The 144,179-nt window shown below is 46.5% G+C and overlaps 1 protein-coding gene across 2 annotated transcripts; it reads right to left on the reverse strand.

The window, feature by feature from the left end:
- Positions 1–40,216: 40,216 nt before the first annotated feature.
- Positions 40,217–113,664, reverse strand: il34 (interleukin 34). Of its 2 annotated transcripts, none has more exons than XM_078210290.1 (7): positions 113,573–113,664; positions 102,910–103,027; positions 64,128–64,228; positions 62,622–62,699; positions 50,525–50,692; positions 46,298–46,436; positions 40,217–41,236 (listed from the first exon to the last, which is right to left on the reverse strand). In XM_078210290.1, exons 2-7 carry the CDS (start codon positions 102,947–102,949, stop codon positions 41,220–41,222), a joined length of 543 nt encoding a protein of 180 aa, XP_078066416.1. In that variant the 5' UTR covers positions 102,950–103,027; positions 113,573–113,664; the 3' UTR covers positions 40,217–41,219. The 2 variants fall into 2 exon arrangements, with proteins under 2 accessions (XP_078066416.1, XP_078066418.1); XM_078210292.1 differs by lacking the exon at positions 113,573–113,664 and adding an exon at positions 111,786–111,922.
- Between the last annotated feature and the right edge of the window lie 30,515 nt (positions 113,665–144,179).

A 144,179-nucleotide genomic window follows, 5' to 3' on the forward strand; every position in this document is an offset into this window, starting at 1 on the left:
ACGAAGGCTGCAGTAGAGAGAATAATTTGGGAAAAGGTGAGGGCAGCAGCATTTTAGACAAGTTTTCATATTCATTGGGTGGAACCTGAATAAATGATGAGAGGAGAATGTAAGAAATAGAAGCAGGAGTTGACCATTTGGCCCTTTGAGGGTGCTCCGCAGTTCAACACAATCATGTTGATCTTCTTTGAGAGTCGATGCAGATTTGATGGGCCAAATGGCTTCCTTCTGCACTGTAAGGATTCTATGATTCTGACTGAATTCCACTTTCAGTCCAGACCTCCTTTTATTCCCTGAAAGGTCGAAAATCTGTCTATCCCAGCCTTAAATACATTCAGTGATGGAGCATCACAACCCTCTGGAATAAGGAATTCCAAAGATTCACAACGCTTTGAGAGAAAAAAATTCCTCCTCATTTCAGTCCTGAATGATCAGCCCCTTATTCTGAGAATGTGACCTCCATGTTCTAGATTCCTCCACCAGAGAAATAAGTATCTACCTTGTCAAGCCGCTTCAAAATCTTATTTGATTCAATGAGATCCCCTCTCATTTTTCTAAACTCCAGAGAATTGCAGAACCACTTCACTGCAGAAAGCGGCCATTCGGCCCATCAAACTTGTACTGACAACAGTCCCACCCAGGCCCTATCCCTGTAACTTCACATGTTTACCCTGCTACTCTTCCTTACACTAAGGGACATTTCAGCATAGCCAATCAATCTAATCTGCACATCTTTGGACTGGGAGGAAACCCACACAGACACAGGGAGAATGTGCAAACTCCACACAGACAGTGACCCAAGATCGGAATTGAACCCAGGTCCCCGGCACTGTAAGGCAGTAGTGCTAACCACTGTGTAACCCAATTTAGTCTGTCCCTCATCATAGGACAACTCCTCACCCCAGGGAGCGTCTAGTGAACTTTTGCTGTACTGTCTCAAATGCAAGTATATTCCCCTGGAAATATGGAGAGCAAATCTCTGGACAGTACTCCAGATGTGATCTCACCAAAACGCAATTGTAACAAGACTTCCTTATTCTTGTACTCCAATCCCCTTGCAATAAAGACCAACATGCCATTTGACTTGCTACTTCTTTTGGCCATTATTCTTTGCGTGAAACTTATTTGTTGATGTACAATTATCTTTAAACTTTCTGTCCCTTCCTGTCCTACTCTGTTCACCTTTACCCAGAACATTACACTACTTGATTGTCTTGACTTTTCACTTTAGATTTCTGAAGTTTTCTTCACCTGATCTGACCTCCATGACCCTCGGGAGCTATACGATAAATAGCAGAACCATAAAGGGTGTAGATACGCAGAGGGACCTGGGTGTGCAAGTCCACAGATCCTTGAAGGTGACGTCACAGGTGGAGAAGGTAGTGAATAAGGCGCATGGCATGCTTGCCTTTATAGGACGGGGCATAGAGTATAAAAGTTGGGGTCTGATGTTGCAGTTGTATAGAACGTTGGTTCGGCCGCATTTGGAATACTGCGCCCAGTTCTGGTCGCCACACTACCGGAAGGACGTGGAGGCCTTAGAGAGAGTGCAGAGGAGGTTTACCAGGATGTTGCCTGGTATGGAAGGGCTTAGTTATGAGGAGAGATTGGGTAAACTGGGGTTGTTCTCACTGGAAAGACGGACGATGAGGGGTGACCTAATAGAGGTGTATAAAATTATGAAAAGCATAGATAGGGTGAACGGTGGGAAGCTTTTTCCCAGATCGGTGGTGACGTTCACGAGGGGTCATAGGTTCAAGGTGAGGGGGGGGAGGTTTAACACGGATATCAGAAGGACGTATTTTACACAGAGGGTGGTGGGGGCCTTGATGCGCTACTCAAACACGAGGCCTGAAGCTCAGTAAATGAAAGGCTTTTATTTACTGTAACAAAGCTGCCAGAACTTATATACACTATCCCAGACTGAAGGGGTCCCGGCCAGAGCAGGGACTCTTATACCTCTCCCAGGAGGCGGAGCCCAACTGGGATGTGCCACAACACTACAGTACAAAGGTGTAACAACCCCACCCTAACCCCAACAGCAACAATAGCACAACCCAACAGTAACATATGTACATCCTTGTAGTACTGGCCAGCCCCTGGCTCAGTACTATCCAGTGGGAACCAACGATGGTTCACCATATTCACCCCTCCTTTGAGAACAAAGGCCGGCGGGGTACAAAAAACAGAATAAAGTGTCAGCAGTCTATAAGTTCAGACGGTCAGGGGGACCGCACCGTCGTTGTGACCTCCTCAATACCGGCGGTGACACCGGAGTAGGCACTTCCGGTGGCGTTCTCCCCAAGGCGGCGTCCAGCTGTTCTTCCACGGACTCACAGGCCGGTTGACCCTGAGGTGACAGTAGTCCATGGGATCCTGACACGCCCTGCGGTGGCGACCATCTTCTGGGCTCAGGCAAGCTGTACATGGGAGTAAAATGGTTAAGCAATGGTCCCGATGCTGCCCGCGCCGTGTCCGGGGAAGAAACAAGAGATAAAGGGTTTGTTACAGGGGGTATGGGAGCGACAGGGGTACTACGTCCCCTGCTGGCGCCAGGTCTCGGATCGAGACCGTGTCCTCTCGCCCGTCAGGGTATGCCACATAGGCATACTGAGGGTTGGCGTGGAGGAGATGGACCTGTTCGACCAACGGGTCGGACTTGCGGGCCCTTACATGTCGCCGCAGGAGGACGGGTCCTGAGTACGTCAACCAAGACGGTAATGAGGTCCCCGAGGAAGACTTCCGAGGGAATGAGAACATCCTCTCGTGGGGAATAGCATTGGTTGCCGTACACAGGAGGGAGCGAATAGAATGGAGCGCATCAGGGAGCACCTCTTGCCAACGGGAGACTGGAAGACCTTTTGACTTCAACGCCAGTAAGACAGCCTACCAGACTGTAGCATTCTTGCGTTCCACCTGTCCATTACCCCTAGGGTTGTAGCTCGTGGTCCTACTAGAGGCAATCCCGTAGGAGAGCAGGAATTGCCTCAAGTCATCGCTCATGAACGACGAGCCCCTGTCGCTGTGAATGTAGCCGGGGTACCCGAACAGGGTAAAGAGATCACGGAATGCCTTGATAACCGTGGCAGCGGATGTATCAGAGCAGGGAACAACAAAAGGGAACCGAGAGTACTCGTCAATGATATTGAGGAAGTACACATTCCGATCTGTTGAGGGAAGGGGGCCCTTAAAATCGACACTCAGTCTCTCAAAGGGACGAGTGGCCTTGACTAAATGTGCCCGGTCAGGTCGGTAAAAGTGTGGTTTGCATTCCGCGCAAACCCGACAGCTCCTTGTTACTGACCTGACGTCCTCCACCGAGTAAGGCAGGTTGCGGGCTTTTATAAAGTGGTAGAGCCGAGTGACCCCAGGATGGCACAGGTCATTATGGAGGGCGTGCAAACGGTCCTCCTGTATACTAGCGCATGTTCCACGCGAGAGGGCATCCGAGGGCTCATTGAGTTTCCCTGGACGGTACATGATGTCGTAGTTATAGGTGGAGAGTTCAATTCTCCACCGCAAGATCTTGTCATTCTTGATCTTGCCCCTCTGCGTGTTGTTAAAATTGAACGCCACGGACCGCTGGTCCGTGATCAGGGTGAACCGTTTTCCTGCCAAGTAATGGCGCCAGTGTCTGACGGCCTCCACAATGGCCTGGGCCTCCTTTTCCACCGCTGAATGCCGAATTTCGGGGCCTTGGAGGGTGCGGGAAAAAAATGTGACGGGCCTGCCCGCCTGGTTAAGTGTGGCGGCCAGGGCGAAATCAGATGCATCGCTCTCCACCTGAAAGGGGATGGACTCGTCTACAGCGTGCATCGTAGCTTTCGCGATGTCGGCTTTCAATTTATCGAAGGCCAATCGGGCCTCTGGCGTTAAGGGAAAAGTCGTGGACTTAATGAGCGGACGGGCTTTTTCCGCGTAGTTGGGAACCCACTGCGCATAATAAGAGAAGAAGCCTAAGCATCTTCTCAGTGCTTTTGCACTAGCAGGTAAGGGAAGTTCAGAAAGGGGGCGCATACGGTCTGGATCAGGGCCAATGACCCCGTTTTCCACCACGTATCCTAGGATGGCTAAACGGCGCGTATGAAACACACACTTCTCCCTGTTGTAGGTCAAGTTCAGGCGAGATGCAGTGCGTAGGAAGTTCAGGAGATTCGTGTCGTGGTCCTGCTGGTCACGGCCGCAGATGGTGACATTATCCAGGTACGGGAAGGTAGCCCGCAGCCCGTTCTGGTCCACCATTCGGTCCATAGCACGCTGGAAGACCGAGACCCCATTGGTGACACCAAAGGGAACCCTGAGAAAGTGATACAAGCGACCATCCACCTCAAAAGCCGTGTATTGTCGGTCCTCTGGGCGAATGGGGAGTTGGTGGTAGGCAGACTTGAGGTCTATGGTGGAGAACACCCGGTACTGCGCAATCTGATTGACCATAGCAGAAATGCGCGGGAGGGGATACGCATCCAGCTGCATATATCGGTTAATGGTCTGACAAACCATCCGGGGTTTGTTCCCGCTCTTGACCACCATGACCTGCGCTCTCCACGGACTAGCGCTGGGTTGTATGATCCTTTCTTTGAGGAGCCGCTGAACCGCAGATCTAATGAAGATCCGATCCTCAGCGCTGTAACGCCTACTTTTAGTCGCGATGGGCTTGCAGCCTGGCACAAGATTCTGGAACAAGGAGGGTGTGGTGATCTTCAGCGTCGAGAGGCTGCAGGCGTTGGGCAATTTGGAGGCTGCTGCTGTTCTCCCACTGCCAGTGAAGGGAGTGGCCCACCGTACTGTAGGATTACACTCCTCAAGTGGACCATGAAGTTTAGTCCGAGAAGTATTGGTGCGCAAAGATACGGCAACACAAGGAGCTTGAAACGCTCGTAAACTGTGCCTTGCACCTTCAAGGTTACCACGCAACTCCCTAGCATGGCAACAGACCGGGACCTTGATGCCATAGAGATTGTCTGTTTGGCAGGTTGAATCTGGAGTCCACACCGCTTCACAGTGTCTGGGTGGATAAAGCTCTCAGTGCTCCCGCTGTCAAACAGACAATAAATCACGTGGTCATTTACCTGGATATTCATCATAGATTTCAGAATTTGCTCCATACTCTCTTTTTTTTCGACGAGAGTTTAACGACAGTAAATAAAATTGATGCGCTACTCAAACACGAGGCCTGAAGCTCAGTAAATGAAAGGCTTTTATTTACTGTAACGAAGCTGCCAGAACTTATGTACACTATCCCAGACTGAAGGGGTACCGGCCAGAGCAGGGACTCTTATACCTCTCCCAGGAGGCGGAGCCCGACTGGGATGTGCCACAACACTACAGTACAAAGGTGTAACAACCCCACCCTAACCCCAACAGCAACAATAGCACAACCCAACAGTAACATATGTACATCCTTGTAGTACTGGCCAGCCCCTGGCTCAGTACTATCCAGTGGGAACCAACGATGGTTCACCACAGGCCTGGAATGCGCTGCCGGGCAAGGTGGTGGAGGCGGACACACTGGGAACGTTTAAGACTTATCTAGATAGCTACATGAACGGAGTGGGAATGGAGGGATACAAAAGAATGGTCTAGTTTGGACCTGGGAGCGGCGCGGGCTTGGAGGACCGAAGGGCCTGTTCCTGTGCTGTATTGTTCTTTGTTCTCGGCCACCCCCAACACCCATGTCTAGTTTAAAGCCCTGTTCCCGACCCAAGTATTACCGTTCAGCAGGACACTGATCTTGGGTCATAAATTTAAGATGGTAATGAATAAATCTGATTTTCCGCGCATTACACTCATTTTTGTTCAGAAATTTCAATCTCAGACTCCTTGTCAGGTTGCCTCAAGCAGTGCTTCCCAAACTTTTCCCTGGTGTGATCCCAATTATAGTGGATCAGGGGTCAGTGTTGGGACCCTTGCTTTTCCTGATATACACTAATGACCTAGACCTTGGTGTACAGGGCACAATTTCAAAATCTGTGGGTGATATGAAACTTGGAAGCATTGTGAACTGTGAGAAGGGTAGTGTAGAACTTCAAAAGGACACAGATAAGTGGCAGAATGCAGACAGGTGGCAGATGAAGTTCAGTATGAAGAAATGTGAATGATTCATTTTGGTGGGAAGAACATGGAGAGACAATATAAAATAAAGGGTACAACTCTAAAGGGCATGCAGGAGCAGAGGGACACGGGTGTTTATGTGTATAACATTGACAGGCTGTGAGAGCAGTGTATAAGGCAACCATATCCTGAGCTTTATTAATATGGGTATTGAGTACAAGACCAAGAAGGTTTTGTTAAACTTGTATATGTCACTAGTTCAGCACCAGCTAGAGTATTGCGTCCAGTTCTGTGTGCTGCACTTTAAGAAGGATGTGAAGGCATTAAGAGAGGAAGCAGAAAGATTCAGGAGAATGGTTCCAGGGATGAGGAACTTCAGTCTGGACAGAGTAGATGGGGAGAAACTGTTCCCACTCGTGAAAGGATCACACAGATTTAAAGTAATTAGTAAAAGAAGCAAACATGATATGAGGAGAAACTTTTTCACACAGCGAGTGGTTAGGGTCTGGAATGCATTGCCTGAGAGTGTGGTGGAGGCAGGTTCAATTGAAGCATTCAGAAAGGAATTGGATCAATATCTGAAAAGGAAAAATGTGCAGTGTTACTGGGAGAAGGTGAGGGAATGGTACTAGGTGAGCTGCTGATTCGGCGATCCAGTGCAGACACGATAGACCGAATGGCCTACTTCTGTGCCAAAACAATTCTGTGAATTTGATGCCTCAGACTTTGCATGACCCCAGAATGAAAATTCGGGCAGTATGAGAATTGTTGAGCAGTGGGGTGAGAGAAGGGGATTATTAATGGATTATTCATGTATTTGGACTCTGATTATTAATGCAACAGAAAGCAGATTATTCATTTTATCATGATTAATGACTATTGGCAGATGGCTTTAAATAATGGAATGTAATAGGATCTTCATTATTGATGTAATAGAATTCTGATTATTGATGTAATAGGATTCAGATTATCAATGTATTATGATCTTGACAATTGACACAAGATGATCCTGATTAAGAGATAGGCTTTCTACAAAAGAAACCAACACCTACTGTTGTCTGTTTAGTAGGTCTCACAAAGAGGTTCTGAGTCTTGTATGGTTGAACGTTAAATGTTTATTGGTTTATTGGCGGCACGGTAGCACAGTGGTTAGCACTGCTGCTTCACAGCTCCAGGGTCCCGGGTTCGATTCCCGGCTCGGGTCACTGTCTGTGTGGAGTTTGCACATTCTCCTCGTGTCTGCGTGGGTTTCCTCCGGGTGCTCCGGTTTCCTCCCACAGTCCAAAGATGTGCAGGTTAGGTTGATTGGCCAGGTTAAAAATTGCCCCTTAGAGTCCTGGGATGTGTAGGTTAGAGGGATTAGCGGGTAAATATGTGGGGATAGGGCCTGGGTGGGATTGTGGTTGGTGCAGACTTGATGGGCCGAATGGCCTCCTTCTGCACTGTCGGGTTTCTATTCTATTCTATTTCTATAACAATGTACATAAATACAGGATATAGTCCAAGTTATGAGCTAACTCCATGCTTTCTTCTACACAGGTCTCTGTCCAGTCCACAACTGACTCTAGTCTCAGGTTATTATCTCTTTACATCACTCTAATGACTGTTTCCTTTTTTTTCTCTTTGACCAGGATCACAATATCTCTCATTATCCAAGGTTCCTGAAATTTGCCATACTTATCCTTCATCCTTACAGGAATGTGCCCGTCCTGAATTCCTATCAACTTACACTGGAAAGCCTCCCACATGCCAGATGTTGATTTGCGCTTAAACATCTGCCCCCAATCTTCATTCTTCAGTACCTGCCTAATATTATTGTAATTAGCCTTCCCCCAATTTAGCACCTTCACTTGAGGGCTTCACTTATCTTTATCCATCAGTACCTTAAAGCTTACTGAATTGTGGTCACTGTTATAGAACTGCTCCCCTACTGAAACGTCGACCACCTGGCCGGGCTTATTCCCCAATACCAGGTCCAGTATGGCCCCTTCCCGAGTTAGACTATCTACATACTGTTTCAAGAAGCCCTCCTGGATGCTCCTTACAAACTCTGCCCCATCCACGTCCCTAGTACTAAGTGAGTCCCAGTCAATATAGGGGAAATTAAAATCTCCCACCACAACAACCCTGTTACTTTTATACCTTGCCAAAATCTGCCTACATATCTGTTCCTCTATCTCCCGCTGGCTGTTGGGAGGCCTATAGTAAACCCCCATCAACATTGTGACTACACACTTCCTATTCCTGAGCTCTACCCATGTTGCCTCGCTGTATGAGCCCTCCCAGGTCTCCCCCCGCAATACAGCTGTGATATTCTCCTTAACCAGTAGTGCAATTCCCCCACCCCTTTTACATCCCCCTCTATCCCGCCTGAAACATCTGTATCCTGGAATGTTAAGTTGCCAATCCTGTCCTTCCCTTAACCAAGTCTCTGTAATGGCAACAACATCATAGTTCCAAGTACTAATCCAAGCTCTAAGTTCATCTGCCTTACCTGTTACACTTCTTGCATTGAAACAAATGCACTTCACTCCACCAGACTCTTTTTGATTAGCAACCACACCCTGCCTGCTCTTCCTCTGAGTCTGACTGGCCCTACTCTCTAGTTCCCCTTTAATTAATTCACCTTTACTTTGGTTCCCACCCCCCTGCCAAACTAGTTTAAATCCTTCCATGTGACTCTTGCAAATCTCCCGGCCAGAATATTTATGCCCTTCCAGTTTAGATGCAACCTGTCCTTCTTGTACAGGTCCCACCTGCCCCTGAAGAGATCCCAATGGTCCAGATATCTGAAAACCTCCCTCCTACACCAGCTGTTTAGCCACGTGTTGAGCTGCACTATCTGCCTATTCCTAGCCTCACTAGCACGTGGCACAGGGAGTAATCCTGAGATTACAACCCGAGAGGTCCTGCTTTTTAACTTTCAACCCAACTTCCTAAACTGCTGCTGCAGTACCTCATCACTCTTCCTGCCTATGTCGTTAGTACCAATACGTACCACGACCTCTGGCTGTTCACCTTTCCCTTCGGAATGCTTTCTGTCCATTCAGAGACATCCTGGACCCTGGCACCAGGGAGGCAACATACCATCCTGGAGTCTCTTTCACGTCCACAGAAGTGCCTAACCTCACCCCTAACTGTGGAGTGCCCTATAACTATTGCTCTAGTCCTCTTTGTCCCTCCCTGCTTAACTGCTGCTGCTGTTATCCCCTGGTAGCCCATCCCCCCAACAGTATCCAAAACAGTATACTTGTTAGAGAGGGGGATGACCGCAGGGGATTCCTGCACTGACTGCCTGCCCCTTCTAGCGGTCACCATCTATTTGCCTGCACCTTGGATGTGACCACATCTCTGTAGCTCCTGTCTATGATGCTTTCTGCCACCTTCATGCTCCTAAGTGCACCCAACTGCTGCTCCAACTTATCCATGCAGTCTGTAAGGAGCTGCAATGGATTTACCAGGATGTTGCCTGGTATCGAGGACATTAGCTATGGGGAGAGGTTGGAGAAACTTGGTTTGTTCTCACTGGAACAACGGAGGTTGAAGGGCGATCTAACAGAAGTCTACAAGATTATGAGGGGCATGGACAGAGTGGATAGTCAGAAGCTTTTTCCCAGGGTGGAAGAGTCAATTACGAAGGGGCATAAGTTTAAGGTGCGAGGGGCAAGGTTTAAAGGAGGTGCACGAGGCAAGTTTTTTACACAGAGGGTGGTGGGTGCCTGGAACCCCCTGCCAGGGGAGGCAGTGGAAGCAGATACGATAGTGACTTTTAAGGGGCATCTTGACAAACACATGAATAGGATGGGAATAGAGGGATATGATCCCCGGAAAGGTGGGGAGTTTTAGTTCAGATGGGTAGCATGGTCAGTGAAGGCTTGGAGGGCCGAAGGGCCTGTTCCTGTGCTGTAATTTTCTTTGTTCTTTGTTTCCGAGTCCCACATTAACCCTTGGCATGACAGATACCCTAATACTCCACTTACCTTTCTTTCCTGCAGCAATAGAGCCTCAGAGTCTATTAGGCCAAGCCCATCAGCAAAAAATATGTGAGAATCTAAAGAAGCCTCACAGCTGTCAGAAATCAGTCTGGGCTCCATGGCAGCCATCTTGCAACCCCATTGGGAGTCATAACATACAGTTCAAAAAGCTGAGATCTCGGGGGAACAGGGCAGAGGGTTTACAGCCTCTGTAAATAGTAACTTCAGAATTATTCATTCCTTTCTTCTGTTGGGTAGAGTAATGAAAATGGAAAGGAAAAGGGACAGGGAGGGAAAAGTAGCAGTCCCTGTTCTTGGGGTGATTAGTGTTCATCAGTTCCAAGGAAAGCGGCCAGTCAGTTGCAGCTGGGCCTCCATCATGGGAAGTGGCTCTCAGTTACAAGTTCATCCCAATCTCCCTGTCCTTGTATCATCTCCACTGATGTTGCTCCCTCTACCATATTTTCCTTCTCCTCCAGGCCTGAACCCACCTCCCCATCTCTTGCTGTATCACCACCCCCCCCCCCCCCCACCCCCACCAACCACCCCCTCCCAAAGGCCCCCTTTCCTTGCTGCCTACTCACGCCCCATAGATCAGCAGAACCAACAACAGGAGCAGGTTCTAACTTCAGAGATATTGAGAGCAAAGCATCCCTGTATGGAATGGAATTATTGGGCCGCTGTTTGAAAAGGAACTGGTGGCCTGGGCCTTGTTGTATCTGAGCTGTCCCAATATTGATTGCTAACAGCTTCATTGTTTTGATATGCAGCATAACGTACGTGGCTGCACATTTACTGAAGGAATTAGATCAGCTAGAGCGATGATTGTCTGCAGATTCTGGGAACCGTTTCTCAATCAGTTTTGCAGACAGCGAGATACTTATGATGAATGAACAGCAATCGGGCCTGTCCCTCATGGCTTGCAGCTGTGCTGTGCCTGGATCATCAGAGAACAGAGCTATAATCATTGGCATTGCAGCTAAACTTCAGAGAGACAGAGTGTCATTGTGTAATGATCCAGTAAATAGGATAACTGCCCAAAGACATTAGGCAAAGGATGGCTGGGAGCAAATGGAAATCACTGCTAGATGGCACCAAAGACCCACTCCTTGGTCAGTGGGACATTTTCTCCCCAGTTGCAGGGTGAATGCCCAGAACGATCTCTCATAATTATTGTGTGAATGTGATGCATGGGGAGTTGTTCAGTGTTCCTGTACAACAAGGGACCCCTGTAGGCCCCTGTGTCCATCAGTGATCTTGAACCCTCATGAGCAGAATTTTCCAGGCTTCATGTGGAGGCAGAGTGGGTCAGGAAATTAGCGGGAATGGTTTTCCTACGCAGCCCCATCACTGGTGGGGATTCCCAGCAACCACCTAGTAAATGGATCAGCTGCTTGCTGTACAGAGGTGGGGAGCCAATTGAAAACAGTAAGGTCCCAATTAGGGGCCATATTGCAGCCTCTCCAGCGACAGAACAGCAGCCCCACCCCCAACTCTCCACCATTCGCACCGTGTGCAGAGCTCGTCCCTCTTCCCCAGATTATTATATTTAATTTTAACCTCTCTGAGACCACCTCCATATTGAGGCACCTTCACAATCGCTGACCTGCTTCAGCAGTGCTAACCTCTCCTGCTGCGGCTCCAATACTGCTGGCCCTCTCATTAGTGTTGCCAAATGTGATTAAATGCATTTATGGAGGTTACACCACACGACATGAGCAGCACAGTGGCACAGTGGTTAGCACTGCTACCTCACAGCACCAGGGACCCGGGTTCAATTCTGGCCTTGGATTACTGTCTGTGTGGAGTTTGCATGTTCTCTCCATGTCTGCGTGGGTTTCCTCCGGGTGCTCCAGTTTCCTTCCAGAGTCCAAAGATGTGCAGGTTAGGTGGATTGGCTATGCTAAATGTGTGAAGTTATGGGGAAGGGGCCTGTGTAAAATACTCTATCAGAGACTCAGTGCAGACTGGATGGGCTGAATGGCCTCTTTCTGCACTGCAGGGATTATATGATTCTATGACTCTCCCCCACATGCCAGCCATTTGTCATCAATCCCTGTGATGCGCTGCCTTCCTACACCAATTGGAAAGCAGAAAGACTCATTACCCAATCGAATAATGCTTGATTGTCAGCCGAACAGTGTTTATTCTCCATTTTCAATATTCTTATATCTGGTAAAGAGAAATGTTCAAAGAAAATGAAGAAGTGAAAGAATCTTTTTAAAAGTGCGGATGATTTTTCTCCAGGGTCGCACACAGCAGGGTCCTGGAGATGGATCTTCAATTCCTGAAGACTCCCTGCCAATCCTGGAGGGTTGGCAACCCTACCTATGATTGATCTGACAATTAGGAGGCTGCCTTGGATAAAATTGACAAGTCATTCCCACAGCATTGTGAATCTTTGGAGTTCTTTACCCCAGAGGGTTGTGGGTGCTCCGTCATTGAAAAGGCTGCGGTAAACACATTTTCATCTCTTAGAAAATCAAGGGAAAGAGGTAGTGGGCGGGAAAGTGAAGTTGAAGCCATTGATGTATTTCTTCTGTACTAATTTGGTCCCACTTTCAGGGTCCTTAGGTTCACGGTCAAATTTGCCCCATGTGTGGTGTTCCTCATTGTGTGCTTTGTTCCTGTCTTCCTGTGTGACCAGGAACTTAGAAGATTTAATATATTTTCAAGTACAAAGATCCCCAGCATATTTGTGAATAGCTGAGGCCTTTCACACCCCGAATGGCCTCAGGCAAACATTTCTCCAGTATTTAAATTACTAAATGATTGGTGGCAGCTGGATCTAACCAGGTTCTCTGTGGGTTGCCAAATGTTCTTTTTATATAGTACCACTAATAATCAAAGTTGGGTGATCTTTCCCTCTGGAGTCCTGTAAGTGGCACCAGTACAATTCAGAAAAGAACTCAAAACCTTACTGAGGCTACTGAAGAAAAGGAGACTCAGAGAGATGAGGGGGAAAAAGGTGAATGGCGCATTGCGGAGGCCCAGGCAGGTGAGACTAACAGTAAAAGTTAGCATAGAGGGAAACATTTAGATTCAAAGGTATCAGCCATTTGACTTTGTGCGGATAATGCCCTCCTTTGTGCCAGAATGCTGACAGTTCAATTCCTGCACCAAAGTCTTGAACCATACGATCCCGTCGAGCATTCTGCTGGAGAACAGAGGCAGTGCTGCAATGTCAGAGGTACTGGGGCAATTCTCCCAGAGGTACTGGGGGCAATTCTCCCAAAAGAAATTATGTGTCGAATTCACGTGAAAACTGCAGTAAACCCCGTTGTTTTTTCCAGCGGGGGTTTCACTCTGATCTCTGCAGGGGGCAGTATGTTATTCACTCTGAGAAGCTGTGAGTGGGGCGGATTCCTGCTGAAGAGGCTGGAATCAGTACGCTGAGCGGCCCAACGCGCATATACACATCCCTGGGAGATCACTAAACAAATCCTCCCAGCACAGAGATCGCTCGTCTCAACCCCACACGGACATTGCTGGCTGCTCACCCCTTCCCATTCCCAAACAATATCACTGACCTCTCCATCCCCCACTGACCCAGACATCGCTGACCTCTCCATCCCCCACTGACCCGGGCATCACTGACCTCCCTATCACCCACTGACCCAGACATCACTGACCGCCCCATCACCCACTGACCCGGGCATCGCTGGTCTCTCCATCCCCCACTGACCCGGACATCACTGACCTCCCCATCCCCCACTGACCCGGGCATCACTGACCTCCCCATCACCCACTGACCTCTCCATCACCCACTGACCCGGGCATCGCTGACCTCCCCATCACCCACTGACCCAGACATCGCTGACCTCTCCATCCCCCACTGACCCGGGCATCACTGACCTCCCTATCACCCACTGACCCAGACATCACTGACCTCCCCATCACCCACTGACCTCCCCATCACCCACTGACCCGGGCATCACTGACCTCCCCATCACCCACTGACCTCCCCATCACCCACTGACCCGGGCATCACTGACCTCCCCATCACCCACTGACCTCCCCATCACTCACTGACCTCCCCATCACCCACTGACCCGGGCATCGCTGACCTCCACCATCTCCCACTGACCCGGGCATCACTGACCTCCACCATCACCCACTGACCCGGGCATCACTGACCTCCCCATCCCCCACTGACCCGGGCATCACTGACCTCCCCATCCCCCACTGACCCGGGCATCGCTGACCTCCCCATCACCCACTGACCCGGGCATCACTGACCTCCCCATCGCCCACTGACCCGGGCATCGCTGACCTCCCCATCACCCACTGACCCGGACATCACTGACCTCCCCATCGCCCACTGACCCGGGCATCGCTGGTCTCTCCATCCCCCACTGACCCGGACATCACTGACCTCCCCATCACCCACTGACCCAGACATTGCTGGCCTCCCGGCCTCCCATATTTGTTTTGTAAGGGTTTCAAGAAATATGGAGCAGAAATAGGATCAGCCATGATGTAATTGAGTGATGGGACAGACCTGAGGGGCTGAATGGCCTGCTACTGTTCCTATGCTCTGTGCAAATTGGAGGGATTACTTTAAATCAGATATCGTCCTTCCATTGCTGATAATTGAGCTCAAATGTTTGTATGCACTGCAGAATATTATTTCTGTGTCCAATATTCTGTTTTATTATATTTATTAATCCTTAAACTGTTGGCAGCTTCTGGTCAACTCCAGCCTGCCTGGCGTTTCTAACAAGTGGTTTGGGGTAACATGCTGTGGTGCAGAAACAGACACAAACGTTGCAATAATAACCCAAAACCACGAAGGAAAGATTCCGAAGAAGAGTCATGTTCAACTCAAAACATTAACTCTGTTTTTCTCTCTCCACATTTACTGCCAAATCTGCTGAGGTTTTCCATTACATTCTATTTTCATTTCAGATTCCCAGCATGCACCATATTTTATTTAAGCCAGGTGTCTCATTTGACATTGGGCCTATGGGCCCCACAATTAAAACACTCAATCTCTGAGCATTGTACAGGGAGATAGGGTAATCTTGCCAAGTTTTGTACTTCAGGTGATGACCCAGATGTCAGGCCAACCCACTGCCTGGGCACAGCCTCCTGGTTTTCATGTCTGCGATCTGCCATAGCGTTGTGGTAACTCCACTCATGGTGAATCTTACGGCACAGAAGGAAACCATTTGGCCCATCGTACCTGTGCAAACTCTTTGAAAGAGGTTCCCAATTAAACCCCACATCCCACTTTTTTCCCTGTAACTCTGCAATTGCGTTCTCTTCAAGTACACATCCAAACATTTGAGAGTTCCTATGGGATCTGATTCCCATACCTTTTCAGATCATGCATTCCAGATCATAACAACAGTCTGTGTGGAAACAAAAACTGCCCTCATTATTCTTCTACTTGTGTCCAATTATTTTGAAACTGTGAAATCACAGCAAAGAATGAAAATGTCACATAGATGGACAAGATTTGTTACCTAACAAGTATGTTAATAGAGGGCAGAAAATACGACAAGGCAAAGGATTGGAATGGCTAAAGACGCATTTCAGAAAATGAAAAACATTATGATCAACTCAAAATTAGCCATGAAAACAAAACCGAGAATCCCAAAATGTTACATCACACTCCCCACTGACCTGGACATCAGGTGGCACAGTGGCACAGTGGTTAGCACTGCTGCCTCACAGTGCCAGAGACCTGGGTTCGATTCCTGGCTTGGGACACTGTCTGTGTGGAGTTTGCACATTCTCTCTGTATCTGCGTGGGTTTCCTCCAGGTGTTCCAGTTTCCTCCCACAGTCCAAAGATGTGTGGGTTAGGTAGATTGGCCATGCTAAATTGCCCCGTAATGCATGGGTTAGAGGGATTCGTAGGGTAAATATGTGGGGTTACGGGGATAAGGCCTAGGTGGGATTGTTGTCGGTGCATACTCGATGGGTCGAATGGCCTCCTTCTGCACTGTCGGATTTCTATGATCTAAACACCAATTATGACAAATGGAAGCATGTGTTGGACCATCAATGAAGCAATCCAGAGAAGTATTGAGGATGAAGAGTTATGGTTTTTGAGGAAAATAATGAAGAAGTCTTGGACAAGTCACATTACCAATGAAGAGGTGTTAGTAAAATCCTACCAAAATAACTCTACTGACCAAGATCAGGGAGAGATGGTTGGAATCTCTTGGGCAAGTAATATAAAGTCATGATTTAGAAAGAATGCTGATGGGAAAGATCGATGATAAAAGAGACTGATGTAGACACAGAACAATCTTTCTGAAAAGCCATGTAAACTGAATGAAAGTATCACCAATGAAGATAATTCGTGCCTCAAGAACAAGATTAACATGGAAGTCCATGGCCACCAAGCCCTCAGAGAGAGAGATAGAGAGAGTAGAACTCTGGCTACTGACCCACTTACCAGAGGAAAGGTTTCTCTCTACTTGGTCTATCAAAACCCTTATAATTTTGAATGCCTCTATCAAGTCTGCCCTTAAACTTCATGGCACTTAATTTAGAAAGACACCAATGAATCAAGGAAAGTCAACATGGATTTCTTAAGTGAAGGTCATGTCTGACTAACTTGATTGAATTTTTTGAGGAGGTGACAAGGGTTGATGAGGGCAGTGGAGTGGATGTGGTCTACATGGAGTGGATGCGGTAAAAATGGATTTTAAGCAAGGCTTCTGACAAGGTTCCACATGGCAGGCTGTTCAAGAAAGGAAAAACCCTTGGGATGCAAGGGAGAAGGGAAAATTGGATGCAAAAGCAAGGCAAGGATGTTTTAATAACTAGGAGGCTGTTACCAGTGGGGTTCTGCAGGGTTCAGTACTCAGTCCTTTAATTTTTGTAATTTATATTCATGACCTAGGCTGGAACTTTCAGGCCATTGTCTCCGGCAGGGTCATCTGGTCGCGCCGACAGTGCATTCCTGCTGCAGGTTTCTCAGCCGCAAGGATTGCATTCAATGGGAAAACCCATTGACAACAGTGGGATCAAAAGATCCCCCGCCAACCAATGGTGGGTCACCACAACTGCTGCGGGTTGCATAGAAAATCCCACCCCTCGACTTAATTGTAGCAGGTAGGATTTTCCAGCTCTTCCTACGGTGGAGTCTTCCAGTCCCTCCATGGCAGGTTCCCTGGTGGCATGACCGGCAAGCAGCACAAATGGCATTGACTTTGGCAGGACTGGAAGATCCCAATGGTAGCCAATGGCAAGCCGTCTCCACCGCTGGGAAACCCATCATAGGAGGGGTTGGAAAATCCTGGCCAGGGAGTGAGACAAAGAAGTTTACAGGTGAGAAAAAAAGTGGTCATGCATTTGCAGCTTTAGCTGCAGAAATGTAAAGATGCTCTGGCCAGGTGGACAGATAAGTGAAAAACGAATTCAATCCAGACAAGTGTGAGATAATCCAATTTGGGAGGTGTGACAGGCAAAGGGAATACACAATAAATGGGAAGGGATAGAGTAGTGTGGAGGAACAGAGGAATCTTGGTGTGTATGTTCACAAGATATTAAACAGCAGGATAGCTTGAGAAGATGCTCACAAAGGCATGTGGCTTCCATTTCTTTAATAGCTGAGGCTCGGACTATAAGAGCAGGGAGTTTATGCCAGAACTGTTTGCAACGCTAGGCAGACCACAGTTTGAGTACTATGTATAGTTCTGGTTCACATTATGGGGAAGGCATGAGTGCAGTAAAGGGACTGTCGAGGAGACTTACAAGAATGTTGCCAGAACTGGAAAATTATATCAATGAGGAAAGATTGGATAGAATGGGGTTGTGTTTCTTGGGACATAGGAGACTGAGGGGAGGTTTAATTGTAATGTATAAGATTAGGTGGGGCCTTGATCATGTGGGGAATAGAGGCAATTTATTTAACTCAGCAAGGGTCAAAGGTCAAGGGGCATTGATTTATAATAATGGTAGAAAGATTAAAGGGGGCGGCGGGGGGTGGGGGGGGGGGGGCTAAAGAAATACTCTTTCCACCCAGAGGGCGATAGGGACTAGGAATTCACTGCCTGGAAGGATGGTAGTTGCAGAAACTGACCACACTTGACATTTGGAAAGGACTACAGGCAAAAATGGAAGGACCAATGGGAGAGAGCATTCAATGCCAGAAAATGCTAAGTCATGTGCATTCCCACAAAAAGGACCCACCAAGCTTTGAGTTCTGTAATCAAACCCCCCAACAAATTGCTATACAATCATAGCTGGAGGCTCATCTTAAAAACCATTTTCAATGGAGATCCCACAATCAACAGATAACATCCAAAGTAAACAGGACTCTTGGATTTCTGAGGAACATCAAAAATATCAGGGTTCTAGCTTACCAAACATCTGTCTGTCCAATCCTGGAATGTACAAGTTATGCATGGGACCATTATATGGTGAGAGATATTAACAAGATTGAAGCGGTGCAAAGTCTTGCTGCACGACTATGCACCAATCAATACAGGCTGTCCTCGAATTCACAAAGTTTGAGTTATGATGAATGATGCTTTTGTGAATTGACATCCTGAGCCCGATTTTACCATTTTGATTCTAAGTGCTGAATCTGGGCACAATTCAGATCCGACTTGGAAACCTGTTCCCTGGCGCCCCCATATGCACTGAGCCTGAAAAATAAATTGCGGGTCTGAATCGCGCTGTGGGCGGGGCTTATCGCACCCGAAACACTGCTGCTCCGATCGGAGCTCTGGACTACGCATGTGCAGTGAAAAAAAAACTTTGAAAAGCACGCCGCTGTCACAATGCTCCCGGGCCGCAAAAAGTGGAGAAAGCGGCCCGGGAGCAAAAAGCGGGAGCGTTAGCCCCCACAGACATTGCCTCCACCCCCACAACATAACTGTCCCCCTTATCCACCCACCCTTTCCCTACCCAGACCGATCACGACCCTCTGCCCCCTTCCCCCCACCGATCGCCCGCAGAGTGGCAGTGGACACCCCCTGCCACCCCCACCAGAGATCCATCTGCCCCCCCCCCCACCAGTGAGCGATCGGGCCTCCCCCCTGCACCAGAGATACATCTTACCTGCCTCCCTCCCCCCCTCCTCCAGAGAATGATCTGGCCTCTTCCCCCACCAGGGATACATCTTACCCCCTTCCCTCACCCCCCCCCCACCAATGAGCGATCAGGCCTCCCCGCTGCACCAGAGATACATCTTACCCGCCTCCCTTCCCCCCCTCCTCCAGAGAATGATCTGGCCTCCCGCCCCCCCCCCCCCCCCCCCCCCCCCGCCACCAGAGATACATCTGAACCGCCTCCTACTCCCTCCCTCCCGCCACCAGAGAATCATTGGGCCCCTCCCCCGCCCGCAGAAAATGATCAGACCTCCCTCCTCCCCCCCCCCTCGCCCACCAGAGATACATCTGACCCCCTTCCTCCTTCCTCCCCCCCCACCAGAGAATGATCTGGCCCACCTCCCTCCCCCCCTCCACCACCGATCTGAGTCAGAGAACCGTTGGAAGCTCTGAGCGCGCTCTTCAGAAGCTGGAGCGCCCAAAACAGATCTTTGCCGAGCAGGTCTGTTTCTCGCCGAATCTGGACGCGCAAACACGATGGTAAAGGGGGAAATGCTGGAAAGTTGGGCAGGCAGCCCATTAATTCAATTTAAATGCATGCAAATGCATTTAAATCGCCATTGCCCCCGTTTCGGGCGCAATTCGAATCGCAGCCAATTTCGGGCCTTGGTAAAGTGGGCATCTGTGTGGACGCAGGCACGGATTGCGTTAATGGCCTCATGCATGACTTCACCAGATTTTCGTGCCCGAAAATGGGCATGACGCAATGGTAAAATCGGGCCCCCTGTTTCAACTTTCTCATGATGGTTTTGACTTTGCAATGGGGTTCAAACATGTGCATTGACATTCAGTTGCTGTTCCAAAGCATTTTTACCATACTTGGTGCCTTTGTTTTTCCAAGTAATGTACGGTGGACAGCACAGTACAAGTACTCTACCATACATGCATTTGTATTTTTTTAAGACAGTAAATACATTAATGTTGACATATTACTCGTCTATAATTGATTTAGTACAAATTCTGGGTTATTTTGGTGAAAATACGGTATTCGGTCTTGGTTTAGGAACCAATCCCACATTTCTAACATTGATTCTTCTGTGAAAATCAGATCCAAGTTAGGATGTTTCGACTTGAGACAAAGTTTTCAGGAACCAATTCGTAGAAGAATCCTTACATTGCAGAAGGAGGCCATTCGGCCCATCAAGTCTGCACTGACAACAACCTACCCGGGCCCTCTCCCCATAACCCCACATATTTACCCTGCTCGTCCCCCTGGTCCTCAGGGCAATTTATCATGGCCAATCAACCGAACTTGCACATCTTTTGGAGTGTGTCTGGAAACCGGAGCACCTGAAGGAAACCCACACAGACACAGGGAGAACGTGCAAGCTCCACATAGACAGTGACCTGAGGCCGGAATCGAACCCGGGTCGCTGGCGCTGTGAGGCAGCAGTGCCATTGTGCTGCCCACAATTGTGTCATAAGTCCAAGGATTGCCTGTATGGGAAATGCAACATTATCACATCCTTGTCAAAGAAATTGAGTGGGAATTACTACAGCAAAGGAGGGAGAAATCGGCTGACCATGTTCTACAAACTATGGAATGGATGGGCGGGAATCAACAGAAACAGCAATAACAAAACCTGAGCGAGCCATCCACAAAGACTAGAACAAAGAACAACAAAGAACAACACAGCACAGGAACAGGCCCTTCGGCCCTCCAAGCCCGCGCCGCTCCCCGGTCCAGGATTGAATCCTGAATCCAGGATCCCCGCCCAATTTTCCAGCCTATCTACATACCAATATCCTATCCACCGAGCTGTCCCTCACAGCTACGATGCTTTGTTCATTACAACCTAATAACTCACCCCCACCCCCCCATTCCAGACCATGTGATCTCCAGGGAGAGGCGAAAACCCAGAGTGAAAAACCCCAGGGCCAATATGGGGAAAAAAAAATCTGGGAAATTCCTCTCCGACCCCCTGAGGCGATCGAAACGAGTCCAGGAGATCACAATGGCCCCGATCGGAAAATGCTTCCCAACCCTAGTCATTTCCACTTCCACGAACACCATATGAATTCCCTGCCCCCGAGACAGGTTCCCAACTATCCGTAGTCTCGCTCTGTACTGGCACCAGCAAGATGATCATAGAATGAAGCCTTGAAACGAGAAACAAGGAACAATTAGCCCGCGCCGCTCCCTGGTCCAAACTAGACCACTCTTTTGTATCCCTCCATTCCCACTCCATTCATATAGCTGTCTAGATAAGTCTTAAACGTTCCCAGTGTGTCCGCCTCCACCACCTTGCCCGGCAACACATTCCAGGCCCCCATGACCCTCTGTGTGAAATATGTCCTTCTGATATCTGTGTTAAACCTCCCCCCCTTCACCTTGAACCTATGACCCCTCGTGAACGTCACCACCGACCCGGGGAAAAGCTTCCCACCGTTCACCCTATCCATGCCTTTCATAATTTTATACACCTCTATTAAGTCTCCCCTCATCCTCCGTCTTTCCAAGGAGAACAACCCCAGTTTCCCCAATCTCTCCTCATAACCAAGCCCCTCCATACCAGGCAACATCCTGGTAAACCTCCTCTGTACTCTCTCCAAAGCCTCCACGTCCTTCTGGTAGTGTGGCGACCAGAACTGGACGCAGTATTACAAATGCGGCCGAACCAACGTTCTATACATCTGCAACATCAGACCCCAACTCTTATACTCTATGCCCCGTCCTACAAAGGCAAGCATGCCATATGCCTTCTTCACCACCTTCTCCACCTGTGACGTCACCTTCAAAGATCTGTGGACTTGCACACCCAGGTCCCTCTGCGTCTCTACACCCTTTATGGTTCTTCCATTTATCGTGTAGCTCCTCCCTACATTATTCCCACCAAAATGCATCACTTCGCATTTATCAGATTGAACTCCATCTGCCATTTCCTTGCCCAAATTTCCAGCCTATCTATATCCTTCTGTAGCCTCTGACAATGTTCCTCACTATCTGCAAGTCCTGCCAGTTTTGTGTCGTCCGCAAACTTACTGATCGCCCCAGTTACTCCTTCTTCCAGATCATTTATATAAATCACAAACAGCAGAGGTCCCAATACAGAGCCCTGCGGTACACCACTAGTCACAGGCCTCCAGCCGGAAAAAGACCCTTCCACTACCACCCTCTGTCTTCTATGACCAAGCCTGTTCTCCACCCATCTAGCCACCTCCCCCTTTATCCCATGGGATCCAACCTTTTTCACTAGCCTACCATGAGGGACTTTGTCAAACGCTTTACTAAAGTCCATATAGACAACATCCACGGCCCTTCCTTCGTCAACCATTTTGGTCACTTCTTCAAAAAACACCACCAGGTTAGTGAGGCATGACCTCCCTCTCACAAAACCATGTTGACTATCGTTAATGAGTTTATTCCTTTCTAAATGCGCATACATCCTATCTCTAAGAATCTTCTCCAACAACTTCCCGACCACGGACGTCAAGCTCACCGGCCTATAATTACCCGGATTATCCTTCCTACCCTTCTTAAATAACGGGACCACATTAGCTATCCTCCAATCCTCTGGGACCTCACCTGTGTCCAGTGGCGAGACAAAGATTTGCGTCAGAGGCCCAACGATTTCACCTCTCGTCTCCCTGAGCAGCCTTGGATAGATTCCATCAGGCCCTGGGGATTTGTCAGTCTTTATATTCTCTAACAAACCTAACACTTCCTCCTTTGTAATGGAGATTTTCTCCAACGGTTCAACACTCCCCTGCGAGACACTCCCAGTCAACACATGCCTCTCCTTTGTGAATACCGACGCAAAGTATTCATTTAGGATCTCCCCTACTTCTTTGGGCTCCAAGCATAAGTCCCCACTTTTGTCCCTGAGAGGTCCGATTTTTTCCCTAACAACCCTTTTGTTCCTAACGTATGAATAAAATGCCTTGAGATTCTCCTTAATCCTGTCTGCCAAGAACATTTCGTGACCCCTTTTTGCTCTTCTAATTCCCCGTTTGAGTATTTTCCTACTTTCATTGTACTCCTCCAGAGCTCCCTCCGTTTTTAGCTGCTTGGACCTAACATACGCCTCTCTTTTCCTTTTGACCAGTCCCTCAATTTCCCTGGTTATCCACGGTTCTCTAATCCTTCCCTTCCTATCCTTCTTTTTTACAGGCATATGCTTGTCCTGTAGCCCTAACAACCGTTCCTTAAAAGACTGCCACATACCAGATGTGGATTTACCCTCAAACAGCCTCTCCCAATCAAGAGCTGCCAATTTCTGCCTGATCCCAATAAAGTTAGCCTTCCCCCAATCCAACACCTTACCCTTGGGACACCACTCATCCTTTTCCATCACTATCCTAAAGCTAACAGAATTGTGGTCACTATTTGCCACATGTTCCCCAACCAAAACTTTGAAGACCTGACCGGGCTCATTCCCCAGTACCAGGTCCAGTATAGCCCCCTCTCTAGTCGGGCTGTCCACATATTGTTCCAACGAACCCTCCTTTACACATTTTACAAATTCCTCCCCATCCAGAGTCCCAGCCCTCAGCGATTTCCAGTCTATACCAGGGAAATTGAAGTCTCCCACTACAACAACCCTATATTTCCTGCACCTATCCAGTATCTCCTGACATATCCATTCTTCCACTTCCCTTGGGCTGTTGGGGGGCCTGTAGTACACCCCCAACATAGTGACTGCGCCTTTCCTGTTTCTAAGCTCCACCCAGAGTGACTCGCTACACGACTCCTCCGAATTGTCCTCCCTCTGCACCGCTGTAATATGCTCTCCAACCAATACCGCTACTCCCCCACCTCTTTTGGCCCCTCCTCTGTCTCGCCTAAAACACTTGTACCCTGGAATATTCAGCTGCCAGTCCTGTCCCTCTTTCAACCAAGTCTCTGTCACCGCAACCACATCCAAATTCCTCGTGCGCATTAAGGCCCCAAGTTCGTCTGTTTTACCTGCTACGCTCCTTGCATTGAAGTATAAGCACTCCAGACCCCCAGGCTCAGTGAGGTCGTCCTCCCCCAGAGTGCTCTTCTTCTTTGCCAGCCTTGTCCCAGCCCCAAGCTCGTCCCCAGCCACCACACTTATAGACCTAATAGTTTGATCCCCACCCCCCTGCCATACTAGTTTAAACCCCCCTGAACTGCACTAGCAAAGCTCCCAGCCAGGATATTTGTGCCCTTCCAACTTAGTTGTGACCCCTCCCTCTTGTACAGGTGCCATCCTCTCCTGAAAACCTCCCATTGGTCTATGAAAATAAAGCCCTCCCTCCTGGACCAGTCCTTTAGCCAGGCATTCATTTGAACCAACTCCCTATTCTTAGCCTCACTGGCACGAGGCATTGGGAGCAGCCCAGAGATGGCCACCCTAGTGACCCTACTTTTTAACCTATTTCCCAACTCCCTGAATTGCTCTCTTAGGACCCCCCTACTCTTCCTATCTACGTCATTTCCACCAATGTGTATAATGACATCCGTTTCTTTATCTTCCCCTTTTAATATGCCTCCTATCCGCTCGGAGACATCCGTGACCCCAGCACCAGGTAGGCAGACTACCATCCTGGAGTCCCGTTCGCCCCCACAGAATCGCCTGTCTGTGCCTCTAACTGATGCATCCCCCACCACTATCGCTCTCCTAACCCCTCTCTTCCCTTTCCGGGCCACAGAGCCTGACTGTGTGCCAGTGACCTGGTCACTGTGTCTTACCCCTGGAGAGGCACACTCCTCCACACTATCTAAAACAATATACCTGTTTTGGAGTGGGACAACCACAGGTGACCCCTCTTCTAACTGTCCACTCCCCTCCCCTCTCACACCTGTCACCAAGCCCTTCCTATTTTGAGAGACCACCACTGGAGTCCTCCCTTGTACTTTACCCTTCTGCCCTTTACTCCTCCTAACTGTGACCCACGTGTCATTCTCCCGATGCCCCGGTGTAACTAGTTGCCTATAACTGTTGTCAATTTTTCTCCCATTTTCCCTGACTAGGCTAAGGTCAGCGATCTGCAGCTCCAGTTCCCTAACACAGTCCCTCAAGAGCTGCAGTTCCACGCACCTGGCACATATGTGAACCTCTGGGAAGCTAGGTGTTTGCAGGAACTCCCACATCCCACATCGGAAGCACTGAACTGGCCGATCACTCATACCTGCCCTTATCCTTTATAGGGTTGGGTAAAAAATAACTAGCCTTGCCTCGCCCTTTCAGCCTAAGCCCTGTGAGCCAAAGCCCTTATAGTGCACACTCTGCTACCCACACACACCACTGCCCGCTCCCGACGCTGCCCGCTGTATAGTGCAGACGGCTTTTTATGCTCCCGGCGAACCCCCCAAGTAACTGCCTTTTATACTAAGACTCAACCTCCCAGAATCCCCTTCAGCTGACCTCACTTCCTCAATTCAAAACCCTGAAAAAAGCCCGCGAAATATACTAGGAATACCCTTAAATGAATAAATGAATAATTAAATCACTTCTTAGCTTACTCTCAGCACTCCTGCTAAGACTCTGTCCCCCAGTCTCACTCCAGTTAAACAAAGAGATCGAACCCCCCAGGTAACTGCCTTTTATACTAAGACTCAACCTCCCAGAATCCCCTTCAGCTGACCTCACTTCCTCAATTCAAAACCCTGAAAAAAGCCCGCGAAATATACTAGGAATACCCTTAAATGAATAAATGAATAATTAAATCACTTCTTAGCTTACTCTCAGCACTCCTGCTAAGACTCTCTCCCCCAGTCTCACTCCAGTTAAACAAAGAGAAAACTACAAGACTATTTGTACCCAAAACTGTGTGTCAACAGTCTTTCTCTCCAAGAGCAATCCCACAGTGGAATAAGTTGCCAAAGGGAATAGTTACAGCTCCATCACTAGAAATCTTCAATTATCATCTGTAGAATATTTCCATTTAAAAGTTTTAATTGTCAGGACAACCCTTTAAACATTGGCAGAATAGGATATTAGTCTGACACAACTACAACAGAGCCAGAAATTGAAGCCCAGTGGATGAAGGTGGGGTTAGGTGGGGGGGGGAGGGGGGGATCTTTCTTGACCAGCAATGGGCTGAATGGCCTTTTCGGTGTTGGAAATTTTCTATGGTTTCTAACAGCTCTGGCTCCTTTGCCATCCTGGTAAACCTCTTCCATCCCCTCTCTTCCGTAACATCCTTCCTCATATGTGGTGCCCAGAACTGGACTCAGTAGTCTGACTGAGGAATTTGTAAATGTTTAGCATCACTTGTTGCTTTGTACTATTTAGAAAGAAGAGTGTCCCATTCACTGTCTTAAATAATAAAAGCAAAATACCACGGATTTTGGAAGAAAGTGCTGGAAATGTTCCACAGGTTTAGTTCCAAAGAAGAGTCATATTAGAGTTGGAATGTTGCAGGTGGGGTTTTCGACCCCCCCACCCACTCACCCACACACCCCCCCCCCCCCCGGCCGTGCGACCTGTTTTCTGGTGGTAGAAGTGACCCGCTATTGGCCGGGGGCAGGATCTTCCAGTCCCACTGATGTCTTGCATTGTCCGCACTCTCCACCACTGGGGAACCCGCCACAGGAAATCTCCATCGGTGGGACTGAAAAATCCTGCCAGTAAGAAGGGCTGGGAAATCCTGCCTTCTGTTTCTCTTTCCACAGATCCTGGCCGACCTGCTGAGACTTTCCAACGCTTACTGTTTTTCTTTCACTTCCTTTACAATCTTGCCCTGCCACCTTCGTGGATTTTGAATATATTCATCATCCCCCACCCCTTTGCTATGCAACACCCTTAAAATTCTTTATATGCTGTTGCCTCTCCCTGGAGTTACTCTGAAGGTGCATCAGTTCACGATTATCCACATTAAACTGCATCTGCCATGTATCTGCATGTTTCTCCCAGTCAGGCTATGTCCTCCTGAATTTTGCTACTGTTCTGTTCCTTATTTAGAATGTCCTCAAGTTTTGAATCATTGGCAAATTTCCTAATTGCATTCCCGACACCGTGAGTCCTTTCTATCAAGAAAAACACCCACTTCTCTGCAGTCAGTGAGACATCCTTTTATCACTTAGAATAAAAACAGAAAATACTGGAAAAACATTCATCACTGCTCTCTGTCTCCTATTCCTTAAACAATTACATAGCCAAATTTAAACTCCATGTGCTTCCAATTTAAGAATGTGTTTGTTATGTGGACTTTATCAAACATCTATTGCATTTTCTTCATCAAGCCTCTGTTACTTTATCAAAGGAATCATTCGGGTTAGCCAGATGTCTTTAAGAACTTGGTGCAGGCTGTCGCTTATTAACCCATGCACTCCCTCCTCTGAGACGCAGGCTCAGTGCAGGATTTGAGCACTGGGATCAAGGCTGACACTGCAGATGGAGGAGCCATCTTTCTAATCAGACATTAAACTGAGACCAAGCTTTCTGTCTCAGATCAGTGTAAAAGATCTCACAGCACTATTCCAAAGACGAGCAGGAGAATTCTCCCCAATATCCTGGCGAATATTTATCCGAGGAGGTAGTGATGGCAGCTGGTGGAGTTTGTATTCAGTTAATAAATTTGGAATTGAAAACTAGTCTCAGTAATGGTCATCATGAAACTAATTGTTTCAACTGATTGTTAATTAAAAATGCATCTAGTTCATTAATGTCCTTTAGGGAAGGAAATCTGGCATCCTTATCTGGTCTGGCCTACTTGTAACTCCAGAGCCATAGAAATATGGTTGATTCTTAACTGCCTTCTGAAATGGCCTAGTGAGCCATTCAGTCCAAGGGCAACAAATGCTGGCCTTGTCAGTGATGCTAACATCCCGTGAAAGAATAAAATAATCAACACTAAAAAAATGATTATTTGGTCATGAACGCATTGTTGGACACACCATTTGGACTCACATCCACAGTGGCAGAAATGCCAGTCGGATCACCTCGGACATTTACACTTTCCTGTGTTCCCCTGTGCAACCATGCCTCCTATAGTGCCATAATTTCCTTTGGGCCTCTCTCCCCTGGGGGGTGGGGAGGGGGGGGGGGGGGGTCATCACCCACCCTGAATACTGGCAGGTGATACCTGCAATTACCTGAGTGTTCCTCCTGGGCTGTGTGGTTGCCAACTCATTATAAGCGGTGCCCACAATACTCTTTAATTTCCAGTATGCACTGCAGTGACACCACTCTCCCCTCAAGCATAGGACCTCGAAACTCAACTTCTAGCAGTTGTGGACACTCCCTGTATGTGTAGTTTTCCTGGATACCCAAAATGTTCCGGACTTCCCACATGGCACAGGACATACATAGACGGACTGCCTGTGGTTCAAACTAGGATCATTGTTAAAATGTATGCAGCCTCATTAAAATGTTTCAAGGTGCGACTCGTCTCCACTGGATCAGTGGAACAGGTTTTCTGGCCCTTCATGCCAGCAGGATCTTTTGGTCCCACCAAAGCTGAACCCCCACGACACGTTCCCCAGCAGCAGGACAGGCAAGCCATGCAAAATGCCGTAGACATCAGCAGGATCAGAAGATCCCACTGCTGGCCAGTGGCTTGCCACTTCCACTGGTAAACACCCTGCAGGGGCAAAGAATCCCACCCATAGAACCATCGGAAAGTTATGGCACAGAAAGAGAACATTCAGTCTTTTGCATCTGCGCCGGCCAAAAACTAAGAAATAAAGAACTAGTCATTCATTATGGCCAGCCTTGCCGTGAGCAGATTGGTCATTCAGACCTCACCCCCCTCCTTTAAAGCCAAATAAGGATGGATTTGAGGTGGGGTGGGTTCCCATTTAAGATTTTTAGCTTATTAATTTCCCACTCAATCTGCCAGTTTTGGGGGTTGAAATAATCTCTGTTAACAATGTTTCTCTCTCCATAGATGGGACGGCATATGGGGCGGCACAGTAGCACAGTGGTTAGCACTGCTGCTTCACAGCTCCAGGGACCTGGGTTCAATCCCCGGCTTGGGTCACTTGGGATTGTGGTCGGTGCAGACTCGATGGGCTGAATGGCGTCTTTCTGTACTGTAGGGTTTCTATGATTCTATGAGATGCTGCCATGCATTTTCTATCATAGAGCCAGAGATGTTTACAGCATGGAAACAGGCCCTTCGGCCCAACTTGTCCATGCCGCCCTTTTTTTAAAAACCCTAAACTAATCCCAATTGCCCGCATTTGGCCCGTATCCCTCTATACCCATCGTACCCATGTAACTGTCTAAATGCTTTTTAAAAGACAAAATTGTACCCACCTCTACTACTACCTCTGGCAGCTTGTTCCAGACACTCACCACCCTCTGTGTGAAAACATTGCCCCTCTGGACACTTTTGTATCTCTCCCCTCTCACCGTAAACCTATGCCCTCTAGTTTTAGACTCCCCTACCTTTGGGAAAAGATATTGACTATCCAGCTGATCTGTGCCCCTCATTATTTTATAGACCTCTATAAGATCACCTCTCAGCCTTCTACGCTCCAGAGAAAAAAGCTCCAGTCTATCCATTCTCTCCTTATAACTCAAACCATCAAGTCCCGGTAGCATCCTAGTAAATCTTTTCTGCACTCTTTCTAGTTTAATAATATCCTTTCTATAATAGGGTGACCAGAACTGTACACAGTATTCCAAGTGTGGCCTTACCAATGTCTTGTACAACTTCAACAAGACATCCCAACTCCTGTATTCAATGTCCTGACTGATGAAACCAAGCATGCCGAATGCCTTCTTCACCACTCTGTCCACCTGTAACTCCACTTTCAAGGAGCTATGAATATGTACTGCTAGATCTCTTTGTTCTGTAACAAGCCTCAATGCCCTACCATTAACTGAGTAAGCCCTGCCCTGGTTCAATCTACCAAAATGCATCACCTCGCAGTTATCTAAGTTAAACTCCATCTGCCATTCGTCAGCCCACTTGCCCAATTGATCAAGATCCCGTTGCAATCGGAGATAACTTTCTTCACTGTCCACTATCCCACCAATCTTGGTGTCATCTGCAACTTACTAACCATGCCTTCTATATATATATCCTTATAGGAGGGGGAAATGATGGCATAATGGTAATGTCACTGAATTAGTAATCCACGGATCCAGTTGAATACTTTGGGGACAAGGGTTCAAATCCCACCACAGCTGCTGGTGGAATTAAATTCAATAAATAAATCTGGAGTTAAAAACTCATCTCTGTAGTGGTGACCATGACAACAATTATGGGGAGTCCAGTTAAATGTCAAGGCAGAAGTGACCAGATGGACCAGTTGGTAAGAACTTTTCAAAGAGACTACGGGGGAAAGAATTAACATTCGTGTCACACAAGTACCAGGCAATGACCATCTCCAACAAGAGAGAATCTAACCATCACCCCTTGACATTCAATGGCATTATCATCATTGAGTCCTCCATGATCAACATCCTGAGGGTTACCATCAACCAGAAACTGAACTGGACTAGCCATATCAATACAGTGGCTACCAGAGCAGGTCAGAGGCTGGAAATTCTGCAGTGAGTAACTCACCTCCTAACTCCCTAAAACTGTCCAACCATCTACACGACACAAGTCAGGAGTGTGGTGGAATACTCTCCACTTTCTTGGATGAGCACAGCTCCAACAACACTCAATAAGCTTAACACAATCCGGGAGAAAGCAGCCTGCTTGATTGGCACCTCATCCACCAGATTAAACATTCACTCCCTCCACCACCATCATACACTGGCAGCAGCTTGTATCATCTGCAAGATGTACCACAGCAACTCACCAAGACTCCTTCAACAGCACCTTCCAAATCTGCAACCTCTACCACCTAGAACAAGGGCAACAAACACAGGGAACACCACAACCTGCAATTCCCCTCCAAGTCACAAATGATCCTGATTGGGAAATATATCGGCCGTTCCTTCACTGTCGCTGGGTCAAAATCCTGGAACTCCCTCCCTAACAGCACTGGGGTTGTACCTACAGTGGATGGGATGCAGAATCTCAAGATGGAGGCTTACTGCTGCCTTCTCAAGGGCAATTAATTAGATGCTGGCCTAACCAGCGACACCCACATCCCTGAATGAAAAGAGAAAGATTGTACGATAATGATGCCTGTAGTTACACAGATTTACTTCAATTCCCCAGGGGTAGACAGACAGTACCGTGAGTTGTAGCTTCATGGCCTGTGTGGTTTTCCACATTGAATAATGCTGCACGCTTCCTCCAGGTATCAAGCTGCATCACTGTCTGAGCTCCAGAATTAAAGTAAGTGTAGACCAGTGCATCTCCATTTTTACAAGCCTGCGTTTTTCACTCATTTAGGCTGCGTTCCCGAGGGACTGGAAAACCTGTAGAAGCAGGAATAGAGATGGGCCGGGTTGGGAAGGTAAATGGACTTACAGCACAGCTTGTGGGTCAGGAAAGGCAGGAGAGTAACTGCCCCCTCCACAATGATCACCTCGCGTTCTGCCCTTCCCAGACTGTGGTTTCCTATGATCATGATCCCACAGAACCCACCCTCCACTATCCACAATCCCCCTGAGCAAATACAATCCCATCTCTGACTGCCATCTCTCCCTCACCAATCACAATCAGCCTCATTCAGACCACCATCTCTCCCTGACCATAATCTCTCAAGACCCCCTTGCTCTCTCACTCTCTCTCCCAGTGGTGAAAATATCCTTCCGACTTAGCGTGCAGCTATGGAATCAAGACTGACACTTGAGGAGTTTATTATGATGGAGCAGTAATGTTCTAGCTTCATTAGAAAGCGAGTGGCTACCAACTAAATCACGGTTGTCACAATATGAGTGATGTGATTTGGCAATCACACCCCTTGGTTAATGACTCCCGTATGGAAGTTCCTTTCAGATTATTATTACTGGAAAGCTTTCCTGATACATGATTCCATGTGTTCATTTCTATATTTCACTTTTGATCTGGTCTCATAGGCTTGTGTGCTGTGCTTCCATTAAAGAGGTATCCTTCTCAGAGGTCAGCACGGGCTGTGACAAACACCCTTCAAAATCATTTGGTCAGACCTGTCAGAGCCAGTCCTGCTTCCCCTGTACAGAGGGATAGAGTGGGAGAGAGAGGGAGGGAGAACGTGAGTGGAACCATTAGGACTTGCACTCGTGGCTTGGAAGCACAGATGCCAAACACAAGAGGAAATGATTAACACACAGGGGAGAAGTCCAGGAAGCATTAACTGAGTCAGAGTTTGTGGGTTCAAAATCCACTCAAGAGACAGGAGTACAAAATCTTGACTGGCACATCAGTGAAGGACAGCTGCATTGTCAGAGTGCCCTCTTTCAGATGAGGCCTTAAATTGAGGCCCTGTTGGCCCTCTAAGGTGGATGCAAAGATCCCATGGTGCTATTTCAAAAAGAGAGGGACTCGAGACAATATTTATCCCTCAACCAATATCATTGAAACATTATGTGATCAAGATCACATTGCTATTTGTAGGATGTTACTGTGCCTAAATTAGCTCAGTAAGAAGTCTCACAACACCAGGTTAAAGTCCAACAGGTTTATTTGGTAGCACAAGCCACTAGCTTTCGGAGCGCTGCTCCTTCATCAGGTGAGTGGGAGTTCTGTTCACAAACAGGGCATATAAAGGCACAAACTCAATTTACAAAATAATGATTGGAATGCGAGTCTTTACAGGTAATCAAGTCTTAAAGGTACAGACAATGTGAGTGGAGAGAGGGTTAAGCACAGGTTAAAGAGATGTGTATTGTCTCCAGCCAGGACAGTTAGTGAGATTTTGCAAGACCAGGGGGTTACAGATAGTGTGACATGAACCCAAGATCCCGGTTGAGGCCGTCCTCATGTGTGTGGAACTTGGCTATCAGTCTCTGCTCAGCGACTCTGCATGTCGTGTGTCGTGAAGACTGCCTTGGAGAACGCTTACCCAAAGATCAGAGGCCGAATGCCCGTGACTGCTGAAGTGTTCCCCAACAGGAAGAGAACACTCTTGCCTGGTGATTGTCGAGCGGTGTTCATTCATCCGTTGTCGTAGCGTCTGCATGGTCTCCCCAATGTACCATGCCTCGGACATCCTTTTGTGCAGCGTATCAGGACTTTAACCTGGTGTTGTGAGACTTCTTACTGTGTTTACCCCAGTCCAACTCCGGCATCTCCGCATCCTAAATTAGCTGCCATTTGTTCTACATTAGACCAGTCACAGTACTTCAACAGCATTTCATTGGCTGTAAAGTGCTTGGGGACATCCTGAGGTTGTGACCAAGACTTGCTTTCTGGTATGGAAAGGAGTTGATCTCGGGGGTATTTAGACAGCTTGTATAAACTGGTCCCCATTGCTAACATTAAAGGGTTACATTGTCTGCTGAGATTTTCCAGATTGACTCCGCCCAGTTGGATGGATTATTTCATATTGATTCACAGGGTTCATGCGAGTGTTTGCGCCCTGCTTGCATCTCCCAGCGCCGGATTTCCAGTGGTGTCTGTTTCATGTCGGAAATTGGCGGAGAAGCGCAAACACTATTTGAATGGTCATTTGAATATAATTTCAATATGACTAGCGGGCCCAAGACTGAAGTCTCCAGGCCCGCTAGCATCTCCCACCCCGCCAGAGTATTTCACTCCAGCGGGGATTACAGTAGCTCCCCACTTTTCGGGAGCTAGCAGCCCAGGGGTAACCCTTGAGCATTGGTACCTGGCAGTGCCAGTCTGTGCCCCTTGGCAGTGCCCAAGTGGCAAAGTGCCAGTTCCCAGGAGGGGCAGCTTGGCACTGCCCATCGGGTATGGGGATGGTCAAGGGGGGGTGGGGCCTAATGTGGCATGACAGGGGTGGGGCCACTAGGGGTGATCTGTGTGGGTGGGGGGGGGGTCCTGCTGCAACTCTGCATATGGATCAGTGAGGGAAGCAGGGAGGCCAGTGATTGGGGCAGGCTGGGGATGAGGGAGGGGCGGTCAGTCTACTGGAGGGTTGGCACTGCACGGGGTTGGGACCGGGACCGTTGGGTGGGTTGCTGTCGGGGGGGAATCAGGGGTGGGGGAGATCTTGGTGGGCTGGGGAGGGGGGGGGGGTCGGGGCTGGGGCCCGGGAATGGTCAGGGAGGCCAGCCATCAGGCCATGGGGGAGGGGGTGGGGCGAAGAGCCTGCGTTGCAAGCGTCACAGGGCTGGCCAGCGATTGGGAGACCATCAGCGCGGGGCCATAGCGCTTGCACCAATCTTGGCACTGACGGATCGGCACATGTACAGTAGCCCACTCAGCACGCTGATTTCAGCCTCTCCAGCCGGGATAGTCCCAGCCCCCTGAAATTTAATGATATTCACGTTGGTGGCCTCTGCAGTGCACAGAGTGGGAGATTCTTCTCCGAACTCCCAATGAAAAAAAGTGTGAATTACTCCAGTTCTCATGCGAATTTGACACTTCGAACTTTTTCCGGAGAATTCCACCCCACATGCCTAACGCATCAATGTGATTTGATTTATTATTGTCACATGTATTAACATACAGTGAAAAGTATTATTTCTTGCGCGCTATACAGACAAAACATACCGTTCATAGAGAAGGAAACTAGAGAGTGCAGAATGTAGTGTTACAGTCATAACTAGTGTTGTACCTGTTAATTCTCAGATACTTTCAACCAGTTTACTTACTCCAAGGTTTTTACCCCGGTGCCCTTATTTGCAAGGTGGACAAAGGACAAACACAAAGGTTCAACAAGTTTATTAATAATAACACTATTAACCCTTATATTACCCACATAAAACAAGAGGATACCCCAGATTCAAGTATACTACCCGCAAAGATGGTTTGGTTAAACTGCAGGCCCGATTCTGAGTCCCTCTGGTCTGTCGTCACGAAGGTGAGTCTCGATGGCCGCTTCTTCCTTCCTTCCTTCTCTGGTCAGTCTTCCAAATGGTCATGGCCGTCTCCCTTGTCGAGTCTTCACTGCAGTGTGTCTCTGAGTGTGTCCCTTTATCCCCAGCCTGCTTGCCTTTCCAGAAACTTCTCTGGCTTCCGGCCAATGAGGTCCCAGGAGGGGGTTCCAATACCCAGTGGGTTTCTTGATGTCTGCCTGACAGGACACCAGGTTCCGCCCCCTAGGTGTCCATCTCCATGTTGTTGAACTTGTTATCAGGTAAGGTTTCTACAGGATCTCTTGGTGACAGAAAGTCTGGCCCGATCTGGGCTTCTAACAATAGACCGATGCATTTCAATGAGGTGCCATGATCTCCTGCTAAGTCTCAAGTAGAGTGTAACAACCTTTGATGGGTGGTTGATGGGTCAGGCACAGACACATTTGTGTATTGTACAATTGGCCTGCCTGAGGTTTGACTGTGTTTGATTTCAATGTGCCCAATTCTTTAATTTAGGATATCCAATTTTATCAGCCTTAAAACTAGGCCCTGTTTATATCACCACACTAGGGTTTAGAGAAAGATCAACTTAATGCAAGGTAAGTCCATTTAAAAGTCTGACAGCAGCAGGGAAGAAGCTGTTTTTGAGTCGGTTGATAACGTGACCTCAGACTTTTGTATCTTTTTCCCGAAGGTAGAAGTTGGAAGACAGAATGTCTGGGGTATGTGGGGTCCTTAATTATGTTGGCCGCTTTGCCGAGGCAGCGGGAAGTGTAGACAGAGTCAATGGATGGGAGGCTGGTTTGCGTGATGGATTGGGCTACATTCACGGCCTTTTGTAGTTCCTTGCGGTCTTGGGCAGAGCAGGAGCCATATGTGGACAGGATTTGAATCCATGCTCAATGCTCTAACCTACTGTTCAGACAGCCCCAGCCCTATTCTATTTCGCAGCCCTGTCAATTTTCATTTAATAACAACTTTGATCCAGGCATAGAATTCCAAAATCTTTCCATTCACTGGCATTGTTCCAAGTTTACAGTTCAAGCGTGGAATGTTTGTAGATATGCAGTCAGCATTCCTCTGCTCTTAGCTGCTGTTACTGTAGACAGGACCCCATCACTGAGAGCTTTCGCACAGGCGGAAAGGGTTTGTTTTTGTTCAGCATTGGAAACTGGTCCTGATTTCAGATGGTATTTTTGTTTCTGTGATCCATACCGCCCAGGACAGTCTCAGCTCTCATCATCAGGCTACACGGACTTAAAATAGCTACATTCCAGTGTGGACAATCCCATCAAGTGACCCCATGTTAGTGAGGGAAAGTTGGGCAGATTCTCAATACCCCAAAATTACTTAGTGACTCTTGCTGAGACATTAGATGTCAGATAAAGACAGACTGGTATTTACATATAGCACTCTTTATGATTATTGGGCATCGTAAATAGCTTTAGAGCCAATGAAATACTCTTGAAGTGTAGTCACTGTTGTTACACAGGAAACATAGCAGCTAAATTTGTGCACAGCAAGCTCCCATAAACAGCGACGTGAGAATGATAAGTAGAGCTGTTTTTTTTATGATGTGAATTAAGATATGGCTGGGCTCAACTGCTAGGTCTTCCCCAGTTGGATAGCTGGTTGGCTAACATGTGAACAATGACCACTTGGGCCCATGGAATTGAATTTGGGGGGGGGGGGGGGGTGGTGGCGGAGTCACCACACCCAGGAGAGGTACAGTGGAAGCAAATTGGCTTGAAGAGTAAGGGCCAATGAGGAGAAGGATGGTGTAGCATTCTCCATTCCCAGCTCCTTCAGAGAAGGAATACTCATACAGGAACAGAAGGGAAGGTCAAAGGGTGAATTAACCCTTTCCCTCTGGGCAACACGGTGGCACAGTGGTTAGTACTGTTGCCTCACAGCGCCAGGGATCCGGTTTAGGTGACTGTGCAGAGTCTGCACGTTCTCCCCGTGTCTGCCTGGGTTTCTTCTGGGTGCTCTGGTTTCCTCCCACAGTCTGAAAGTCGTGCCGGTTAGGTGCATTGACCATGCTAAATTCTCCCTCAGTGAACCCGAATAGGCACCAGAGTGTGGTGACTAGGGGACGTTCACAGTAACTTCATTGCAGTGTTAATGTAAGCCTACTTGTGACACTAATAAATAAATAAATATCCCATAGGGCAGTACTGACTGATCCCAGCGGCAGTTTTTCAATTCACTATGGAAGGAGGCAACAAAAATAGTGGAGGACATAATTTGAGTTGCTATGACAATGCGACAAATGCTTTGTTTTCATGCGCTGTATATGCTGCATTACCGAGCCACACAACCCTTAATCACCTCACGCCACACAACCAGCTGAAAGGATTGCCCTCTTTTTCCACTAGGTGGGGAGAGGGGAGCAGAGGAGAACCAGTCCAAGCTCCTGCCCAGCCTCCAAGAGCCTTGGCTGTGTGTTAATAGTGAGCTTGCTGTGGCCCCTGGACATCCGATACTCAAAACATGGATCACACATAGTCGCAACAGTTTTAAAACTCCTCCCCTCAGGTTGAAAGCACTCCATTCCTCCCCATCTCTGTAACCTCATGCAGCCTCCAAGATTCTTCCAACTTAAGCACCCCCCATTCTCTTCCTCTCCACCATTGGTGACCTTGTTATCCATCTCCTAACCTCCAGAGTTCTCTCACGGTTTCTCTTGCCTCCTTCAAACTCATGCAATCTAAAGCCTCCTTGTCATTTGTCTGATTACAATTTGCAAGGTTTGGAAAAAGATGCTATATTGATGCAAGTTGTTGCTGGGTTAACCAGAATCACCAACTTGGAAGCAGACGAGAAAGGGATAGAATGTTCCACCCTCAAAAGGATTAAAGAGCAGGCTTCACTTTGCAGACTGCATGTTCAAGGTGATTGTGTTCAGCCTGAAGTAACAGCCGAAAGACATTAATCAGCACTGTTGGGTGAATCTGCACATCAGGAATTCATCATGAAAAAAAGTCAATCCATTTGGCTTCAGTAACTTTAGACAGTGGAAGATGTTGCACGGGCCATTAAAGAGCCTTTGCCTGTAGTCCCGTGTTCTTGGCTCTTTGAGATGGCAGCGTGCAAGCAAGAGAGAGATGGCAGCGAGTGTGTGTGTGCGCACGCACGCACGTGTGGTGGCAGCAAGTGGGTCTGTGTGCATGCGCGCAGCGGCAGCGAGAATGTGTGCGTGCACCGGCAGCGAGTGTGTGTCTGTGCGTCCACGTAATAACAGTTTTAACAACACCAGGTTAAAGTCCAACAGGTTTATTTGGTAGCAAATGCCATCAGCTTTCGGAGCGCTGCTCCTTCGTCAGATGGCGTGGAAATCTGCTCTTAAACAGGGCATACAGAGACACAAAATCAAGTTACAGAATACTGATTAGAATGCGAATCTCTACAGCCAACCAGGTCTTAAAGATACAGACAATGCGAGTGGAGGGAGCATTAAGCACAGGTTAAAGAGATGTGTATTGTCTCCAGACAGGACAGCCAGTGAGATTCTGCAAGTCCAGGAGGCAAGCTGTGGGGGATACTGATATTGTGACATAAACCCAACAATCAGTAACCCCCACAGCTTGCCTCCTGGACTTGCAGAATCTCACTGGCTGTCCTGTCTGGAGACAATACACATCTCTTTAACCTGTGCTTAATGCTCCCTCCACTCACATTGTCTGTATTTTTAAGACCTGGTTGGCTGTAGAGATTCGCATTCTAATCAGTATTCTGTAACTTGATTTTGTGTCTCTGTATGCCCTGTTTGAGAGCAGATATCCACTCCATCTGACGAAGCGCTCTGAAAGCAAATGACATTTGCTACCAAATAAACCTGTTGGACTTTAACCTGGTGTTGTTAAAACTCTTACTGTGTTTACCCCAGTCCAACACCAGCATCTCCACATCACATCCACGCAATGGCAGTGTGTGTGTGTGGGCGTCCATGTGTGCGTGCGTGCGGTGGCAGCAAATGTATGTGTGTGTGTGTGTGTGCGTGCGTGCGCAGCGGCAGCATGTATGCACGTGCGTGCGGCGGCAGCGAGTGTGCATGGGCCTTGCAGCAGCATGTTGGGGAGGGGAAGGTAGATACCATCCACATTAACAATTCTGGAAGCCTGCACAAGCTTCATGATTATCTAAAATTCTGAACTCAATTCTAGAGAATTTAGTGTCTCTGACTAAAATCTCCTCACCACCGTCACCCCTCGGTGCCCTCACCACAATGGCTTCCAAAGTTGGACACGGTGCAGACTTCTTGGTTCTGGAAGCTTCTGGCACAGGAGGCGGCTCAGCCCATCTGTGCTAGCTCTTGCCAGGGCAATATGAAAGCCAACTGTGTTGCCAAGTATCTGCCTCAGCTTCACCTATTACATTTTCCCCTAAAAGGAAGCAATGATCTCTCCATTACCCACACACCTGTGGCAAAATGTTCTACACAATTTTGAACAATTTGTACAACAGTCAAGTCAGGGACCCTCTGGGTGGTGTAAAACCTGGACTAGATTCACTGTTAAAAGTGGAGTGGAAACTTTGTTTAAAAGAATCATTAGAAAAACCTGGACTCTATTTTGGAATGCAAACTGCTAATGGATAGCATTATTGTGAATGAAGTTTAAAGTGTGTTTTTTGGGAGGGGAGTTTGTTGTTTCTTGTTGTTAAATCTAATTAGCAGTCCTGTGACTGTTCCTCTCCGTTTTAAAGAAAAGGGAAAGTTATGGTCTTGAGCCAGGGTTCCATTCTGGAATCTTCCTGTCCAATTATATCAACGAAGATCAAAATACAGATATTATTTAAAAAGGCACAATCAGTAAAATTGCCTGGACATTGAGGAAGCAGCACTTGACCATTAATGATAATGTCGTGAGAAGGGGTCACAGTGGGTGCCATAGCAACTGGTTGAATTACCCTGAAGATTGCAGCTGGATGTGGGCCCAGGTCAGAGGTCAAAAGCCACAGGGCAGGGAGTAGATGTTATCCTCTTCAAGGACTACACCGTAGGTCAGCTATCAACTAAATGACCCAGTGGGCAAGTGACCATCCATTGATGCTTTAGGCGAATGCCCATCCAATTACCTTATGAATAAATCCCCATCAAGTGACCCCAAGGGCCAGTGAGCATCCAGTGATAATGCAGGCAAGTCCCCATCCTGTAACCCCACCGACAAGTTTCAGTGGTGGATGCAGTGAGCAAATGTCAATCCAGCAGTTCCACGTGTGTTGGCGCAGTACTCCATCAGAAGGTATCTATCCAAGGACTCTATGGACAAGAGTCTGGATAAGATGGTATCTAGCCATAACTATTTCCCCTTGATGTACACTGTACATTGGTCTATGGTGCACAGGAGCAAAGCCACAGCATCACTGATCAGCATAGAATGGAACAGACTAAAAGTATCCCGACATTTATTATTCAAATATCGCCTGATCACCCTCAACAAGCCAGAAGAAATGAACAAACAAACATTTTCAGGACAGTTTAACATGTACACAATATCTCCTGGTCTCTGATAACAAAGACCAATCCATTACAGTGGAAGTAAAAATGAGGCAGGAGTGATAAACATTTGATACTCTGACACTGAAGAATCAAATAGTTTCCATGGAAACCCCAAGTTGAGAATTTTAACTTTTTGGTTCAGTGCTGGGGATGAATAAATAAAAAGAACTTCAATGTACTGCCTCAGGTGCTTTTGTACCAATTCATTGAGGGGAGTTGCTTCAAAGAGGTTGACCACTTCCTGATTTCTCTCCCGATACCTGCCTGGGCAGACAGGTCTTTTTACTAAGCAGCACAGGTTGTCATGCATTTGGCTGATTCAAGTTTTCAATATTATTCCCTCCTTGGAGACCTCATGTGTCTCTCCTTTACAGTGTGCTCTGCAAAGACTCCAGCAGCTAGATTCGGTTTTTTCTGATGCATTTGTTTTTGGTTGCGGTGGATAAGCATCGATGGGTGTAGGGAGTGCAGGCGTGAGGTTTTCCGTCAGTTTCTGGGTGATGGATGAAAAATCACATGGGCCTTGCCCAGGGTCGAAAACTCAGGCAAAAAGCAAGCAACAAAAGGCCGAGGGGTGGTAACAAGAGCAAATAGGCCTCACCGAAGCCAATCACAACACCCAAAATGATGATCAGAGAGAAAAGTGAATAAATAGCAAGCCAGTGGCTGTTGTCTATAGACTTGCTTCAACAAAAGTCCATTCTGATGCTCCAGCCAATGGCAAGTCCATCCTGCATCTCTACGCACAAGGAGCCAGGTGAGAGTGGGCGATGCTGTTCCAGATGTTTCCGATTGCAATGAGGGAGGCACATGCACATGGAGAAGCAAGCCTTGTTTTCCCAGCAGCAGAAGGCAGCGATGATCAAAGTCATTCACCCTGCTCATGCTGGTAGTCAAGAACTCCAGTTACCTGTAACAAAGACAACCTGATCACCAGCCAGCAATAACACTGCTCAAACTATAGACAATATCAAGGTCCCAGTGCTCTCAAATGAACAACATCTACTAAACCCTTGGCTTCACAGTATAGGCAGAAGGCTGCCTCTTCCCTCTGTTTACTCAGTGTGGGCCATGGTTCAGTTAGTTGCACTCATCCCTGAGACAGAGGGTGGTTTGTCTCAGTACCACACCAGAGGCTTTGAATAACCTAGGCCGACCGTCGTACTGAGGGAGTGCTGGAAATTTACTCTTGGTTTGAAAGTGCAGTAACATTACACAAAGCAATATGAACATGCTGGGAATAGGTGGACAGGCAGTGGGAAACTGGGTTAACTTTCAGGTCTCTGTTTCAGAAATGAAAATGATTACCGATTCAACAACTTTTAGCAGGTGAGAGGGTCGAAGGGCAGAGGATTGGTGCGTTGAAGCCTGGAGGAAACAATGGTTGCATTGTTTACCAAATTGTTGAGCACTTAAAAACTAAGTTCAGTAAACCTGGTACATGCAAACCGATTGCAGTAGAGTACCTGCAGTGAATCACAATTGCTTTAATTTCCTCTGTTTAAAAAAAACACACCAAGAGGCAGTGGTATTGTCGATGGACCAATAATCAGAGACCCAGGGTAATGCTCTGGGGACCCGGGTTCGAATCCCACTACAGCAGATGGTGGAATTGGAATTCAATAAAAATCTTAAATTAAAAGTTTACTGATGACCATGAAACCATTGTTGATTGTTGTAAAAACCCATCTGGTTTGGGAAAGGAAATCTGCCGTTCTTACCCAGTCTGGCCTACATGCGACTCCAGATCCACAGCAATGTGGTTGACTCTTAAATGCCCTAAGGAGTGGGGGATAAATACTGGCCCAGCCAGCAACACACACTTCCCATGCAAGAATAGAAACAAATGTGATGTGATGACCAGTGGGCCACAGAGGAAGTGAACTACCAGTAACCCAAATGCTGATTTGATGAGTTTTTCCTAGAATATCTTGAGTAATTGTTTACAGTATTTCTAATACATTTAAATATATTAATATCCTAGTTAAACATGCAGCAGATACAGACAATATATCCCATTGCATCAAACGCTGTCACATTTCCTCATTTATTACAACTACAAATTCTCAGGGATCAGGATATTGAATATGATCAGCCATGATCAAAATGAATGGCAGAGCAGGCTCGAAGGGCCGAATGGCCTATCCCTGCTTCAATTTTCTATGTCAGGGGGTGCCATCTTTCAGATGAGGCTGCCTGTCTACTCAGGGGATGTAAAAGATTCCACGGAATCTTTTGGGAGAAGAGCAGGAGAGTTCTCCCCGGCATCCTGCTCAATATTTATCTCTCAATCAGTAGAATGGATTGTCTGTTCATTCTCATTGTGCTGTTTGTGGGAACGTGCTGTATTAGGGTCAGCACAACTAGGCTGCCATAATTCCGACATTAAATCAGAGACTTCACTTGAAAAGTACTTCAAAGCACATTGGAACATACTGAGGCAATGAAAGGTGCTATATAAATGCAATTTTCCTTTTTAATGATGCGCTAAACCTCAGAGTTCTGATCCCCAGTCACCATCACCTCAGTAGGAAAGACACTGGTCCCAATAGATAGGATTTTCCATTCCCTGCTGGCTGAAGCGAGACAATCGACATGCAGCTCGCAGGCTGGACATCTGGCTTTTCTCTCCAGCTAATCCAGTACTGTGAGCAGAAAATATCTGGAGACGCGGCCCTCATCTTGAGGCAGGGCCAGAAAAAGCTGGGATGCTTTTTTTTTTTAAAAAAAGATGTCCCAATCTGATATAAAACTTAGGAATGCCCCCAACGAACATGAGGGACCTCTCCCCCAGCAGCACGGTGGTTAACGCTACTACCTCACAGCACCAGGGACCAGGGTTCAATTTCAGCCTCCACTGTGTGGAGTTTGTGTCCGTGTGGGTTTCCTTCGGGTGCTCTGGTTTCCTCCCATAGTCCAAAGATGTGCCGGTAAGGTGGATTGGCCATGCCAAATTACCCCTTAGTGTCCTAAAATGTGTAGGTTTGGGAGATTAGCAGAGTAAATGTGTAGGGTTACAGGGATGGGAGGTGGTGTGGTGGGCCTGGATAAGAACTCTGTCAGAGAGGTGGTGCAGACTCAATAGACTGAATGGCCTCTTCTGCACTGCAGTGATTCTGTTCTATGATTCTAAGTGGAGCTTCCCAGAGGGCTCCCTGGCACTGCCCCCTGGCCGGGGGCAATCCCAGTGTACTACCCGGCCATGTCCCTCTCCCCCTAGGGGCTATGCTTTCCTGTCCATCTCTGGTGGGTTCCCTTCGCCTGGTTCACATTTTTTAAAAATCAGTCACATCAGCGAGGGGAGATTTCGCTGGCAAAATTCCTGTTTTGAATGTGGTAAGGCTCATGTCACCATTTGCACTCGTGGTGAACACAGGCGCAAAATCATGGCAACTGTCCCTGATTTGGGTGTTGGGGCCACAGTAGGAAGGGGAAGAAACCAGCTAACATTCTCACTGCTGGTTCCTATGGGTGACACCGCTGATCATGACTTGTGGACATCAGTTACATAAATAGCATCTCCAGACTATTTGGGAATTTGGACAGTGGATGCATTGGTAGCAATCTTTCCAAGAATCCTTCATTTTTGGAAAAGTCCCAGAGGGTTGGGAAACTGCCAATGTAAAACCTTTACTCAAAAAAGGAATAAGCGAGACAAAAAGCTGGTAACTATAGGCCAGTTCGTTTAACTTCTAACACCTTCACTGGGAAAGTGTTAGGTCCATCATAAAGGATGTAATCGTACAGCATTTAGAAATACATAATATCATCAAGCAGAGTCGGCATGGCTTCATGAAGGGGAAATCATGCCTGACAAATGTATTAGAATTCTTTGAGGTGGTAATGAACAGGATAGATAAAGGGGAACCAGTAGATGTAACATATTTTGATTTCCAAAAAGCGTTTCATAAAGTTCCATACAAAAAGCTACTTAAGGTACGAGCTCATGGTGCTGGGGGTAGTATATTAGCAGGACAGAGGATTGGCTAACTGGTAGAAGACAAAGTTGGAACAAGGTGCATTTTCAGGGTGGCAACCTATAAATAGGGATCAGTCTCGGAGCCACAATTATTTACAATATATATTAATGATTTGGATGAGGGAAGTGAATGCACTATTGCCAAGTTTGTGAATGACATAAAACTAGATGGGAAGGCATGTGGTGAGGATGACACATAGAATCTACAGAGGGATATGGACAGGTTAGGTGAGTGGGCAAAACTGTATAATGTAGGAAAATATGAAGATATGCACATTGGTAGGAAGAATAAAGAAGCTAACATTATTTAAATGGAGAAAGACTGCAGAAAGCTGCAGCACAGAGGGATTTGGGCGTCCTCATGCATGCTAGCTTTTTGTGATTTCTGCAAGTTTAGCAGGAAATAGGGATATCGAATGGAATGTTGGCCTTTATTTCAAAGGGAATGGAGTATAAAAATAGTGAAGTCTTGCTAAAACAATACAAGGCACCTGTTAGACCACAGCTGGAATGCCGTGAACAATTTTGGTCTCCTTATCTAAGGAAAGATAGACTGGCATTGGAGACAGTCCAGCGAAGGTTCACTAGATTGATCTGGGGTACGGAGGGATTTTTTTATGAGGAGAGGCTGAGTAGGTTGGGCCTGTGCTCATTAGAGTTTAGAAGAATAAGAGATGACCTTATTGTAAATGTAGGATTCTCAGGGGGTTTGACAAGGTCGATGTTGAGAGGTTATTTCCCCTTGTGAGAGAGTCTAGGACCAAAGGGAAGAATCTCAGAGTAAGGGGTCATTCATTCATTCAAGAAAGAGATGAGGAGGAATTTCTTCTCTCAGAGAGCAGTGAATCTGTGGAACTGTTTGCTGCTGAGGGCTGTAGAGACTGGATCATTATGTTCAAGGCTGAGAATGGACAGATTTTTAATCAGCAAGGAATCAATGGTTATGGGGATAAAGCGGGAAAGTGGAGTTGTATCCCTGTATCCATGGGGTAGGTCTCCGTATCAGTTGGTGGGGGGATCCCTTATCTTGGGGGAGGGGGGGGGTTTCATTTTTTGAAGTGAAGATTGGGACACACTTTAAAAATAGCATTCTGATCTCAGTGGAGCCAGGATTGCTGGCCCTATCAGGCCCTGCCCTGCCCGAGCGACAACATGGGCCTCACCTCCAGATTCCCTGTGCACAGAGCACCAGATTATCTGGAGAGAAAAGTCGGCTGTGCAGCTGAAGAGCTGCGCATCGGTTTTCTCACTTTAGCCAGCAATCGGAGTGGAAAATCCTGCCCCGTGTCTTATTTTTCAGCAGTATCTCATAACTACCACCCCTTAGTTCCACCCTAACTCACGAGAGAGAGCAAGTTCTTTGATGTTTCTCCTATCAAACCTCTTCATAATTTTAAAGACCTCAATCAGGTCACCCTCAGCTTCCTTCTTTCTGGGGAAAGGAGCACCAGCCTGTTTAGTCTTTCCTGGTCGGTCTTATCTCTCAGTTCTGGTGTCATCCCAAACTCATTCCCATCAGGAAAAAGATACAAAAATCTGAGGACATGTGCCAAACGACTCAAGAATAGCTTCTTCCCTGCTGCTGTCAGAGTTTTGAATGGACCTACCTTGCATTAAGTTGATTTTTCTCTACACCCTAGCTATGACTGTAACACTACATTCTGCAGTCTTGTTTCCTTCTCTATGAACGGTATGCTTTGTCTGTATAACGTGTAAGAAACAATACTTTTCACTGTATGCTAAAACATGTGACAATAAATCGAATCAAATCATCCTTATGAATCTATTCATTCCTACTCTAGTGCTATTTGCTATATGGAAACCGGAGCTGTATATAGAACTCCAAATCTAGTCCAATCCAAATTCTAAACAACCTTAACACAACTTTGCTTTCATTCAATTCTGCACACATGACCCTTCTTTTTGGTCCTTTGAAGAACCTGTTTAGTAAACAAATGACCCTTAATTGGACAATTCTGCCACTACACTTACACTGGAAGAGCTGTTTCATGACCCGGTAGCAGTTATCAAATAAAGCCTTCGGCCTAATGAACTTCCTCTTGCTTTGTTCATCCATGTCACTGACACGATATAGGATTTCCTCCACTCGATCATCTTCAATATCATTAACCTAAACATTCAATCGACAATTAGGAAAGATTCATCAAAAAGAGAATTAATGTGGACACAGTCAAGGCACAGGTTTCAAATTTCTTTCTCAGTAGATGTTCCAGTTAGTTTTAGCTAATTAACTGGGTGGTGAGATTTCCAACCATTTAGCCTCATCCAATGTTGCAGTTGGACTTTGCACAGGCACCAACAGAGATCCCCTAAAATTAGGTCCTGATGTGGTCAGGACCAGTGCTGTCCAACAGAAATTGCTAACAACACTCAGGGTATGTTTATAGCCAAACTATTTTGGTCCAATGGAAAGAATCTTGTACACAACACAGATATACATACTTCACATGTCATAGAAATCATAGAATCATAGAAACCCTACAGTACAGAAAGAGGCCATTCGGCCCATCGAGTCTGCACCGACCACAATCCCACCCAGGCCCTACCCCCATATCCCTACATATTTATCCACTAATCCCTCTAACCTACGCACCTCAGGAAACTAAGGGCAATTTTAGCATAGCCAATCAACCTAACCCACACATCTTTGGACTGTAGGAGGAAACCGGAGCACCCGGAGAAAACCCACGCAGACACGGGGAGAATGTGCAAACTCCACACAGACAGTGACCTGAGCCGGAAATCGAACCCAGGTCCCTGGAGCTGTGGAGCAGCAGTAGAAATCATAGAAACCCTACAGTGCAGAAGGAGGCCATTCGGCCCATCGGGTCTGCACCGACCACAATCCCACCCATACGTGTATATTTACTTAACACACATCAACATTCAATAAGCAAGGATGTAAAACACTCAATGTCCTTAAAACGCTCACCCACTCTTACTGCTTTAACAACAAAGTGTGTATTTTAGCATTACGTTCACATGCTCAATTTACTTATCAGAAATGCAGTTAATCATATCTAGATTCCCACACGTGGCCTGTGGCCAATGTACTGAATAAAACTAATCTCGAGGCCTCAGCTCTATTACCATCAATGTGTTACACACAATCTACACCCTGGGAATCACCACTGACCAGAACTGGACTTGTAAATGCTGTGGCTACTAGTGCAGGTCAGAGGCTGGATATTCTTCAGTGAATGTTCACCTCCTCATTCCAGCCCCTGTCCCACTGAAAAGCTGGGATACCGGTGGAATACTCTCCACTTGCTCCTTGCACTCATCAGGCTCGAGACCATGCAGGCCAAAGCAGTCTGCTTGTATTTTTTAAAAATATATTCTTTCCCAGATATCAGCGTCACTAGCTAGGCCAGAATTTATTGCTTATTCCTAATTACCCTCAAGGTGCTGATGCAAGTTGCCTCTTGAAACACTGCAGTCAATGTGGTGCAGGTGCACCCAAAGTGGAGAAGCAGTGGACCAGTGATATTGTCACTTGACTAGTAATCCAGAGACCTAGGATAAAGCTCTGGGGACCTGGGTTCAAATCCCACCATTTGAATCCAATAAAGAAATCCGGAATTTTAATAACAATTAAATCACTGTCAATTGTTGTAAAACCCACCTGGTTCACTATGTCCTTTGGAGAAGGAAATCTGCCGTCCTTACCTGGTCTGACCTACACGTGACTCCAGACCCACAGCAATGTGGCTGACTCTTAACTGAAATGGTCCCAGGAAACCTCTGTTGTATCCAAATGCTACAAAGCTTACAACATGAAATGAAACCGCACAGACCACCCAGCGTCAACCTCGGTACTGGAAATGACAAAGTGCAAACTCAGTTCTGTCAACTCTGCCCCATTAGCAGAACTGACCCAACAGGGAATACCTACGCCACATGGACTGCAGCAGTTCAAGAAAGCAGCTCACCATCACCTTCTCAAGGACAATTAAGGGATAGGCAATGAATGCTCGCCTAGCCAGTGATGCCCACATCCCTTGAATGAATTAAAAAAATTGTTAGGATGGGTGTTCGTTGGTCACATACCAGTGACAGGCATTATAGTTCCAAGTCAGAATGGTGTGTGGCTTGGAACTTGCAGTTAGTATGGCTCCCATGCATCTGCTACCCTTGTCCTTCCAAGTGGTAGAGGTCACTGGTTTGAAGGTGCTGTCAAAGGAACTTTGTTGAGTTGCTACAGTGCATAGATGATACTGTGCATCGGTGGTGGAGGGAGTGAATGTTGAAGGTGGTGGACGTGATGCCAAACAGGCTACTTTGTCCTGGATGGTGACCAACTTCGAGTTGGAGCTGCACCCATCCAGGCTAGTGGAGAGTATTCCATCACACTCCTGACTTGTGCCTTGTAGATGGTGGACAGGCTTTGAGGAGTCAGGTGGTGAGTTATGCACCACAGGATTTCCAGCCTCTGACCTGCTCTTGTAGCCACAGTATTTATTTGGCTAGTCCAATTCAGTTTCTGGTTAATGGCAACCCACAGTGGGGGACTCAGCGATGGTAATGCCAAAGGGAGGTTTTGTGGAAAATCTTCCAGCACTACTCATTTAGTTTGGTTGCTCACATTATTAAAACAATACATTTTCCAACTGAAAGTCATCCATTAGTCAGGATTTGTCACCTGGAGGAAGAACAGAAAAGGTTTGCCTTCAAATCCATCTTACTGTCTGCCCTCTATTTTACTCCCTCGTCTATCAAAAATCTTGTCTAACTTGGCCTTGAATAAATTCACTGACCCAGTCTGCACTGCTCTCTGGGGAAGGGAATTCCACAGGCTAACCAGGCTCGGGAGAGAAAAATTCTCCTGATCTTTGTCTTAAACTGTGAACCTCTCATTTTTAAATGGTATCTCATCTCTTCACCACCATCCCCATTGGCAATCAGTGGAGAAGACTATGTCCAGTCATTATCAAGATTACCATACCCAGCTAACCTGTTAACATTCACATTCACGGTAGCACAGTGGTTAGCACTGCTGCTTCACAGCTCCAGGGACCTGGGTTCGATTCCCAGCTTGGATCACTGTCTGTGTGGAGTTTGCACATTCTTCCTGTGTCTGCGTGGGTTTCCTCCGAGTGCTCCGGTTTCCTCCCACAGTCCAAAGATGTGCGGGTTAGGTTAATTGGCCATGCTAAATTGCCCCTTAGTGTCCCGGGATGCGTAGGTTAGAGGGATTAGCGGGTAAATATGTAGGGATATGGGGGTAGGGCCTAGGTGGGATTGTGGTCGGTGCAGACTCGATGGGCCGAATGGCCTCTTTCTGCACTGCAGGGTTTCTATGATTTCTTTTCCTTTTCAAAAACACGTTTCCATCCACCCCAGCCGGCATTCTTAAACCTCGCCCTTGGCTGTGATTTTCTAATCCTGCTGCTGTGAACAGGGGCGGCACAATAGTACAGTGGTTAGTACCGCTGCCTCAGTGCCAGGGACCAGGGTTTGATTGGGTGACTGACTGTGTGGAGTTTGCTTATTCTCCCCGTGTCTGCGTGGGTTTCCTCTGTGTGTTCCAGTTTCCTCCCACAGTCCAAAGATGTGTAGGTTAGGTGGATTGGCCAGGCTAATATGACCCTTTGTGTCAGGGGAATTAACAGGGTAAATATGGGGATGGGGCCTGAGTGGGATTGTTGCTGGTGCAGGCTCCATGGGCCAAATGGCCTCCTTCTGCACTGTAAGGATTCTATGATTCCAACAGAGGTTGATCAAGGTGCTCGGGCCACAGGAGCATTGTCTCTCCCCCACCCCCCACTCCCTCTGAGACAAAAGCTCCAAGTTCAAATCCCACTTGGACTTGCTGGCCGCAGGAGTGCTCATGGTTTGGTTCAAATGGGTGGATAATCAGTCTAACAATGGTGGAGTGATTAAAATCAGAGAGACGCGAGCAGCCAGAACTGATGATCGCAGATATTTTGGAGGAGATGACAGAATGGCTGTGGAAAGATTGGAAAACCAGGAATAAAAATGTGAAGTCTGAGGCGTTGCCAGACCCGGAGCAACCGATGTGGGTCAGTTAACATGGAGGTCAGCTGGACTTGGTGCAAGTTAGGACACCAGCAGCAGAGTTTTGGACAGGTTCAGGTTTAGAGAGGGTACAAGATGTTGTGTCTCTCACATAAGGACCATTTGTTGTTTCTGTTCATAAACCACAGGACACCATTTAATGTTCTGAGCAAAACTTACCATTTCTTCCAACTTCATCCTCAAATAACCGAAGAGTGTGGAAATATCCTCCACATAAGTTCTGGACGGGTGTCTTTTCGGGAGCACATCGAGGACTGTCTCCAGGACTTGAGAATTGATATAAACCCATAACACTTTCAGGTCCATTTCAGTAAAATTTCTGTTTTGCTATGAAAAATAAAGACAGACATGATATACTGGAGGTAAACTGAGTGATGAACATCCAGGCCTGCTAATTCACTTGAATTTCTCAACTACCTCACACATGCACACATCTGGTTGCTTAGTTTCCTGGGACATTTTGTGTCTAATAGAATAATTAAAAGGTTTGGGACAGCCCGGGGGAGAAAAGCCCAAAGTTTTCTTGCACAGACACTGTGGGAAGAATGGCCTCCTTCGGTGCTGCAATGATTCAATGGGTGGAATCTTCCACTCAGTTCAGTGGCGGATGAGGAAGTGACAGTGATTCCCACTGGAAGGAGGGCTGACCACTCGAGACCTTGTGCTGTGCAGCTCATTAAATGTGCATCAACCTGGAGCTTGCTGATTCTCGCAGCGGGGTCAGGCAGGAAGTCGCTGTCCCTGCCGTTACCTCCTGGAGGCTGAAGGTCTGAATGCCCCATTTAAAGGGCACCCAGTGGGTAGCCTATGCTACCCCTTCCACCTTTGCCCAGACACTACTCTACCTTACTCACAAGCCCTTCCTTGGTCATCCTCCACACAATTTGCACTGCCGCTGCCCGCTTTCAATCCTAGACTGGCATTTACAGACACTCACCAAACAGGACAAAGCAGTGACAACTCACCATTAATCATGGAAGATCTATCTCCCCTGGCGTACATCACTTATATACAGTCATAAATGCGAATTCTCTCATTTCTCGATGGTCAGCTATTTAATTTGGTGAGGGAATGTACTTCCAGTGAGATGACCTTTTAATGAGCCTGCAAGAGATGCTCATGTATTGCTAAAGGGTTCCCTGTGTAGTGATTATGGTGTCTGTCTCTTTAAGACAGTACAGCAGAGGATGGTCTCCTGGTTTGAGGGACCAATAAGAACCGAGAGTGAGTGATCACCCCAGAGAGTGGGGTCCTCTCTCGGGCAGAATACATCTGGAAGCCATGTCGGAAGGATGTAAGGCCTAATACAGTTGGGGAGGCTACTCCAGGGCAGGGTGACTAACCCGTGTATAGTTTTCTTATTCAATTTGAAGCCTAACGTGTCTTGACAACACCCGAGAGGCAGTACACAACACCCTGACATTGTTCTTTTCAGGAAGCTCAACCTGCCTTTAAGGTCCTGAGAATGAAATTCCAATAGTTCATCCCAATGTCTGGAAACTGATCTTTGGCTTCAAATCCAATTAGGTTTCCTCCAACCACCACACTTGCAGAACTGGAGGATTCCGCCCTATGTTTCTATAGGGGGTCTAAAGCAGCAAAACTGGCTCTCCTCCTGCCCCAAGGGGTCAAATATCCTCCACATAAAACACATTGTAAGGCAGGAAGGAAGGCCCAGGATAGACTTGTTTATAATCACATATTGGAAAATGGAGTTCATTTGGGGATTTTGTATCCCAAACGCTAAACTGTGGGATTAACACCTTCGCCATCCCTCAACTCTACAATACAAATCCAGGATCAGGAGCAAAGGGGATGTGGCTCAATAGCCACTGTCCCCCGTATCTGATGCAGAAGCTCCAGGTTCAAGTCCCACCTCAGAAGGAGAGCTCCCAATGTGGTCCAAACAGGTTGATAATCAGTTTGATAGTCCCTCCAAATATCCCCCAAGGAGGGGAGGGTGGGGAGGAGTGTGTATGAAGATGGCAAGCAGCAAGAGGAGAGGATTCCCCCACTTTCATTTAAGGTATAATTTAGCAGAGTGGCCAGTTTAAAGAGTTAAACAGCAGTGATTTGAGGAGGGATCCGTGGGCTGAGCTCACCACAGAGAGGGGAAGCTGCTCTTCCTCTCTAGTCAGACCATGATTCAGGGATGAGACATTTTCCAGGGCCTAACTGGAGGGGGTGCAACAGATTTGACCATCCCAGCCTCTCCCCAGAAACACAGCACATTACATGTGTGTTTCCTAAGGATGCAGTGATCCAACAGTCTGCACAGTGTGTTAATTAATTCCCAATAGGTTATTGCCTTAAACATAGAGACCCTGGCAATGCGAGTTTGACTTCTAATGCTTGTATTTATAATCACATTGTATCATGTCAAAGCCCTTCAAGTGCATTCAGGACATTAATTATTGAATTAATTTAGTGAATTTAATTAATTCTCGTGATTATTGCTTTGGCAGTAACAGTGTGGAAGCCCCCTTCACAAAGATATTCAATCATTTGTAGAGGAGCAAAGGTCACAGGCAATGATTATCCCAGCTAAGGAACACAGGGACGGGGAGATGGCAGCCAGTGGCACAGGTGTGTGCTGGCACTTCAGAAACGTTCTCACCGTCCTGCCTGCCCCTGGGCGATGAGGGCAGGGATGTCAGCTCCACACTGGGCAACTCCAGGTAGTTCTGCTGGTTGAAGCTGAGGGTGATTGGTGGAAAAGTGCCCTTTGACCCTCCTGATCTAAAGTCAGTTGCTCCCTCTCTCTCCCCCAGTCACTACCCAGGTAGTAACAGGAGGCAGATTATTCTGCAGGGTGTGGAGGAGCCAGAGAATATAGGGGACAAAGCCCTGATTAAAATTTCAGAAGCAGGGCCAGAAGGGTTCAAGTTGCTAAAGTGGATCAAATCCTATGGTTGGTTAAGGGCAGATCCATTCATTCTTCCCCACCCCCCTCCACTAGCCAAACATACAGCAACTGCAACGAAATTGGACACCCAAAAGGCAGCAATCTGAAGTGCGCTTAGAATTTGGGGAGACAGTGGTGTGTAGTGGTAATGGACTTGTAATCCAGAGGCCAATGTTCTGGAGACATGGATTGATACCCCACTATAGCAGCTCAGTCTCCGTAATGGTCACCATGACAACTATCATTGGTTGTTGCAAAACCCCATCTGGTTCACTAATATCCTTTTGGGAAGAGACCTGCCATCCTTACTTGGTCTGGCCTACATGTGATTCCAGACTCTCAGCATTGCGGTGGACTCTAAACTTCCTCTAAAATGGCCTAACAATGGCCCTCAGTTCAAGGGTAAATCAGGATGAACAATGAATGCTGGGTTCGCCAGTGATGCCCGCATCCCATGAATGAATTTTTAAAAAAAAAATTAGATGTGTTCATTTTCATGATGTGGGCATCACTGGCAAGGCCAACACTCATTACCAATCCTCAATTGCCCTTGAATTGAGCAGCATTTCAGAGGGCAGTTAAGAGTTAACCACATTGATGCCGGTCTGGGGTCACACATAGGATGGCAGATTTCCTTCCCTGGTGAGCATTAGGGAACCACATGGTTTTTGTTTTTACAACAATCTGTTCGTTTCAGGATGGTTATTAATGAGTGTTCCATTTGATTCCAGATGTGATGTATAACTGTTGTTGGATTTGAACTCATGAGTGTGGGCCTCAGGATTACTAGTCCAGTAACAATATGCTACTGATTTACAATGTCACTATATACACGTCAGCAGCTGAATTTGTCCTCCAGACTTTATTTCAAAAAGAAACTTTCTCTTTTTGAAAAGGAAGAGAAAGTATATAAAAACTAAAGTCTGTGACCTAGCTCTGTGCACTTCACTATCGTAGTCATGATGTGGAGATGCCGGCGTTGGACTGGGGTAAACACAGTAAGAAGTTTAACAACACCAGGTTAAAGTCCAACAGGTTTATTTGGTAGCAAAAGCCACACAAGCTTTCGAGGCTCTGAGCCCCTTCTTCAGGTGAGTGAGCACTCACCTGAAGAAGGGGCTCAGAGCCTCGAAAGCTTGTGTGGCTTTTGCTACCAAATAAACCTGTTGGACTTTAACCTGGTGTTGTTAAACTTCTTACTACACTTCACTATCTCCAGTATAGAATGTCACTCCATTCCCACTATTTGAAGTCCTGAGCACCAGCTGTATTCTTTTAATCAAAGTATACAAATTCAAGGTCAATTTTCTTCTAAACAAATTCAGTCTTTGATTTTGAGACACTTGCCTATCTTAGCTTGCTGGACACTCACCCAGTTCCCTCAGTGTAAGAAAGTTAGTGCGAAAAGGTTGTCCAGAGCTTTAGTACAAGGTTCTGGAGAGGGTGCTGGATGAGAGAAAATACAACTGGGAGGAGAGAGAGTGAAAGACAGACAAACTGGGAGAAAGCCAGAGAGAGAAAAGAAATTAGGGGAAAAAGAGAGAGAGAGAGAGAGAAAGAAACATAAACAGAGAGAGATAGACACCCCCACGCACTCACATACCCACTGGGAGAGAGACACACAGAAAGACACTGGGAGAGAGAGAAACAAACTGGGGACGCACGCACGCACGCACACACAAACAAACTGAGAAAGACAGACCCACACAAACCGGGGTAGAGAGACAGAAACACTAACTGGGAGGGAGGGAGAGACAAAGGAACAAACTGGGAGAGAGATAGACAAACTGGGGGAGAGAGAGGCAGAAACAAACAAACACATAGGGACAGAGAAACAAACTGGGGAAGAGAGAGAGAGGAAGACAAACTGGGGGAGAGTTCATGTTGGCCTCTGTTGAATGCTGTTGTACAGTTTGTTTTACTGCAAGATTCAAGAGATTTAGTGTTTCCGTCTGAGGACTGTGTGTCGGTGGTGAGAGGGAGGGTGTGAACTAAATTTGGCTTGATTATGGTTTGATTTATTGTTTTATCATTTGCCATGTACTTCAGGTCCTCACTTTAAGTCACCCTATCTGAAGTTGTTTTGCTTTAACATCATGTATTTAAAGGGCTGTTTAGTGTTTTGGATTTGTAGCTACGTTTTTGCAACAGGTGTAACTTGGGTCATGTGACCAGTGCTTCTCCTGTGCTCCGAACCCTTGCTGACCAACCCACCAGCGCTCCCCAGTCTCCCGTATGACCAATTAGTGACCCTGCCAGTCCCCAACTCTCCTACCTGCTGACCCTTCTGCCCACCAACCCTCCTGCTCTCCACTCTCATCACCCAAGCCATCACTTACAGTGAAGACTCAGGTGATGAGCAGTTAGATGCAGGGAGCAACCTATGGAGTGAGAATTGGGAGGGTCGTGGAGGTAAGGTTTAAGCAGCAAGGGGGCAGGAGACAGTGAGGGGGTGGGTGGTGAGCCAAGTCAGAGTTAACATAATTTTGCTACTTCTTAAATTTATTCTATCATAGATGCCATTTTGTTTTATAATCTCGGGATTTAACAATGTATGGTATTTATGCAGGTGGGGCAAAATACAGTATTTTCTTTCCTGATAGAAAGGTCCTATGCAACCTAACATAAGCATTTCCATTGGCTGTCAAATAGGAAAATCTAATTTGCTTAAAATTGCTTCCCTTGAACATTTCAGGAACACAACAACTGTATGACAGGAATTATTGTACTGTTAAAAAGTCCAAGTTATACATAGGAACAAGAGTGCTGGATGTTGAGGTCAGAGATAGGTGTGTGAACGCTCTAGAGAATGTCAGTATATCATAGGAGGAAGTGTTGAGCATCCTAAATTGAACTAAGGTAGATAAGTCCCCAGGGCCGAATGGGTTCTATCCCAGGTTACTGCGGGAGGCAAAGGAAGAAATAATTGGGGCCTTAACAGATATCTTCATATCCTCTTTGACCACAGGCGAAGTTCCAGAGAACTGGATAATAGCCAATGTTGTTCCTTTGTTTAAGAAAGGAAGCAGGGATAATCCAGGAATTCATAGTCCGGTGAGCCTGACAGTGTTAGGGAAGCTTTTGGAGAAGATACTGAGGGACAGGATATATGCACAGTGGAAGAAAATGTCAGTAACATGCAGCATGGTTTGTATGGAAAGAAAGTCATGTCTCACCAACTTGATTGAGTTTTCTGAAAAGATGACAGAGATAATTGATGAGGGAAGGGCTGTGGATGTAGTTTATATGGACTTTAAGGCATTTGACAAGGTCCCATATGGCAGACTGGTACAAAAACCAAAATCCATGGGATTCAAGGTGAGCTGACTAGATGGATACAGAACTGGCTTAGTTATAGAAGACAGAGTAGCAGTGGAAGGGTGCTTTTCAGAGTAGAGATTTGTAGCTAGTGGTGTTCCACAGGGATAAGTGCTGGGATCGCTGTTGTTTGTAGTATACATAAATGATCTGGAGGAAAAAGTGTGAGGTCTGATTAGTAAGTTTGTGGATGACATGAAGATTGGTGGAGTTGCTGATAGTGCTGGGGATTGTCAGAAGATAAAACAGGATATAGGTAGATTGGAAACTTGGGCACAGAAGCGGCAGATGGAATTTAATCCGGACAAATGCAAGGTGATGCATGTTGGAGGATCAAATTGAGGTGCGAATTGTAAATGACAGAACCCTTAGAAACATTAACATACAGAGGGATCTGGACAAGCAGCTCCACAGTTCCCCAAAAGTGACAACACAGGTGACCAAGGTGATCAAGGCGGCATATGGCATGCTTGCCTTCATCAGCCGGGACACTGAGTACAAGAGTTGGCAAATCATGTTGCAGCTATATAAAACGTTGGTTAGGCCACATTTGGAGTATTGTGAGCAATTTTGGTCACCACACTACCTGAAGGACGTGGAAGCTTTGAGAGTGCAAAGAAAGTTCACCAGGATGTTGCATGGTCTTGAGGATGTTGGCTAGGAGGAGAGGTTGAATAAACTAGGATTGTTTCACTGGAAAGACAGAGGCTGAGGAGAGACCTGATTAGAGGTCTACAAAATTATGAGAGACAGACAGGTTGGATAGTCAGAGGCTTTTTCCAAGGTAGGAAGTGTCAATTACAAATGAGCACAAGTTCAAGGTGAGGGGGGAAAGTTTGAGGGAGATGTACGGGAGAAGTTTTTCACGCAGAGTGATGGATGCCTGGGACGCACTGCCAGAGGTGGTGGTGGAAGCAGGCACATTAGCAACATTTAAGAGGCATCTGAATGGATACATGAATAGGGAGGGAATAGAGGGATACGGACCGAGTAAGGGCAGAAGATTTTTCATTAGTTTAGTCAGGGTATCATGATCAGCACAGGCTCAGAGGGCCGAAGGACCTGTTCCTGTGCTGTACTTTTCTATGTTCTTTGAGCCTGTTCCGCCATTTAATGAGATCACAGCTGATCTGTGGCCTAACTCTGTATACCTGCCTTTGGCCCTTAGTAACTTTGCTTAACAAAAATTTAAACAAAATCTTTGCTCAAAGGTTATTTTGTGGCGATTGTCCCTTTAAGGATCCCAGCCATTGAATTCAAAGAGTACCACAGCAAAGTTAACAATTTACACGAGAAGCCATAAAAATAATGGGCATGACGACAGCAACTGTAAGCTGTGGGCAACAGCCTGCCCAGCTCCCAGTAATAATAGTGTCAGGTGAAGGACAAAGCATTCTGGGTCATGATTGGCTCAAGGAAATCAAGTTAAATTGGACCAAGATTTTCCAAGTGTGAGAAGGAGGACTGTTCTAACTGAAGAAGAAATATGACAGCGTCTTCAGTGTCAGGCAAGATGAAAAAACCTGCGGGGGAAGATCTATGTGAATCCAGAGGCCGCCCCTCGATTTTTTTTAAAAAAGAGTAAGACTTATAAGAAAAGATGGATACTGAATTAAGGAGATTGGAAGAACTGGGCATTATCCAGTCAATTCAGTTACGGAATAGGCAGCACCCATAGTCCCCATGTTGAATCCAGACAAGACCATCCGCATTTGTGGGGACTGCAAGTTAATAGTTGATCAGGTTGCCAATTTGGGTAAATATCCAATCCTGAATATTGAAGACCTGTCTGCGAAGCTGGCCAGAAGTCAATCTTATACAAAGCTGGATACGAGTCACTCATATCAGCAACTTGATGTTCTTACAACTGGGTCGACAGAAGCCAAGCATCTAGCAAACTTAGAGGAAGTGCTGGAGAGATTTCAAGAGGCTGGAGTTTGCCTCAATAAGGAGAAAAGTACTTTTCAAGCCACTGAGGTAGCCTACCTGGGTTACCATCAAGTTGCACGGGGATTACACCCCACGAAAGCCAAGGACAGAGTCATAAAATGAGGCACCTGCCCCCAAAACACATTTAAGCTCAAGTCATTTTTAGGAATTGTGAATTACTATGGGTGCTTTTTCACTGAATTTGTTGACATTATTGGTCCCCTTGCATATGCTGGAAGATAGAAACATAGAAAATAGGAGCAGGAGGCAGCCATTTGGCCCTTCGAGCTTGCTCCGCCATTCATTATGATCAGGGCTGATCATCCAACTCAATAGCCTAATCCTGCTTTCTCCCCATAACCTTTGATCCCACTCGCCCCAAGTGCTATATCCAGCTGCCTCTTGAATACATTCAATGTTTTGGCATCAACTACTTCCTGTGGTAATGAATTCCACAGGCTCACCACCCGTTGGGTGAAGAAATGTGTCTTCACCTCCATACTAAATGGTTTACCCCGAACTCTCAGACTGTGACCCTTGGTTCTGGACTCCCCCACCATTGGGAATATCCTCCCTCCATCTACCCTGTCCTGTTCGATTTTTATAAGTCTTTATGAGATTCCCCCCTTGTTCGTCTGAACTCCAGCGAAAACAATCCTAACCTAGTCAATCTCTCCTCATACATCAGTCCCACTATCCCCGGAATCAGCTTGGTAAAACTCCGCTGCACTCCCTTGAAAGCAAGAATATCCTCTCTCAGAAAAGGAGACTAAAACTGCACACAATATTCTAGGTGTGGCCTCACCAAGGCCCAGTATAATTGCAACAACACATCCCTGCTCCTGTACTCAAAACCTCTCGCAATGAAGACCAGCTTATCATTTGCCTTCTTTACTGCCTGCCGCACCTGCATGCTTACCTTCAGTGACTGGTGCACAAGGACACCCAGGTCCCACTGCACACTCCCGTCTCCAAATTTACAGCCATTTAGGTAGTAATGTGCCTTCTTGTTTTTGCTTCCAAAGTGGATAACCTCACATTTATCCAAATTATACTGCATCCTCCACTGATTTGCCCACTCACCCAACCTGTCCAGATCGTGCTGAAGGATCTCTGCACCCTCGTCACAGTTCACTCTCCCACCCAACTTGGTATCATCTGCAGACTCAGATGTTACATTTTGTTCCCTCATCCAAATCATTAATATATATTGCGAATAGCTGGGGTCCCAGCACCGATCCCTGTGGCACCCCACTAGCTACTGCCTGCCAATTTGAAAAGGACCCATTAATTCCTACACTTTGCCAACCAGTTTTCTATCCATTTCAATACACTTCCCCCAATCCCATGCACTTTAATCTTGCATTATGATCTCTTATGTGGACTTTATCAAATGCTTTCTCAAAGTCCAAATATACCACATCTACTGGTTCCCTCTTGTCAACTCTACCAGTTACATCTTCAAAGAATTCCAACAGATTTGTGAAGCATGATTTCCCCTTCATAAATCCATGCTGACTCTGTCTAATCCTGCCACTGCTTTCTAAATGCTCCGCTATAAAGTCCTTGATAATGGATTCGAGGATTTTCCCCACTACCGATATTAAGCTTACTGGTCTATAATTCCATTTTCTCTCTACCTCCCTTTGAATATTGGAGTGACATTTGCTACCATCCAATCTGCAGGGAGTGGTCCAGAGTCTATAGAATCCTGGAAGATGACCACCAATGCATTCACTATTTCTAGAGCCACTTCCTTAAGTAATCTGGGATATAGATTATCAGACCTTGGGGATTTATCCAACTTCAATCCCATCAACTTTCCCAGCATCATTTCTCTACTAATATTGATCTCCCTCAGTGCTTCCCTCTCACTAAATCTTGCATTCTCCAACATTTCTGGTATCTGATTTGTCTTCTTTTGTGAGGACAGAACCAAAGTATGTATTCAGTTGCTCAGCCATTTCTTTGTCCCATATTGTACATTCCTCCGTTCTGTCTGTAGGGGACCTACATTTGTCTTCACCAACCTCTTTCTCTTCACGTATCTATAGAAACTCTTAGTGTCAGTCTTTATGTTCCCAGCAAACTTACTTTCGTACTGTATTTTCCCCTCAATAAATCCCTTGGTCCTCCTTTGCTGAATTCTAAACTGCCCCCAATCCTCAGACCTATTATTTTTCTTGGTCAATCTGTATGCTTCTTCCTCGGATCGGATACTGTCTCTAATTTGCTCTGTAAGCCACGGATTGGCCCCTCTTATCCATTTTGCTTTTGTGCCAGACAGGAATAAACAGTTGTTGCAGTTCCCCCATGCATTCCTTGAATGTTTGCCATTGCCTGTCCAAAGTCATCCCTTTAAGTAACTTTCCCCAATCTATCAAGGCCAACTCACATCTCAGATGCCCCAGAGAGAAGCTTTTAACAGAGTAAAGTAATTGCTGCATTCTTCAAACTTGTTAGTACATTACTGTCTAAGAAATTCTTGTTAACCTGTGATGCCTCTCCATATGGCGTTGGTGTAGCATGAGATGGACAATGGATCTGAAAAGCCAACATGGTGCGTCTCAAGAATCCTCTCGGAAGCCGAAAAAGCTATTCCCAATTGAGAAAGGTTTATCAATAGGTTTAGGTGTAAAGAAATTCCACTAGTATTTGTACTTTAGGTAGGCACTTTACCATTGTTTCTGATCACTGACTGCTGATCTTGGTGAAACAGATCAAGTACTGGACAGTCGGGATCTACTGCTGTCCAAATGAGGCATTGGATAGTAATGGATTAGGCTAATGAGCCAGCTTCTGAAAAGATGAAACCATGGGTGGAATTTCCCTGTCCTGCCTGCCACGGTAATTGTAGAAGGTCGGACATGGACCATGCAAAGCTTAGTTGACCTCGGATGGGATTTTCTGGTCTTGGTGGTGAGAAAGTCCCACCCTATATTTTGTACAAAAAGATGAGTTGAGTTACCAAGATGGCTTCATACTTGAGAGCAAGAGTAGTCATCCATGTACCAGAAAGAGTTGCTACTAGCCGAATTACACAATGCTCATCCGGATATATTGAAGATGAAGATGCTGCCAGGATTTATGTCTGGTGGCCTGGCATTGATAATGACATTGAACAGTGCCAATTGTGACAAAGTTTGCCTGCTGCAGCCCCACTGTACCCTTAGAAGTGGCCTGGCTGGCCATGGGTACATGTCCATATTGATTATATTGGTCCATTCATGGTACAATGTTTTTGCTCCTTATTGATGCATATTAAAGTGGATGGAAGTATGTGAGGTGTCACACACGACAGTTGAAAAATTACACTAATGTTTTTCCATCTATAGAATACCTGAAGTCACAGGGGGCGCTTTCCAGCCTGCACTCTGTCTGCAGGAATGGCGGCACACACACAAAATCTGGAAAACGCCATTCGTGCCGGCGCTGAGCGCTCTTCATTCTACACATAATCCACAAACTGTCAGCTCCCCATTCTTACAGCAATAGCCTTCAGAAGAGGACAGAGCAATCCAATCTTTTACACTTTCATGAGATGTGGGTATTGATGGCGAGGTCAGAATTGGTTGCCCATTCCCAATTGCCTTTCTCGGCCATTTCAGAGGGCATTTAACAGTTAACCACATTGCTGCGAATCTGGAGTCACATGGAGACCAGACCAGGTAAGGATGGCAGATTTCCTTCCCTAACATTAGTGAAACAGATGTTTTTTTTGCAACAATCAATGATAGTTGATCATTACTGAGACTTTTTTTTATTAATGGAATGTAAATTTCACTAGCAGCCAGAGTGGAATTTTAACTTTTCCCGATAGCCTGGGAATCCAATGACATCACCACTACACCACACATTCTGTGCCACAGGATAAGATGTGGGCAATTCTTCACAGGAATTAACAGGGGTGTTGAGTATGTGTGTGGAATTTGATGAAGGAAAGAAATAGGAATCTCCCCAATTTAACTTATGTATCCTTCAGGAACAGCATAAAGACTGGGTAGTCTCCTCTTCTCCAGTAAAGGACTCTTGCCCCAGAGAGACCCTCAGCTAAGCAGGATATGGGATAGAAAAAAAAAATTAACTTTTTACATTAAAACTTACCATGTGAGTAACATTTATTGTTCTATAAATATCTTCATAGTGGACCTTCACTGCATAGTTAACTGGAAAGTAATCCTTCTGTTTAAAACAAACACAATGAAAAGTAAAAAGCTCAAAAGTTAATTTATTTGTCACAAGCAGTCTTACCTTAACACTGCAATGAGGTTACTGTGAAAATCTCACAGTTGCCACACTCCGGGTCCCTGGCGCGGTGAGGCAACAGTGCCAACCATTGTGCCACCATGAATGAACCATTAAACCTGCATGCAAGCCTCGGATTTATTTTCCAATTCTTCTCAGGACATTACTGTTGCTATCCTGAGCCCGAGATCTTTCACCTCAGAGCAACCTCCATCCTGCAGCTAGGAACCTGACTTCCCAGTTGTTTCACATCCATTTCTGCTTAGCTGACATGGAACACATTTGCTCCGGGCACTGTTTCCTTGTCTTAGGCCGTTTGTGGGAATCCAACATGAATACCTGGGACCCAATCCATCCCAAAACTGTGGTATCTCAAATACCCAACTTACATCTACATAAAGCCTGCCTTCAGCTGAACAGCAAATGAGCTGGATCCCTGAACTTCTTGCCTCAGTGAGAAGCACAATTTAAAAAATTCATTTGTTGGACATGAGTGTCACTGGTTGAGCCAGCATTTATTGCCCATTCCTAGTGCCCCTTGAACTGAGTGGTTTGCTAGGCCACTTCAGAGGGCAGTTGAGAGTCAACCACATTGTTATGGCTCTGGAGTCATATGTAAGCCAGACCAGGCAAAGATGGCAGATTTCTTTCCCTAAAAGATATTAGTGAGCCAGATGGGTTTTTCCGACAATCAACAATGGTTTCATGGTCATCATTAGATTCTTAATTCCAAATATTTTATGGAGTTCAAATTCCACCATCTGCCGTGTTGGGATTCGATCCCAGGTCCCCAGAACATTAACCGAGTTCCTGGATTAATAGTCTAGCGATAATACCATTAGGCCATCGCCAGTGGAAATACACCAACTTTCAACTCTCCAAGCCAACATTAAGTATCAGCACAGGGATATTAACTCCTTCACTCTAGCCCCAACACAACAGGCTGGTTAAGAATGAAGAGACGCTCACCCTCCAATCCACCTCAGTTAGAGGTGTCCAGGTGTCCAGACACCAGGAGTTCAGGACCGGGGGTGAGGGTCACTTGTCCAGATACCAGGAATTCAGGACCAAATTCAGCTTAAATGACCCCCCTCCCCCCAACGTTCAAATGACCTGCCAACACTGAGTGAAGGACAGACTCCAACAGTAGGTAGGGGGAAATGAGTTGGAAACCAGAGAACTGTACCCCAGCAAGAGTCAGGGTCATCAGGAGATGAGGGAAAAAGATTAGGAAGAGGTTAATGCAAATGGAATGTATTTCCATGGGAGGCTAATGGATTTGACTGTCTCCTCAGCTGGAGAATTTGGGGGCTAGAAGGTCTATGGAAGCAGTGTGCATGCAAAGGTATGCAAAGAATCATTTACCATATATCTGACTCGCTGTCTGTACTGCAGTTTACTATGTAGCTCCTCCAAATGGACACACAGAGAATCCACAATGGCGAGAACTCCAAGAAGGCTGAAACCTGCGGGGAAAGAGACAGGAAACAATGTGAAGTTGCACAAAATCCATGGAAACCTGGCATCAAACACTGGTAATCAAACTGACACAACTGCTCTAACCCAACTAATTGTCATCCAGGACAAAGCAGCCCATTTGATTTCTAACCCTTCCAAAAACAATCAATTCCTCCACTACCGACAAGCAGTGGCAGCCATGTGTATCATCTACAAGATGCACTGCAGGAACTCACCAGGATTCCTTCAGCTGCACCCACGACTACTGTCATCTAGAAAGACAAGGGCAGCAGATACTTGCGAACACCACTAGCTGGAGGTTCCTCTCCAAGTCATTGACCAGCCTGACTTGAAATATATGACCTCTCTCTCACTGGGTCAAAATTCTGGAATTCCCTCCCTAACAGCAGTGTGGGTATACCAACACCTAAGGGACCGCAGCGGTTCAGGAAGGCAGCTCACCACCACCTTCTGAAGGGCAACTAGGGATGGGGAATAAATGCTGGTTAGCTAGTGATGCCCACATCTGTAAAATGAATTAAAGAATCATCGCATTCTGCTTTAACCTGACTTAACCCAGCTTATTCTTGGACTCTCTCATTGTGACATCCACTTGTAGTTTGAACAACCAGTGTTTGAGCTTCGTTGATTATTCCAGATGTTCATCGCTGGGTGTGGAATGTGAAATTCACCAACTTCCATTTATTCTTCTGATCCTGATTGACTTTCAAATAATATTCAGACTTTATTTTGACTAACATAACATTTTAAGTAGTTAGTGAGGTTAACCTCTCAACCTCTGCCTTTCCACAGTGTAAATCCAAAGGCTGAAGGCAGCTCTCAAAATCTGTTGAATGACTATCAGACAATTAGACATAGGAGCAGAATTAGGTCACTTGGCCCATCGGGTCTGCTCCACCATTCAATCATGGTTGATATTTTTCTCATTCCCATTCTCCTGCCTTTTCCCCATAACCCCTGATCCCCTTATTAATCAAAAACCTATCCATCTCTGTCATAAAGACATTCAATGACCTGGCCTCCACAGCCTTCTGTGGCAAAGAGTTCCACAGATTCACCACTCTCTGGCTGAAGAAATTCCTCCTCATCTGCGTTTTAAAGGATCATCCCTTTAGCCTGAGGTTGTGCCCTCTGATTCTAGTTTTTCCTACTAGTGGAAGCATCCTCTCCACGTCCACTCTATCCAGGCCTCGCAGTATCCTGTAAGTTTCAATTAGATCCCCCCTCATCCTTCTAAACTCCACCAAGTACAGACCCAGAGTCCTCAACTGTTCCTCATACGGCAAGCTCTTCATTCCAGGGATCATTCTTGTGAACCTCTTGGAAAGTTGCCTCATGTTCTCTCCTTTTTTATACTCTCAGCTGAAACCTCGATTTTTTTTTACTAAGATTGTCAGTTTTGTTCTGGAGGCCCACACGAATAACTGAATGTCTACTTTACAAGTGACAGGAACAGTCCTGGAGGCAGCAAGAATTTAAGCTTCATTTCCTGGACACCAACAAGGAAAAAAAAAGTCGAAGGCGTGTTAAAAGAAAATGATATGTTTTTATCCTCCATTTTTGCAAAATATTTAGTTGCTATAATACTGAAGATATTTGTTTGAATGAGGCAGGTCATGTGAAGAAATCTTCAGGAATACATCCAGTTGGCGATCGAGGTGGGATGGGAGGTCACAACTTCAGGCCATTCTGACAGTTCCCAGACCCAGAAAGTCAGCAGTCTGGATACACAGCATTCCTCAATCACTGTTGTTGCTGCAGCCATGATGTGGAGATGCCGGCGTTGGACTGGGGTAAGCACAGTAAGAAGTCTCACAACACCAGGTTAAAGTCCAACAGGTTTATTTGGTAGCAAATACCATAAGCTTTCGGAGCAATGCTCCTTCGTCAGATGGAGTGGTCTCTGTTCTCAAACAGGGCACAGACACAGAAATCAAATTACAGAATACTGATTAGAATGCAAATCTCTACTGTCTGGAGACAATACACATCTCTTTAACCTATGTTGAATGCTCCCTCCACCCACATTGTCTGTGCATTTAAGACCTGGCTGGCTGTAGAGATTTGCATTCTAATCAGTATTCTGTAATTTGATTTCTGTGTCTGTGCCCTGTTTGAGAACAGAGACCACTCCATCTGACGAAGGAGCATTGCTCCGAAAGCTTATGGTATTTGCTACCAAATAAACCTGTTGGACTTTAACCTGGTGTTGTGAGACTTCTTGCTGCAGCCAACCAGCCTTAGGAAGGCCCCAGCTGTTTCCTATGGAGCTGCTCTGGGACACAGTGGGGGTCTTTCCCGAGGAGGAGTCTAAGCAGAGCAAGACACTCATCACAGCTTTCTGGTGATATTGATGTTTTTCCAATCTAAATTGAAGTATAACCCACAAGACTTTCCAAACCTCTTGAAGCTTGTTTGATATTTCCTGTTCACTTGTTTCCTCCGAGTTTTTATTGAAAAGCCTGTGAAGTGGTTTTGTTATATAGATAATTAAGTTTCTTGATTTAAATGTGCCCTTTATTTTAAGTGTGTTTGATGCATGGGCAGTGTCGCTTTGTGCTGGTTTAAGCCTGATTACTCTGCAGACATTTGAGAGAAACACATTTCTCTAGAAACAATGGTGGAAATGATGGTCAATTTTTTTGACTATTCAAAAATTGGCCATATGGTTGATAGTGGACGAGGCAAGATAAAGGGCAGAACTTTACGGCTGGTGGGTTTTATGGTCCCGCCAAATTCTGCACAGCCTGATGCATTTTACAGCCCCACCCCCACCATGGCAAATTGGGAAGTTCCACCCATTGACTGATGGCAATGGATGGTCAAATGGACAGAATGGTGGCAAATGGAGTTCAATCCAGAGAAGTGGGAGGTAATGCAACTGAGGAAGGCACGCAAGCCAAGGGAATACACAATGAATCCTTGGATTCTGGGAAGAGTAAAACAACAGAAAATGGAGTACATATCCCACAGATTTCCAAAGAAATTAGTGGGATATGTACACCTTCAACAAGCCCAAAGGCTGGTTGGCCATTGTAACAACAGTGACTGAGGAATGCAATGTATCCAGACTGCTGGCTTTCTGGGAACTGCAGTAAGAAGTCTCACAACACCAGGTTAAAGTCCAACAGGTTATTTGGCAGCACTAGCATTCGGAGTCTCAAGCTCCTTCATCAGGTGAGTTCTTTTCTGGGTTTCTGAGAACTGTCAGACTGACCTAAGTTGTGACCTCCCACCTCGATTGCCAACACTGATTGTATATCCCCAAAACAAAGATGTAAGCAGGATACTTGTCCTTGTTAGCCAAGTTGCTTGATTGGTATCCCTTCCACAAAAAGTATTCAATTCCCCCAGCACCAACGTACAGCAAGATGCACTGCAGCTACACACCAAGGCTCCTTCTACAGCACCTTCCAAACGCATTACCGCTTTCTCTAGAAGGACAAGGGCAGCAGACGCATGGAAACACCACCTGGAGCTCCCCCTCCAAGCCACTCACCATCCCAACTTGGAAATATGTCACCGCTCCTTCACTGTCACTGGGTCAAAATCCTGGAATTCCCTCACTAACAGCACTGTGGGTGTATCTACACCACCTATATTCAAGAAAGGGAATAGGGATAGCCCAGGAAATTACCGACCGGTGAGTCTAACCTCAGTGGTTGGTAAGTTGATGGAGAAGATCCTGAGGGACAGGATTTATGAACATTTAGAGAGGTTTAATATGCTCAAAAGTAGTCAGCACGTCTTTGTCAAAGGCAAATCGTGCCTTACGAGCCTGGTGGAGTCCTTTGAAAATGTGACTAAACACATTGACGAAGGAAAAGCAGTAGATGTGGTTTACATGGACTTCAGCAAGGCATTCGATAAGGTCCCCCATGCAAGACTTCTCAAGAAAGTGAGAGGGCATGGGATGCAAGGGGCTGTTGCCTGGTGGATCCAGAACTGGCTTGCCTGCAGAAGGCAGAGAGTGGTTGTAGATGGGTCTTTTTCTGAATGGAGGTTGGTCACCAGTGGAGTGCCCCAGGGATCTGTTCTGGGACCCTTGCTGTTTGTCATCTTCATAAGTGACCTGGATGAGGAAGTGGAGGGATGGGTTAGAACAAAGAACAATACAGCACAGGAACAGGCCCTTCGGCCCTCCAAGCCCGCGCCGCTCCCTGGTCCAAACTAGGCCATTGTTTTGTATCCCTCCATTCCCACTCCGTTCATGTGGCTATCTAGATAAGTCTTAAAATGTTCCCAGTGTGTCCGCCTCCACCACCTTGCCCGGCAACGCATTCCAGGCCCCCACCACCCTGTGTAAAATACGTCCTTCTGATATCCGTGTTAAACCTCCCCCGCCTCACTTTGAACCTATGACCCCTCGTGAACGTCAGCACCGATCTGGAAAAAAAGCTTCCCACCGTTCACCCTATCTATGCCTTTCATAATTTTATACACCTCTATTACACCCCTTATCCTCCGTCTTTCCAGTGAGAACAACCCCAGTTTACCCAATCTCGCCTCATAACTAAGCCCTTCCATACCAGGCAACATCCTGGTAAACCTCCTCTGCACTCTCTCTAAAGCCTCCACATCCTTCCCGTAGTGTGGCGACCAGAACTGGGCGCAATATTCCAAATGCGGCCGAACCAACGTTCTATACAACTGCAACATCAGACCCCAACTTTTATACTCTATGCCCCGTCCTATAAAGGCAAGCATGCCATGCGCCTTATTCACTACCTTCTCCACCTGTGACGTCACCTTCAAGGATCTGTGGACTTGCACACCCAGGTCCCTCCGCGTATCTACACCCTTTATGGTTCTGCCATTCATCATATAGCTCCCCCCTACGTTAGTTTTATCAAAATGCATCACTTCGCATTTATCTGGATTGAACTCCATCTGCCATTTCTTTGCCCAAATTTCCAGCCTATCTATATCCTTCTGTAGCCTCTGACAATGTTCCTCACTATCTGCAAGTCCAGCCATTTTCATGTTGTCCACAAACTTACTGATCACCCCAGTTACACCTTCTTCCAGATCGTTTATATAAATCACGAACAGCAGAGGTCCCAATACAGAGCCCTGCTCTGTATTGGTTGGCAAGAGGGTTGGCAAGTTTGCCAACGACACGAAGGTTGGTGGTGTTGTGGAAAGTTTGGAGGGATGTCAGAAGCTGCAGAGTGACATAGATAGGATGCAAGACTGGGCAGAGAAGTGGCAGATGGACTTCAACCCGGATAAATGTGTAGTGGTCCATTTTGGCAGGTCAAATGGGATGAAGGAGTATAATATCAGGGGTAAGACTCTTAGCAGTGTAGAAGATCAGAAGGACCTTGGGGTCCAAAATCGGCCTCGCAGGTAGAGGATAGTGGTTAAGAAGGCGTATGGTGTGCTGGCCTTCATCAATCGAGGGATTGAGTTTAGGAGTCGGAGGATAATGATGCAGCTTTACAAGACCCTTGTCAGACCCCACCTGGAGTACTGTGCCCAGTTCTGGTCGCCTCATTACAGAAAGGATGTGGAAGCCATAGAAAGGGTGCAGAGGAGATTTACAAAGATGTTGCCTGGATTGGGTGGCATGCCTTATGAGGATAGGTTGAGGGAGCTCGGTCTTTTCTCCTTGGAGAGACGAAGGATGAGAGGTGACCTGATAGAGGTTTACAAGATGTTGAGAGGTATAGATCGGGTGGATTCTCAGGGGCTTTTTCCCAGGGCTGAAATGGTTGCTACGAGAGGACACAGGTTTAAGGTGCTGGGGAGTAGGTACAGAGGAGGTGTCAGGGGTAAGTTTTTCACTCAGAGGGTGGTGGTTGAGTGGAATCAGCTACCGTCAATGGCGGTGGAGGCAAACTCGATAGGGTCTTTTAAGAGACTTTTGGATGAGTACATGGGACTTAATAGGATTGGGGGTTATAGGTAAGTCTATTTATAAGCCTAGGTAGGTAGGGACACGACCGGCGCAACTTGTGGGCCGAAGGGCCTGTTTGTGCTGTAGTTTTTCTATGTTTTGTGTTCTATGAACTGCAGCAGTTCAAGAGGCAGCTCACTATCACCTTCTGAAGAGCAATTAGGGAAGGGCAATAAATGCTGACCTAACTAGCAATACACATCCCAGGAATAAATATAAAAAACACAATTTGGAACTGTATAAAACATAGCTTTGGCCACAGCTGGAATACTGTGTACAGTTCTTGTTACCACACTACAGGAAACATGTGATCACACTCGGAAGGGTATAGAGGAGACCTACAAGGACGTTGCCAGGACTCAAAAATTTTAACTATGAGGCAAGATTGAAAGGCTGGAGTTATTTTCCTTAGAATAGAGGAGACTGAGGGGAGAATGAATTGAAGTGTATAAGATTGAGAGAGAGTTAGATAGAGTGAAGATTCTATTCCCCTGCGCCATAATCAGGCAGAAGTTTAACAACACCAGGTTAAAGTCCAACAGGTTTATTTGGTAGCAAAAGCCACACAAGCTTTCGGAACTCCAAGCCTCTTCTTCAGGTGAGTGGGAATTCTGTTCACAAACAGGGCATATAAAGACACAAACTCAATTTACATGAATAATGGTTGGAATGCGAATACTTACAGCTAATCAAGTCTTTAAGATACAAACAACGTGAGTGGAGAGAGCATCAAGACAGGCTAAAAAGATGTGTATTGTCTCCAGACAAGACAGCCAGTGAAACTCTGTAGGTCCAGGCAACTGTGGGGGTTACAGATAGTGTGACATGAACCCAATATCCCGGTTGAGGCTGTCCTCGTGTGTGCGGAACTTGGCTATCAGTTTCTGCTCAGCGACTCTGCGCCGTCGTGTGTCGCGAAGGCCGCCTTGGAGAACGCTTACCCGAATATCAGAGGCTGAATGCCGTGACCGCTGAAGTGCTCCCCAACAGGAAGAGAACAGTCTTGCCTGGTGATTGTCGAGCGATGTTCATTCACCCGTTGTCGCAGCGTCTGCATGGTTTCCCCAATGTACCATGCCTCGGGACATCCTTTCCTGCAGCGTATCAGGTAGACAACGTTGGCCGAGTTGCAAGAGTGTGTACCGTGTACCTGGTGGATGGTGTTCTCACGTGAGATGATGGCATCTGTGTCGATGATCCGGCACGTCTTACAGATGTTGCTGTGGCAGGGTTGTGTGGTGTCGTGGTCACTGTTCTCCTGAAGGACCTGCAGAGTTTCACTGGCTGTCTTGTCTGGAGACAATACACATCTTTTTAGCCTGTCTTGATGCTCTCTCCACTCACGTTGTTTTGTTCCTTAAAGACTTGATTAGCTGTAAGTATTCGCATTCCAACCATTAGTCATGTAAATTGAGTCTGTGTCTTTATATGCCCTGTTTGTGAACAGAATTCCCACTCACCTGAAGAAGGGGCTTGGAGCTCCGAAAGCTTGTGTGGCTTTTGCTACCAAATAAACCTGTTGGACTTTAACCTGGTGTTGTTAAACGTCTTACTGTGTTTACCCCAGTCCAACACTGGCATCTCCACACCATAATCAGGCAGCAGAGATTTAGGATAAGAGGTTGAGAGGGGATTCAAAGGGAAATATTTTCACCCAGTGGGTGGTGGGGATCCAGAACTGAAAAGGTGGTAGAGGTCAGCACCCTCATCTCATTTAGAAAGCATTCGGCTATGCATTTGAAGTTCTGTAACCCACAAAGTGGTGGAGCAGGAGCTGGGAAGTGGGATTAGGCTGATGACTATGTTTAGGATGGGTTGATCCTCTCACAGTGCTGTACATTCCTATGATACTATGAAATCTAGGCAGCACATGATAGGGATTCAACTGCACCTAGAAAATATTGCCACGATTCTCCCATCCCACTGCACTATTAGCGTAGTGGGCCAGGAGATTCTCACGTCAGCCGATTCATGGGGTTCACAAGAATGTTTGTGCCCCACTTGCGTCTCCCAGCACTGGATTTCCGGCAGCATCTGCTCCACGCCGTAACTCGACCGGGAGGCGCAAAGACAATTACATGGTCATTTGAATATAATTTAAATGAGATTAGCAGGCCTGGGACTGAAATCTCCAGGCCTGCTAGCATTTCCCACAAGGATTACAGTAGCCCCCGACCCCGCTGGAGAGTGAAGTGGGAGCAATCGGGGCCCCCTAGAGTGTCAGGCAGCAGGGAGAGGTGTCCCCTGGGCATTGGCACACTGGCAGTACCAGCCTGTGCCCCCTGGTACTGCCCAAGGGACAAAGTGCCAATGCCCAGGAGACACCTTGGCACTGCCTATTGGGCAGTGCCAAGGGGGCAATCGGTGGAGTTGGGAGGTCCCACTGCCACTCTGCATAGCCATCAGCATGGGGCCACTGCGCTTGCGCCAATCTGGGCACTGACTGATCGGCACATACGTAGTATCCCGCTCTGTGTGCTGATTTTGGTCTCCAGTGAGAATTTGCCCTGCCCCCAGAAATTTAACGATATTCACGCTGGTGGCCTCTGCAGTGCAGAATTTTTTAAGAAGAGAATTCCACCGATGGGTTTCCACAAATATATTCACAAAGGAACAAAAAATGTTATCATGTGGTCTCTACACTCCTCCCCCTCCTTTACTTTATTGTTTCATGGGATGTGGGCTTCATTGACTGGGCCAACATTTGTTGCCCATCCCTGATTGTTTGAAAGGAATGGAATCGCTCAGCCATTTCAGAGGGCATTGAAGAGTCCTCATTGCTGTGGATCTGGAGTCACATGTAGACCAGGCAAGGACGACAGATTTCCTTCCCTAAAGGACGAGTGAACCAGATGGGTTTTTATAATAATCGACAATCGTTTCATGGTTATCATTAGACTTTTAATTCCAGATTTTTAATCAAATTCAAATTATCATCATCTGTTGTGGTTGGATTCGAACCCAAGTCCCCAAAGCATTACCCTGGGTTAGAATTCATAGAAACTCTACATTGCAGAAAGAGGCCATTCGGCCCATCGAGTCTGCACCGACCACAATCCCACCCAGGTCCTACCCCCATATCCCTACATATTTTACCCGCTAATCCCTCCAACCTACTCATCTCAGGACACTAAGGGGCAATTTTAGCATGGCCAATCAACCTAACCCGCACATCTTTGGACTGTGGGAGGAAAGCGGAGCACCCGGAGGAAACCCACGCAGACACTAGGAGAATGCGCAAACTCCACACAGACAGTGACCCGAGCCGGGAATCGAACCCAGGTCCCTGGAGCTGTGAAGCAGCAGTGCTAACCACTGTGCTACCGTGCCGCCGGGTCTCTGGATTATTAGCCCAATGACAATACCACTGTGCCAGTGCCTCCCCTGCTCCTCCCAAACAATGATATGCGGAGGTAAATTCAAAATTCGCTGAGAGGTTTTTTGGGGGGGGGGGGGGGGGGGGGCGGTGAAAGTTTACTAGACTTTTCTATTATAAACAGAATCATGTGCTCGCACACATAACACCTGGCCATGAAAAAACTGTTACGATGGCCATTATTGCATGGCTGCTTGTGGGATCTTGCTGTGTGCAAATTGGCTGCCATGGTCCCTACAATGCAAAAGTGACTAGACTTTGAAAAAAGTAGTTCAATGGCTGTATAGTTCTGAGACCATGAAGAACGATATAAATGTTTTTTTTTAATGTCGGCTCAATGCGCAGACTCTTTTAAACTTTGTATTATTGAGGCTTCATGTTAGGTCTGGCGCTTTCCTCATGCAAGAGTTGAAATAGCACCAAACCTCTAACCTCCACTAATTTCTGTGAATTATAACATACTTTCCAAATATAGTCATTCTGGCGGAGGAGTCCAACTCATAAATCCCAAGACCCCACGGGAGAATTTGGACCCGGCTCCAGGGCTCAGACAGCAGTACAATAGTGAAGGCCTAAATTATGTTTAAGTTGCATTTTTAGTTGCTTGGTTGATTAGACAGTGCTCAATATCCCTGCTTCTACACAGCAGTACTTGTCGTGGAAATTAGTCAGCTCCCAAACAGTACCTCGCTGGACGATAAAGATCAAGCAGTTGAGATTTACTTGGCTCTGGAAGGCATTGGTGTCCAAATATGGTCAAAACCAATGAGTTATGACGCTCTGCCTCAGCACTTTTAGATCCAATGACAGAGTTACAGAAAACAAGGGGAGCCCTTATTCTGGCACTGTACCCAAATGCACCATTTCCAGGTTATGACAGTGCCTTCTGAATGTGGTCAAGTTCCATTTACATTCAACCATTTTGGCCTCTCACCATCTCCTCTCTAGAAACAGGGCCCAGTCTGTGTGTAATTTATTGGGGGAGGGTCGCAATTTATCTTATTGACATCTGGGTTATATCAGAAAAGAAACATTAATAATTTACATCAAAAGCTTAATTTACAAAACTGAGGAAACTTGGACTCCATGAAATTGATGTTTCATTGACCTTGCTTATATGAACAGAACATGATGGAAGTACAAAGCTTTCAGAGGCAGGGCTGGTAGACACATAGCAATGAATGTGATGTGGCCCTGGCGAGAGTGTTTCCTGCTTTGGGTGGGGGAGGGGGGGAGGCACGTAAAATAGGGCGAGTGCTCATTGCTCCGCCTTCCTGCCCACCCAACCTCAACCCCATACTATCAGCAGCCCGTCCACCATATTTAAACAAAATCATTTAGCGTTAATTAGGTTCATTATCAAGGCAATTGATGAGTTTGAATAGCCCCTTCCTTCCCACCCTCTCCTTTCAACCTATCTCATGCACTCCAACTCCCCACTGCTCCTCTCCATAACCTTCCCAATTCCTTCCAGCGCAATACCTTGGACTTACCAGCTCACAGGTCTTGGGGTCTTATCTCCACCAGCAATTCGAACAGTGGCCAGTGATGCCTTCCCAATGAGGGGCTTTATGGCTGCGTGGGGTGTTGGCGTGGAGCATATCAGCTCCATGTGAATGCGATTTCTGGGCGGGGCATGCCATCTGCACCCACCTGTTATTCAGCCCATGGTGGCTGGCTTTACTTCCTGGCCTTTATCAATGTTCTCGCGCTTGCCAAAGATTTTATCATATAGGTGTCTCTCTCGCTCATGTTTTCCTCTTATCAGCTCATTCAATATCCTGTACCCATTATACTCCTGATGGCCAGTTGAAGGAAAGAACCAGAGGCAGTCTTTACTTGGAACAGATTTATTCAGAGTGAAAAGGGTATATCTCTCCTGACTCCACTCTGCTGTGTCAGGAAGCGTCTCGAAATTTGCTCAAGTAATCAATACCCTCTACCTGTACATACGTAACCTCCATTGATACAACAGGACCTGTGGAGCAATGCTTGCCTCTCCATGATCTTCCCCTACCCAAACCCTCTAACTAATCAGAATCCCACTCCACACTCAAATACTCTCTTCATCATCTCCTCCTGCATCACTTTCCAGTTAATCCAGAATTTTGCACAGAGTCCTAGAGCACTTATCACACTATCCTCAATCACCTCACTGGTTCCCTTCTCCAAACCCACCCCAGCTTCTTGACCTCCAAGATCCTCAGATGCCCTCCACAGTCATGCACTGGCTGTTGATCAGCTCCATTCACACATCAAACCTTTCAGTCTCCCTCCCGTCCCCTTATCGAAAACATGTGGCACTACAGAACCAAATTTTGTGGTTGTACAATCATAAAATAGAATATGGAAGGAGGCTATTGAGTCTGTGCTGAAGAGCAATCTAGTTAGTCTCACTGCCCTATATTTCTTCCCCATATTCCCGTAATGTTGTTTCTTATACAAATCCATATTGGATTTTACTCTCTCCCCCACCCATCCCAACCTGCCATTTCCACAGCTCACCCAGTTACCTTCATCACTTGGCCTGCAGTTTCAATGGAGTGTTTTCAGTACTGTTATGGATGCTGGGAGAGCCCCACATTGCCCCTTTTACTTCCTCTTAGTCTCTAATCACATACCACATCGCTTGCAAACTATATCAAATGTTGCAAAAGGGAGGCAGGCGCAGAGTCCGAGGACTAAGAGAGGACCAGCCAAGGTTAATTCCAGAGGAAAGCCATCCCTATCTGACGTGGATGATGGTCACTGCATAGGGCTCTCTTGGGACCAGGTCCACAATAGCAGTCATGTACAGTGACTGGGGGGGTTGGGGTAGAGGGGAGGAGGTCAGCCAGCAATGGACTCAGCGTGTGAGTAGGGATCCCAACTCTCCAGGTTTCAGTGGAAGTTTCTCAAAAGTGAGTGACTCATCTCCCAAGCTCCACTGCTGACAACTCGAGAGAAATGTCTGCTTTGCCCCAGTCAGCATTTTGCATGTCCCCACTTCCACAGGGGAAGAGGGCCAGTAGTCTGAGTGGGGAGAGGGGACGGTTGTGGAAATGGCTCCATATAGAGGAAGAGGAAAATCGGGAGGTGGGCAAGGAGAGAGTTCAGGCAGAGCTAGACATGGAGACTAGGATAGATGTCATGTGGTCAGAACATCATGTGATCAAAGCTCTAGGCAGACCATAGAATCCCTACAGTACAGAAACAGACCATTCAGTCCATTGAGTTTGCACCAACTCTCTGACAGAGAATCTTACTCAGGACCTCTCCCCTGCCCTATCTCTGTAACCCCACACATTTACCATGGCTAATCCTCCTAACCTACACATCTTGGGACACTAAGGGGCAATTTAGCATGGCCAATCCACCTAACCTGAACATCGTTGGAGTGTGGGAGGAAACTGGACCACCTGGAGGAAATCCACACAGACATGGGAAGCATATTGATAAGGTTCACCATATTGATAAGGTTCACCATGGTAGGCTTCTGCAGAAAATGCAGATGTATGGGATTGGGGGTGATCTAGGAAATTGGATCAGGAATTGGCTAGCGGATAGGAAACAGAGGGTGGTGGTTGATAGTAAATATTCATCATGGAGTGCGGTTACAAGTGGTGTACCTCAGGGATCTGTTTTGGGGCCACTGCTGTTTGTAATATTTATTAATGATCTGGATGAGGGTATAGTTGGGTGGATTAGCAAATTTGCTGATGACACCAAAGTCGGTGGTGTGGTAGACAGTGAGGAAGGGTGTCGTAGTTTGCAGGAAGACTTAGACAGGTTGCAAAGTTGGGCCGAGAGGTGGCGGATGGAGTTTAATGCGGAGAAGTGTGAGGTAATTCACTTTGGTAGGAATAACAGATGTGTTGAGTATAGGGCTAACGGGAGGACTTTGAATAGTGTGGAGGAGCAGAGGGATCTAGGTGTATGTGTGCATAGATCCCTGAAAGTTGGGAATCAAGTAGATAAGGTTGTTAAGAAGGCATATGGTGTCTTGGCGTTTATTGGTAGGGGGATTGAATTTAGGAGTCGTAGCGTTATGTTGCAACTGTACACAACTCTGGTGCGGCCGCACTTGGAGTACTGTGTGCAGTTCTGGTCCCCACATTACAGGAAGGATGTGGAGGCTTTGGAGAGGGTGCAGAGGAGGTTTACCAGGATGTTGCCTGGTATGGAGGGGAGATCCTATGAGGAGAGGCTGAGGGATTTGGGATTGTTTTCGCTGGAAAGGCGGCGGCTAAGAGGGGATCTTATTGAAACATATAAGATGATTAGAGGTTTAGATAGGGTGGATAGTGATAGCCTTTTTCCTCTGATGGAGAAATCCAGCACGAGGGGGCATGGCTTTAAATTGAGGGGGGGTAGTTATAGAACCGATGTCAGGGGTAGGTTCTTTACCCAGAGGGTGGTGAGGGATTGGAATGCCCTGCCAGCATCAGTAGTAAATGCGCCTAGTTTGGGGGCGTTTAAGAGATCCGTAGATAGGTTCATGGACGAAAAGAAATTGGTTTAGGTTGGAGGGTCACAGTTTTTTTTTTAACTGGTCGGTGCAACATCGTGGGCCGAAGGGCCTGTTCTGCGCTGTAATGTTCTATGTTCTATGTTCTATATGCAAACTCCACACAGACAGTGACCTGAGGCCAGAATTGAACCCGGGTCCCTGGCTCTGAGAGGCAGCAGTGCTACCCACGCTTCCACTGTGCCACCCCACTGTACCTCCAAGCACAGTTGGAAAGTTTGCATAACAGAGGAGCTACTAATCCCCTCCAGGCAGTGGAGTGGCTTTTATAAATTTGCCCTCCCAGCAGCATCAGACATTGAGACCAGTGATAGGCAGAATTAAAGCCCCTTTAAGACAGGCCTGCTGTGATAAGTATCCCACGAGTAACGTTTCTATAGCCAAGTGTCCTTTTCAAGCCATTTGCTAACATCTGTTTCTTTCCTGGTTGTGTTTTAAAATTACGTTGTGGCTGGCTTGTTCATAAATCAGGCTGAGAGGGAAGTTGCATTCTAGAAGAGTTCTGTAATCCAATACTGGGACCTGTGCTCCATCCATAACATTGTATCCTTCGACAACGTGCAGAGAGAGGAAGGAGACAACTCGCTGTGTGCCTGTTAGTAGCTGGTTAAGGAACAGCTTGCACTTAGAAAAGTGTCTCCGAATGCATTGCTCAGAAATCCTCCACAATGACTTACATAGTGAATTACACCGAGTGAATGTGGTTTATGTGGGTAAAAGCAGGAGCCATTTGGCATCCACAGTATCTAGCTGAATGATCAGCTAGAGACAGCTTTTTGACTCTTAACCTGCCCTCACCAGCAGCCTGTAACCACAGTGAGCAGTTCAGGCAGCCACCTCACCATTGCCCTCTCATCAACAAAGGCCTGAGTTTTATGATAAGACATAGGAGTAGAAGTAGGTCATTTGGCCCATCTATTCTGCTCCACCATTCGATGAGATCATGACTGATCTGATGTGATAACTTTCAACTCCATTTTCCCATCTTATCTCCATAACCCTCGATTCCCTGACTGATAAAAAATCTATCTCAGCCTTGAACATACTTAACAACCCCCAGCCTTTACAACCCTCTGGTAAATAATTCCACAGATTCACTACCCTCTGAGAAGAAATTCCTCCTCATTTCTGTCTCAACTAGGTGACCTCTTACTCTGAGATCATGCCCTCTGGTCCTAGACTTTCCCACAAGGGGAAAACACCTCTCAACATCTACCCTGTCAAGACCCCTAAGAATCCCATATATCTCAATAAGGTCACCTCTCAAATTTCTAAATGCCAATGAATACAGGCCCAACCTACTCAACCTCTCCTCATAAGAAAATCCCTCCATACCCGAGATCAGCCAATGGCAGTCTACCTTTCCTTTGATAAGGGGACCAACACTGGTCATAGTATTCCAGCTGTGGTCTAACTATTTTATGGCATGCTTCAAGAACCTAACATCTGGGCCAAAAGTAGGCCCCGAGTCTACACTTGCCAGCAACAAGGTGAAGATGTTAAAAGAAATCTGAACAGCAAGCAAGACAGAGGGTGGGACTAACCACCGGTAGTCACATGCTACAATGATTGGGCAATGTAATATTAGCAGTGATTGGATAGTATGTGCTCACTTGGAGTGTCATGAACAAAATCTGGTCTTGCAGATATAATTGGGCTGAGATAGCACAGTACATTGTTACTTGATTGGTGAAAATTAAAAATGTCACTATCAGTATAAAACTGGCGGTTTTGTAGTTTTTCAGGGAACCTGTGCTCCATTTTGGATGGATATCAGTTCCCTCACATATACCTGAATGAATAAACTAGTTCAAACAAAGGAACGCCAAGTCTCATCTGGTCTTGCAGAACTGGAGAAGATGTTTATCTCCCTACCAGAGTTATAAGAAACAGGAGGAGAAGGCCACTCGGCTCCTCGAACCTGCTCTGCCATTCAATACAATCACAGCTGATCTCCTTGCTTAACTCCACTTGCCCACCCACTCTCCTTATGCTATTTTTAGAGAGCTGGGATCTACTGGTTATGAAAACGTACATCTGGGGTGCCAAGTTTTCCTGCTCCATTGGAATCATGAGCCAAGCAACGATGCATCCATCCAGCAGCCCCATGGACAGCTGACAGAATACACTCAAAGAAGCTCCAACATTTGGAGTTTAAAGTGGGATTATTTCTGTCTGTGAAAGCCAGCAGACATAATATCTCTTATCCCTTGGTTTCCCAAGAGGCCAAAAATCTCTGGTGTAGATTTTCACAGTCAGATGGACTCAGGGGCTCGATTCCAGGATTCCCATTCCCAGCATCCCCAATTTTCACCAGCATGGGATAAGGCTGCAGGTAGCGAGCCTATACCCTGCACTCCTGACCTGACTGGATCCATCGAAGGTAGGCACCCCCTAGTCCCCTGCATCTGTGGAGTCAGGCCCATTTCTTCATGACTCACGGTCCCTCAGAGGAGTTGTTAACCATAGCCTGGATTCGGGAGCCTTTGAAAGACAAATACAAAGTTGCCATCTCCAAGCCCATTCACCCTGTAAACACCATGTACAGGACCAACGAGCCTGAGTGTAACAACGGCATCTGTGAAATGACTTAGAAACAAAATAACCATGTATAATTAATTTTAAAAACTGCTGCTTCAACAATTCTAAGTGTGCCAATCATGCAAACTATTAAAATATAAGCACTGCACACCTATTAATCTTATACAAATGAACATTGAAGCATCAACAAAAGAGGTAAACAGAAAAAAAAAATCAAATAATGTCAATCAAACATGCATGCCCAAGAGCCCAAACTCACAACAGGATTAAAACTGCGTGATCTTGTTTCCATGATGTGGAGATGCCGGCGTTCATAGAAATCATAGAAACCCTACAGTGCAGAAGGAGGCCATTCGGCCCATCGAGTCTGCACCGACCACAATCCCACCCAGGCCCTACCCCCACATATTTACCCGCTAATCCCTCTAACCTACGCATCTCAGGACTCTAAGGGGCAATTTTTAACCTGGCCAATCAACCTAACCCGCACATCTTTGGACTGTGGGAGGAAACCGGAGCACCCGGAGGAAACCCACGCAAACACGAGGAGAATGTGCAAACTCCACACAGACAGTGACCCGAGCCGGGAATCGAACCCGGGACCCTGGAGCTGTGAAGCAGCAGTGCTAACCACTGTGCTACCGTGCCGCCCCAGAATGTGCAAACTCCACACAGACAGTGACCCGAGCCGGGAATCGAACCCGGGACCCTGGAGCTGTGAAGCAGCAGTGCTAACCACTGTGCTACCGTGCCGCCCCACGGTAAGCCACTAGCTTTCGGAGCACTTGCTGCTACTAACTCACCTGACAAAGGAGCAGCGAGCGCTCCAAAAGCTAGTGGCTTTTGCTACCAGATAAACCTGTTGGACTTTAACCTGGTGTTGTGAGACTTCTTAGTGTGATCTTGTTTCCACAGCCGCAGAGAACCGTTGAATTTGCTCTTTTGACATTGCTGATGAAGCTCTCTGCAAACACCCTTCCAATAAAGGCTGGTGGCCGTGCTCCCAATATTGGAGAGGCAATGGGATGCCCTCTCCAGCACTCAGTGATCAGAGGCCCCACTGGTTGAGGGGGAAGCTGCCAAAGTGAACCTGGAGACTGAGGGACAGGCAAAGGGGAGTTCATTTTTACTTTTGAAGCTACAACTGCCTGGCCAATAGGGTAAACCCTCCAGGGGCAGCCAGCTGCCAAAGCTGTAGCCTTGTTTCTGGCTTAGGGAACACAGGGGTCCCTCATGTGATATATTGCTGCCCCCTCCCAACCCTGCCCTCAGCCCACCGTATTGGCATGGAAGTAATCCATACCAACAGTGGGTTGCGCACATTGCCAACTAGGCATTCAATCAGTGCTGGAACCAGGACCTTAATAATTGAAAATAAATTGCCCTCAATTGGCTGTCCATTGGCATGCAATAGATAGTTGATCTGACCCTGAGCCATACTAATTGAAAATGGCTCACGGTCAGGATTGTAGCAGTAAACTGGCACAACTTTACACCCACCTGTATCCAATCCAGATGCTGATCCTTTTAAAAATCCAAGCCAAGAAAACCGAATGTTTCAGAAGGTTTAGCAAAATATGCCAATCAACCATTTTGATCTCACCCTTTCAAGATACCTGTCCTGCCAATTTGTTTTGAGTTGGCAACTGGCATCAAACTTTCCAAGCAGCTTGTTCAAGCTGATCACGGCCCTCTGGAGAAACGTTCCAAAGGAAACATTCCGAATACCCGTCCTGCATTCCCCCTTCACAGGCCTGAGCCGGGGCCCCTCTTAATCTATTCCAATTTGACAATGTTTCTTTGACAAAGCTGAAGTGTCCTAGCTCAGTTAATCATCTCATTTTTAGCATGATCACACTTAAATAGAAGCATCCTACTATTGGAAAAAGCGAGGAGAAAACTGGCGAATGAATCACTCTTGAAAAACTGTGGAATCAAACGCAGGAGGCCATTCCTCCCGTTGTGTCTGTGCCAGCACTTTGAAAGAGCTTTCCAATTGGTTCCATTCCTCTGCTCTTTCCCTGTAGTCCTGCAAACATTTCCCTTTCAAATATTTACCGGTGTTCTCTTTTTTAAGTTATTAGTACACTTAGCTGAAAAAGCTCAGCCACCACTATTTTTGCTGGCAGCTTTTTTTATTTGAAAATGAGACCATCTCTCTCTCTCCCCCCCCCCCCCCCCCCCCCGCCCCCCCCACACACACAGGCTCAACTGCTTGCCTCCACGTCTGCAGATTGACAATGTGGCATGTATTTTCAGCGAGTGCAGCCCAGATTTGGATGTCCTGCTGTTTCCTGGAAACTCTCCAGCGACATCAGCCATTTGGTTTTCAAACACAGCTTTAATACTAAAGCCGTGGCCTCATGTTTGGTTGCTGCAGTTACCTTTGAGGACTAGACTGAAGCTCACCGGGTTCCCTCTGCAATTAAAAGACACAGTGGTTTTTTACCTCATCGGAATGGAAATTCCGGATAGTCTAGATCCCAGACAGAATCCAAAAGCTCGCACTGAATTCCGAATTTACGTCTTCACAGTCTCATGCTGGGATTCCCAAAGTTACAGCACAGATCATGTGCTTGTTTTTTTAAACCCTGATTGAATGTTGGCCATCATTCTGATAGCAGTCAGGCATTGATCGGATTGAGAAACTTCCAGTTTTTTCTGAGTTACCTCGTTGTGAGCTTCGACACCATTACCAAATAATTACACAATTGCAAAGGGCTATAAAATTAGTTTGTTCTTGTTTGCAGCATTGGGGGTGGGGGGGGTGACATTTTGTAATAAGCTGATGCACTATCAAGCAAAGACTAGTTTGTATGCAAGAACAAATAGGCTTTTATTCACAAAAGACTTGGAGCACACCCATGCTGATGAACTGGTCCGGCGACTGAGGCAGGGGGGTTGGGAGCAGTCACCTTTATACCTGGGCCAGGGGGGTAGAGGGGAGGAGTCTCAGGCAGGGCCGGCAGGGGCATGCCCAGGCATGTCACACACACACACACAGGCAATAAGCTTAACAGTGGTTTACCACATTCACCCCCTGCTTTTAAAAAAAGAGTCCAGCGGGGGTGAGGTGGGTGGAACGATATTTACAGAATTACAAATTCAGTCTCTCTGGGGGCTTGATCTGCCGCTGTGACCGCCGTAGTGCCGGTTGTGATGTCGGTTCCGGTGGCCGCGATGTTGGTTCAGGCGTCTGTAGTCCCTTCCGATTGTCGGGTGCGTGGTGGCGGCTCCTGGGGCTCAGGCATGCTGTATACGGGGGTTGGGGGTGTGGGGTTGTGGGTCATCGTGGTCCCTGGGGCACCTGCAGGTGCCAGGTCTCAATTGGAGATCGTGTCCTCCCGCCCGTTGGGGTATGCCACATAGGCGCATTGGCGTGGAGGAGCTGGACCCTTTTGACCAGGGGGTCTGACTTATGGGTCCTCACGTGCTTCCGGAGCAGGACAGGGTCTGGGGACGTCAGCCACGACGGTAGTGAGGTCCCCGAGGGGGACTTCCTGGGGAAAACAAACATCCTTTCGTGAGGGGTAGCATTGGTAGCTGTGCAATGGAGTGATCTAATCGAGTGTAGTGCATCAGGGAGGACCTCTTGCCAGCGGGTGACTGGAAGACCTTTAGACCTCAGAGCTAGTAAAACGGCCTTCCAGACTGTCGCGTTCTCCTTCTCTACCTGTCCGTTCCCCCTGGGGTTGTAGCTGGTGGTCCTACTCGAGGCTATGCCTTTGGAGAGCAGGTACTGTCGCAGCTCATCACTCAAAGGAGGATCCCCAGTCGCTATGGATATAGCTAGGGAAACTGAACAGGGTGAAGAGGCTGTGCAGGGCACTGATGACCGTGGCCGAGGTCATATCCAGGCAGGGAATAGTGAAGGAGAAACGTGAATATTCATCAATGACGTTGAGGAAGTATATGTTGCGGTCAGAAGAGGGGAGGGGACCTTTGAAGTTGACGCTTAGGCGTTCGAAAGGGCGGGTGGCCTTTATGAGGTGTACTCTGTCTGGCCGATAGAAGTGCGGCTTGCACTCTGCGCAGACCTGGCAGTGTCTGGTTCTAGACCTGACTTCCTCAATGGAGTAGGGCAGGTTATGGGCTTTAATAAAGTGAAAAAACCTGGTGACCCCCAGGTGGCAGAGGTTGTTGTGGAGAGTCTGCAATTGGTCTATTTGTGCGCTGGCACATATTCCCCGGGACAGGGCGTCTGGGGGCTCATTGAGCTTCCCGGGCCGGTATAAGATGTTGTAATTGTAGGTGGAAAGCTTGATTCTCCACTTAAATATTTTATCATTTTTGATCTTGCCCCGCTGCGTGTTGTTAAACATGAATGCAACTGACCGTTGGTCCGCGAGTAGGGTGAATCGTTTACCAGCTAAGTAGTGGCGCCAGTGCCGTACAGCCTCCACTATGGCTTGGGCCTCCTTCTCGACAGAGCAGTGTCGAATTTCAGGGCCTTGGAGGGTTCGTGAGAAGGCGGCCACGGGTCTGCCCGCCTGGTTAAGGGTGGCGGCTAGGGCAAAGTCAGACGCATTGCTCTCCACCTGGAACGGGATGGATTCGTCTACAGCGTGCATCATGGCCTTCGCGATGTCCGCTTTGATGCGGTCGAAGGCCAGGCAGGCCTCTGCCGTCAGAGGAAAAGAGGTGGATTTGAAGAGCGCACGGGCTTTATCCGCATAATTGGGGACCCACTGGGCGTAATACGAGAAGCAGCCCAGGCATCTCCTCAGTGCTTTGAGGCTGGTGGGGAGGGGAAGTTCCAGGAAGGGACGCATGCGGTCGGGATCGGGACCGATGACCCCGTTTTCCACAACACAACCAAGGATGGCGAAGCAGTGTGTGCAGAATACGCACTTCTCCTTATTATAGGTCAGGTTTAGGTGTGTGGCGGTGTGGAGGAATTTGTGGAGGTTGGCGTCGTGGTCCTGCTGATCATGGCCGCAGATGGTGACGTTATCCAGGTACGGGAAGGTGGCCTGCAGCCCGCTCTGGTCTACCATTCGGTCCATCTCACACTGGAAAACCGAGATCCCATTGGTGACGCCGAAGGGGACCCCAAGGAAGTGATAGAGGCGGCCATCCGCCTCGAAGGCAGTATATTGGCGGTCTACCGGGCGGATAGGGAGCTGGTGGTAAGCAGATTTTAAGTCGATGGTGGAGAACACCCGATATTGCACAATCTGATTAACCATGTCAGATATGCGGGGAAGGGGGTACGCGTCCAGCTGCGTGTAGCGGTTAATGGTCTGACTGTAGTCAATGATCATGCGATGTTTCTCCCCAGTCTTAACAACTACTACTTGGGCTCTCCAGGGGCTGGTACTGGCCTTGATGATCCCCTCCCCTAGGAGCCGTTGTACTTTGGACCTGATAAAAGCCCCGTCTCCATCACTGTACCATCTGCTCTTGTTGGCGATGGGCTTGCAGTCGGGGGTGAGATTTTCAAACAGTGAGGGAGGGGCGACTTTATGGGTCAAGAGGCTGCAGGTGGTGCGTGGTGGGCGATCTAAGAACTGGTGATTGCAAACAGAGAGCGGGGAAAAAGGCCCATTATACTCCATGGTGGCGCTCTCAAGGTGACTCAGGAAATCTAGCCCCAGGAGTACGGCAGCGCAGAGTTGTGGCAGCACGAGGAGCCTGAAAGTTTTGTACACTGTGCCCCGTACAGTCAGGGTCGCCACGCAGTACCCGAGGACACCCATCGAGTGGGACTTTGAAGCCATGGAGATTGTTTGCTTCACTGGCAGTACTGAAAGGGCGTAGCGACTCACTGTGTTAGGGCGAATAAAGCTCTCCGTACTCCCACAGTCAAATAAACAGTTTGTAGTGCGACCGTTTACCTTTATGTCCATCATGGACCTGGCAAGTTGGTGAGGCCTGGATTGGTCCAGCGTAACCGAAGCCACCGTTGGATTTTGCGACGCGGCTGATGGCCTCCAAGATGGCGGCCTGCACGGCTCACACGCGGCTACCGGCGCCCAAGATGGCAGCCCCCGCGGGTTGCATGCGGCGCTACTGGGCTTGGAGGTCAACTTCGCCCTGCATACCTTCGCGTAAATGGCCCTTCTTTCCACACCCGGAGCAGATCGCATCCTTCGCCGGGCAGCGTTGTCGGGGGTGCTTCCCCAGGCCGCAGAAGTAGCACTTCGGGCCTCCAGAGACTGCCGCAGCGGTCGGGTCATTGGTGGGATGTGGCGTGGCGTAGGCCTAGGCCTGCGGCTCTCCCGAGTACAGGGGTGGTGGCGACTGCGGCGTCCACGATGCACCCCCGTGGTCGGGGGTGTAGGCCTCAAGATTACGGAAGGCCACCTCTAACGAGTCGGCAAGCGTTACAGTCTTTTGTAGATCCAGCCCACCCTGTTCCAGCAGTCATTGTCGGATATAGTTTGACCTGATACCCGTGACATAGGCATCTCTGATTAAGTTCTGAGTGTTTTGGGCGGCTGTTACGGCCTTGCAGTTGCAGGCCCTGCCAAGTGCTTGCAACGCATGCAGGAATTGGTCGCCCGATTCTCCTGGCTGTTGTCTGCGAGTAGCCAGAAGATGTCTGGTGTAGATTACATTAGTCTTTGTTGTACTGGCCTTTTAAAAGTTCGATCGCATCCTCGTAAGTTTCAGCGTCTCTAATCATCGAGAATACTTGATCGCTTACCCGGGCGTGGAGCACGTGTAGCTTGTCGGTTTCGGTCTGGACGACGGAGGCGGAGGCAGTGAAGAAAGTTTCGAAACATCGCAGCCAGTGATCGAAGCTGTTGGAGACTCCTATGGCTTGAGGATCCAATTCTAATCTATCAGGTTTTAGTATCTGCTCCATCCCAAAACTTTTTGCAAATAAAATTGATGCACTATCAAGCAAAGACTAGTTTGTATGCAAGAACAAATAGGCTTCTTTTCACAAAAAACTTGGAGCACACCCATGCTGATGAACTGGTCCGGCGACTGAGGCAGGGGGGTTGGGAGCAGTCACCTTTCCAGCAGGGGCATGCCCAGGCATGTCACACACACACACAGGCAATAAGCTTAACAGTGGTTTACCACATAAGCCTACACAGGGAAAGTGCGTGGCTGACTCCTCGTTTGAATGTTTGTAGCATTCAGCCAAATGTGACCATCATTACTGGCTGACTACCATCCTCCCAGCAAAGGGCTCAGCAGGGTGCATGGCTAGCATGTGTTCTGGCTAGCAGCCAGTTGAGGGAAACTGTCCTCTTACAGGGGAGTTACACAGATGGGAAAGAGGCTGCTGCTGATGTTTCCGCAGGAATTGACCACAAGAAGTATCATCCAAGTGGAATAGAGGAGGCTCCAAGATTCACAAATGTGACACTGGTGGCCTTTGGTACAGGGAAGTTAAAAAGCGGAGTCCATGGATAGGATTGGGACACTGATGCCAGGATCAAATGTGAGTCCCAACCCTGTACTGTGTCAAAAGTAGCTATCGGACATGATTTTCCAAGGAATGGCCAGTTGAGGGCAGCTGGCAGCCTCCCAACATTGGATAGCCAATAGAGGTTTCAGGTCCACAGGAGGAGAGTTCCAGTCGAAGCAGGAGAGGAATTTTAATATGCCCCTTTGTTGCTTTTCATTGACCATCCATTGTGGACAATAAGCATTGATCCTCTGACCCCAACCTTCTTGAAAATGGCCCAGCCTGACACTCGCCCACCTAAAAATCCATATTTCTACCAGGAGGCCCTCAAGGAATATCCCGAGAAGGAAATGGGAGAAACTCAAGAGGTCAACTCCCAGATTCTGGCACCAGCGCAATAAGAAATTCAACCACCTCACATGGGTGTTCGAGGTTAATGAATATATCTTCATAGAACATCTCCCATCCAGCAAATTTCAAACATCTCACCCTGCACAATGCACCCCATCACTCAAGCAGTCAGGGCTCAGATTCTTCATCTCATCCCCACATACCTTCCAATGCTGCCAACCTCAAACCCACCTCTCACTGCCCCCACTTACCTCCAGTTATCCAGTTGTGACAGACACATCACCCAAACACAGTGCTACACAACCAGTGATCTTCTTCCCTCGCTCCAGCAAGATGAACAGCAGAGAACTAGACAGGAACAGGCAGACCTGCATCACCTGAGCTCTCTGGATGAGATGGCTCACCATGGAGCCAGCTGTAACTGAGGCCTTTGCACCCAACATCACAGAGACCTTTCTGATCTCCACCATAGTTAACACATTTTGCCCACATTAATTGAACATTTCAAGATTCAAGGGAATTTAAGTCCTTTAAAATCTCTTTCTCTCTGTCCTGCCCCTTCCACTACCTAACACAATAATACCAACTTGTTGCACCAGTCAATCATTACACAGGACTCAGACTAGAGACCAATTTACATCAATTCACTGCCCTGCCTACTGTGCTCAAGTCTCTCTCTTGGTATCTTGATGATTAGAATGGATGTCATTCTCAAGGTTCAATCAGCCCCAATGATTCGCAATTGGATCCCAACTTCCTCTGTTTTGTCAATGAGAGACAAAATTCATTCTCCTGTGGTGTGTAAATTTAAGCAGCAAGGTGATGCGACATGCTGCAGATGTTCATTATTTTGGACACATTTCTTTGGCGGATACCAAAGTGTCCAAACCAGAATTCTTGTGTGGTGGTTTTAAAAGACAGGCGACAGGTCTCGAATAGCTTTATCAAAAGGATGTTAACACTACAGACTGCTAACATAGACTGTCCATTTGCCTGCACAAATGGCCAATGACATTAGTGACTTGTAGTCCCCTCAAATGTGAACACTCTTATCTGGTTTCAACATGGGGACTATGGATGTTGCCCATTCGGTGAACTGAACTGGTTGGATAATGCCCAGTTTTTCCAATCTCTTTAATTCAATATCCACCTTTTCTTATAAAGCATATGCGACAGGTCTTGCTCTAAAAAATTAAGGGATCGCCTCTGGATTCACATAGATCTTGACCTGCAGGCCTTTTATCTTGCCTATCTCATCACTGAAGATACTGCCATATTTCTTCTTCAGTTAGAACAGTCCTCCTTCCCACACTTGGAAAATCTTGGTCCAATGTAATTTGCTTTCCTTAAGCCAGTCGCAGCCCAGAAGGCTTTGTCCTTTGCCCGACACTATTACTTGGAGCTGGGCAGGCTGTTGCCCACAGCTTAGTTTACTGTTGTCATGCCCATTATTTTTATAGCTTCTCCTGTGTAGGTTAAGTTTGCTGCAGCACTCTTTAAATTCTCTCAAGTACTGAAACACATGTTGACAGTTGGCAGATCATAGAAATCATAGAATCCTACAGTGCAGAAAGAGGCCATTCGGCCCATCAGGTCTGCACCAACCGCAATCCCACCCAGACCCTACCCCCATATCCCTACATATTTTACTCACTAATCCCTCTAACCTATGCATCCCGGGACACTAAGGGGCAACTTAGAATGGTCAATCAACCTAACCCGCACATCTTTGGACTGTGGGAGGAAACCGGAGCACCCGGAGGAAACCCGCGCAGACACAGGGAGAATATGCAAACTCCACACAGACAGTGACCCGAGCCAGGAATCGAACCCAGGTCCCTGGAGCTGTGAAGCAGCAGTGCTAACCACTGTGCTACCTTGCCGCCCAGTGTCTACTTCCATCTTAAGAGGCTTTCCATTCACCGGGAAGGTTACAATAAGGGGCTATCTTGCCCACTTTCATATTAAACAGGGAGTGAACATCTAAGTAGTTGGTGCTAGCTTCTTCCACATTAGAGACTTATGGCGCTCTACTTAATTGGCTGCTGGGTAAGCTTGACTGGCTTTTGCACCGATACCTTAAATGGCCTTTCCTGGTGACAGAAAAACAACATTCATTCACTTTATTCCTGCAGAGTTCAGCGGAGTGATTACAACAACAGGAATATTCTGCTTCAACCTTGGCCGATTGATTTCCTCTATCTTCTCGCTTTCTTTGTGGCTAAATTCGCTTCCCATTTTACTATTACATTTTCGTTTTTGACACCACTGCTGACTGCAGGTTCCTAACCTAACTGGTGAGTGACACCATTTTGCATGCTTTGCAACTCGTGGACCCTTTTCAGTGCTCCCCATTGCCAATGCTCGTTTAAAATTTATATCTGCTTCTGCTAGCAACCTTCATTAAATAGCTTCATTATTCACCCCGCAGATTAATCTGTCCCGCAGCATACCATTCAAAGTAGCTCCAAATTCACAGTGCTCCAAGATTTGCTTCAACTTAGTGATACATGTTGTAGTAGATTCCCCGGTGTTCTCCCTCTTGAAATAAACTTAAATCTCTGCAATATGACTGATGGTTTTGGATGAAAATGTGACTTTACCAGTTCAACAATCTCACTGAATGACTTGGAATCAGGCAATCAGGCAGGCTTGAGGTTGAGAGACTGCAAATCAAACTGTAAGCCCGGGTCCCACACATACTTCAGGCCAACGGAATAGAGGAGGAGAGAGTGTAATAGCCCAAACACTATGTATTGTGTCCAGTCCTCCCCAGAGGCATCAAATGGATCTATCTGTCCAAATAGGGGCATTTTTATAATTACTCTGTCTCAACTTCAATGGAAACTATATACTCATAGTTTGAGGCTCGCTTTCACCCTTGTTGCCAATGTAGTAATTATTTTTCACCGGTTAAGCGGAAAAGAGCATCACATATTTACAGGTAAAGGCCATACAGCGGCTTGCAGCCTGCTCCCAAGGTAGTTCTGGAACAGAAACATCTGCTTACAGGATTAACTCCCAACCTGGTCTCCGAGTGGTTTCCTGTTCATGTGACTCTTAAAGGGTCTATCACCATGAAATGGATTACAACCTCTTGAATATATTACCATCCCAAAAGGGTCAGTGGGCAGAGAGTTCAAGCTGTTGACAGAAAGGACAATTTGCTGGACTAGGTAAACATGTCCTTTACTGGTGTTAAAACTTCGAGTTTTCTAATTTCCAGTTCTCCAACATGCTAATCTCAACTAAATAACTTTTTTAAAAATCCAAAACAAGCAACAGCCAATGACACCAAGTGAAACCATCTACACGTCCTCCAAGAGTTGGATAATAAAATTGGTCCCATTTCATAGTCTGTTGATTTCTCAACATTACCAATGGCAGACTCATTACCATTCATTGCAAGATTATTTAATTTGATGAGGCAAGTGAAAAGACAAACAGTAACAAATGAGAGAAAAAACAGCAATTCTTTAACAGTGTGAGTTTCAAAGGCTGCACTGCCTAGATTGTGAAATCAGATTTTTCAGAGTTAACTTTAATTTAGGCTTGATTCAGATTGAGTCACTAGCTGGAAAGTAACTCCTCAGTTTCTCCCAGCAGTAAAGTAGTTACAGTATTTGTCTTGAAGGTAAATTTATTCAGAAAGGCCAAACAATCCCACTATTTCCCTATTCTTGGACTGGAATTCCCGGCAATTCTCTGGTCACTTCTCAGTTACAGTCTTAAGCACCCCCATCCCCTCCACCCCCAAACCTCTGATCTGAAACCCTAACATCTGAATTTAATCTGACACATGACCAAAGCAATGCATGAAATATCTAACCCCACAGTGGGATGATTTACATCTGTTATACAATAGAATAGTTAGGGTGATAGAAATTCCTCCCATGAGAATGTGGGAAGCTGTAATCCTCAAGTATAGTTATTTAACTGTCAGTTTCTTTTACTATTACTTTTTATGAATCGATGTAAATTTTGACCCCATGTACTTCATTTTCAATATTTTTCTTTACTAAGTTTTTTTAAAGAAGTATAATCAATTACATACAATGCTGCACAGGTTTAAAGGAGGAGGTCAGGTACGTGGCTATAAACAGAGACCTGGAGTTTCTGGCTGGCTCTGCCTCCAGCAATCTCAAAGAGCTTATCCAGTCTGTCCTATGCATGTGGAATTTCTTCCATCACTCCGAGCTCCTCTTGGTTAAGAGTATGAAGTGTCGTCACACACAGGCTGCAAGTCACAAATGTACCGATGGGTAAAATGGTGCATTTCTTCTCTTCGGAAATGAAAGATCCAGTTCTACTGAAAACTGAAGTCGAAATATTGGAAGTTCAATCACAGCAAAGAAGGGGCTCAGATTCATCAACACAAAACATTTTGATTTTGTGAACTGAAGTTGACTTAACAGAAGACCATTTTTGCTTTTGGGGAGTCCCGACTTTAGAAAGGGCATGCGGTGTTCGAGGTTGTGAATGAATCCTTTCCTTACTGGCATTGGGAGCTGCAGCCGCAGGTTCTGTTCAACCCAGCCTTTGACATACACGCCCACATATAGAGCTCAGGGAGCCCATGTCTGGGCAGTTCTAGCTTCGACACTGTGTTGTCCCAGTATTAGAGCAAGCCGTGAAAATTGAGTGTTACATAAAATCACGGCCGTTGAAATAATGTTTGTTCACTATTTAGTGTGCAGAGGTGGGGCCGAGCATCAGCGTTTACTGTTAAATATCGAGGTACGATGGTTATTGTGGGGGAAAGTTCTCTCGCATGTTCAAGAGCTTTGGAGAGAACATGAACTGCCCTATAAAGAGTTACTATCTGATAATTACTGGTGGGTCAAGCTTGTATATCTTGCAGACATTTTCAGCTGTCTGAATGAGCCAAATACTGAAGTACAGGGAACAACGAGATGATCCTGATCACCATAAATGAACTTCAAGGTTTCAGGTCAAAACTGGACCTTTTGGCAGGAGACACTGCTGGGGGCTCACTAGAGGTGTTTCTATGAACGTTGTCAGTGGCAGACACAGCTATCAAGCCACATAGTCTCCTATTCCAACTTCTCAAAACGCTACAAGAAAAGTTCAAATGCTTCTTCCCCTTTACAGATGTGGAAGACTACTGGCTACATATGTGGTTCATCACAAAAGCTGACATTGAAACAGAAAGAGGAATACTCAGAGCTATGGATGAATCGCACAATGTGTGTTTTGGCTGACTGCCACACATGATTATCTGACGATCTCTGACTATGCTATTGCTGTACTCTTGCCATATCTGACAACATACCTCTGCAAGCTAACATTTTCAACACTAACATACGCAAAGAAACATTAGGAGGGAGCACTTCTCAGTGGAGCAAGATTTACAGGTGGCCCTCATGAACTTCTCCCCAAATTAGAAGGCTCTGTGTACACTCACAGGAAGAAGTCTCACAACACCAGGTTAAAGTCCAACAGGTTTATTTGGTAGCACAAGCCACCAGCTTTCAGAGCGCTGCTCCTACACCCACAGTCCCAAGTTTCTTGTAGCGTTTTGAGAAGTTGGAATAGGAGACTATGTGGCTTGATAGCTGTGTCTGCCACTGACAACGTTCATAGAAACACCTCTAGTAAACTCAACTTTGCGTTTTGCTCTGATTCATTGAATTTCAACTGCATGCTGCAAACCTCTCGAGTAAGACCCTAGCCATAGTGAAGGTAAGTAAATGTGACATTTATGAGCAATCGATTCAGCTGAAGAAAAGTGGGTGTGCTGTGGGATTGAGTGCCATGTTACTGAAAAGGTTGGGAACCACAGGTTCAGACAATGAACCTTCCTCTCTCCAGTGCTGAACATTCCTAGACATCCAGGGTTTTCTGGACTTGTGGCTTCTACATTTCACCCTAAAGGGAACATGTTGGGCCTGTGCTCTCTCCATTTCGTTTCTGAACACCCCAGCCCCCACCCTCCCATCGCTGTGCTGTAAATTTCCCACAAGACGCTGTTCCCAGTCCACTTGGCCAGATCCTGCCTTAATAAAATCTACCTTCCCTCAATCCAAAATCAATTTTTGCTGACCATCTTTTTCCTTTTCCACACAAACTTAAATTGTACTGTGTTGTGGTCACTATTGCTAAAATGCTCCCTCACTGCCACCTCAAATGCCTGTCCAGCTTTGTTCCTCAGAATTAGAAATCATAGAAACCCTACAGTGCAGAAGGAGGCCATTCGGCCCATCGAGTCTGCACTGACCACAATCCCACCCAGGCCCTATCCCCACATATTTACCCGCTAATCCCTCTAACCTACACATCTCAAGACTCTAAGGGGCAATTTTTAACCTGGCCGATCAACCTAACCCGCACATCTTTGGACTGTGGGTAGAAACCGGAGCACCCGGAGGAAACCCACGCAGACACGAGGAGAATGTGCAAACTCCACACAGACAGTGACCCAAGCTGGGAATCGAACCCAGGATCCTGGACCTGTGAAGCAGCAGTGCTAACCACTGTGCTACCGTGTCGCCCTAGATCCAGCAGTGAAGTGTCCCTTGTTGGACCTTCTACATATTGACATAAAAAGCTCTCCTGAATACATTTCAAGAAATCTGCTCCCTCAAAACCCTTTACAATATTCCAATGTTGGAGGAAGTTGAAATCCTCTAGAAAAAATATCCTATTATTATTGTTACACACCTCAGTGAATTGTCTTACATCTGTTTCCCTCTTGCGTGCAGACTCTTTTGGGCCTAGCAACGTGATTGCCCTTTTTATTCCTTAGCTCTACCACAAAGCTTCTACTTGTGCCTCTACTTTCTCAGGAGACTACAGAAATTTGGCATGTCCGCTACAACTCTCACCAACTTCTGCAGATGCACCATAGAAAGCATGTTTTCTGTTTGTATCACAACTTGGTATGGCTCCTGCTCTGCCCAAGACTGCAAGAAACTACAAAGGGTCATGAACAAAGCCCTGTCCATCAATCAAACCAGCCTCCCATCCATTGACTCTGTCTTCCTGCTGCCTTGCCAAAGCAGCCAGCATATTTAAGGACCCCACGCACCCCGGACATGCTCTCTTCCACTTTCTTCCATCGGGAAAAAGATACAAAAGTCAGATCATATACCAACTGATTCGAGAACAGCTTCTTCCCTGCTGCCATCAGACTTTTGAATGGACCTACCTCGCATTAAGTTCATTGTTCTCTACACCCTAGCTATGACTGTAACACTACATTCTGCACTCTCTCCTTTCCTTCTCTATGAATGGTATGCTTTGTCTGTATAGTACGCAAGAAACAATACTTTTCACTGTATGCTAATATATGTGACAATAAATCAAATCAAAGCTTCATCTGGAGATCCTTCCAAGATATCGTCCCTCCTTATAGCAGTAACTGACTCCTTTATGACAGCACCTTCGCTCTAACACCCTCCCTTCTCTCGCCTGAAGATCCTATACTCTGGAATGTTGAGTTGCCAGTCCTTCCCCTCCCTTAACTACATATCACAATTTCACGTGTCAATCCATACCCTTAACTGATTAATGTAGGAACATTATGGATAGGACTAAAGTCAAGGCCATCGAACACCACCTTACTCTCTTGGAACTCAACATTGCTGAACTCCCTCTGTCTTGATTCCATATTATACAGTGCTGTGTCCCAATTGTACTAACGCTCTGTGTTCCCTCCCCCTGCCGAACTAGTTTAAACTCCTCCCAACAGCACTAGCAAACCCACCCACAAGGGTCTATTGTGGTTCGGATGCAGACTGTCCCGTTTGTACATGTCCCACCTTCCCCAGAAACAGCCATGATGCAGGAATCTAAAACTGTTCCTCCTTCAACAACCCGAGCCACGCATTCATCTGCAATATTCTCCTACTTCTGTACTCGCAAGCACGTGACACTGGGAGTAATCCAGGAGATTACAACCTTTGAGGTCCTGCTTTTTAATCTGCTGCTTAACTCCCTGAATTCTTGATGCAAGACCTCATCTTTTATTCTAGCTAAAGTGTTGGCACCAACATGTACCACGACCTCTGATTTATCACCCTCCCCACCTTTACCCTGCAGCCATGACATCCCTGACTCTAGGCCAGGGAGACAACACATCATCCTGGAGTCACGTCAGCAGCTGCAAAAACATCTGTCTATTCCTCCAACTAATGAATCCCCTATCACTCTCGCTCCTCCTTCCTTCCTCCCCTCCTCTTCAGTCAGGCACTTGTGGTGCCAGAAGCTCGGCTTTGATTGCACTCCCTTGGAGGAACCAGTGTTCTCACCAGCATCAAAAATGTTAAAGCAATTTGGGAGCAGAACTCCAGGACAATCTTGCAATCCCTGCCTGCTACTCTTGCACTACCTGGTGCTCACCCTGCTTTCCTCCAGTCTCTTGAGCTGCAATGTGACCGAATCACCGAAGTCCGGAGCTCAAGTTTCTGCAGCTGCTAGCACTTCCTGTACATGCAGTCATGTGGGATGCCAATGGGGTCCATGACTTCCCACATATGACAGATCACACATTCCACTCAGCTGACCTCACCTGCCATGTCTTAAGCTTAAATGTTCTTTGTCTTACATGTTACCTTTTCTAACAACTTAGTCTTAAAAGGTACTCCTGTAAGCTTTTCCAATGTCCTTGAATAAAAGTATCGGCTTCTCTTCACCTGTGGGCATTATGTGGGAAACCATTGCCCCCAACCTTAAGGCGATGCATCATATGAGTTGCAAGAGTAAATTCAGATCAAAGGGTGGAATTTTACCCGCACATCCACCCGAGGCCAACAAAGAATGCCGTTCTCCGAGCCTTACCCGCCCCCAGAATTGGGGCAGGCATGCCGGTAAAATTCAGGAAAAAGTGTTAGGACCTCTGACTTTAGTAGTGCCTCCACAGTTTGTACGAAGGCTTTCTTGCACTGATCCACCCACTTCCATTTCCTGTTTTGTCACTAGAAGTTGTGTAAAGGTTTAAGAATAGTAGCTTGATTATAGACAAACTTTCTGTAATAACTTAATAAGCCCAAAAACGATTGAATTTGAACAACATTTATGAGGTACAGGTGCCTCAGTAATGACTTTGACTTTCGAAAATGATTTGTGCAGCTCCTTTGCGTCTGTGCCTTGACCCAGATAGTCAATCAAGGATCGGAAAAAGTCACTTTTGTCTTCCCAGATTCTCAATTCATAATCTTCTGGAGTGCATCATCTGGATTGCAGAGATATTCTGAGATCATAGAATCCCTATAGTACAGAAGGAGGCCATTGGTCCATCAAGTCTGTACTGATCACAATCCCACCCAGGCCCTACTCCCGTAACCCCATACCCCCCCCCCCCCCCGAGACTAGGGTCAATTTAGCATGGCATCTACACATCTTTGGACTGTGGGAGGAAACCAGAGCACCTGGAGGAAACCCACGCAGAGTCAGGAAGAACATCAAGTATTCATCAGGTATTGTTGTAAATCTGGATCCACATTCATTTGAAGATATGCTTGACTGGAGTCAATTTTCATAGAATCATAGAAACCCTACAGTGCAGAAGGAGGCCATTCGGCCCATCGAGTCTGCACCGACCACAATCCCACCCAGGCCCTACCCGCTAATCCCTTTTTTTTTTTACCCGCTAATTTACCCGCTAATCCCTCTAACCTACGCATCCCAGGACTCCAAGGGACAATTTTTAACCTGGCCAATCAACCTAACCCGCACATCTTTGGACTGTGGGAGGAAACCGGAGCACCCGGAGGAAACCCACGCAGACACGAGGAGAATGTGCAAACTCCACACAGACAGTGACCTGAGCCGGGAATCGAACCCAGGACCCTGGAGCTGTGAAGCAGCAGTGCTAACCACTGTGCTACCGTGCCGCCCCTGAAGTGTTGGCCCCCAGTCAACCCAGTGAATAATTCAAAGGCAGAGGACAACACAATACAAGAATAATAGTGACTTTAAAATCGCCACAAATGCGGAACAATCATTTTTCTTCATCCAGTCATCTCGACTCAAAAGGTTAACTCTGTTTTCTCTCCACAGGTGGTCAGACCTGCTGATATTTTCCAACATTTTCTGTTTTTCAATTCATTAATTGATTGATTTCAAATTCCATCATCTGCTATGGTGGAATTCAAACCCGGGTCCCCTTGGAGTTAGCGGAGGCCTCTGGATTACTAGCCCAATAAGGAGTCTAACAACACCAGGTTAAAGTCCAACAGGTTTATTTGGTAGCAAACGCCACTAGCTTTCGGAGCGCTGCTCCTTTCACATCATTTCTAGCCCAATGACATTAGTACAATGGCACTACCTCCCCACTCATTTCCACTTTCTCCACGCTAATACCTTTCCCACCCCTTTCATCCATGCAGTTTCCAAGACTCCTCTGCCCAAGTTACACTTCAGTGTGTGCGATCTACAATGTAAATGAGACTGATTCAGCTGCACTGCGAGGCTCTGCACATCACACATCTTAAAGGCCGTACTGTAAAAGGATCATCACACTTCCTGCACTTCACATGGCCTCTTGCCAGAGGGGATGGCAGGTCATCAGTTCGGAGCTGGAAGTAGACCACTCCCCTCACCTTCTCTGGGAGCTGTGACCCGATGATTATAGTCCACTCCCTTTACAGTCAAGAACCAAGCCCCACTTCTGCGATTTGAGCACATAATCTAGGCAGACACTCCAGTGCAGTACTGATGGAGATGCTACACTGCCTGAGGTGCTGTCTTTCTGGTACAATGTTAAATCAAGTCCGTGTCTGCCTTCTCAGGCTGACATGATGGATGTGCAATCATAGTGGAATCTAAGAAGTCTTGATGTCTTTCGATCACTTTGGAATAGCCTACAGTTGGGAAACGCGCTATATAAATATATACAATCTTCACCAAGAGACCCCTGTCAGCGTCCACCTCGCAATCACCTAAATTCAGATCATCTGATTGCAGAATTCTTACAGCACAGAAAAAAGCAATTCGGCCCATTGTCTCTGTGCCAGCTCTCCAAATGAGCAACTCCCCTACTGCCATTTTACCTCGTTCTCCCCCAATCCCTGCCCACTCTGCCTTTACAGGTAAAAGTCTAACTCCTGAATGCTGCGACTCACCCTGCCCCCACCACCAAGCTCACTAGCTGTTCATTCCAGACCTTAACCACTTGCTGCACAAACTCTATTGCCGGATTCATAGAATTAATAGGAGGCCACTCAGCCCACTGTGCCTGTGCTAGCTTTTTGGTAGAGCAATCTGATTAGTTGCACTCCCTTGCATTTTCGCCACAGCTCTGTGACATCAGCTCAAGTATTTCTGCAATTCTGTTTAGGGCGCTATATTATTGGAGCTACTTCCACTGTACTTTCAGGCAGCGCATTACCTGAGCACAACAACTCGCTGCTGTCTCAGCTTCTTTTGGTAAATTTATGCTCTGATTACCAATTTACTGCCACTGAAAAGTCTCTCATTCATCGCAATGAGTCAAACTCTTGATGACAAATTCCGATTATGTCAAAGTTGTCAATTATTCCTCCTAGCAGTGCAGCAAACCTTATAGAACGATGGTTTTGATAGGCCAAAATTTTCAACTGATTACTTTGGACTACCCAAACTTGCCCAAGTTGAAGTTTATTTATTAGTTACAAGTAAACTTATATTAACACTGCAATGAAGTTACTGTGAAAATACCCTGGTCGCCACACTCCAGCGCCTGTTCAGGTACACTGAGGGAGAATTTAGCATTGCCAATGCACCTAACCAGCACGTCTTTCAGACTGTGGGAGAAAACTGGAGCACCCAGAAGAAACCAACATCAACATGGGGAGAAAGTGCAGATTCCACAGACAGTGACCCAAGCCGGGAATTGAATCCGAGTCCCTGACGCTGTGAGGTAGCAGTACTGACCACTGTGCTACCATGCTCCTCCATTCCTATAGTTTTTCACTATTTTAACAATATTCAGGTCTGTCTTTTTCCCTCCAGAATGGATGATTTCCCACTTACCTGCTTTGAAATTCATCTAACATCACTTCAATCATTAATTAATTTGTGGATGTGGAAAGCCTATAGTGTTAACTTGAGGAAGTTGACTGTTGTTGATCGGCAAGGTGGTGAGGTTGACACAGAGTGGAAAACCTGGGGTGAAGTGGACATCTCAAAGGAATGGGAGATGTTACTATCAAGATTGTTCGCCATCGTGAAACACAAGGTGAACATCTTACAACAATTCCACAAGAAGACATTCTCTGCAACAAGAAGATGAGAATGTCTGCCTACCCCAATGTTGAAGAAACTCTGCTAACATGGTTCAAAGCAGCCCAAGCGCTCATTGTTCTCATTTGGCATCTGAATCTGTTGCTTTTGACAGATCATGTTTGTAAGTATTTCAGGTTACATCGCGATGCATTCCTGGAAATGGGGCCTCATCAACTATTACGAAGCTCCGCTTAACTTGAATAAGTGGGTGATCTACTGGGATTTGACTCACTGAAACTTTCTTGAACTCTTACAAAACATGATTTTGAACCTCTTTCAAAGACCAGTATCAAACCGGCATTTCCTGTGTAACATGAGATTCCTCTTCAAAAAGTCCTTCACTGGTTGCTTTGGGACATGCTGAGGTTGTGAATGGCGCTTTATAAATGCAAGTCTTTCTTTGCTTTCACGTTGCTAGGTTTCACTTGTCCCCCTGCCAATGAAGCAGTGCCACCTATTGCCAAGCAAGTGGTAGTGTTGGCAGCCACAAAAAAGGACTCAGGGTTTTGAACTTCTGCAGGGAAGTGGAACCACTCCACATTGCGTTCGAGCTGGCACTGAGACCAGGACAGACACAACATGGAGCCATGTTGTCTTGTCCCTTGCTGGATTCCCCCAACTGAACCCAAGAGCCAAATCTCAAACAGACTCTCTTCAAAACAGTAATATTCTCAAAAAGCAGTCACCAACAATCTACCTCAGCCCCTGGACACTCTGGGTGTGACTGTTCTCTGGTTATGGTCTGTGGGGGAGGTGGTGAGTGAGTGATTGAGTCTTGCATTTTGTATGACAAACTGAAACAGTCAGCAATTTACAGACAGTAAACTCTATGGTAGCAGTTAAGAGAACATATTCACACAAACTAATTGTACTCAAAGTCAAAAGCTCCATTTATAGCATGTCTAAAAATAAACGCAAATTAAAGGCAAGACTTTCTTGTTCCATAATCAAACTCTAAAAAACACCTTTAATCTATTCACAAGAACAAGGGGTGAAAAGGTTGAAACTGAAATCTTTATTTGATTCACTCAATGCAGCATCACTGGCTAGGCCAGCATTTATTTCCCATCCCCAATTGCCCTCGAGAAGGTGAAGGTGAGCCAACTTCTTGAAACGCTACATTCCCCATGTAGATACACCACAATACTGTTAGGGAGGGAGTACCAGGATTTTCACCCAACGACAGTGAAGGGAGCTGGGGTAACCCCACCAACCGCAACCCCACGCCCCATCACTCGCCCCGCCGGGGAGGGACAGGCCCCAAATCTGCATTCCCAGTGATGCACATCCCTCCAATGTTCACCTCCATTGATGAATTCCACCACCAGTGCATGCTTTAAGTGCCAGTCTCATTCCCCCATCCAGTGATGTGGTAATGCACAGAATACTGCAAGTTGTAGATATTGTATGGTTCTATTTTGCTATGTATCCAAGGATAGCAAAATAAAATCAAATATGTTTCTATGACATTTTCCTCAGTTATCTACACAAAGATGGGCCTGACTTAGAGCGCTGCCAGATTTCCAGTTCCTCCTGCCCCAGCTATGTTACCTGATTGGGATAAGGTGCTCCCTCTCCAGTGAAGGTTGACCAAGAGGCAGGCTTCTGTACAGCAGCTGTGGAGGTCTTCTAACGCAATGAGTAGTGTCATTGCCTAAAAGTCAAAGTCTCTGGACTCGAGTCCCACTGCAGTACTTGATGGCCAAGGAAAGTGTATTCATAACATAACCAGACAGGTTGAGTATCAACCTGCAAAATCCTTCCAACACCCACCAATGGAAGATGGTACAACTGGGAAAGATTCCAGGCCATGCATCGCAGCACTCTAAGTCAGGCCCATCTTTGTGTAGATAACTGAGGAAAATGTCATAGAAACATATTTGATTTGATTTTGCTATCCTTGGATACATAGCAAAATAGAACCATACAATACCTACAACTTGCATTCATACGGCACCTTCAATACAGCAAAATATAACAAAGCACCTCAAGGACAGTAATCAGACCAAATCAGGCAAAGAGTCAAATGAGGAGACATTAGGTCAGATAACCAAAGGTTTGGTCAGACAGATTCATTTTAAGGAACCTCTTAAGGAGCTGAGAAATAGAGGGTGTAGGGAGTGAATTCCAGAGTTTGGGACCCAGAACCTGAAGGCAGGGATAACAGAGAAATTAAAATGGTGTATGCTCAGGAGGCCAGAGTCAGAAGAGCAGGAAATCTCAGGATTGCAGGGCTGATGAAGATGACAGCGATAGGCAGGGTGGCACCATGTAGGGATTTGAAAATGCGGATGAAATATTGATGCTGGTTAAGATTTTGACCCTTCACAAACTACTACCAACGCTGACCCAGGCTTCAAACCAAAACCACTTGTCAATGGGAATTAAACCATATCCACTCACAGATGGCTCCGGCGAAGTGCCTCAGCATTTTCGGTGTCATAAATGCAGCTCCCAGTGGCAGGTTTTGTTACGACATTGTCATCATTTCATTCAATCACTCATGCCAACTTTCCTCCATCTGCAGGAAGGCAAAAATAGAACAGCGAGTTTAGGTTCATTTAGGCTCATTAACACTGTGGGTTATTCAAGTTGGAGAATGGATAAACTAACCTATTTCTGAATCCCACAGCGTTAGATACAGACTAAAGCTCCCCTTCAAACACTCCCAGGGCAGGTACCAAGTAATTGGCAGAAAGAGGTCACAGAACAGAGTCGACCAGAAGTAGAAAGGTTTGCAATTAATGGGAATTCAACGTATGGGGAAAGGGGCCTCCAATATTCACAGTGCTTTGTGCTACAGGTCAATTTTGGATTCAAACTACCCATAAACTTTTTATTTATTCATTTTTTAAACAGGACGTGGGTGTCACAGGCTGAGCCCAGCATTTATTGCCCATCCCTAATTGTCCTCCATTGCAGGGAGCATTTGAGACTCAACCACATTGCTGTGGGTCTGGAGCCACATGTAGGCCAGACCAGGTAAGAGCGACAGGATTCCTTCCTGAAAGGACATTTAGATAGGTTTTTACGACAATCGACAATGGTTCCATGGTCATCATCGGACTTTTAACTCCAGATTTTTACTGAATTCAAATTTCACCATCTGTCGTGGTTGGATTCAAACCCTGGTCCCCAGAACATTACCCCGGGTTTCTGGATTCTAGTCTCGTGACAATAGCACTATGCCACTGCCTTCCCCTAAAGCCAGATAAAATAATTAGTTAAAAAGCTAAAAACCATCAGTTCTGTTGATTAAATACATTAATTAAATAAACAAACAGCATGTTAGACCCTGTATATGGGTTGCTCGGGACTGAACATGTTCAGATTTGGGGATTTTCCGAATCTTGGTTCCTAAGTTTGGCGGGAGAGGAGTTTCTAAAATTTAAGTTAATTTATAAGTGTCACAAGTAGGCTTACATTAACCCTGGAATCAAGTTACTGTGAAAATCCCCTAGTTGCCACACCCTGCGCCTGTTCGGGTACATGGAAGGAGAATTTAGCATGGCCAATGCATCTAACGCACACATCTTTCGGATTGTGGGAGGAAACCCACGTGGACATGCGGAGAATGTGCAAATTCCATATAGACAGTAACTCCAAGCCGGGAATTGAGGCAGCAGTGCTCACCACTATGCCATCATGGAATGGTTGTTGGACGTTCCAGGGTATAGATGTTTCAGTAAGTGTAGGGAAGCTGGTAAAAGAGGTGGAGGAGTGGCATTGTTAATCAAAGATAGTTTAACGGCTGCGGAAAGACACTTCGAGGGGGATCTGCACACTGAGGTAATATGGGCTGAGGTTAGAAATAGGAAAGGAGCGGTCACGTTGTTAGGAGTTTACTATAGGCCCCCAAATAGTAATAGAGATGTGGAGGAAGAAATTGCTAAGCAGATTATGGATATGTGTGGGGGTCACAGGGTAGTTGTCATGGGGGACTTTAACTTTCCAAATATTGATTGGAACCTTTGTAGATCAAATAGTTCGGATGGGGCAGTTTTTGTGCAGTGTGTGCAGGAGGGTTTCCTGACACAATATGTGGATAGGCCGACAAGAGGTGAGGCCACATTAGATTTGGTACTGGGAAATGAACCGGGCCAAGTGTTAGATTTGGTTGTGGGAGAGCACTTTGGAGATAGTGACCACAATTCGGTGTCTTTTGTTATTGCAATGGAGAGGGATAGGGCCATACGGCAGGGCAAGGTTTACAATTGGGGGAGAGGTAATTATGATGCGATTAGGCAAGAATTAGGGGGCATAAGTTGGGAACAGAAACTGTCAGAGAAAGGAACTAATGAAAAGTGGAACTTTTTCAAGGAACAAATACTGGATGTCCTCGATAGGTATGTCCCTGTCAGGCAGGGAGGAAATGGCCGAGTGAGGGAACCATGGTTCACAAAAGAGGTGGAATGTCTTGTGAAAAGGAAGAGGGAAGCTTATGTAGGGATGAGGAAACAAGGTTCAGATGGCTCGATTGAGGGCTACAAGTTAGCAAGGAATGAGCTGAAAAAGGGGTTTAGGAGAGCTAGGAGGGGACACGAGAAGTCCTTGGCGGGTCGGATCAAGGAAAACCCCCAAGGCTTTTTACTCTGATGTGAGGAATAAAAGAATGACCAGGGTGAGGTTAGGGCCGGTCAAGGACAGTAGTGGGAACTTGTGTATGGAGTCAGTAGAGATAGGCGAGGTGATGAATGAATACTTTTCTTCAGTGTTCACCAAGGAGAGGGGCCATGTTTTTGAGGAAGAGAAGGTGTTACAGGCTAATAGGCTGGAGGAAATAAATGTTCAGAGGGAGGATGTCCTGGCAGTTTTGAATAAACTGAAGGTTGGTAAGTCCCCTGGGCCTGATGAAATGTATCCTAGGATTCTTTGGGAGGCAAGGGATGAGATTGCAGAGCTTTGGCTTTGATCTTTGGGTCCTCGCTGTCCACGGGGATGGTGCCAGAGGACTGGAGAATGGCGAATGTTGTTCCTCTGTTTAAGAAAGGGAATAGAAATGACCCTGGTAATTATAGACCGGTTAGTCTTACTTCGGTGGTTGGTAAATTGATGGAAAAGGTCCTTAAAGATGGGATTTACGACCATTTAGAAAGATGCGGATTAATCCGGGATAGTCAGCACGGATTCGTGAAGGGCAAGTCGTGCCTCACAAATTTGATAGAATTTTTTGAGGAGGTTACTAAGTGTGTTGATGAAGGTAGGGCAGTTGATGTCATATACATGGATTTTAGTAAGGCGTTTGATAAGGTCCCCCATGGTCGGCTTATGATAAAAGTGAGGAGGTGTGGGATAGAGGGAAAGTTGGCCGATTGGATAGGTAACTGGCTGTCTGATCGAAGACAGAGGGTGGTGGTCGATGGAAAATTTTCAGATTGGAGGCAGGTTGCTAGCGGAGTGCCGCAGGGATCAGTGCTTGGTCCTCTGCTCTTTGTGGTTTTTATTAATGACTTCGAGGAGGAGGCTGAAGGGTGGATCAGTAAATTTGCTGATGACACCAAGATTGGTGGAGTAGTGGATGAGGTGGAGGGCTGTTGTAGGCTGCAAAGAGACATAGATAGGATGCAAAGCTGGGCTGAAAAATGGCAAATGGAGTTTAACCCTGATAAATGTGGGGTGATTCATTTTGGTAGGACTAATTTAAATGTGGATTACAGGGTCAAAGGTAGAGTTCTGAAGACTGTGGAGGAACAGAGATCTTGGGGTCCATATCCACAGATCTCTAAAGGTTGCCACTCAAGTGGATAGAGCTGTGAAGAAGGCCTATAGTGTGTTAACTTTTATTAACAGGGGGTTGGAGTTTAAGAGCCGTGGGCTTATGCTGCAACTGTACAGGACCTTGGTGAGACCACATTTGGAATATTGTGTGCAGTTCTGGTCACCTCACTATAAGGAGGATGTGGAAGCGCTGGAAAGAGTGCAGAGGAGATTTACCAGGATGCTGCCTGGTTTGGAGGGTAGGTCTTAGGAGGAAAGGTTGAGGGAGCTAGGGCTGTTCTCTCTGGAGCGGAGGAGGCTGAGGGGAGACTTAATAGAGGTTTATAAAATGATGTAGGGGATAGATAGAGTGAACGTTCAAAGACTATTTCCTCTGGTGGATGGAGCTATTACAAGGGGACATAACTATAGGGTTCGTGGTGGGAGATATAGGAAGGATATCAGAGGTAGGTTCTTTACGCAGAGAGTGGTTGGGGTGTGGAATGGACTGCCGGCAGTGATAGTGGAGTCAGACACTTTAGGAACATTTAAGCGGTTATTGGATAGGCACATGGAGCACACCAGGATGATAGGGAGTGGGATAGCTTGATCTTGGTTTCAGATAAAGCTCGCCACAACATCGTGGGCCGAAGGGCCTGTTCTGTGTTGTACTGTTCTATGTTCTATCATGCCACTGGGAGGGGAGTTGAATATCCTATCATCTTTGCAGGAAATGTTGCAGTTTATCAGGATCCACCAGTTTAATAATGTGTTCTGACGTCAATCCCAGACTCAAAGAGCAATGAGTACGTTCCAGGGTGGGATCCGGTTTTTGGGTCAATCAGACATTGGGATACTGGATAAAGGGTCCTTCACCTGTAATGATCACAGCGTAGGTCCCATAACAATCGCAGCACATGCAAATCTGTGAAGGGCATCTCAATCCTGGGCAGCCACATCTGCACTAACTATCTGCATCTCAAGGAACCTCAATTGGAGTTATTGAACCCTTGAGTTAAGTAGTGGTACAGATCTGGTTATAATAAATAAAAACAGAAAATGCTGGAGCAACTCAGCAAGTCTGGCAGCATTTGTGGAAGGGGAAAGCAGGAGTTGATGTTTCAGGTCCGTATGACTCTTCAGTCATTAACTCTCTTTCTCTCTCCACAGATGCTGCCAGACCTGAGTTGATCCAGCATTTTCTATTTCAGATTTCCAGCATCTGCAGTGTTTTGCCTTTATTTTGGTACTGATCTGGTTGGTAGTCAGGGATGTTAATGTTGCAATCCTGTCACAATGAAGTGCAGTGCTCTGGTTGAGAGAGTTGCAGGTTCCCCTCCAAGCTACGCACCATCCTGACATGGAAATATATCACTGTTCCTTCACTGTCGCTGGGTCAAAATCCTGGCACTCCCTCATTACCAGCACTGTGGGTGTACCTCCGCCACAGGAACTGCAACTGTTCAAGAAGGCAGCTCACTACCGCCACCTCAAGGGATCAGCAATAAAAATGCTACCCTATCCAGCAATACCCACATGCCATGAAAATATTTAAAGAAGACATTTGATGCCAGGCAGGGGGCCAAGACAGGAGGAGGACAGGCCGAGCATTGAGTGATGATACCTTTGGAGCAGGAAGCCTTAGAGATTGCTGGAGAACAGGGAAGATACTTTGTTATAGATGACGAGTGTGGACTAGCCAGCCAGCAGAGTTAGAATGCTCTGGGCAGAGTAATTGGAAGTGGTGCCACAGAGTGTTGTGTAATAGAGAAGTATTGATAAAACTGAAAGAAAGAATCTACAAGACTGACAAGAGAGCAAGGCAGGAATATCGCAAGGTGAGTAATGGAGATGAGACTATCAGAAAAGAGTATACTAAGGCCTAAGAGCCACACCATTGTGGCAACCCCAAGTAAAATAGGAGAAGCTGAAAGGAGAAGAGAAGAAAACGGACTGAGTAAACTAAGAAGAAATAGAAAGGGATTGTAAGACCCTCTACAAGGATGTGAAAAGGAAGGGGTTAACATAGGTGACTGTAGGGTCCATTAGACGAACAAGCAGGAGCAATTATAACAGGGAATTGGGAAATGACGAGTTGGCTAGCACATGGTTCAGAATAACGGCAACAGCACGGTTTGATTCCTGTCCCGACTGAGGTAGACTTCAGAGACAATATTAAAACCATCATTGCCAAGAACACAGTTCTGGATGAAGCATCAACAAAGGGCCAAGGATCTGCCTTCAGGCAAGGCACACATAAATGTATTAATGACCCTTATATTTACAGTCATTAATTTTGTGCTCCCTCAAGTGTACTGAATTGAAGGTCCGCATGGTCTGGCCTACACGTGACTCCAGGTCCACAGCAATGTGGCTGATTTGTAAAAAAAATGCCCTCTGAAATGACCAATTGAAGAGAAGGTAGGAATGAGCAATAAATGCAATGCCCACATCTAATGAATAATATTTTAAAATCCTCCTCGTAGTTCCCTATCTCATCTGCAAATTTTGAAAATTGAGCCATGTGCAGAATTTCGATAACGAAAAGCAGGAACAGTTTTAGTACTGACTCCAGGAACCTTCCCCCAATCAAAAAAATCCTCTTATTTCCTGTTACTAGGCTAACTTCATATCCATGCTGCCACCAAGACTTTTGCTTCATGGACTTTAACTTTTCTGACAAACCTGTTGTGTGGCACTTTCAAATGGCCTTTGAAAGTCCACGTACACCACATCAAACACATCCCCCTCTAACCTTCTCTGTCACCCCAAGAAAAACTCAACACAATTCTCCCTTAACAATGAAATATATTACCTTAGGAAGAACATGCCTATCACCTTTCATAGTTTCAGAGTGTCTCAGCCAATGTGGCAATGATGTGCAGCCACTATTTACTGTTAGGAAACATGGCAGCCAATTTGCACACAACAAGGCCCCACAATCGGCAAAGGAATAAATGATCAGATAATCTTTTAATTACATTGGTTGAAGGATGATAACCGGAGCATGTACCCTGTCTCTGGAAATGGGTTTGAACCCACAACTCTGACCCAGCTAGCAAATGCTGACCAAACCACATTAGGGAGAAAAGTCTACTTAAGACAACATTAACTTTTCAGGGATATGATTACAAGACACAAATTATATTGCCTTATTGCATTAAAAATCAAAAAGTGTTATCTTTCAGAAATCTAGAACATGCTCAAGTTTACACTTTCTACTTGCAACATTGTGGTCTGACATTACATTAGTTGCAGACTCTCTATGCACCAGGTACTATCACAGAATTGTTGCAGCGCAGAAGGAGATCATTCAGCCCATCGACTCTGTACTTGCTGCCCAAACGAGCATCTCACCTAGTGCCATTTCCTTACCTTCTCCCCAGAATACTGCGCTTTATTTGAAAAAAAATCATCCAATGCCCTGTTAGATGCCTTGATTGAACCTGCCTCAATCGCACTCAGGCTGTGCATTCCAGCCTCTAAACACTCACTGCATGAAAAATAGCTTTTCTTCATATTATTTTTACCTCTTAACCTTAAATCTGTATCCTCTGGTTCTCGATCCTTGATGCGAGATGCCGGCGTTGGACTGGGGTAAACACAGTAAGAAGTTTAACAACATCAGGTTAAAGTCCAACAGGTTTATTTGGTAGCAAAAGCCACAAGCTTTCGGAGCGCTGCTCCTTCGTCAGGTGAGTGGGAGTTCTGTTCACAAACAGGGCATATAAAGACACAAACTCAATTTACAAAATAATGGTTGGAATGCGAGTCTTTACAGGTAATCGAGTCTTAAAGGTACAGAATGTGAGTGGAGAGAGGGTTAAGCACAGGTTAAAGAGATGTGTATTGTCTCCAGACAGGACAGTTAGTGAGATTTTGCAAGCCCAGGCAAGTCGTGGGGGTTACAGATAGTGTGACATGAACGGCCTCTGATCTTCGGGTAAGCGTTCTCCAAGGCTGCCTTCACGACACAAGACAGCGCAGAGTCACTGAGCAGAGACTGATAGCCAAGTTCCGCACACGAGGACAGCCTCAACTGGGATCTTGGGTTCATGTCACGCTATCTGTAACCCCCACGACTTGCCTGGGGTTGCAAAATCTCACTAATTGTCCTTTCTGGAGACAATACACACCTCTTTAACCTGTGCTTAACGCTCTCTCCACTCACATTGTCTGTACCTTTAAGACTTGATTACCTGTGAAGACTTGAATTCCAATCATTATTTTGTAAATTGAGTTTGTGTCTTTATATGCCCTGTTTGTGAACAGAACTCCCACTCACCTGACAAAGGGGCAGCGCTCCGAAAGCTAGTGGCTTTTGCTACCAAATAAACCTGTTGGACTTTAACCTGATGTTGTGAGGCTTCTTACTGTTTCGATCCTTCTACCAATGGAAATCTGTCTCTACTCTCCAGTGGCACAGTGGTTAACACTGCTGCTACAGGGATCTGTGTTCGATTCCCAGCTTGGGTCACTATCTGTGCGGAGTCTGCACATTCTCCCCGTGTCTGTATGGGTTTCCTCCCACGGTCTGAAAGACGTGCAGGTTAGGTGAATTGGCCATGCTAAGTTCTCCCTCAGTGTACCCGAACAGGTGCCAGAGAGTGCGGCGACTAGGGGATTTTCACAGTAACTTCATTGCAGTGTTAATGTAAGCCTACTTGTGACACTAATAAATAAACTAAAATGAAACAGTGAAGCAAAGCTCTGAAGAGTCCTCCCCCTGTTCAGCGGATCCTTTCACCCACTTCCAGCATGCTCCCTCCACCTGGACCCCTCCCTCTGGCCACTTACCTACTCTTGATCTTTCCATGGCGACATGGGCCGTCTCAATTTCTCTGCTCCTCACACCCATTCTAACCCGTCTCCTTCTGAACTTGCTACACGTGGCTCAGCTCTGATGAAGGATCATCCTGACTCGAAGCGTTGGCTCTACTCTCTCCACAGATGCTATCAGACCTGCTAGATTTTTCCCAGCACTTTATTCTATTGTTCCCAAATATTGAGGTTAACTGGTCAGGTTGATAGGAAGACATCACGTTACATGTCGCAGCTTGGGAAACCCAACAAGAGCATTCTGAAAGATTTTGCCTAGCCCAACACCAACTGGGGAAGAGCTATCTAAATAAACACATTTTTGTCTCATTTTACAATGTGGGTTAAGTGGCTCTGCACCCTGCCACTCGGAGTAACGCCACTGCGGAGCAGCAACTTCTGACAGCATTTGCCTGAAGGCACAACACTGCCACGCCGCGGCAGTTTTAATACAGGTAAACTTCCTCAATTCTTTCCAAAGCGAGAATCAAAGTTATCAAAAACATCGTGCATTTGTACACGCACCTCAGAGCAGGATGGGACTGTGAAACCCAGTGAACATAACACTGAAGATAAATTAAGCATTCCAACACCGTTTCCATTTATATTAACATTGCAGTTTTAATTATTTCGCTGCAACCCACTTGATGAAAACAAATTAACAACGCATGTAACTTTTATGCAACCTTAAGTAGAAATTTCTGAATTGGAGAAAAAAGCTGGCAGACCACAGTGACAGTTGGATTGTGAAATTAGAAACTTACACTCGGACAGCAGGCACGAAATTCAACGCTCTTCGCGACAATATGTTCCAAAGACGATTGGGTACCGTCATCTTAAACAGCACAAGATGACAGGCAATCCCAGCCACCCGCTCTCCCCCTCACCGCTCCTCCCCCCCCCCCCCCCCCTCACCGCTCCTCCCCCCCCCCACCGCTCCTCCCCCCCCCCCACACACACACTGACCCCCACCCCCCCACACACACACAGACCCCCAGCCTCACACACACACACCCCCAGCCTCCCCCCCCCCCCCACACAGACCCCCAGCCTCCCCCCCCCCCACACACAGACCCCCAGCCTCCCCCCCCCCACACACAGACCCCCAGCCTCCCCCCCCCCCACACACAGACCCCCAGCCTCCCCCCCCCCACACACAGACCCCCAGTCTCCCCCCCCCACACACAGACCCCCAGTCTCCCCCCCCCACACACAGACCCCCAGTCTCCCCCCCCCACACACAGACCCCCAGTCTCCCCCCCCCCACACACAGATCCCCAGTCTCCCCCCCCCCCACACAGACCCCCAGCCTCTCCCCTCCACGCACACACAGACCCCCAGCCTCTCCCCTCCACGCACACACAGACCCCCAGCCTCTCCCCTCCACGCACACACAGACCCCCAGCCTCTCCCCCCTCCACGCACACACAGACCCCCAGCCTCTCCCCTCCACGCACACACAGACCCCCAGCCTCTCCCCTCCACGCACACACAGACCCCCAGCCTCTCCCCTCCACGCACACACAGACCCCCAGCCTCTCCCCTCCACGCACACACACAGACCCCCAGCCTCTCCCCTCCTCACACACACACAGACCCCCAGCCTCTCCCCTCCACACACACACAGACCCCCAGCCTCTCCCCTCCACACACACACAGACCCCCAGCCTCTCCCCTCCACACACACACAGACCCCCAGCCTCTCCCCTCCACACACACACACAGACCCCCAGCCTCTCCCCTCCTCACACACACACAGACCCCCAGCCTCTCCCCTCCTCACACACACACAGACCCCCAGCCTCTCCCCTCCTCACACACACACAGACCCCCAGCCTCTCCCCTCCTCACACACACACAGACCCCCAGCCTCTCCCCTCCTCACACACACACAGACCCCCAGCCTCTCCCCTCCTCACACACACACAGACCCCCAGCCTCTCCCCTCCTCACACACACACAGACCCCCAGCCTCTCCCCTCCTCACACACACACAGACCCCCAGCCTCTCCCCTCCTCACACACACACAGACCCCCAGCCTCTCCCCTCCTCACACACACACAGACCCCCAGCCTCTCCCCTCCTCACACACACACAGACCCCCAGCCTCTCCCCTCCTCACACACACACAGACCCCCAGCCTCCCCCCTCCTCACACACACACACAGACCCCCAGCCTCCCCCCTCCTCACACACACACACACAGACCCCCAGCCTCCCCACACACATCCCAGTTCCACACACACAAGCAGACTGGAGACAGAAGTAAATGCATTTTCAGAAGAAATCCTGAATAGCCCGAACGAAAACTTTCTCAGTTGGCAATCTGGGTTGATATTCAATATTTCTCTGGTAAGCAACTTGAAAGTCCCGACTGCTTACATCGTAAAATCGGGCTTTTACCTGAATGACACTTGCAAACCCCAATTCAAGAGGTGCTCCATCCCAAAGATACTGTCACTGCTGTTTTCTTTAAAAAAAAGTGTTATTTGAAAAAGAAAAGACGTGCATTCGTTTGCAGTTCTTGTGCATAGTGACTGGTTGACTTACTTTGGCTGTTGCTTTAAGCTGCAGATGTTGCTGGACAGCTACTCACTGTCCGCTCTACCGGAGCTGCCGGCTCGCTGCACACCTGGTCACGTGCATTTCAGAACCACCTCCCCGACCACTGGGCATGCGCCACCCCACGGCACGCCGGCAATCCTAGTCCAGTGGCTGCGCCTGCGCCGAAGGCTTCCGTCCAGCACGATCTCGCTCCGTGAGGCGGGGGGGCATAGGCCGTCATTTTGGTACCGAGTTGTCAGGTCTGCTTAATTCTCAGTTATCTCTCTTTCGCTCCTCAAAAAATAAGATGGGGACTCGGTGCAAAGTAAACGTTCATGACCTCAAGACGTTCCAGAGTGCTTTGCCGCCAAATGAAGTACGTTTGAATTGCAGTCTCTATTGTAATGGACGAATCAACGTTCATACAGCAAGCAGCCATGCATGGTGATGAGCAGATCATCTGCTATTCTCATTTTCGGGGATAATTGTTGACCAGGACATCAAGGAGAAGTCCCTTGCGTTTCTTCAAATTGACCTCAATTTTACGTCTCATCTAAAAGTTAACGCCTCTGACAGTGTAGCACTTGTTCAGCACTGGTCACAGCCCATTCGTCCCATTATGTCCGTCCTGGCTCTCTACGAGATCAATTTAGCTAATTCCATTCTCCAGCCATTGTCCCTTCTGAAATCCACAATTGAACTTGCTCCATCCTACTCTCAGACTGTGCATTCAAGATGCTAACCACTCAGTGTTTAATAAAGCTTTCCTAAAGTCACTTTTGGCTCTTTTGCCAATCACGTTTTATCAGTGGTGTCTGGTTCTTGATCCTTCCATCAATGGGAACAGTTTGTCTCTATCTGCTCTGTACATACCTGCAGGATTTAGAATGTCTCAATCAGATTTGTTCTCAATCTCCCTTTATCTAAGAAGAACGCCCCCAGCTTCTTCAATCCAACTACATAACTGAGTCAAAAGCAAATTACTGCTGGAATCTAAAACTAAAAAAGAAAACGCTGGAAAATCTCAGCAGGTCTGGCAGCATCTGTAAGGAGATAAAAGAGCTGACGTTTCGAGTCCAGATAACTTTGACAAAGGGTCATCTGGACTCGAAACATCAGCTCTTTTCTCTCCTTCCGGATGCTGCTAGACCTGCTGAGATTTTCCAGCATTTTCTCTTTTGGCTACATAACTGAGTCCCTTATTCCTGGAATCGTTCCCATAAATGTATTCTGTACCTCACCAGTAGGGTTACTAACTCTCACGGAGAAAAATAAGGGCCAGACTGCCATGCCACTAATGTATTGTCAATGTCTTCGTCCAAAATAGGAGAGTGATGGTGACAACTACTCTGTTTTCTACAACAACTGCTTTGTTGATTGTAGTGGTCTTTGTTGTCAAACACTCGCTCCTGCAGTTTGTGGAAAGTTGAACCAGTACAGTTGATCCAGTGTTTGATCTCCTCATCAATGGTGGTCTTATGAGAGGTGGCTGCCAAGGTATGGCACTATTCCTGAGTCTAAGGAGGATTGAAGGATTATAGTCAGTGCCTCTGCAGTTTCCACCTTTACTTCCTTCAGTATCCTTAGACATACAATTAATCTTGACAATTTGTCAACTTTAAGTACAGAAAACCTACCTAACACCTCTTTATCAATTTTTAACCCATCCAGTAACTCAACTACTTCCTCTTTCACTTTGACTTTGACAGCATTTTCTTCCTTTGTAAAGACAGATGGCTTAGTGAATCCTCAGCCTCCATGCATACACTGCCTTTCAGTCCACATTCAGCCCCATTTCCTCCTTTCAATGTTCTTTTATATATCTGTAGGAAATGTTTGGATCTCCTTTTATGTTGGCTGCCAGTCTCTTATATATTCTCTTTGCCTCTCTTATTTGTTTTATCACTTTCTCCATGAACTTCTTATATTCAGCTTATTCCCATTTCTGTTACCGACCTGACATCTGTCATAAGCTCCCTTTATCTGCTTCACCTTTCCAGCCCTTTCACCGCCCAGGAAATTCTAGGTTTGGTGACCACTTAAGAGCTTCCTCCCACCTGAGATATTCTTTGTAGTGGGGAAGGCCAGCACCAAGTGTCCAGCACACCATTGGTGGCTAGGAAATGGGGAGAATGTCCCTTTTCATGAGCCCATTGGAGCCTGTGTCCAAGATATTCCCCTCTGGCTCCACGCACTTTTATGGTTGATGGGTGCCCTTTAATCACATCTATCTATTCAATTGGACAGATATTGTGGGGGCAGCCCACTAATTGATTACCTCCTGCAGATGCTGCTGTCTAGTGTACTCTGACCTACACCATGGCCAGGATCTGAAAATGGTCCCAACATGGGCAAGATTGGGAAAATCCAGCCCTGTTTGTGTCTCTGTGTGCTTGTGCATGTGTGTGTCTGTGCATGTGGGTGTAGGCGTATGTATGTGGGTATGTGTGTGCATGTTTGTGTGTATTTGCATTTGTGTCTGTATGTGTAGGTATCCATTTCAGGTGGACACCTTTTCAAAGAGCAGGGAGTTAACACCAGTACCCTGGCCAATAATTATCCTTCCATCAATATCACAAGAAACAGATTGGCCAGGATTTTCCTGGCCCCACCACTGCAAGTCTCCCCCATGGAGACAACGGCGAGTTATTTCAATCTCAGTTTGGCGAGACAGTAATATCCAGCAGGGTAGGAGTGGCCTTAAAATCTTGGCCATTATTAATTACATTGCTGTGCGGGCTCAGGTTAGCTGCTGCATTTCCTATATTATTACAATGACTGCGCTTCAAATGTACTTCACTGGCTGTAAAACGCTTTGGGACATCTGATGGTTGTGAAAGAATCATAGAAACCCTATAGTGCAGAAAGGGGCCATTTGGCCCATCGAGTCTGCATCGACCACAATCCCACCCAGGCCCTACCCCCATATCCCTACATATTTACCCGCTAATCCCTCGAACCTACGCATCTCAGGAGACTAAGGGGCAATTTTAGCATGTCCAATCAACCTAACCCGCACATCTTTGGACTGTGGGAGGAAACCAGAGCACCCGGAGGAAACCCACGCAGACACGAGGAGAATGTGCAAACTCCACACAGACCATATAAGGTACCATGTAAATGTAAGTTGTTGTTGAGTGTAATCAGAAAACAAATTTTCACACAAAGGATAATGGAAATTTGGATTTCTCTCCCCCAAAGGCAGTGAATACGGGGCGTCAATTGGAGCTTTCAGAGCTGAGACCAATAGAGGTTTGTGCAGGAAGGTGTCAGGGATAGGAAGCAAGGGGCGCGGCAATGAAGCTGAGACACAGATCAATATCTAGTTGAATGACAGAGCAGACTGAGAGGCTGAATGACTTATTCCTCTTACATTTGCTTTGCTCTGTATTTAGCAGAATTGAATATGGATGGAATACACACTTAAACTACCTGAAATCACATCTCTGTGTGTGCGTGGATATGAGTAAAACAGATTTTCCAGGCAGTGGTTTCCAGGGGGAGTCCCCTGGCACATCTTTAAAACTTCTGAGGAATTCCTCAGTTTAATGAACTTCCAGCAAGTTGGATAGTTTCCATTCACATCCTTCTGTCCAATTGGTGCAGTGATCCTGATACTCTGAAAACTGAATGTTTTTTCAGACGTCTGCATTCTGGAATTCAGATAAATGGTGGGCCTGAATCCAGCCTTATTAGAGACCGGGCTAGTTTGGGGTCTAGCAATCATGGAAGAAGTATGATCTCACAGTCTCCTGGGGAAGGAGGTCAGCAGAAAGGAATCCAAACTTATATGGTCCTTCTTGAACCATCAAACCTCAAACCCTACCTATACATTTTCCAATCATCTGCCACTTTCACAATCATATCCGCAGTCTCTTTTGCATCGTGACGTCTCAAATTACTGTTTCCGCATTTGTAAGCTGGTTTCAATCTTTATGTTCCTTCCTTTCAGCATCTAAGTGTCAGTTTTCCACTTCTTCAAAATAATAGATGGTAAATCTCCCAAAAGCCACTTTGTCCAGCAGCTAGAAGGATTGGACAGCAAGGTCATAGGAACACGGACTTCCACATTTCTCTCCATTTTACCCACCTTCCTGACACATATCGCCATTCCTTCCTTGACACTGGGTCAAAATACTGGAAACCCCTACCTAATAGCACTGGATGTACCCACACCACAGGGATTGCAGTGGTTCAAAGAGGTGGCTCACCACCTTCTCAAGGGCAATTAGTGATGGGCAATAGATGTTGCCTTTGTCAGTGACATCCACATCCCATACACTTTCAGGTGGAGATGATGACTTAGCAGTAATATCCTTGGCTCAGACAAATTCTCTGGAAATTAAGGTTCAAATCATAGAATCCATGCAGTGCAGAAGGAGGCCATTCAGCCCATTGAGCCTGCACTGACAACAATCCCACCCAGGCCCTATCCCTGTAACCCCATATATTTATCCTGCTAATCCCCCTGACATTAAGGGACAATTTGACAAAGCCAATCAACCTAACCTGCACATCTTTGAAGAGTGGGAGGAAACCAGAGCACTTGGAGGAAACCCACGCAGACAGTGACCCGAGGCCAGAATTGAACCTGGGTCCCTGGTGCTGTGAGGCAGCAGCGCTAACCACTGTGCCATTGTGCCGCACCTAAAAAATGTCATGCTCCTTCCACCTCCAAAACATCTCCCACTATTCAGCTGGTAAAATTTATGTTTGATTAATAAATGTGGAATATAAAATAGTCACAGTAATGGTGATCATGACAGCCACTGTTGTAAAATTGTTGTAAAAATCCATCTGGTTCATTAATGTCCTTCAGCAAAGGAAATCTGTTATCTTTATCTGGACTGGTCTACATGTGACTCCAGAGACACAGCAATATGGTTGATTCTTAATTGCCCTCTGAAATGGTCTACCAAGCCACTCAGTTCAAGGGCAATTAGGAATGGACAACAAATGCTGGCCACATTTCATAAAAGAATAAAAAAAGATTCAATGTGTCAGCAGTACTTAAGCACTATGGTGAACTAACTGATTTTGCTAGTGTACAATCTTGAAAAAATGTAAATTCCATTAACAGACAAAACTGACTTCATGAAATTCCGAAAAGTCTGCGTGTTCACAAGCTTTTATGTATATATAAGCACAATTCTTTAACCGCCAAAATAAGGTTAAAAAGGGATTGGACAGCAAGGTCATAGGAACACGGAGCTCCCCATGTCTCTCCATTTTACCCACCTTCAACAGTGTATATCACAGAGGAGAGAAAGGAGCTGACGTTTCGAGTCCAGATGACCTTCTGGACTCGAAACTCTTTTTGGCTGTTGTCTCTCCTTACAGGTGCTGCCAGACCTGCTGAGATTTTCCAGCATTTTCTCTTTTGGTTTCAGATTCCAGCATCCAAAGAAATTTGCTTTTATCCAGTGCTATATCACAATTGTCTGCATTTTGTGGGATATAACTAATCTCTGGCATTAACATCACAGGACCTCCAAGAAACTGCATCTTGTGGATGATAGCCCAATGCTTCATTATTTCTCTGGGAGTTTATGCCAGTCTCACACATGCGTCACAGCCAGAAACGGATAATCCTTGCAGAATGTTAGGACCAATTTACTGCCTTCAACAAAAGAAAACACAATAATAAGGTATTGCAGTTGGCAGAGATGGCTCTCACTGTTGCTTGCTTACCTGTGAGGGAAGCACAGTTGTTAAAACATTTATAGAAATGGAATTCTAGTTTGAATTAAAAGCTTTAAGTGTTCAATCTATGGTTAATTTAAAGTTTATTTATTAGTCACAAGTAAGGCTTACATTAACACTGCAATGACGTTACTGCAAAATGCCCCTAGTCACCACACTCTGGCATCTGTTCGGGTCAATGCACCTAACCAGTACGTCTTTCAGACTGTGGGTGGAATCTGGAGCACTGGAGGAAACCCACGCAGACACAGGGAGGACGTGCAAACTCCACACAGACAGTGACCCAAGCTGGGAATCGAACCCAGGTCCCTGGCGCTGTGCCAACATCTTCTAGACAAAAAAATGTAAAAGAAATGTAAACTCTGAAAGATCCCCCTTGGGAGATTCAACCCCCACCAATAATAGGAAATTCTGAAAAAGGCTCAGACTCAGGGTGCATAGATGTGAGGTAATAGAAAAGGAAAGCACTTTGATTTATATTGCACTTTTTACAGTCTCAGTCAGAACGTCTGAACTGCTTCGCAGTTGATGGACATTTGTTGCAGTGTAATCATGGCTTGTAATAGGAAAATGCCTGGTTAGATATTTCAAAGGGACTCAAATCAATATCACTGGGTCAAAATTGTGGAACTCCCTACCTAACAGGTAACTCTTTGGACAGTACTAAACTCAGTCCCAAATTAATCCTATAAGTGCCAGACCATTATACGCCAACTACCACACATACTGAGCTGATGCAGCCCAAAGCAGGGTATACAACATGGACTGTAGAGGTTCAAGAAGGCAACTCACCACCACCAACTCATGTGCAATAAAATGTTGTCTTGCCAGTGATACCCACATCCTGTGAACAAAAATAATTTTTTAAAAACTGGAAGCAAAATCTTTACTGAAAGTATCAAAATACATTGGAATAGACAAATTGCCTCTGAATTGGTATCCCCATGATATCACTCAGCCCTACCAACTGACTTGGCACTATGTGTGCTAAATTGGAGGCCCGTTTGATGTGTTCACTTATAATTCACTAAAGCACTTGAATTCAGCTGCAAATGGAACCCAGCACTGTTGTTATTTTTTAAAAAGAGACCAGATCGCTGCTGATTTCCCTATCCCACAATGTGTGGAAATTATGTGTACAATGAAAACCACACAAAACTTGTTCGAACATTGCTGATATGATGGTGCCATTAAGTTGACCGCTCAGGTAAGCCCTACACTTCATTATGCACCAGAATGGGTCTTGAAGCTTGTGGCTGTCTGTGTTCTATTATGAAGGTGTGGCCATTGAAGTGGAAGAAGAGGTGGCAAAAGGTCTCTGTTCACACTGGATGAGAGAGAGAGAGCACATTCTCAGATCTGTTTTCAATAAAACCATTTCCCCTGATTACCCTGGACTCACCATTCCCCACTATCACATCCATCTGAGAGGCACCATCAGAGCACCCCCGGGCTACCATCTGACAATAAAACCCACCAGCAAAAGCCTTCTCATTAATATCTTTATTGAATCACACATCCAAACATACAAACAAGTATTAACTATTCAGCCTTGTGCTATCCATTAATGCCTGCCATGTGCTGACCTACGCACAGAGACAGTTCCTAATTTGTTCCCCTTGCTGTATATTTATAAATAAGCTTGCAAGAGTGAGTTACATCTTCTAAAATTCCAGGCTCAGAAATCCTGAGAAATCTTTAAATCAATTCAGTTAGAAGTACAGTTTGAAAGAAACCCATCATTAAAACCTAATCCATGAGTTGGAGCTTGTCAGAAACAAAAGAAAAGAGAAAGAGTTAATTTAATATTTTGGACACAGTAAGAAGTCTCACGACACCAGGTTAAAATCTAACAGGTTTATTTGGTAGCACGAGCTTTCAGAGCGTTGCCCCTTCATCAGGTGAGACTCACCTGATGAAGGGGCAGCGTTCCGAAAGCTCGTGCTACCAAATAGACTCACCTGATGAAGGGGCAGTGCTCCGAAAGCTCGTGCTACCAAATAAACCTGTTGGACTTTAACCTGGTGTTGTGAGACTTCTTACTATGCTTACCCCAGTCCAACGCCAGCATCTCCACATCATAATATTTTGGGAACATTGCAGCTGCTCAATTTGGTAAAAGACAAACAGAAGCAAGTCAGAAAAGTGAAATGCTGAACAAGAGAAGTCTGCAGCCAGCTGACCAGCAGTCATTGTTAAAAAAATTCAAGCAGAGTGTCATCGCCATTGTTGCAGGGCCCGCCAGAACCAGCAAGTGTGAGAAGTTCCTTCATCTCTGAGCAAACGCGGATACTATCTTGAAATTCAAATAGCTCTTAAAGCAGAATATACACTTTTAAAATTTTGAACATGGATCACAATTTCACACTTCCAAGTGAATTCAGACTAATCCAAGGCCCACATTAACCACAAATCAGGGGCATTAGAGGAAAAGATTCTTAAGATACAGTGTCGCTTTAGGCTTAAATAAAAAGGTCAGAAAAAGAACAGGTGAACACATTACTCTGTAGGCTCAATTGTGGACATCATTATTGCAACATAGGGAATTAATGAATCTGGAAAAATTGAGGAGGTAATAAAACTGTTCAACATTTATTTTAATCCAAGAAGCAACTTGAAAAAGCTAAATTCAAGAAAGTCTAAAAGCCTGGAGAATCTGTTGATCCATTTCTCAATCAACTGAACAGGATGGCAGAGGGTTGTGAATATGGAGATTTAAAATCAGAATTCATCAGAGACAGAATAGCGGCAAAAGTAGCTTATGATGCACTCTTTGACCTCCTGCAAGCAAAGGAAGATCTAACTCTGGTAAAGGCAATCCAGATAGTTAGATAGTCAAAACTCTGTGAACAGCACAGGACCATTTTAATGGGAGAAAATAAATTGTGATGTGGTGGCTAACACACAGTCCAGCTTGTTAAGCACCAAAGACATGCGGCACTCTTAAGTCAAGGAAAGCAGTAAACTGGCTAACAGAATGACCATGCCAATGCTGTGGAGCAACACGTCCCTACAGACAAGATCAATGTCCTGCAATTTTAGCCCAATGCTATGAATGCAACAGGATTTAACACTACACCAAATTGTATACGGCAAACACTCTGAAATGTGCATAGGCCCAAAGATTATGTACAAGGTTGAGACTTTAAGCCTGGAAGACACACAGCATTCTTCTTGGGTGAAGTCAAAGATCTTGGTTTCTCATTTCGGAACGTGGACACTTTAGACCATGGCCATTTAACCAATTTTAAACTAGACACTGGAGTTGTGTAACAGTCCTGTCAGACAAAAAACCATGGCTAAAATACCTCTGGCTTTGAGGAACAGACTCACTACTCTATGAGGCCAGAGGAATCGAACTTCCAGCCATAGGCATGATTCTGGAACAACAAAGAAATGGCAGCAAATAAATCTTTGAGCTGGTATATGTGGAGGCACAGTGGATATACAGACAAAAGGGTGCCACTCTGGAAGTCCTCAATATTGATTCTGAACCAATCGTGGGTTGAGTGGACAGCAATGAGAATTTATTTTTTTCAAGTTTGGTTGAGAGAGAAGTTGACCAGGATATCAGGAGAGCTCTGCCTGCTCTTCCTTGAGCAACATTTTGGGATGTTTAACATCCATTCGATCAGGTGGATATCATTCCCATCAGCAATCCTTCCTGTCAATGATGATTCTTTCTTCCAGATGGCTGGGTTTAAGTGTGATGTCAGTGATGGCTGTGGGTCCATTGATGGTTTATGCTCCCTATCTTAACCTTAAGATTGGCTGTCAGCTGGTACAGGTGGTGATAGATTGTTGGCTCAAGCAGCTGCTTTCTCTTTCCATCTCTCTCACTATTAACTCACATCAGCTGCTTTTGTTGATTCGAAAATGTTGATACCATTTTTGATGACATCGATATTTTGTTCGCAATTGGCATTTGCTTCCCATACAAGGACACAAGAAATAGAAGCAGGCGTGGGCCACCAGGCCCTTCAAACCTGCCCCACCATTCAGTACGACCATGGCTGATCTTTGCCAGCCTCAGCTCCTTTGCTGTGCCATTTTCCCATAGCCCTCTATTCCACGATCTATTAAATATTTATCCACTTTAAATACTCCTAATGATCCAGCCTCCACTACCTTTTGGGGCAGAGAATTCCAGAGATTCACCACCCTCTGCAAGAAGAAATTTCTACGCACCTCAGTTTTAAATGGCCTGCCGTTTATCTTGTAGCTATGTCCCCTTGTTTGAAACTCTCCCACTAATGAAAACATCTCACCATCCACCCTGTCAAGCCCCCTCGGGATCTTATATATTTGAATAAGGTCAACCGTCACTCTGCTAAATTCCAAGGAATTCAAACCCGGACTATTTACTCTCTCTTGTTAGGATAACCCTCTCATCTCGAATTAGCCTGGTGAATCTCCTTTGGATGGTCTCCAATGTTCACATATCCTTTTTAAGGATATGTTAACATATCGGCACGGTAGCACAGTGGTTAGCACTGATACTTCCCAGCTCCAGGGACCAGGGTTTGATTCCCGGCTTGGGTCACTGTCTGTGTGGAGTTTGCACATTCTCCTCGTGTCTGTGTGGGTTTTTCTCCGGGTGCTCCGGTTTCCTCCCACAGTCCAAAGATGTGCGGGTTAGGTTGATTGGCCATGCTAAAAATTGCACTTAGTGTCCTGAGATGCGTAGGTTAGAGGGTAGATATGTAGGGATATGGGGGTTGGGACTGTGGTCGGTGCAGATTCGATGGGCCGATTGGCCTCTTTCTGTACTGTAGTGATTCTATGATTCGAAGGTAAGGAGATCAAAACTGTATGCAGTAATCCAGCCCTGTACAATTGCAACAAAACCTCCCTATTTTTAAACTCCAATCCTTTTGCAATAAAGGCCAAACTATTGTTTGCCTTCTTAACTACTTCTTGGACCTGCCTGCTAGCTTTTTGTGATTCATGCACTACAATACCTAGGTTCCTCTGTACTTCATTCACTTAAAATCTCACTCCATTTAGACAATAATCTGCCTTTTGATTCCTCCTACCAAAGTGCACAAACTCAAAATTTCCCCACATTAAACTCCATTTGCCAAGTTTTCACACAGTCACCCAATCTATCTATGTGACTTTAGTAGTGCAGACCTTCATAGGTAGGGGCTTTGAGAGTGTCTTTGAAATGTTTTGTTGGCCCCCATGTGAATGGGCTCCCTGTTATTTCTCTGAAGAGGACACCTGCTTGGGCTGTCTTACCTTGGACATTCTGATGAAATGTCCTGTTGATCTCAGCTAGTGTGAGAGTATGGCCTGTATAGTTGGCTTGTGTGTCTCCAGTGGCGCTGTCAGTTCATGTGTGTGTTTATACAACAGTGCAGCGAGTGGGCAGTGCTAAAATTAAGAAGCTGTGATGGAACAGTAGCTCATTCGACAATGAGCAAGCTAGGAAAGTGTTTATATGGAGTAAGGGGAAATATGAAGACATTAGACAGCAAATTAGAGGAGTAAATTGGAAGGAGGTATTCTCGGGGAAATGTACTGAAGAGAGGTGGCAGTTTTTCAAGGAATGTCTGTCTAGAGTTCTACAGGACAACGTTCCGAGCAGACAGGGAGGTATTGGTCGGTTAAAGGAACCGTGGTGCACGAAAGCTGTGCGGGACCTAGTCGAGAAGAAAAGGAAAGCGTACAAAAGGCTCAGAGAGCTTGGCGAAGATAGGGATTCAGAAGAGTATACGGCTTGTAGGAAGGGACGAAAGAAGGAAATTAGGAGAGCCAGAAGGGGTCACGAGAAGGCCCTGGCAGGCAGGATTAAGGAGAACCCTAAGGTGTTCTATAAATATGTGAAGAGTAAAAGGATGAGACGTGACGGAATAGGGCCGATAAAAGGTGAAGGCGGGAAAGTCTGTACGGAACCAGTAGAAATGGCAGAGGTGCTCAATGAGTATTTTGCCTCGGTTTTCACAGAGGAGAAGGACCTGGGTGGATGTACTGCGGGCGTGCGGTGGACTGAAAGGATTGAGTATGTGGACTTTAAGAAAGAGGTTGTGCTGGAATCTTTGAATGGCATCAAGATAGGTAAGTCGCTGGGTCCGGATGGGATGTACCCCAGGTTACTGTGGGAGGTGAGGGAAGAGATTGCAGAGCCTCTGGCAATGATCTTTGCGTCGTCGGTGGAGACGGGAGAGGTGCCGGAGGATTGGAGGATTGCGGATGTGGTTCCTATTTTCAAGAAGGGGAATAGGGATAGCCCAGGTAATTACCAACCGGTGAGTCTAACCTCAGTGGTTGGTAAACTGATGGAGAAGATCCTGAGGGACAGGATATATGAGCATTTAGAGAGGTTTAGTATGCTCAAGAATACTCAGCATGGCTTTGTCAAGGGCAGATCGTGCCTTACGAGCCTGGTGGAGTTCTTCGAAAATGTGACTAAACACATTGACGAAGGGAAGGCGGTAGATGTGGTTTATATGGATTTTAGCAAGGCGTTCGATAAGGTCCCCCATGCAAGGCTTCTAGAAAAAGTGAGAGGGCATGGGATCCAAGGGGCTGCTGCCCGGTGGATCCAGAACTGGCTTGCCCAAGGGAGGCAGAGAGTGGGTATAGATGGGTCTTTTTCTAAATGGAGGTTGGTCACCAGTGGTGTGCCCCAGGGATCTGTTCTGGGACCCTTGCTGTTTGTCATTTTCATAAATGACCTGGATGAGGAAGCGGAGGGATGGGTTGGTAAGTTTGCCGACGACACGAAGGTTGGTGGGGTTGTGGATAGGCTGGAGGGATGTCAGAAGTTACAGAGGGACATAGATAGGATGCAAGACTGGGCGGACAAGTGGCAGATGGACTTCAACCCAGATAAATGCGTCGTGGTCCATTTTGGTAGGTCAAATGGGATGAAGGGGTACAATATAAAGGGAAAGACTCTTAGTACTGTAGAGGATCAGAAGGACCTTGGGGTCCGGGTCCATAGGGCTCTAAAATCGGCCCCACAGGTGGAGGAGGTGGTTACGAAGGTGTATGGTGTGCTGGCCTTTATCAATCGAGGGATTGAGTTTAGAAGTCCGGGGATAATGATGCAGCTATATAAAACCCTCGTCAGACCCCACTTGGAGAACTGTGCTCAGTTCTGGTCGCCTCACTATAGGAAGGATGTGGAAAAGATTGAAAGGGTGCAGAGGAGATTTACAAGGATGTTGCCTGGATTGAGTGGCATGCCTTATGAGGATAGGCTGAGGGAGCTCGGTCTTTTCTCCTTGGAGAGACGAAGGATGAGAGGAGACCTAATAGAGGTGTATAAGATGTTGAGAGACATAGATCGGGTGGACTCTCAGAGGCTTTTTCCCAGGGTGGAAATGTCTGCTACGAGAGGACACAGGTTTAAGGTGCTGGGGGGTAGGTACAGGAGAGATGTTAGGGGTAAGTTTTTCACACAGAGGGTGGTGGGCGAGTGGAATCGGTTGCCGTCAGTGGTGGTGGAGGCGAACTCAATAGGGTCTTTTAAGAGACTCCTGGATGAGTACATGGAGCTTAATAGGATGGAGGGTTATAGGTAGGTCTAGAAGGTAGGGATGTGTTCGGCACAACTTGTGGGCCGAAGGGCCTGTTTGTGCTGTAGTTTTTCTATGTTCTATGTTCTAATGCTGTAGCTCATTCCTCAGGAGTAGTCTGGATGGTGTTGTTTCTCTATTGAGTTTTGAATCTCTTTTATATGTCATTCCTTTGCTTTTCATGAAAAGAGAAGGAACGCTGAGCTTGCATTTGATTGATAGATCGATATTTCTATATCATTGTGAAATAGGTTGTCCTCCCAGTTATTATTTTTAACAAAGGTTGGAAGTAAAATTCTGCTAATTATGAATCATGCCCAAAGTCTGCAAGGCATCTCGACCAGCAGACAAAGTGGAATCTGTTACAAAGCAAACTAAGGCACTTAAGGAAAGTAGAGAAAATGAATCTGTCCCAGTGAGTTTATAAAAGCCAGGTCATGCCAAGCGTAATAATCTTGTGGAGGAAGTAAAGAAATCAGCCTCACCTTCACCCTTTTTAGTACCCTATCCCCTCGAAGAAGGTTTATTTAGTATTCACAAAAAACAAAACCTGATCGGAAAAAAGTTAGGAAAGGTGAATGAAAGCATTTTGAAAAAGAAGGGACCTGAGGAAGTGCAGAGAGAGACAGAAAAGTTAAGGGGTCTAGGAAAAGAGCGCCAGAGGGTGCACTAAAACATCAGGCTAGGTTTGCTCGGATATTGGCAAAGGCCGATTTTAGGCAGGAAAATTGGCATTGAGCCTGCTGACAGCATGTGGCTGTTTTTCATACCATATAGTGTGGCACTTAGTGCCAAAGATTTTAATTCACAGGTTCCACACCGTATTGCTGACAGGGCAGCCTCTAATTTGCCTGCCCCACCATCACCTCCTCACTGTAATCATCAGGGTGCCACATTTAAAGGCCGCCTCAGCGTGCAGCTGGCACATTTTGCAGGTCACCAGGAAGTGCTGGTTGCCAAGAAATCTAACCCCAAGTTTTCAGATGCCTCCCTGGAGAGACTGCGCGATGGTGTAGATGCCCATCGTGGTTTGCTGTACCCGTGTTCAGGAAGAAATCCAGCCAGCATGGTAACAAACCCAGCAAGGGATGCGATGGCAGTGGTGGTCAGTCCCAATGCCCTGCGGAAGAGGACAACCATCCCATACAGGAAGAGGATGAATGATCTCCATTCTGCTCGGGTAAGTTACTCTTCTCAGCGCACTCGACTCACACTCACAGACCCATCGCACATCCACGGGGATCTCAAGTGCTGCCAGCTCAACAGGAACCACTACTTGCTCTCCCACACACATCTTCATCTCCTCTGGGAATCACATCCTCATCACCTTGCTGGTCCCGCTCACCATCTGCATATGGCAGATATCCTTATCATCTGCAGGGCGGCACGGTGGCACAGTGGTTAGCACTGCTGCCTCACAGCGCCAGGGACCTAGGTTCAATTCTTGGCTTGGGTCACTGCATGGAGTCTGCACATTCTCTCTGTCTCTGCATGGGTTTCCTCCGTGTGCTCCGGTTTCCTCCCACAGTCCAAAGATATGCGGGATAGGTGGATTGACCAGGCTAAATTGCCCCTTAGTGTCAGTGGGACTAGTAGAGTAAATACATGGGGTTATGGGAATACGGGCTGGGTGGGATTATGGTTGGTGCAGACTCAATGGGCTGAATGGCCTCCTTCTGCACTGTAGGATTCTATGATTCTATGATCTGGCCTGGCAGGCGTCCCGCTTACACTCTCTCCATCTGTCTTCATGCAGGAGGGGCTGGCTCACCAAAGGCAGAGATCCCAGGTGGGTGGAGGAATGCTGGAGCTGGAGGTCCTCATGGACTCTGAGGACTGAACTATCCAGCCGGCCGGGGAGGACATTGAACGCTCCTGTACTGACGGTGGTCAGCAGCAGTAAACCAAGTGAGGGTCCAGCACTGTATCATCCATCAGACAACAATGGTGTGAGTCAAATCTCCTGTTTCTCAGGCGCCTGCTGTGCATTAATGAGCTCTACTTTATTTCACAGTTACACTTGGGAAGCAGTCGAAGGAGTCCAGCAGCCAGGTCCTCGACTCCAGCCCCGAGAACACTGCGGAGGAGGAATACACAGAGCCTGATGTGAAAGAACCATCACAGCGCTCACCCATACCCAGCACCAGTGCAGAAGCACACACCTCAGTGGAATCTAGTTTTAGAGCAGCCTGGCAGCACGTCATACTTTCAGATCCACAGCAAGCAAAGGCCGGTATGTCCCAGAGTGCCGGCACTCAGAGGATTGCTTGAGGCCAGAAATCTGCTGAGTCCCACTCAGATGATGAACCTCTGGACTCAGTCATGCCTCAGTTACTGGAACTCCAAAAGCAAGGAAGGGAAATCAGGAAGGGATGTCTGGTACTCTCCACAGATTGAAGGGCTGCATGGAGAAATCCGTCCACCTTATGTCTGAGGTGATTGTGCCGACACTCCCATGCAATGAGGTCAACATAGCTAGAGCAGTGGTGACCGGGGAGACCTTGCTCCAAAGACTTCAGCTCTACACTGCTGCAGGACATGCACTCCATGGTGCAGGCACTTGCCGGTAGCCATCAGTGCCAATGCCAGAGGATAGTGGGACTTCTCAACCTCACTCCACCTGCTCCTCTATCCTAAGGAGGAAGCCTGTGGCCCTCAGGTAGCCATAGGAAGGAGAATCAGCTGGTACACAGCCTGGGGCCATCCAGCCAGGTGATTCCAGGAGTGTCCCAGTCATCTGAATCCCCTCTCCCTGAGACCATTTCAGCTCCACAGGTCAAGGAGGGTGGCATTGCCACATATCAAGACCCCAAAAGTGGGCTGGGATCCTCCAGGTTTTGGCCCTCTAGAGGACACTCACCACATTCATCACAGACAACAGGGCGTGGTGGATAGCAGGCTGCCTCCACTTCTGCTGTGGATGATAGGGATGCGCCAAGACATAGAGGCAGGGTGAGAAAGGTTAAGACACACTAGTTGCAAAGTGTGGGCACAGGCATCAAGAACTTGTACATAATATTCACCTCTGTTAATTAACTTCCACTAACTGGAGCCTTGTTCTGATAAGTTGTGATCCGGTAATTCTGAAGTAAAAACCTGATTCCTGCACTAGATAAAGGAAGGGGATGCAGCCCAGGGCTTCCTTCATGTGCTTCAGGCAGGATTCCCAGCACATTGATGGTGTCTCTTCATTGTGACTGAACACATCAGTCATGCCTGTGTCTGGTAGGGAATGAGGATGTCTTCCACAATATTTAGGAATCGTAGCACTTATTCCAGTCATTGTCAATGTGTGATCTCTGCACCTTTGAAGTGCGGCAGCCGCCACCCCCCCCCCCCCCCCCCCCGCCCCCCCCATCTCAACTGCTTCAACCTCCAGTGACACTGTACCTCAAGAGTGCTGCTCACGAGGGATGTCATAGGATCAGGAGAGGTAAAATCTCCCCTGTTGCATCACCATGATACGACACTAGTCATTGAGAGCAAGTGAGCTGCCATCAGCCAGACAGGAGTTAGACATTCACAGAAGCTTTATGAGGATCAATGCACTATTCCCACTGCAAATCATTACATTTTCCTGGAATGTAAGGACTATGGGCAACTGCTGCATTAACAGGAGCCTTACGCAGAGAATGTGTGCTGCCATCAACCAGATGGGAGAGCAATACTCACAGAAGCCACATGAAAATAATGGGATGTCGTCACAGGATGTCTTCACCACCCTCCATGCTTCAATGAGCACACCTCAAGTATGTCTGCCTTGTCTGGACTTTGCCATTGCCTCATGCTGACATCCTCTTCCTTGAGGACCTCCTCAGTTTCATCCCTTTAACATCCTCCTCATCAGAGGAGACATGTCGCTCTCCATCTCCTCCTCAGGCAGTTCTTCCCCCAAATTGTGAAGGGCACAGCAGGTGACGACGGTGAGTGACGCCCTCTATGGATTGTATTGCAGGGCTCCACCAGACCAGTCCAGGCACTAGAACCTCATCTTCAGCATCTCTATGGTCTGCACCATTAAAGTGTGAGCTGCAGCAAGAACCTCTTCGTATCTTATCTCAGCTGAACTCTATGGCCCTCCGCGTAGACATCATCAACCACCTCCTCAGTGTAAGCCCTTGTCCCCAAGGAGCCAACCCTGCAACAACAGTGGACCCTGAAACATGTCAGGGATCTGAGAACAGCTCAGAATGTAGGAATCACGCATACCCTCTGGGAATTGAGCACATTACCTGCATCTCTGTTAATTAACTTCCACTAACTGCAGTCTTTCTGTGGCTCCTTGTTCTGATAAGTTGTGATCCGGTAATTCTGAAGTAAAAACCTGATTCCTGCACTAGATAAAGGAAGGGTATGCAGCTGAGGGCTTCCTTCATGTGCTTCAGGCAAGATTCCCAGCACATTGGTGGTGTCTCTTCATTGTGACTGAACACATCAGTCATGAACATTCAGCGATTGAAAGCCCTTACAATTCAGGTCACTCAGAGTTGATCCCATGGGTCTCTGAGTGCCATGTGAGTGCAGTCCATGTCAGCAGGCACCTGTGGAAAACCAGAGATCTGTGCAAAGCTCATTGCTGTTGCACCCTGGCTTGCCCGATCCCGGTCAAAATGGACAAAGTTGTATGCCATCATGAAGATTGCATCCATCACCTCCTGGATGCACTTTGTGCGGAGGCTTGCAAAATCCTACTGAGGTCACCTGTGGAGCCCTGGAAGGAGGCAGTGGTGTAAAAAATTGAGTGCCGTAATAATGTTCAGCGACACTGGCAGTGGATGCCCTCCAAGTCCTCATAGTGCCAAATCCTGCATGAGGTATCAGATATGACCAACCAGTTCCCTGAACATGCATAGCCTTCAACAGCAGTCCAGAGATGTGTAGGTTAGGTGGATTGGCCATGTTAAATTACTCCTAGTGTCCAAAGATGTATAAATTAGGTTGATTAGCCATGGTAATTCCGCAGAGTTATGGGGATAGGGTGGAGGGGAGGTCATGGGTGAGATGCTCTTTCGGAGATTCGGTGCAGACTCAATGGACTGAATGGCCTCCTTTGCACTGTAGGAATTCTGTGGTTCTACGACACTGGTTCTCGGATATCTGCAGATATGTTAGGTGCCGTCTGTAGACCCTGGGTCAGCAAGGTTCTTGAGTGATGGCTCTCTGGGTTCATCCTCTGCAACAGGAGCAGGCCTTGCCAGCCCCCCCTCTTCATGGTTCTCTGCTCCTGCCTTTAGCGAGCCGGGAACCTCTGTTGATGTCATCTTCTTCTCTCCCACTTATAAGCAAGAAGAATGACAGTGAGGTTACCAGGCTCATGGGGCCTGGTGACATTCTCCTCACTGCAATATCAAAGAGAGAGACTTGTTGCTTAGTATTTGTCTCCTACGGACCACCCTTTGTCCATTTATCATCTGGAGCTGCCTCTCATAATCCACTGACTCATGTCCTTGCCACAATATTGATGCCCAGTCCTTACTTCACATTCTGCTTCCTATTTCACATGCCACCGCCCTTGCTCCACAGCACATGACCGATTGGCCACAGCTTTGCCACTCTACTGAATCCTGAGCTCTCATCTCAGGTGCAGGTATTGTCCAAAGCTTCACTCCAATGCCTTGCGCTCAACCTGGTGTATGGGGAGCACTTGAGAATTTGCATCTCAGCTCATAGTTTTAGGAGTGCTCTCCTCGGGCAGTGTGGCATTGGCAACTTTCTAACGAGGTAGTTGTTTGCCCAGTCGGCAGGGGTTAATCCACACTATGGCAGTCACCGATTTTGGAAGTCAGTGTGCCAAGGATTAAATCCTGAGCAGCAATCAGTGGCGCTCACACACATACGTGTTGCTTGATTGGCCATAATTGCATGACTATTTTGACTTTGAGCATGTCAATTGAGTTACAGCTGAATGATCTCAGCTGCAGTGGGGTACTGATGATTAACATGTTTTTCATTTTGCCTTGCCCTTGTTAACATTCTACCTCCAGAACACCTCCTCCACCCAGATTCAGTGGAACCGTACAACCCAAGGCTTCCCTTTCTTTTACAAGGCCCTTCTAAGAAACCCATACCCCAGGCTTCCCTTCCCTCTGCGAGGCCCTCTATGAATCTATGGCCCCAGACAGAAGGCATTCTCAAGAATTGTGCCTTTCACACTTGAGTCAACCCAAGCACCCTGGAGTCAATCCCTGTGTTCCCTGTGTCAAACACCCCGTAGCCTGGAGTCAAACCCTGTTACCTTGGATTCAACCCTTCGGTCCCTCCCGACTAGGCCCCTGGTGTCCCTTGACCCTGGGTCTCCTTCAACGCAAACCCCGATCTCCCCCAACTTGGACTTCAGTCTCCTGGGAGCCTTACCCTAGTACCCTCAAGATTTTACCCCGGTACCCTCGGAGACTTACCCTGGTACCCCTGAGTCAACCCTTGTGCCCTGAGACAATCCTTGTACCCTCCGAGTCAAGCCTGTTAACCCCTGAGTCAATCCCAGTACCCGCTATCCCTCCTGAAGACGTGGAGCTGCTCTGCGATTGCTGACATCCGAGCTCCCATCAGAGGTTTGCTTGCTAAGTGTACACCTTTCGAAGCCAGTCGTGCTTTGCGCTGTTCTTACATCACGCCACTGTGGGTGGACTTTTTGATGGAGTGGGGTATGATTCCAGCACATAGACCCAATAATAAGATGCAAATGTATTCCAATGAGCTTCTCGACATTGAATGGTGGGAAGTGTGGCCCACCACTGACAGGGGGAAGGGGTGATTGTGTCATGCTTTTACACCAATGTAAAATACAACTTTACACTTCTTGCTATATTTTATGCTGCTGTTCATGAGCCCACTCAATGGGAGCTGAAAAATCCCAGCCATCCTCATTGTTTCTACCAATAGTGGAGTGGGAGAGAGGGAAAGAGTTTATGGAGATTTAAAAGATCTAAAAGATAGTGGATTAGAATATATTGGAAGATGTTACAAGGGCAGAATGAGATGAGACTATGAAGGGACTTGTAAATGAGCGTGCTCTTGGAACAGGGAAACAGAGCCATTGGTAGTTAACAAGGCCAGAACATTGGTGAGCAAGGCTAGTGCAATGTGAATGATGATGTTTCAACATGCATTGCCCTGTTATGATAATCCTAACTCCCTCTCTCCAGAAACAAGTCAAATTGTCTCTTGAATCCATTTATACTGTCTAGGTCCAAACACTTCCCCAGCAACCTATTCTAAATCTCAGTTGCCTTTTACTTCAATAATTTCTGCATTACTGAAGGATATTTTCCACTTTGGTGGTCCCTGCAGGAACTGTCCGACTGCAGCTAGGAATTGTTGATTCATCAAGACTAATGGAACTGGGACTTTACAATTTCTCGAGAAGTGCGCACAAAGTGTTCTAATGGAAAATTTTCCTTGTCCTCCTCACTGCCTAGTTGTTAAATTATCAATCGCTGGTGTTTCAACCCATCACGTCACTTTTAAAATTCACCTTGTTTTCAGATTCCTGCAGGCCTCACTCTTCCCTACCTCGATGATCTCTTCACCAGTACCAAAACCCTTCAATATATCTGGCCGCCTGTGCATCCCCAATTTTAATCACTCCACTGCAAAATACTCCTGATGCTGGAAATCTGTAACAAAAACAGAAAATTCTAGAAACACTCAGCAGGTCTAACAGTAGCTGTGAGAGGAGAAACTGTTAATGTTTCAGGTTGATGACCCTTCATCAGTACTGGGAAAAGTTAGAAATGTAACATGTTTTAAGCAGGGAGGGTGGAAAAAGAACAAAAGGAAAATTTGTGATAGGATGGAGAGTAGAAGAGATTAAAAGCCAAAAGGATTGGTGGTGCAGGGCCAAAAGGAGTGTAATTGGAGGTGTGAATGGCAAAATTGATGCACAGCTGCTGTCTGGAAGCAGAAACAGAGGAAATACAAGCTAAAATCGAAACCTTCAAAGAAAAAGGAAACAAAATGGGAGCACAGATTACAACCTGAAAATGTTGAAATTAAGATTGAGTCCAGATAGCTTTAAAGTGCTTAATTGAAAGATGGGGTACTGTTGCTCAAGCTTACATTGAGCTTCAGAGGTCAAGGACAGAGCTGTTAGCATGAAAATTAAAATGACAGGTGACTGGAAATGCAGGAAATGCACTGGCAAACTGAATGGAGGTGTTCTGCCAACTGATCACCCAGTCTGTGTTTGGTCTCCCCAATGTAGAGCAGTGGATACAGTAAATTAAATTGAAAGAAGTAGAGGTAAATCGCTGCTTCACCTGGAAAAGGTGTTTGGGGCCCTGGATGGTAAAGAAAGTTGAGGTAAAAGGACTGTATTTCCTGTACTCACATGGAAAGATTACATAGGAAGGGCAGGGCTGGTGGGGGTGATTGAAGAGTGAAACAGAGTGTTATGAAGGGAATAGTCCTTTGGAATGCTGAAAAGGGAGGGGAGGATGTGTTTGATAGTGACATCACACTGAAGCTGGCGGAATTGGAACAGGGTAATCCATTGCATCCGGAGGGCAATCTGAGGAAAGATGAAGACAAATTGTGGCTCTGGGAATGAGTGAAAGCAGAGGTGAGGGAAATGGGAGGGTCAAGGGCTCTGTCAGCCACAGGAGGAATCATTGGATGAAGAGAAAAAAGACACATCAGATCACCAGTAGGAAAGGTTGTACCAATGGAACAGATGCAATGGAGATGGAGCAACTGGGAGAATGGAATGGAGTCTTTACAAGAAGCTGGATGTGAGGAGGAGAAGCTGAGGTAACTGTCAATGGACATTTGTTGAGGTGAATATTTGTTGAGGATTATCTCCAAAAGTGGAGAAAGAGAAGGAAAAAATTGGAGATGGAACATGTGAAGATGAGAGATGGATGGAAATGGGAGGCAAAGTTTCCAGTTCAGAATGAGAGCAAGAAACAGCACCAATACAGTCATCAATATACTTGAAAAAGAGCTGAGGAAGGGGGCCCAAGTAGGACTGGAACAAGGAATATTCCATACACCTCAAAAAAGGCAGGAAAAGCTAGGAACAATGTGGGTTCCCATGGAAACACCTTTTATTAAGGAGTTAAGGAAAGGTTGTTGTATTATTGGTTCAAGGCTAAAAAGGTTAATGTGTGGGACTGGAGAAACAGTATCACCCACATGATGATGTAAGAGAGTCACATGACTAGGAGTTTCGAAGGAGAAAGCTTATGGCTTAGATGAGTTACCGTTAGTCATGTACATCTGTCAATAGTTATATTCATACAATAAACCACTTATTATTCAAACAAATGTCTCTCCAACTACTCCTTAGCCAATTGCAACTAACACAACATGGTGGCAGCAGTGAAGGACAACAAAATTTCCAAAAATCAACTTTAAAAATTTTTGCAAGTGTTATCTGAAAAAAAGGTGCCCAAACTGAAGACTTTGGTACAAAAATCGCCAAAATACTTCCACAGAAGATGTGGAGGCTGAGAGGCAGAGAAGAAATCAACTGTTCAGCTTACTAAGACCTACAGTAAAGCATGTGTTGGTCCATGAAAAATCCCAATCCAACAGCAGAGTCAAAGAGCCTGGAGAGAAGTAAGTAAAGATGAACAAACTTTTGAAAATGCTTAAAAGTTAACAGCACAATAAGCAGGTAGTTCTGAGATTATTCCATTTTAATAAACATGGATTTCGATGCACACCCCAACTTGGGTCCGGGGTTGGCAGCATCACACCAATAGACTGCCTGGCATGATCGAGAAAAATAAATTACTCAATGGGAGGAAAGTGGTTTAATAATTACTTCCAGCAATTAATTTCAAAATTGTACAAAATTTAGGAATGACTACCAAAGAGAGTCAGTGACCATAGCAGGTATCAGTGAAAGCCTGATTAGCACGGATAAACTCCATTACTGCAAAGAAGGTCAAAATATCTAGGCAAACCTCCCAAGAGGTTAAAACAGCTATGGATTCAAATTTCACCTTGCCAGGCCAATTTGGGCATGCGCAAGCATCAGATCAGATACAGAAGACAAGAAATAGAAGGAATAGGCCACCAGGCCTTTCAAGTCTGTCCTGCCGTTCAGTACAACCATAGTTGATCTAGGCCGGCCTCAATTCAACAGAATTGGACACTAGAGGAAGAGATTTTTTAAGATTCAGAATTGGATTCAGATTGAACAACAAGTCAGAGACTAAACAAGTCAACACATTATTGAATCTATTAGAGCAATTGCTGATGTTGTGATAGCAAGACAAGGCACTAATGAAGCATTAGACAAATGTGAAGTGGTCTTAGAAGCTTTTGATAATTAATTTCATTTATGAAGTGGTAAGATACTAAAAAGTGCCAAATTTAATAAGAGTCCAGAAACCAGGTGAGCCAGTAGATGCCTTTATCAATGATCTGTATCAACTGGCTAAAGTAAAAGGCGGCACAGTGGTTAGCGCTGCTGCCTCACAGCGCCAGGGATCCGAGTTCAATTCCGGTTCGGGTCACTGTCTGTGTGGAGTCTGCACGTTTTCCCCGTGTCTGCGTGGGTTTCTTCCGGGTGCTCCGGTTTCCTCCCACAGTCCAAAGATGTGTGGGTTAGATGGATTGGCCATGCTAAATTTCCCCTTAATGAGAGGGGGATTAGCAGGGCAAAATGTGGGGTTGCGGGAATATGGTCTGCGTGGGACTGTTGTTGGTGCAGACTCGATGGGCCGAATAGCCTCCTTCTGCACTGTAGGGATTCTATGATTCAATATCTAAGCTGATATGAGATTGCATCGTAGACACCCCATCTGACCTAGTGCAATCCAAAGAAAATTTAACTTAAGGTAGTCAGACAATCAGAGGTTCGTCAGCAAAATAGAGCCGTACTAAGAGGGGAAGTCAGCTATAGTGCAGAAACCCCACATAACACCTTTTCTATAGGATGTGCATCCTTGGATATTTAGCTCCCTGCCTGATCCCCTTACAACCACATCTCTGTGTTGCGGACGACATCGTGCCCGCCAATTTCAATCTGCGCTCCCAGCTCATTTACCTGATTTTGTATACTGCGCACGTTCAAATACAACACTCTCAATCCTGCATTAACTGTCCCCCTTCTCATTGTCATCCCTTATCTGCTGTTAGATTCCTAACCCTTTCCAAACTCTCTGTCCTGTTATTTGTTCTGGAAACTTTAATAACATGTCCTGAGCTCTCCTTCCATTTCACTTTTTTTCATAATTTTCCATGTAGTTGGACCCCCACCCCCACATGCTAACCTGCTGCTTTGCTTCCCATTAACCATTATACTTGCGTAGTTTTACCTTTCCCTTCCCCCCCACTTGCTAGTTTAAAGTCCTTGTGACCACTTTATTTATCCTTTCCACGAGAACACTGGTCCCAGATTGGTTCAGGTGAAGACCATCCCAATGGTACAGATCCTTCCTGTTCCAATACTGATGCCAATGCCCCATGAAATGGAACCCCTCTTTCCTGCACCACTGCTTTAGCCACGTGTTTACTTCCCAAATTTTCTCACCCCTATGCCAATTCGCACATGGCTCGGGTAGTATCCAGAAATTATAACCCTTGAGGACCTGTTCTTTAATTTAGTTCCTAGGTGAAGGAGCTGCAACAATGAGAAACTTTGAAAGGACATCATTGGTTGTGAAATGATTTGGAACACCCTGAAGTCTTAAAAGGCACAATATAAATGCAAGACTTTCTTTTTATTCCACAAGCTTAACTATCAGAACTGTGATACTTGACCTTTGTACATTTTCTAAGCTGCACACAGGCAGTGAAGAATGGAAAATGATGTCTAGTGTCAACACCTAGAGGAAACCAGTGTTTTCCAATGTCTCGCTAAATACAATTATAAAAGTTTGTTGAAAAGCCAAAAATTCTCTCAACTGGCAACAGCTGCTGGCATATTGAGAGAAGTTTCCAATTTGAATTGCTCAGTGAAATTCCAGCCCTCAGCCATGATTATTCAGCTATCACACTGGGATATCAGGATTTTCTCAACCGCTCTCCAGGCTTACTCCAAGAGCAATGGAGTGGAAAATCAAGCCTATTGTCACAAAGAAACATTCCTAAAGTTAGGAACATGATAACTTTTAACAACATCTTCACATGCACTTGTGAAGCCTGGGAATGCAATCTCTGCAAGACGTGCCGGATCATCGACATGGATGCCATCATCTCACGTGAGAACACCATCTACCAGGTACACGGTACGTACTCTTGCAATTCGGCCAACATTGTCTACCTGATACGCTGCAGGAAAGGATGTCCCGAGGCATGGTACATTGGGGAAACCATGCAGACACTACGACAACGGATGAATGAACACCGCTCGACAATCACCAGGCAAGACTGTTCTCTTCCTGTGGGGGAGCACTTCAGCAGTCATGGACATTCAGCCTTGGATCTTCGGGTAAGCGTTCTCCAAGGCGGCCTTCACGACACACGACAGCGCAGAGTCGCTGAGCAGAAACTGATAGCCAAGTTCCGCACACATGAGGACGGCCTAAACCGGGATGTTGGATTTATGTCACATTATCAGTAACCCCCACAGCTTGCCTCCTGAACTTGTAGAATCTCACGAGCTGTTCTGTTTGGAGACAATACACATTTCTTTAACCTGTGTTTAATGTTCCCTCCACCCACATTGTCTGTACCTTTAAGACCTGGCTGGCTGTAGGATTCGCATTCTAATCAGTATTCTGCAACTTGATTTTGTCTGTTTGCACTGTTTGAGAGCACATTTCCACTCCATCTGACGAAGGAGCAGTGCTCCGAAAGCTTATGGTATTTGCTACCAAATAAACCTGTTGGACTTTAACCTGGTGTTGTGAGACTTCTTACCGTGTTCACCCCAGTCCAACGCCGGCATCTCCACATCATGCTTTATAGGCCAGAAGAGAGAGAGTAGACAACAGAGGGCAAAGGAAGAAAGCCTGGGATGGAGGTAACACAAAGATAAGAGTCTTAAGGATGCCCTTTGAGCAGAGGGAGGTGGATTAATTGTCAAAAACTGAAGGGTTAGGGTGTGAGAAACAGGGCAGTGCCAGAGGCTGGACATCCTAGGGCTGAAGCAGGCTACGGAGAGATTTGAAGATGAAGGATCAAATCTTAAAGGTGCAACAATGATCCAGAGCAGTTCATTGAGGTCAGAGGGAATGGAGATGCCGGCCTTAGTTCAAAGGGTTTGAATTCTGGATAATGTGTAGGTGTTTGAATCAGGGAGAAGTTTGGTAAGCAAAACATAGATAGGATTTTGGAGACTGGATAGGTAGAGGCAAAGTATGGTCACATTGCAGAAACAGTCTTGATGATGGACTAAATATGAAGAACAAACAACCCAAAGTCTAACAGCATACTAAGATTTCACCTTAAGTTTACATGGCAAGAAGAGAGGGGTGGGGGGGGGGGGGCGCGTGTGCAGTGAGCCAACATTCACGTAATTGTTTGTTGCAGCTTCTATTTGCCAAACCAAAACCTGAAGGAAGATTTTGTTTCTGTGGACCTGAGTATCACGTAGGCAATCAGAGGGAGTAAAGGAATGGACTTGCATTTATCTTGCATCTCAGGACAACGCCAAGAATTTTTTAAAGAATGAAGTATTTTTCAAGTGCAGTCATTTTAGAAAAATGTTGCAGCGAATTCACGCTCAGTAAACTTCCATAAATGGCAATGAAATGGACCAGTCAATGTTTCTGTGTGTTATTTGTTTGAGCGATAAATATTGCCCAGGACACAAACAAGAGCTCCCCTGTTCTTCTTCCAATATTGTCTTGGGATCTTTTATTATATCAAAGATGGTGGTGTAGTGATAATGTCCATGGAGTAGTAATCCAGAGGCTGGGGTAATGCTCTGTGGACACAGATTCAAATCCCACCATGGCAGCTGATGAAGTTTGAATTCAATTCATAAATATCTTTGATATAAAGCTACTCTCAGTAATAGTGACCATCTATCGTCATCATCAGTAGTCATTTAAAAAATCCATCAGTTTCACTAATGCCCATTAGGGAAGCAAATCTGCCATCCTTCCATGGTCTGGGCCACAACCTATCCTGGTCCCCCCTTGCCGACACTATAGTTAAGAAAGCCCAGCAAAGCCTCTACTTTCTCAGAAGACTAAGTAAAGTTGGTACGTCCACTACAACTCTCACCAACTTTTACAGATGCACCATAGAAAGCATTCTTTCTGGTTGTATCACAGCTTGGTATGACTCCTGCTCTATCCAAGACCGCAAGAAAGTACAAAGGGTCATGAACGAAGCCCAGTCCATCACTCAAACCAGCCTCCCACCCACTGACACTGTCCACACTTCCCGCTGCCTCGGAAAAGCAGCCAGCATAATTATGGATGCCACGCACCCCGGACATTCTCTCTTCCAACTTCTTCCGTCAGGAAAAAGATACAAAAGTCTGAAGACACGTACCAACTGACTCAAGAACAGCTTCTTCCCTGCTGCCATCAGACTTTTGAAATGATCTAGCTTGCATGAAGTTAATCTTTCTCTACACCCTAGTTATGACTGTAACACTACATTCTGCACTCTTTCCTTTCCTTCTCTATGCTTTGTCTGTACAGTGTGCAAGAAACAATACATTTCACTGTATACCAAGACATGTGACAATAATAAATCAAATCACATGTGACTCCAGAACCACAATGATGTGGTTGATTCTTAACTGCCCCCTGAAATGGCCTAGCACGCCATTCAGCTCAAGGGCTGTTACGGATGGGCAACAAATGCTGGCCTTGCCAGTGACATCCACATCCCATTAAATCAGAATTGGCACTGATTGACTTCACAAATTTTGTTTTAATGGGATGTGGATGTCACTGGCAAGGGCAGAATTTTACCCTCCCCTTGTTCTGAGGCAGAAGAATTGGGGAGCATAAAACTGAATGGATGAAATTCCCCGCGTGAACTAACTCGCCCAAACCCAGATGCAATTTCACACAGGTGGGCAGAGCCTCAGGCCAGAAACCTGTCCATACGCCTGTTAAGGCCCTTAAGTGACTACTTATGGGTCTCTTCCCACCCAGCTTCAATTTTTAGGTTGGCGGGAGCAGGCAGTGTGGGAAAATGACATTTGTACTTTTCCCCATCTCAAGTGGGAAGGTAGAGGGTACCTTACTTTGAAGGCCCCTGAGAGTTTGGGCATACTCCCCAACAGGACATTGGAGCTCCTTGACTCCCTGCCTATCCACTGACACCACAATTTCCCCTCTCCTGATGCTCTTGCCCCGTCGGCGTCCTGCCCTCCTGCCCTGGGGATCCCTGAGACTTTTCTTTTCAAAGGTCCCAGGACTTAGTCTCAGGCACAGTGCTGCAGTACCGCTTCTGGCCACTGCAGCGCTCTGCCTGGCCAGGTTGAAGAGCTGTCGGCCAATCTGATTGGCTGACAGCTCGCAGAGCCGGGACTTCCTTCCAAGAAGTTCCTCCCACTGCCAGTCAATATTTAAGTGAGTATTAAATGGCAGTGGGAGCTTAAGAGTCAGAGGCTGCTGCATATTAGGCACCGACTCACAGGATGACAAGCACCGACTGCTTGCCATCCTTAAAATTCTACCCTTAGCTTCATGTCTCATTAAAAAGACAACACCTCTAACTAAATAAAACCATAAGTCAAGCCCTAAGCTCGCCATTATAAACAAGGTGAGCAGCAGGCACTCTACCTTACATAGCATCCATTGACTAAACAATTTCATTAGTGGGTGATGCCCCTGACATATGAACTATATTGTATGACAAGCCAATGAAAAGTTGCTAGTTATAACCACAGAGTTAGAGCTCAAGTGCATTTGAACAAATGAACATGCTCCTAATTTTGAGTTTATTAAGTGGCCAGCACAGGTAATCAGATACACGATATCCAAAACAACACCCAAAACCTATCGACCTCTAGGCTAGTTCAGTAATTAACTGCCTAGCCCTCTAGACAGTGTCTAACGTTTCATCTTGAACCAGGGTAGCCAAATATTTTAACCATAACTGAAAGAATCAATCAAGATCATCATATGGGAACAGGGATACACAGCATTTTAAATTGCCGTGAAAAAAATAACCCCCAGAAGCCTGATGCTGTCATCCCCATAGCCAGAGTGCAGACCGAGACAAGAGACTGGTCTGTTGATCCACATTCAATAAGACCACCTTTCGTGACCCTGAATGTAAATGACAATGACTAGTATTGAAAGAGTTGTTACTGCCATCAAATCAACCGAGACATCGAATAATAAGTGTGATAGCGTGGCCCCTTTAAGGGGAGGCATTCCATGAGGGCCACCTAATTGGGCCCCTTATGAAGAGTCAGTGCAAGAAGCCAAGCCAATCGGAAGCAAGGTGTGCATCTGGAGCCGGGGCGAAACCTCAATTAGAGCCAGGGTTCAGAGAGTGTAGCCATGTGTTTAGTTCTATCTGACCATTGCTTGTATATACATATTTATATTGTTGGTAATAAACCCTTAACTTGAAGTTACAACAAGTCACCATCAACATATTACACTGGTGACGAGAATTTTTTTATTAATAGTCGTCGGGTGTTTGCAGTGTGTAACTAGAGGGGGAAGGGACTGAGTGTCAAATCTATGAAGAAGGAAGGTATACAAACCACATAAAATGCCTTTAATTGAAAAAATGGAATCGTTTGACCCAGTATTGGAAAACTAGAAGCAGTATATTGAAAGGCTGCGTTACTTCTTTTTAGCAAATGAGATACCAACAGAAGAAAAACGGAAGGAGATTCTCCTCACAGTCTGTCGCCCACAAACTTACAGCCTGGTGAGAAATTTAACATTACCCGATGCTCCAGACAGAAAGTCTTGACCAGATAGTCGAATTGGTCAAAAATAATCTTAACCCCCGAAATGGAAGCATTTACACAAACAGACTTTACCATCGTCAGCCCTGCTTGTAAACTATGATCCAACCAAACCATTGACAGTTACATGTGATGCCTCATCTTATGGAGTGGGAGCAGTTTTGTCCCACAAAGTGTGATGACCTAGTGGTATTATCACTCGACTAATAATCCATGAAACTCAGCTAATGTTCTGGGGACCTAGATTCGAATCCCACCACGGTAGATGGTGGAACTTGAATTCAATAAAAAATATCTGGAATTAAGAATCTCCTGATGACCATGAAACAATTAGTGAACCCGTCTGGTTCACTAATGTCCTTTCGGGAAGGAAATCTGCCGTCCTCATCTGGTCTGGCCTACATGTGACTCCAGAGCCGCAGCAATGTGCTAGACTCTCAGCTGCCCTCTGAAAAAGGGCAACTGGGGATGGGCAATAAATGCTGGCCAGCCAGCGACGCCCATGTTCCATGGATGAATTTTTTTTTAAATGCTGGAGGGGCCGGAAAGGCTGATTGCCTTAGCTTCTAGGACAGATGCAGATAAAAGGTATTCT

Source organism: Mustelus asterias, chromosome 4, assembly GCF_964213995.1.
Source record: "Mustelus asterias chromosome 4, sMusAst1.hap1.1, whole genome shotgun sequence".
Lineage (NCBI taxonomy): Eukaryota > Metazoa > Chordata > Chondrichthyes > Carcharhiniformes > Triakidae > Mustelus > Mustelus asterias.

What these genes read in the sequence shown, in the direction of transcription:
- il34 (XM_078210290.1), bottom strand. Translation starts at nt 102,949, where the DNA reads ATGACACCGAAAATGCTGAGGCACTTCGCCGGAGCCATCT. An exon ending in CAATAAATGTTACTCACATG is followed by an intron (nt 50,693 to 62,621) that starts GTAAGTTTTAAT and finishes TATTTTTCATAG; the next exon opens with CAAAACAGAAATTTTACTGA. An exon ending in GGATGAAGTTGGAAGAAATG is followed by an intron (nt 46,437 to 50,524) that starts GTAAGTTTTGCT and finishes TTGAATGTTTAG; the next exon opens with GTTAATGATATTGAAGATGA.